General features: G+C 44.5%; 10 protein-coding genes across 16 annotated transcripts in view; 5 read left to right on the forward strand and 5 right to left on the reverse strand.

Annotated features, from left to right (window-relative positions):
* The first annotated feature begins 632 nt into the window (after positions 1-632).
* On the forward strand, positions 633-13,200 carry wdr75 (WD repeat domain 75). Of its 2 annotated transcripts, none has more exons than XM_076747796.1 (21): positions 633-733; positions 1,014-1,143; positions 1,603-1,668; positions 1,972-2,071; positions 2,404-2,528; positions 2,883-2,953; positions 3,056-3,172; positions 3,460-3,548; positions 3,724-3,882; positions 4,317-4,376; positions 4,945-5,060; positions 5,322-5,497; positions 5,630-5,787; positions 6,679-6,859; positions 8,952-9,046; positions 9,141-9,236; positions 9,869-10,038; positions 10,458-10,517; positions 10,908-11,054; positions 11,277-11,368; positions 11,702-13,200. In XM_076747796.1, the coding sequence occupies exons 1-21, from the start codon at positions 648-650 to the stop codon at positions 11,919-11,921; spliced, it is 2,514 nt and encodes an 837-aa protein (XP_076603911.1). In that variant the 5' UTR covers positions 633-647; the 3' UTR covers positions 11,922-13,200. The 2 variants fall into 2 exon arrangements, with proteins under 2 accessions (XP_076603911.1, XP_076603910.1); XM_076747795.1 differs by having other exon boundaries at positions 636-733; positions 6,676-6,859.
* Positions 13,201-15,694: 2,494 nt separating this feature from the next.
* On the reverse strand, positions 15,695-24,478 carry slc40a1 (solute carrier family 40 member 1). The gene is made up of 8 exons (XM_076747420.1): positions 24,122-24,478; positions 23,932-23,999; positions 23,400-23,559; positions 23,014-23,129; positions 20,738-20,864; positions 20,164-20,409; positions 19,380-20,018; positions 15,695-18,946 (listed from the first exon to the last, which is right to left on the reverse strand). Exons 1-8 carry the CDS (start codon positions 24,153-24,155, stop codon positions 18,630-18,632), a joined length of 1,707 nt encoding a protein of 568 aa, XP_076603535.1. The 5' UTR covers positions 24,156-24,478; the 3' UTR covers positions 15,695-18,629.
* A 5,501-nt stretch (positions 24,479-29,979) lies between these two features.
* Positions 29,980-30,924, forward strand: asdurf (ASNSD1 upstream open reading frame). Its single transcript, XM_076747605.1, has 4 exons — positions 29,980-30,132; positions 30,317-30,370; positions 30,610-30,685; positions 30,789-30,924. The coding sequence occupies exons 1-4, from the start codon at positions 30,073-30,075 to the stop codon at positions 30,827-30,829; spliced, it is 231 nt and encodes a 76-aa protein (XP_076603720.1). The 5' UTR covers positions 29,980-30,072; the 3' UTR covers positions 30,830-30,924.
* On the forward strand, positions 30,850-34,464 carry asnsd1 (asparagine synthetase domain containing 1). The gene is made up of 3 exons (XM_076747603.1): positions 30,850-32,256; positions 32,454-32,635; positions 33,518-34,464. Exons 1-3 carry the CDS (start codon positions 30,850-30,852, stop codon positions 33,762-33,764), a joined length of 1,836 nt encoding a protein of 611 aa, XP_076603718.1. The 3' UTR covers positions 33,765-34,464.
* On the reverse strand, positions 33,940-37,319 carry LOC143330845 (uncharacterized). The gene is made up of 8 exons (XM_076747604.1): positions 36,931-37,319; positions 36,398-36,487; positions 36,179-36,258; positions 35,979-36,094; positions 35,778-35,875; positions 34,313-34,381; positions 34,166-34,224; positions 33,940-34,077 (listed from the first exon to the last, which is right to left on the reverse strand). Exons 1-8 carry the CDS (start codon positions 37,120-37,122, stop codon positions 33,957-33,959), a joined length of 825 nt encoding a protein of 274 aa, XP_076603719.1. The 5' UTR covers positions 37,123-37,319; the 3' UTR covers positions 33,940-33,956.
* A 316-nt stretch (positions 37,320-37,635) lies between these two features.
* On the reverse strand, positions 37,636-46,084 carry sympk (symplekin). 2 transcript variants are annotated; one of them, XM_076747758.1, is made up of 27 exons: positions 45,892-46,084; positions 45,434-45,561; positions 45,024-45,089; positions 44,822-44,875; positions 44,625-44,698; positions 44,406-44,532; positions 44,008-44,257; positions 43,735-43,905; positions 43,318-43,557; positions 42,836-42,987; positions 42,602-42,752; positions 42,212-42,428; positions 41,977-42,127; positions 41,641-41,876; positions 41,373-41,454; positions 41,174-41,287; positions 40,939-41,086; positions 40,656-40,816; positions 39,908-40,016; positions 39,710-39,810; positions 39,535-39,625; positions 39,284-39,385; positions 38,909-39,096; positions 38,627-38,803; positions 38,448-38,537; positions 38,116-38,271; positions 37,636-37,998 (listed from the first exon to the last, which is right to left on the reverse strand). In XM_076747758.1, the coding sequence occupies exons 2-27, from the start codon at positions 45,494-45,496 to the stop codon at positions 37,831-37,833; spliced, it is 3,639 nt and encodes a 1,212-aa protein (XP_076603873.1). In that variant the 5' UTR covers positions 45,497-45,561; positions 45,892-46,084; the 3' UTR covers positions 37,636-37,830. The 2 variants fall into 2 exon arrangements, with proteins under 2 accessions (XP_076603873.1, XP_076603875.1); XM_076747760.1 differs by having other exon boundaries at positions 45,888-46,056.
* A 1,552-nt stretch (positions 46,085-47,636) lies between these two features.
* On the forward strand, positions 47,637-60,700 carry LOC143330964 (solute carrier family 35 member F5-like). 2 transcript variants are annotated; one of them, XM_076747761.1, is made up of 16 exons: positions 47,637-47,801; positions 49,201-49,307; positions 49,821-49,962; positions 50,554-50,703; positions 51,085-51,147; positions 51,258-51,339; positions 51,890-52,083; positions 53,049-53,130; positions 53,287-53,374; positions 54,204-54,268; positions 54,413-54,517; positions 54,726-54,885; positions 55,095-55,185; positions 55,681-55,835; positions 57,305-57,405; positions 58,997-60,700. In XM_076747761.1, the coding sequence occupies exons 3-15, from the start codon at positions 49,828-49,830 to the stop codon at positions 57,384-57,386; spliced, it is 1,452 nt and encodes a 483-aa protein (XP_076603876.1). In that variant the 5' UTR covers positions 47,637-47,801; positions 49,201-49,307; positions 49,821-49,827; the 3' UTR covers positions 57,387-57,405; positions 58,997-60,700. The 2 variants fall into 2 exon arrangements, with proteins under 2 accessions (XP_076603876.1, XP_076603877.1); XM_076747762.1 differs by having other exon boundaries at positions 51,893-52,083.
* A 224-nt stretch (positions 60,701-60,924) lies between these two features.
* gpr39 (G protein-coupled receptor 39) lies at positions 60,925-64,566 on the forward strand. Its single transcript, XM_076747763.1, has one exon. It carries the CDS (start codon positions 63,717-63,719, stop codon positions 64,533-64,535), a length of 819 nt encoding a protein of 272 aa, XP_076603878.1. The 5' UTR covers positions 60,925-63,716; the 3' UTR covers positions 64,536-64,566.
* Positions 64,567-93,484: 28,918 nt separating this feature from the next.
* LOC143330966 (ly6/PLAUR domain-containing protein 1-like) lies at positions 93,485-107,569 on the reverse strand. Its single transcript, XM_076747764.1, has 3 exons — positions 107,410-107,569; positions 105,775-105,906; positions 93,485-95,858 (listed from the first exon to the last, which is right to left on the reverse strand). The coding sequence occupies exons 1-3, from the start codon at positions 107,456-107,458 to the stop codon at positions 95,629-95,631; spliced, it is 411 nt and encodes a 136-aa protein (XP_076603879.1). The 5' UTR covers positions 107,459-107,569; the 3' UTR covers positions 93,485-95,628.
* A 5,296-nt stretch (positions 107,570-112,865) lies between these two features.
* The window catches only part of LOC143330249 (nck-associated protein 5-like), a 60,111-nt gene continuing 32,592 nt past the window's right edge, over positions 112,866-140,384 (reverse strand). For 3 of the 4 annotated variants that reach the window (XM_076746648.1, XM_076746647.1, XM_076746646.1), the window contains exons 8-14: positions 128,993-129,172; positions 125,947-128,867; positions 125,489-125,603; positions 124,657-124,732; positions 120,412-120,798; positions 117,985-118,080; positions 112,866-116,458 (exon numbers count right to left, since the gene is read on the reverse strand). In XM_076746648.1, coding sequence (XP_076602763.1) covers positions 116,457-116,458; positions 117,985-118,080; positions 120,412-120,798; positions 124,657-124,732; positions 125,489-125,603; positions 125,947-128,867; positions 128,993-129,172 — 3,777 coding nt within the window. In that variant the 3' untranslated portion in view covers positions 112,866-116,456. Of the gene's footprint in view, positions 116,459-117,984; positions 118,081-120,411; positions 120,799-124,428; positions 124,468-124,656; positions 124,733-125,488; positions 125,604-125,946; positions 128,868-128,992; positions 129,173-140,384 lie in introns of those variants that run through there. The other variant, XM_076746649.1, reaches the window with a different exon arrangement.

The raw sequence follows: 140,384 nt of genomic DNA on the forward strand, positions 1-140,384 counted from the left end.
CTGTAATGTGATTTAAAGCTCATGATTTGTGCTTTAAAGATGTTTTTACTAGAGGAAAACTGCAGCAATTCAATGATATGACAAACCAGACGTACCAGGATTTTGGTGACAGTGAACAAAGCAACACAGCACTATAAGTCACTCCAGTTCAAATCAAGTAAAGTTCAATTATCCACTCTAAAAAACAACTAATGTACAATGGAAACATACAAAGTGTCCCTCTGAAAGCAGAGAAGAGTACAAGTATAAAGTAATATAAGATGGAAATTCTCAAGTTAAATACCTGACATTGTACTTAATACATACTTGAATAAATGTTCTTTGTTACTTTCTAGCTCTTGTATATATTCACTTATTTTTTCATCTACTTATATGTAGATAATAGTTTATGTTTAATTATCTTTATTTAGCTTTACTGTCCTTGTTTTTAGTTCTGTGTCTATTTCTGTCTTCGTGTAAATTGTTCGTGTGTAACCTACACGCAAAAACAAAACAAAACAAAACAAAAATCCTGGTTGGCCAATAAAAGAGATTCTGCTGTGACACTCCAGTCCAGCAGGTGGCAGTAAAGCGTCTACAGTCCAACACGAATAAACCCAAAGAAGAAGAAACGGTGGTCACAGGTCAAAGTTGAATGTAGTAAAAACATGGTTGAACACGGGGATATCCGCGTGGTTCACAGAGGTGGCAGTAAAATAAACTTCAGAGATCCTGTCATCAGCAATGATTCAAGGTAAGAGTGTGTTTTCAGTCCGATAACGTTTAATATTTGGCGGAAGACATTCTCACGTATTCTTAGTAGCTAGAGAGCTAAAGCCGGCCTTAGCCGTTAGCATTAGCCATACAAGCTGCTAGCTAGCTAGCTGTTGATATGCTTGTTGCTGTTTACAAAGAAGTGACACCAACTTTATGTAATTCTAACTTTATTTCCACACACACTATCAAAACATTGCAGTTTTTGGTCCTGAAACTGTTGAGTTCTTGTGTAAAAGACGCGGTTTATGTTGCTGCAGGTTCCTGCTGTGCGCCTCAGGAGAGAGTGTGAAGGTGTTCAGCACCTCCACAGAGGAGTGTATCCACGACCTGCGGGGACACACCGACCTGGTGACAGGTGTGCTGCTTAAACCCTCCAACCACCTGCAGGTACAGACATCACATCCGTCAAATTTACATTTAGGTAATGCAGAGAAAAGCAGCAAATATTCACAGAAACCAGAGCCATGAGTTGTTCTTTATAATTCTAAAAGATAATTAGCTTTGCATTATATACAGCCCAATATTTGTCAGTGTCCACAGTTTCATTGAGAAAAACTTTTTATTTAGGTTTATCTTTCAGCCCTTTAACTCAGAAAAGAAAAGAGGCTCTGGCTCTGTGTCATTTTATCCAGGAAGGTGTGTAGCTGTTATTGTTTTCAGATGGACTCCTGCAAATCCTGGATGAATACATTGTACTGTGATGTATGTATTGTTTTTTGTGGTTTGTTTAGGGTAAACCATTTGTTTAATAAAGGCATTGAAAGTAGGCTGTGGGTAGCTGCTGTCTGTAAAGATTTTTCTGTCACATTTCATTTCCTGTGACGATGCGCCGTTGTTTCGTTGCAGGCCTGCTCCTGCTCAGCAGATGGCACTGTCAGACTTTGGGACTTCACAGATGGCATCCTCATTAAGGTACGGCTTGATTCTCGTATTCTCTAACATCTGTTTCATAACATGTGTTGATTGTTTTTGGGACATTATCCATATTTCATTCAACAGCAGAATGATCAAGGTGTTCATGGCGGAGCGTGGTGAGCGCCTGTCACAGTTTACCTGTAGCAGTATATCCTCCCCCTTTACTGTGGAGGTCTTTCACAGCTGTCAGTGGGACTTTATGCACAGTGATAGTGAAGGACTCATGGGTTGGTACTGGTTTGTGTTATGTTTTCTCTGATGTCTGGCAGCCATGTGTGACAGCTGTGTGATCTCTTCCAGACGTATGTCATCGGATACCCGATTTACTCCATCTGCGCATCTGCAAACCATGAAGGAGTCATCTTTATCGTTATTCCCATGCATAGTGACAAAAGATCTGGTGGGTTTGGCATCTTTTATGATTATTGGTCATTGCTTTGGCTTGAAGCCTAAACTGTCTCAGCATCCATTAGACACCATGTTGGTGGACAATGTTAATGTTGGCTAATCTCATGCACTCATTCAACTGCATGAGACCAAAAGAGGAGCCTAATCAGTAATGTGGGATGTGCACGAGGTGTCCGTCTATTACAGCATCTTTGGTTTCCACTAGGAGGCGCCAGACACTGAAAATTATTCTCACGGGGGCTTTAATGTGTGTGAAGTTGAAACTGGGTAAGAGGTCACTGGGAAATATATGTAATAGGCTTTTGTGTGTCTGTGTGTGTGCAGAGTTGTTCCAGCTGGTTGCGATACATCTGCCCCAGAGCGGAGATCAGCTGGTGGAGGCCCGAGAGCTCTCCGCTGTGATCACTGACGTCAGCTCCAACCCAGCGGCCATCGTCTTCGGCAGAGGGGTACGTTCACCAGCACTACTGTCACCAACGCACCACCTGGAACAGTTACATTCCCAAATTGATACCCGCTTAGATAAAATGCTGCCGTATCAGAGGGATTTTGTTCTGAAAGCTGTGAGCCTTTGGCCGAGCCCTAGTGGCTGTCTGGACCCCCAGGTTGGGAACCAGTGAGCTACAGAAATACTGCAATACTTAAATTTTCTTTGAGTACAGCTCCCTGCTCTCTGCTAGATGGTGGGACAAAGCCACTTCACACTGACACGGTCATTTACTCAAGCACAGGGTTCAAATACAGATCCCAGGTCAGCTTTTCTGTGTGTATGTGTTCATAATCAGACGTTTTCCTCCTCACAGGGTGAATATATTGCTTCAGTTAAAGGTTTGCAGCTGGAGGTCTACTTCTTCAAGAAGCAAAAGACGTTCAGGTGAGCGAGGCGTGGAGACTTAAAGTGCATTAAAGATGATCATTTCACACGATTTGTTGTTCAGTAACACTGTGTGTCTGTCCTCGTCCGGGATGTTAACAGGTTTCCCCTCAAAGAAGACAACAAGAAGGGAGGCAAGAACACGTTCACGTGTGTCGCCTGTCACCCGAAAGATGACTGCATTGCCACCGGACACGAAGATGGAAAGATTCGCTTGTGGTGAGTGAAGTAACAGCGTGACCTTGAAACTTAAGCACTCGCCCAGTGTTACATAAGTTTGAACAAATATTTAGTCTGCCGCTCACTTGGTTTGCATGTTTTCCTGAAAGCTGCACCGATGGCCTCCACTCCTGTAGCACAGTGGGGACTTCTTGTCACCTCCTCCACCTCGAGTGAACCACAGTTTTTGATTTTTGGAGAGCTCGGTGTGTCTGTTGTGTGTGAATGTAGGTCATGGTTGCGGTGAAGAAACTTTATTATTCTTAAGTTACTGTTTATCCTCTCAGGAGAAACTTCAACCACAAGAAGGAGTACACATACTCCACCCTGCACTGGCACCACAGTGCTGTCAGCGCGCTGTGCTTCACCCCAGAAGGTAGATGCATTTCACACTGGGACTCTTCACCTCACTGCAGATATTTAAGATCTTAGATGGAAAACTGGAGGTTTTGTCCTGTTTCAGAAAATAGTTTTGTGCCATAATGACCAAATTAGATTGACATCCCTGCCCTGCTCCTGCCTCTGCATGTGCCTCTGCTTCGTTTCACCAGGCACCAACCTGCTGAGTGGAGGCATAGAGTCGGTGCTCGTCCAGTGGCGATACAACCAAGAGAGCCAGCGGGACTTCCTGCCCCGTCTGGGAGCCGCCATCACGCACATCGCTGTCTCACCTGACGGAGCGCTGTTCTGTACCTCACACAGTGACAACAGTAAGGAGCTGTCACCTGCCTGACATACTCACATGAAGCAATGAGCAGCAAGCTGTTGGAGAAATGATTGTGATGGTGGAAAAAGTGGAAATAACTGTCTTAAAGCGAGCACCCAGTGGCCACTAGTGGTACTACAGCTTAAAGTAGTTGGAGCATGAATGCACCATCGATGCCCCATTGAGGGTCTCTCAATCAAAACTATGGAAACTAAAGCGATAGCTTGATGATGTCATGAAGTGGTGTGGGATCATGGGAGTTGTTGTTTTCATTGTTAAACAACCACCAAGTGTGATGTGACTTAGGATGAAAGAGCTAATGTATTAAAGTTTTATTCAGGTTGTTTAGTCACATTCACAGACTGATAAGAGTTGTTTCAGAGGCTTCAGTGTGAAGGTAAAGCTTGGCTCACTGATATCTGTCTCCTCTCCTTTCAGAGATCACAATCATCCAGAGCTGCGTTAAAGTATCAGCTGTCATTCAGGGCCTGGTCAAAGGTGAGTACAGACGACATGTCGCAGCACGTCGATCGATCATAAACACGCCGTACGTGCTCACAGATGATAAACGTATACGCTCCATCATAAACAGCCGTTCACAGTTCCTGAGAGCAATGAGGTCTTCATCCATCAACATGTTCAGTTTAACTGATAAACCAATCAGCCGGCCTGTTGAGGCCGAGATGTTGAAAAATAGCAAATATCCCAGATTTAAACTAAGATTGAGTCCAGGTAAGTGCAGTGCTGCGTTCAAAGACATTAAGGAAATCAAAGTAACGTCATGTGTTAACAAGTGTGTAAGAGTCACGGGCGTGGTAACTGTTCTCCAGCTCATTTGCAGGTGTTTTATGTGGTATTAAACCAGAATTCTGTGTGATATCCTTTTTTATGTAGTGTGTGTGTTTTGTGGTCATTCTGTGTCCGAAAGCAGAAATAAAAATTTTGCCTTGTCATGAATTTCTCAGCAGTTGTGCCTCATGTGACATATCAAAAAGAGAAAAACAGGGATAGACTCTGCATGTAGAGACAGTCTTTGACTTCCACTCTTTTTTTAATGTCTGTGCAGGAGACAGTGTGAGGACAGACCTGATGGTCGACCCGCGCAGCAAGTCCCTGGTCCTGAACGGGAAACCGGGTCACCTGCAGTTTTACTCCCTGCAGAGAGACAAGCTGCTGTACAACGTAAGCACCTCTGCTTCGTAGTCTGAGCTAAAGATGGCTCACACAGGTCAGACCAGATGTTTGCGGGTCTTTCTTGGAGGCTTTTATTAACCTAATGTGCAATTTCAACAGCTGAAATAGCATAAAAGTGGTTATGAGACGTTTTTATTTCAATTACAAACAGAAGTTTGGAGCACAAATCTGTTCTGATCCACTTATATCTGTCAACAACAGCTTGGTGTGAATTAGCCGTAGTTCTGAGGTCCCTCATCTTTTCCACAGCTGGACATCGTGCAGCAGGAGTACATTCACGAGTCGGGCCTGCAGCAGTTTGAGGTGGTCAAGGCGGCCTTCGGTGCCTCTGGCGACTGGCTGGCAACAGTGGAAGAAAGAAAGCAGAAAGCCGCTGAGCTGGAGCTGAACTTGAAGCTGTGGGCATTCGATGAGCAAACACAAAGGTGCAGATGTTTTGACTACACATGGCGTCAGCCAGAGACACATACGTTCAGTCGTGGACTGGTCTAAAAGTGTTTCCAAGGTTGTAATAATCCAGTGTCGACCCGCTAACACGCCTTCTGTATCACCTGCAGTTTTGTGCTGAACACGACCATCTCGGCCCCCCACGAGGCCCAGATTACAGCCATGTGCTTCTCCAACGCCACCGACAGCCAGACCACCATGCTGGTCTCCGCCAGCAAGGACGGGCACTTCAAAGCCTGGCAGCTGGCCGCGCCGGCCCACACAGAGGGTGAGCAGTGCAGCTCAGTTTCTGACTGTCCATTCAAGCAGAACACAGTTTGGCTGAGCTGTGCTGAAGGGTGGTAACACTAACTTTTCTGCCCCGTCATGAGTCGCTCCGGTTTATTTAAGAACTAAGCGTTCCTCATAAGTCACTGAAGAGCTCTGTGTGATCTGACTAGTTAAAATTGAACTCAAGCTAAATTTCATTATTCACATCCCGACCTTTCTGTGTGCAGTTTGCATGCTTTGGTTGTTGCTGGGCTCTGTTGGAAAAAGGAAAGTGATCTGCTTGTGTCTGCGACGGGGTCAACCGTCCTCCGTCCTCCATGCATCTCCCACCGGTCGCGTGTCAGAAGCGGAGCGTTTAGCCTGCTGAGCTTTGTAGACTTGTTCAGATTTTGCTTATTTCATCATTTTCCTTTGATTTTTGTGCTTCTGCCATGGTTCAGTAGCCTCTGTTGTTCAATGATTTCTTTTTTTGCGTGTATTAATTGGGTTTATTGTTGCTGTACGATCAGGAGTCTGTGCAGGATGTTTTATTTTGAAATTATTGCACTTGAAGCAACAAACTGCAAGTGGCTGAATAACATTAGCTTTAATCACATGTGACTGCCGGCCAGACAAACCCAGTTTGGAGGTTGGAAAAGTCATTGTAACGTCCCTCCTACCATCAGTGCCATGAAGGGGATTCTTTTATCCAGAGTTCTTTGTACAAACATTGATTTTTAGCTGGGCGCCATCAGTAGGAATCACTGTGTTGGTGCCAGCCTGGACCGTTTTGGCTTCACAGCACACAGAGTTGAATGTCCGGTTTGAGCCAAATTAGGCCGTATTTCTCACTAATTCAACTCTCTCCGTGTCTGTCTCCCTCTCTCCTTCCCCTCGAACGTGCCAGCAGATGAAGGCCCTTCCTGGTCGTGTGATTTCGTGGGAACCTATCACGGTCTGGTGCCCGGGTGCTGCTGTTTCTCAGCCGATGGCTCTCTGTTGGCCGTCAGCTTTCAGGAGGTGGTGACCGTGTGGAGCCCGGCCTCCTGGGAGCTCCTGACAACCCTGTCCCAGCCGCCAAAAGCCATCAGGTCAGAGCATAAAGAGGCGCTCGCATCACCCACACCTTCGCTGAGGCTGGGCGCTGAACCTCAGGGCTCATTTTTAAGTATTGAAAATGATCATCGATTTGAGATTTCCCTGGTCTCCTGCTGTTTGTGGGGCAATTACAGAGGTTTTTCTTAAAGGAAAAAAACTGATCATGACACAAGCATTTTTAGGGCCACCACTCATCTCTGAGACACACACACACACACACACAGGATAAGAGAGGCACAAGTAACATGAAATACATGCAAAACTACAAACTGTCCTGGTGAACAAGCAGCTAATGTTTGTACAAGATGAGCAGAAACTGATAAAACAGAAGTACAGACTAGATACAGAGACACCAAGGACCTGCTTTCAGTGAAAACAAAGAGGTTTGACAGCACTCAACATATAGTTTAATCTTTGAGGAAGGCTCATCTCTCACTGCTGGGAGCTGTGGTTTTTAGTGAAGGTTAAACAGGAGTAAAAACTCTGAATCATTGGGACTGTTTTCAGCTGAGGATCAATCTGCTCTCGTTGCTCTAGTGAGTATTTGGGGCAGCAGGACGGTGTGTGTGGGATTCAGTCCAAATAGTGTGTGTGTGTGTGTGTGTGTGTGTGTGTGTGTGTGTGTGTGTGTGTGTGTGTGTGTGTGTGTGTGTGTGTGACTCATCAGTGTGGTTTTATGTGGAGCTCTGAGGCACAAAGGAATAAGATGTCACACTTTGAGTACAAAGCTAACACTTGTTAGCAGGATCTGTTCAGTGTCCTTTGATTTCAGCTCAGTGTTTGGAGACACAGAGGTGTTGATTAGCTTAATGATAGTTTTCATCTGCAGTGTTTTTTTCACATATGGATGTTAAAAGACAGCTAGACAAACGACAAACGACAGCATTAAAGCATATATTTGTCTAGCGAGACACATCAAAAGTCCAAAATATCCTAAAACAAATGAAAATTAGGTGTAAGCAAATGTCTTAATTAGTGTTTTCAAGGCAGGAAAGTGATTGACAGACGCATGAGGAAGGCAGATGCTGCACCGTCGAGCTGCTGCACTGCAGAGTGTTTATTTCATGCGTCTCCAGTCAGACTGGGCTCGCATTCAGAGAAACATACGACAGTCAGACAAAGCTCAGCTCACACAGGCTCACTAAGCAGCCGCTTGTTTTAGGTTTTGGCCGTTGTCTCTGAGCAGTTAAATGACCTTGTCTCCGCGCTGGCAGAAGTCCAGAGCGTCGTCTCTCACAGCACACAGGGGACGTAACCGCCTGAAAAAAGTGCTGCCTGTCAGCCGCCTGCAGTTTCGCAACGTTGCTGGACACTCAGAAACGTTGTCCCCGCTGCTCAAGAAGGGGCCCCAAGGGCAGCGAGGACATGAAACTACCGTTGTTAGTTTCTGTACCACTTTTCCACAAAACACTCAGTCAGCATTCGGCATACTGAGCTGAAAAACAAGGAGAGCTGACTGGCAGTTTAGCTCAAAGTGAAGGAAGCAGCTGAGATAAAACTTCAGCTGCCAAGAAACGTCTTTGAACGCTCTCAAATGTGTCCCAGTCAACTAATAATGCAGAACCAATGAGCTGCCTCGCACACACTCAGAAAGCCTCTTCAACGAGCAGACGTGTCCTGTGTAATTTGGAAGCTCAAAGGGAATTTGTGCGTAATGAGACTTCAGAGTTGAAGACGTTAATGGTCCTCTGTTTTGACAGCTGCCCACTGCCCCTTACATAAGTACCACCTATGGATGAGCAGAGCTGGGTCAACCGCTTCACCTGCAGCCGCACCAACTCCACTCTCTGCATGCAAATCAGGACATATTTGCAAAGGAATGTCGCAGACTCTGTTTAAATAACATGTAAAGGCGCCGTTTTGAGTCTGAAATCGATTTGTCTGCCAGACGCAGATTTTCCGGCTGTTTGGCTCTTCGTGGGTGTTCGGACCCTCGTCTGCGTGCTCCCGTTTGAAGCCTCCAAAGCAGAAAACTCCTCAAAAGCTAATCCTGTGAAATATTTGTGTGGTGTAAGGAGCTGGTTGGCTGTCGGGGGAGGGGGGTGCGTGTGCACAGGAAAATAAAAGAGTTTTTTTCTCCAACAGGGATCTTTGTTTTGGCCGTCTAAGCTGTTCCAAGTATCTGCTGGGAACCACTGCCAACAACCTGCTCTGCTGCTGGAACCTCCTCACCTGCTCATGTGAGGCTGCACGCAGAGTGCATTTGTTGCAGTTGACTTTAGTTTTGTTCGTGCACATAATTCCTCTTTCTCTGCTTCCTGCCCTCTCCTGCAGTGGAGTGGAGCACCTCGATGGACGTGAGCCTGCTGCTGGCTGACCCCCTCTCTGAGAACATGGCTGCCTTCTGCTGTCAGGCTGGATGCACCGACCGTAAGCTTTTGCTGTAATCACACCTGCAACCCACAGCAGCCATCTCTGAACGGGTCACTGACGCCTGAAAGTATGACAGAGCGTGCAACACAACCCTGCAGCAGCATCAGATTTCAGCGTGAAATCCAGTTTTCATTCATTCTGCATATCAGCCTCATAAACTCACTGCTTCACTTCTGCGAGACACGTTCCCAGAGCGGTGGGCTGAGGATGAACAGTCTGTAGATACATGTTTTTTAATAAGACTTGGAGTCTGCAGCCATGCTAGCAGCTCTGTGAGGCTGTTTGTGGGCACAGCAGTAATTTGAGCTAATGCTAACATCAACATGCTCACAGTGACAGTGTTAGCATGCTAATGCTAAGCAGGTGTGACATTCACCAGGCTCACCATCTGAGTTTAGAGTGTTAGCATGCTAGCATTACTGATCACAGCTGACCTGACGATGGCGCTAGAGGAATGTTTGTACCAAATTTCATCATGTCACTTAAACCCATCATAAAAACCTCATGGTGGCGCTACAGTAAACGTCAGGGCACCATGAGCATCTGTGTGTCCTTCTGTCCATCACTTCCTCAGTGGAAGTGAAGAAATCTGACCATTTCTGCTGGTTTTCTCTCTTCTCTGTTTTCAGTGTTTGTGTTTAAGCCCAGCGAACCTCGGCCGCTGTTTTCCCATAAGGCCGTGTGCTCGGGGAAAGTGACTCGCGCCGTCTTTGCCCCGCGGGAGGAGATGCTGGAGAGCTGCGAGGAGAGCAGCCAATGGCTCAACCGCTCCCAGCTGTACTTCCTCACTCAGTACATGGTAAACAACACTCAGCCGCAAAGATGTTCGCCTGGATGGCGTGTTCGCTCACGGAGGCAGCGTTAGATTTACAGTGATTGGTCCAAAGGAGCGCACTCTCACATGTTTATAAGCTGACATATTTGTTACTAATTTGCCTTGTAAAGATGAGCTGACACTTAATGCAGACATGTTTACTCCAACGACATGATAAAACCAAAAGTCATAGTAAGCAGGAAATGAAGTCAAACTAAATGAAGACAAGCTGAGCTTCATATTCTGCTGTGTGTCTTCTCAGAAACGTCCATATGTGATCTGATGTATGTCGGTGTAGCTACAGTGGCTTTTGATTTTCACTAAAAAGGCCGTTTTTTTTACCTTCTGCACATTCTGCTCATGCTGTGTTCATGCTGTTGGCTGATGTGGACTCTCCACTGTAGGACCTCTTGACGTTCACCACCAAGGCGGAGGAGGACAAACTGATGGCGTCCAGCAAACAGGTACAGCACGCCCAGTGGTGGAAGACGCATTCACATCGTTTACTGACGAGTAGCTGAAGCTGTCAGACAAATGTGGTGGAGTAAAAGTACTGTATTTGTTTCTGAGATGAAGGATAAAGTTGCATGAAATGGAAATACAAGTACTTTGAACTTGTCCTGAAGTACAGTAGTTGAGTAAATGTACTTGGTTACGTCCCAGCGCTGCTCAGCGTCCGAGGCTTCACACATTTCTGGCCTCAGCGTGCAGAGTTGATCAGTTATCTGGCGGTTACTCGTGCAGTTACGTGTTTTCATCGTTCTGTTCGGAAACCTCTTCTGTCTTCCGTCTCACCTCTGCGAGACATGTCCTTCTCTTCCTCACGTTGTGATTGTCTCTCTCTCCTCCTCAAGCTTGTGATCGATGACAGCGTGGCCATGACACCGTTCTACCTGCTGCTGGGGAAACAGCGGCAGCAGCAGCAGGAGGGCGGAGACGCTGCGAGCGGCATGTCTGCAGAGAGGACGGCTCTGCCTCAGGGCTCTGCTGCCGTCAGAGAGGTCGGCCGTCCTGCCCGCTGGGGTTTATGTCCACTTTGAGTTGCATAGAAGCATCATTGATCTGTAGATGTTTGCTTGGCTGTTGAAGTTCAGAACCAAAGTATTTATTTTAGTTGATGTTGAGCATCTCACATTTGAGACTTCTCATATTTTTGTGATCTTTTAAAATCAGTTTTGTAGTTTGCTTTGCAGTAAATCTTGTGTCTTTTCTCTTCCTGGCAGCTTCTGCAGACCCCGGCCCACGTCTTGCCCTCCACCTCTTTCCTCTGCTCAATGTTTGTGAAGTCTCTGCTCATCTCCACTGCAGACGGCAGGTCAGTAGTTCTTCAAGGCTGGTCTGAAAACCTGCCAGGCCGCAGGCGTTCAGCACATTCTCTGCGTGAATATCCAAATATTCCTTCTTCAATAATTAGCCAGTAAAAGCTGAAAATGAGTTCAGTCGTTGGGCTTATTTGTGCTCTTTTTATGGTCTGATGTCAGCATGAGTTGACAGAACACAGCTGGAATTCAGGCTTCAAATGACTCAGCAACTTGAGCTCTGTGTTAAAACGATGCATGTGGGAAAACTTGGACTTGTTGTTTATCTCTAAAAATATGCAGAGTCACGTTAACCTCTTTTTCCCCTCCACGCGTTCTCGCGGCCTCAGGGAGGAAAATAAACATGCAGAGGAGGAAATGGAGAGCGAGAAAGAGGAAGAGGATTCAGAGGAGGAAATGGAATCCAGCAGCACAAGACCGGCGCAGGCGTCAGCGTCGAGCCGGGCAGCGGAGCCTGCAGAGCCGTCTCTGACCAAAGCCCAGCTGAGGGAGCTGAGGAGGGTGAAGAAACTAGACCACAGCTGGCTCGCAGGCCTGCTGGACTCCTGAACATGACCGTGCACAAAGACAGACACTCACACAGATGCAGTGCCACAGAAGGTCCTCACCACACGAGTGGGTTTTTTCACTGTCAGGGGTTATTAAATCAGAGGGGATTTTTTTATCTAAAAAAAAAAAGTGCAAACAAAGAAAAACAGAAAAAGTTCGGTTGCATAAGTGTCCCTTCGTTTGGCAGCTGTCACAGCTTTGAGTCAGTGTTGACAAGTCTGAATCGTTTCCAAGTGTTAGATGGAGTCTGGATTGAATTGAGGTCTGGATCCCGACCCAGGCCCTCCAGAACATTAACCTTACTGTTTCTCAGCTGTTCTTTTGTATTTTTGTGGTTGTTGTTGAGGAGTCACAGTTCTCCTGCAGACTGCTGCAGGCTCTCCTCCAGGATTTCTCTGTACTTGGCTGCAGCACCAAACTCTCAGCACACGATGTGATTTCCAGTATAATTTCCTCTTTCCCTTCTTCTGTCACACCATGGACCAACGCTCGCCGTGCACTGCATGCACAGCCGTGTGAGACTCTGCAAGAGTTCTTCAGTGATTTGGAAGCAGCAATCCGCAGTGAAAGTTTTATTTGAGATCCCGGTTCCTCCCATCCGTCTCCACAATGCTTGGCAGGACGCCACCACCAGACCTCCTGCAGGGAACGGTGTGTTTTTGCTCATGTTCGGTCTTTGGTTTACACCAAACGTGTAATTTAGAATAATCAGCAAGCTCAGTTTTGAAGTGAGAACGCCGTCGACTCTTCTCTGATGCCTGCAGATATTCTGTGTTTTTGAATTGCAGAATATCAAACATCCTGCTGACTTTTCGTGGTTCTCAGCCTTTGCGGTTTGTTGCAGTGTAATTGATGTTTAGGCTTCGTCTTTCTCTGCAGGTTTGCTCAAATTTGTATTTAAACGTAATACTGCTCCACTTGTACAGAAGCCTGATGTTTATGTTTAGAGATTTGTTTGTAGAGTTTTGACCTCAGAAGTTGATATTTTTGTGTTTTTTTTTCCTGGTTGAGAGTCAGTGGTCTTCATGGTGCAGCAAAAACTGGATCTTTAGCCTTCATTTCACTTCATACGACGTCATACAGGCGGCTTCATTGACGATGAGTGTCACAGAAAAGGGAATCAACACTTATGCAGTTATTTATATGACTGATTGATCCACATGAAAAAGTCCACGGTGAGGTGAAAACCTTCTGTAGGCACCGTCTCATTGCACATTTATGTGCAGTTCCACATTTTTCTACACATTGGAGTTGAATAAAGATGGAAATCTTTCTTTAAGCCGTCAGCCTTGATGATTCCCACCTGTTACACAACATGAGTGTGTCTGTGCAATGGAATTCAGTGGAGAATGAAGCTCAGGTTTCACACGTCGTTGTATAAGCAGGTGAACTATGACTCTACTTCTAATCAAAAAGGATTTGAAAGCTTCTGCTTGCGTAAATCTTCAACGTGAAGTTTTCTTGTGCGACCTTGAAAAGTCCCGTTATGGCTGCTGTAAGGTCAGATCGCGCTCCCGATTCTTGACCAACGAAACCTGAAGTCCTGACTAAGCTGTCCGAGAAGCAGAAGGTGGAGTTTTGTTCCCGGCGTTGGATGAGAAAGTGCACTCTCATCTCAGCATTTTTCAGTTCCTTTCTCTGTCAGGTGCTCCGGCTCGAGGCCTCTCACCGCAGAGCTCAGATCCCTCCTGCTGCTTCGTGACCTCTGCGATCGACATGTCAGAGGCGTTCAGGAGCTCTGGCCGTCAAACTGGGTCGCCCTATAAATCCTAATGGCATTCTGAACTGTTTATGCTTTTAGTGGCTTGATATGAGCTGAGAATGTAAAGCAGATCCATAAAAACACAAGTCCTGTCTGAATCTTTAGAGTTAACTTTGAAACGTGCGTCAGGGCGAAAAACCTAAACTGCTTTAAACCCTGAAACTCTGAAAGTTTGATCGTCTTCTTTGTCCATGACCTTTGAATTTTCCCCTGAGCAAATCACCAGACTGAGCAGCAGACGATCCTCTGTAGAAATGTACAGAACTGTTAAATAAACCCTGACAGTTTCATCTTAAATCAGTCCCTACAGTTGTCGAGATGCCATTTATGCATGCTGATAAGCTGCTAACATTATAAATAATAAACAGGAACCAGTTTTTGTTTTCTTCTGATAACGAGTTGATAATCTCGTTATCTTGAAATAACAAAGCTCAACGCTCTTGGCTTCCGTATGTAGAACTATCTATATCTATATCTATCTATCTAGATCGATCGATCAGTGGGAAACAGCTAGCCTAGCATCTTAAAAAGAACAAGTTGCGTTTTTTCCGCGGGTTGTGTTGTATGCCCACCTCAGCGCTACGTCCAGCTAAGACAAAGATAGATATTAGATATTACCAGCCATGAACCACGACTTCTTTTCATACAGAATAAGGAAATGAGGTGTTATGTGTTAATTCACTTTAGAGGAGTTGGTGGGTGCATGTTTTCAGAATTGAGACTGAGCCAGGCTAACCGTTTCCCCTGTTTCCAGTCTTTATGCTAAGCTAAGCTAACTGGCTGCCGTCATATCACGCCTGCTTGTGAGAGTGGTATCAATCTTCTCATATTCATCAAAATGTCCTTGTGTTGATGTTTTCTCTGACTCAGCGGAGTTTAACAAACAAACTGACTCGTGAAACAGTGTTCGGGCTTCTGACACCTGACTTCGAGGAGCAGCAGTGGTATCAGTGTCATTTCTGACACTTAAATCATCTCATTGTCTCAGAAGCTGTGAGAGATCTTTCACATAAACGAGGAAACGTCTCAGCTGTTCACGTATCTTCAGTCCAGTTCCCGTGAGTACATTTCACTTCGTGCAGATTGAAAGATAAGTCAGAATAAGGTCTGAATCATTTGAAACAAGACAGGAGTCCGTGCTGCAGGCCAGACCTGCTTCAAGCACCGCCTCAGTGGTACCAGGAGCATCCATCAGGCTAAATCAGTGTTTCTCAATTCCGGTCCTCGGGCCCCCCTGCCCTGCATGTTTTAGATATTTCCTGCTCCAATTCAAATGAGTGGCTCGTTATCAAGCCACTGCAGAGCTTGATGACGAGCCGATCATTTGAATCAGCTGTGGTGGAGGGAAACATCTAAAACATGCAGGGCAGGGGGGCCCGAGGACCGGAATTGAGAAACACTGGGCTAAATGTACCGTCCTGTGCTCGCCCTCTCCGTCATGCTGGTGTTGTTTGACCTTTACGGGTACAAAATGAGAATAGAAGCTGTTAAAATGTGATAGAACATTTGGACAGCAATAAACTGCTCAGAAAGGACCTATTGTGTATTCATTAGCTGTGTCTGTGATTAGCAGCGCGCTGGTATTTGGTGTTACGTAAACCTCTTAAAGTGGCACTAGCTCCTGGTATGACTGCAATAAACACGGTTTTATTAAGGGCATATCAGCAATTAAATCTATAAATACATAAAGTCTTAGAATGGCCGTAAAATGCCGAGTCAAAGCCCACAGACGCGTGTTGCAGAAAAACCAGGTCGGTCTTTGTCTTTTCTGCAGGCCTGCAAGTCCGGATCGTCCAGATCATCCAGCTCAGCTTCAAGTCACTCAGTTTAACCCGGGCTGCCTGGAAGAAAGGGATTCTGGGAGGGAAATTAGCAGCTAACTCTGCTGTGGTATGTGACCTCACACATCAGCAGCCAAGACCAAGAAACCCTGCTAACATAACACACACACACACACACACACACACACACACACACACACACACACACACACACACAAGACTGAACAGGCAATTGTGAAGGTTTTCTTTATTTAGGAGACCTCATGCAATACAAGCAGTACCAACATTCTTCTATTCAGTGGAGTGCGATTATTACATAAAAACGGATGATTTCTTTATGATTTAATGCTTTCGTCTACTGAACTATAACTATATATATAACACTGATATATATATATATATATATACTGTATATACAGAGAGATATATAGTCAGATTAAAGCGGTATGATACAGATGTACTCAAATAAAATGCAGTAATTGTACTTTATACACAAATTTAAAAAATCTTTAAGAAACCTCAATTTGACACAAAATGTTAACACTAGGTATATAAAAACATGTAAAAAAAAAAAAAAAACAGCATGGCAACAGTAAACACATCTTTTTTTTGCCTTTTCCAATTGTATATAAGTAAGTTTATACTGACTGACAGCTAGAGTTATTTACATTAAAAATATAGAGTTATGGCCATGTGTGATTCCTGAATCAGCAGACCGACCGACCGACCGTTTTAAGAGCTGCTTTTGTTCTCATGCCCAGACTGGTTTGAGGTCACGTTAAACCTGAGTGGAACATGAAAATGAAGCTCCATTCCCTGTGAGTGTGCACCTCACGTCACACCTGCAGACGGCCTGACTAACCGCCGTGTCCTCCACCAGCTTTCATGGGAACGTGCAGCTAAAAAGTGGCCTTCTGTTCTCCTACATCTGGTGGAGCTACATCTGTGTCCAACCTAAACACTTCTTCCTCCCTTACTAAAATCCTGGCTAGACTGGCCCGATTTTTCGTGGGTGGGGTGCGGCGAGTTACCGTCTGGATGTAGCCACATGTGTGCGTTTAACAGCTGTCAAGGCTAAATTACAATAAGGCGACAGAAATCACTGATCGGACGAGAGGAAAGGAGCGAGTTAGAGCTACGTTAGTTACTTCTTCTGGGTAGATTTTACAAGTGAGATTATACAAGCCAAAGCAGTAAAACACAACCCTGCTCAGTTCAATGCACTCAGGTTTTGTTGCTACAGCCTCACTGGGTCTGGTGTGATCAGTATCTTATGACGGCTGACGTTAGCTGACGTTTGCAAGCTTTAGGTGAAGATACTGCCGTGTTGCTGACATTACAGCTCAGCCAGTTAGCTTCCTTTATGACTACATAAGTTTTAGTATTTATCATGGAATTGTGCACAGTGGCCACAGTTCAGAAAAAGCTGCATAGCCTCACTTCAAAGCAAAGCTACTTTCCAATATCTGTGATTTAAACTAAAAAAATCAGCTCAAGGGGAAAGTAGCATGCTTTAACTTCTGTAACGCCAAAGATGTCAAAATAAAGGTCAGATCTTTAACGTCTCCACCTCTGCTGAAGCTTAGAGCATTAAGAACCAAAGCCCTGACTCAGTCCCGGTCCAGAGCCTGTTGGCAGTCTGAAGCGGTTTACTGAAATCAGATAAGAGCTGCTGACCAAGCTCTCCGTCTAACGGGGCATCTGGGGTAAAACTGTGGGGTATTCAGACTTTTTCACAAGCGCTGGTACAGTTTTTCCTCAACATGTGGTGCTGAGTAATAAAATATGTGCCTTTTCTAACCACAGTCCCCCCGCAGCACCCAAACACACAAGGAGACCATTAGCATTTTAAGTAAGAACGAGCAGGAGAGGGTTTTTTCAGGGAGGGGTGAGTCAGGACTTCAGCCATGTGCAAAAATATTGATCAAATGCCTGATCACGCGTTCGGTGTAATGACAGACGTCAATCACGTAAAGTGCCGGTGTAACAACAATCACGATTGAGAAATTACTCGAGAACATGAAGATCAAAAGGTGACAAAATAACACTATTAACGTAAACTACCAGAAAAACAAAATTTAAGTACAATCTCAGGGCGGGTTAGAAATGTTCAGATATACTCGGGTGTATGAAAGCGTTAGTGAACCTACACAGCTACTGTCACCTGATGTAAAAATAGAGATTTGGAATGCTTCAGACAGATAACAGGTTTCCCTCACTTCCTTTTATGCCACATATGGACTTTGACTTTGGTAACTGAGAGAGATATTGACGAGGGTGCATAGGATTTCTCATTTCTTTCTTATGGCACAACCGCAAGCGCGCAACACAATACTGATGATACAGTTATAAAAACCACCGTCTGCATTTCCTGAATAAATACAGTTCATTGCATAACCCTTATAACCACGTATTAAAGAGACTAGATCCCAGTTTTGTGTTTGGTTAAATAAAAAGCATCGTCCCGCCTTCTGCAGGGGGACATCCTCAACCCGCTCATCATACATGAATATGTAAGCTGACACAACCAAAGAGCAGGCTATCAGAGAACAGCTAGCAGACACAGCTACAGCACCAATGAAGTCACTGAGAGGCAAGTGTCAGAAAACTGGAGGGCGTTTTGCGTTTTGGGGTCTCAGCCGACAGTCGCCCCCCTTGATCCGAGCCTCAGTGCCTGCTTCCCTGCCAGACTTCTCCCTGGTTTTGCCTGTTAGTTAGCTGAAGCACCTTTTAAACATCTTTGCAGCTAGACCCAGGCTGTTAGAGGAGAGTCTTTTACAGTGCGTTATCCCCTGATTTCTTTAACAGGACCCACACATTTGGGTCAGACGCCTAGAGGGTTGACAGCACATGTATCAAAGGGCGAGGACCCATAAACGAGAGACCGAGGCTCTCGCCTGACTCCTAGACTGAAAGTGTTAGAGAAAACCTGCCTTAACTAAAGTTCTGCTCTGGATTAGTTTCCTATAACTGTAAGCTTTCTACTCACCTCCCTCTGCTAATGAGTGATGCTTTATTAATGGCTACGCAAAGCACGTTAGGTTACCTCTCTCTGGTTTACGTTAGCATTAGCATTCTGCCGGCTACAAGGACAGATGTTAGATAAATAAGATGCAGGGTAAGGGTTGAGAAATATGTACCCAGGACAGAGTCTCTTTAATGCGGTTAGACGGTGGTAGGAAGTGAGGGGCTGTCCACCGTCTCCACCTTCTGCTCCGGCGAGCAGCAGAGGAAGAGGCGGCTTCCAAGGCTCTTGAAGGCAAATGCAAAGTACATGATGTGACCCATGGCTACGAAGGAGACGGAGATGATGACCAGCAGGCCGAAGGCCTCAGGGTTCGGAGCCAGAATCACCATGATGAAGTGCAGCAGGTCTAAGAGGTAATTCATGGAGTTCTGGACGCCGTTGATCACACCTCGCTCCGACTCGATCACATTCTCCTGGATGAGCTGAGTCACTGTCAGGTCAAAAGACCACAGGCCTAAAGGACAGAGATCAGCTGTTAGTCCTAATGCTATCTTTTACAGCCACAATAAAACGACTTTGGAAGACTACAGTAGCTGGAGGAGGAATTATCAGGTTAAATTATGGGAATCAAAGGTTGCAAATATTGCTCTGACATCCACGACACATCCGTAGAGGTCGGATGTGAAATTGTGGACTTGTGCAAAAATTCAACCTGTGGACCTTCTTGTCCTGCTTCAGTCATATTAGGAAGTCATAATTTGGGAACAGCTTGTTATTATGATCTTGAAAGGAAGAAAAACATGCCAGCGAAGCACTAACACTGTAATTTCCTTTCAAATAACACTAACAAACCAATTTAGACTGTGTACCATTAACTTCAATGCAATCAATGATCATTTGCACTTTGAAGCTTCTACTCAAAACAAAGTAATATTAAATACGCTTACCAACTCTAGCAGCAATGACGCCAGCAAACAGCAGACTAACGGACATGTAGGACTGCAGAGGTGGAAGCTCTTCAGCTGGGGCAGCGGTGGTGGCGTTTCCACCGGTAAGAACGCTGGTGAGGCTGTGGTCGGCCTCCGGCAGCGCGTTCTCTCCGATCAGGTGGGTGTAAAGGTCCTGGAAGGGTGAGACGCTGAGGTCGAAGGGGCTCCCGGGAGCAAAGACGGAGACGACGCACAGCATGAGGCAGGATAACTGGGCCATGCCCGAAATGAAGCCTGTGCGGATCAGGCCGCACTTCTTGCGAACCCAAGTGAAGGCGACTGTGCCGCAGATGCCCGACACAGCAGAGGCCCCCATCAGCAGGCTGAGCACCGAGCCGTTGAGGCCCTGCGTGTAGGCGTAGCCCGTGGTGATGCAGTCGAAGCCCAGCACCGTCATGTAGAGGAAAGCCAAGGACATGCCGGCGAAGAAGATGTTCTGGTTGTAGTAGGCGACCCAGCCGGCCTTGAAGGTGCGCAGAGGTTCGGTCGCCTGGTAGCAGCAGCCGCGCTGCTTGGGGGAGTCGGGCTTGGTCACCACTGAGGTTTCATTCATCAGCGGCTGAGACGACTCCTCGGGACTCTGGCCGTCCTCCACGTCTGCGAAAGGGCAGAAGCATGACGAGATTTAGCTCAGTTCAATCTGGATCATCACACAGGCGAAAACTCACCAAACTCCACCGATGAGTAAGACGCTTATTAACTCTCAGATTGCACAAATCAAGCACAAGCTTCTTGTAGCTACCTTTCTGTGGGCTGAGCTGTTTGAGCTCCTGCTGCTGCTCCTTCTGGCCGGCTTTCACGGCCAGCGCCGGCGTCTTCTGGTAGACCTTCCATAGCAGCGCGTACTCCAGACACATGGAGCACAGGTTCCAGCCGGAGATGAAGCCGCAGCCAATGAAATGGGAACCAAAGGCCATTATTTGACCAACCAGCATGGGAGCCAGGATGTTGGTCAGCTGGTCGATAATCCGCACTGTGGCATTCATGTCTGTGGAAGGGTAAGTCAACATTAACTTCCTGATTTTGTGTGGTCTATTACAGTCCTCATGTTTTGGAAGGTTTTACAGTCTGTGATAGCAGGTTGTACAAAAATGATGGTACTAGCACAGCAGAATGATAAAGGTTGTCAAGTTCATTGAAAGTTTTCCACCATGTGAGCAAACCTGTAAGCACTTTTCAACAATCAGGTACGCTACAGGTCAAAGCCAGAGTGAGTCAGCGTCCGGGGTTCAAAGTCCGCCTCAGAGCAGACCTGATAAGGGGTCACGTGAGACCTACATTCGACGATAAGCCGGCAGCAGGCAAGAAACACTGACCTGCCAACTTGCTGCTGTCCTGACCTGCCACAACCACCACCCAGTCCCTCTGGATGGTGATGGATGTAGCTGTGCTGGCCAGGTTGGCGATGTTGGCGATGGTGATGACCAGAATGTAGCAGGTGGTCTGAAAAAAAAAAAAAAAAAATTACATTAGTATGCTAGTGTTGAATTTTGCCAATCCCCATTTTGTTTAATGAAGGGGCGAAGCTGCTAACGTTCTATATTTACTTACTGCCAACAAAATCAACGCAAGTATAAAACTAACAGTGAATTATTTGAGTATTGTTTGTTCAGCCAAAGCCGGCTTGTTCCTCCATCATTGTCCAACAACTATTAAACAGAGCCTGTCACTCGCACTGGGTGACATGTTCCTTCATGACCGTGAGCACACCTTGGTACACCTCAGCCTGTACTTGAGCAAATGTGTATTAATCTGCAGCGATAAATAGTCCCTCATCAAATGCACTACTTCGTCCTGTTTGAGTAACGTTTGCTCAGAACCACAGTGACCTGCTGCTTCAGGAAACCACCGAGCCTTTTTTGTTTTTAATGAAACTACATGTTTGTGACCTGCTTATGAAACTTCAGGAGGAACCAATGAGCTTTGAGCTGAGAGCCAATCAGAGTGTATTTAGACGTGTGTTTCAGTTACCCCGAGAAATAACATCTTTTTTTAATATACATGTTTTATCTTAGGACAAATCAACAAACACATACAGGTAAAATTCATCAACAGGCAAACTCTCTCCGGTCATAATGTTCAGTGAAAATCATTCCCTTCATGACACAGATTTTCGTTAAGTAGCCTGCCTATCAGCTGGTTTTGAGCTCAGTAAACACAGATAATATTCTCCTGTTTGTCCAGGACTTTGAAATCTACGAGACACGTGGACCAGCACAGATGGAAACCCTGAGACGAACAAACCATTGTGCTATTTTCATGGCCTTTGTTTAGAAAAAAATGCAGAAAAATACTGAAGTTAACCTTCACACATGGATATATAAGACTTACATCAAGTCTACATCATCGCTGTTTGAGTAAACGCCTCCAATTTTAGTTATTTCATGATTTGACTCAGCTGTATGAACCGAAACCCTCTGTATCTCTAATCCACCTGTAAAATGAGACTTCCTGAATAGTTGTCAGGTTTATTAACCGAAGGTGAAGCCAAAGTGCTGCTATCACATGTCATCTTATGTAAACTAAAAAAATCTGATTACTTCCTGTGGAAAAAATCTATCACACTATGTGAAAAACAGCAGCTTAATTCAGAGAGCATGACAGATAACACAACCCTGAACGTGTGAGCTCAATCACAGCGGCAGTGACGGAGCGAACAGCATATTTAATGCAGAAACGGCTCGTTTGTGAACACACTGGCCGGCTTGTTTGCTGGTCTGTACGTAGACTGAAACGCAGCTGCTCTGATCGCAACAGGCCAGGCCACATTTCTCTCTCTGCGTCATGTGACAGGCCTCGAAGAACCTGCTGACTACACAGCCTTGGACGAGACACCCGATCTCCTGTTTCGCCGACCTCTCTCCACCTCCGCACACACTCCAGCGCCGGCCGGCCCTCTAAACACTCTCACATGGCGAAAATCCCTCCCTTTCTCTGGAGACCCAAAGGCGTACCACAAACGCAGAGGGCAGACATTCCCTGAAACAGAAAGGCTTTTGTGTTTCAAGCCGACACCTCCCACAGCGGAGGGAAACCTGTGTGATCTGCAGCTCTGCACCTCGGCTGCAGGAGTAGGTGCACCTCTTTCTGCTGAGGGAGCTCCAATGAAGCCACATAGCTCAACAAGTGTAAACAAGCCCCTCTGCAAGACACTGACACAAAATGTCTTTGTTGACGTGTGTAATTACCTCTAATGCTTCGTTTATGAATGCAACACAGCAAGCAGAGTTTGGTTATTAACTATTGTTATGAAAGAAACTAATTTGTGGTGAATCATGAGAATCAAGGAATGCTGTGATACATTATGAAAACACAAATTTATATAACAACTAATCTACATTCAGTTTAAGTTAGTAGAGCAGCCAAAGGTCTTCTGGGAGTGAACTACGCTCCTCTCACTCGTCTGTAAAAGCTGCTCAAAAGCTCATAAATTATACTGATGGCAGTCCATATCAGTGAAAGTCAGCGAGTTCCAGTGCTGGGGTCAGAGTGCTGCACTTGAGAAAAAGGGCTCAACGTGTTTTCAGTGAAAATCCCCATCAGATCACCGTGAAACAGCCAGTGTGTAAAGACAGCACAGGGGGGATCTTACCAGAATCCATCCATTGTAGAGCTCCACAAGCTGTTCTTTGAACTGGAAAACAACCATCAGGAGGATCCCGCACACGATGACGCAACTGTTCTGGACCAGCAGCGAAGTCTGGGCCACTGTGGAAACGCCACGAAGGACATTAGGGACAGAAATCTGATCAAAGACAACAAGTTTCTGTCTGACAAACTAGTTCATTAGAGCGCTTTGACAAGACGGTTGGACACAGTCCCTGCTCTAATCTAACGGTGTCTTTGCCAAATCCCTCTGGACAAATATTCAACAAGAGCATGACACTATAAAGCCAGCGCTCCACGTCTATTTCCAGGCATTTCATTCAACACAAACAATCCCAGCTATACGTGGTTTTGATGTGTGCTCCTCTTTACCTTTCAGTCTGGGATTTCTGTCCACCCAGTCCCCAATGATGGCCCCCAGCAGCAGCACTGAGCCGGCCACCACCAGCCCATACACGGCGGTGAGCAGCAGGCTGTTCCCATACAGCTCCACCAGGAACACAGCCACGGCGAAGTTCCACATTCGGTCCCCCTGAGAACCCAAATTTTGATTATTTATAGGCCGGACTGATATTTGACTCAACACCTCCACCTCCACTCAAACCCGCATAAATAATAAGAGCCGTCTCTGCTTTCACGTGCTGGAAACGATCACCTCCTCAGTCTAATCCATCCTTCAGGAGCTATTTGTAAAGACCAGCAGTGTGTGGTGAGCTGCACAGTGAAAACATGTCATTTTACATTGTAATGACAGCTACAACAACAATAACACATCCACGCTGTTACAGTGAGCTCCACACCGAAGAGCCACACACGGAGCCCGTCATCACACCTACAAACACATGATGGTGTGTCCTTTAAATAGACAATCGTGTAAATGCAGTAGTGTCAGTGTCTCTCTTACCCATGTTGACAGAGCATGTCCCATGTAAATAAGGAATTTGGCTGAAGTGAAGAAGTCTCGGACAGACTCTGCAAAGAAAACACGGGGTTAAGTGTTACAGCCGGGGGTCCACATCCATCTTTACCCGCTGATGTGAAGCCTCCTTTTGGGCATTAATTTATCATTTCGCACGCTAATGAAAATAACCTACCACAGCACGTCTTCTTAGGTCCAGAGTTATCCATTTTAAAGCTGTCCAAGTGCAAAAAATACCCAGGTGAATATCGCTTTTTCCGCTGTCTTCTCGTACTGTACCGTGAAAGTGGGTCGACCCCGGCTACCACTGCATCGTACGGCCACACGAAAAACAAAAAGGACGCGGCGTTTCTCCCTTTTTCTCCTTTCCAAACTTAGCTAACACTGTAGCTGAAGTCGGAAAGAAATAGTTTTATGAGCTAAAAAGCCGGCTGGCGGTGAAAAACGAGAAGCTTGGAGCTGGTTTCAGCGCCGCTCCGGTGGACGGTTAGCTCCGCTCTGCTGCGCTCTGTTTACGTCCCGCCTCGAATATACCCACGCTGTCACGTGACCCGCCATTATTTACCTCGTGTCAAAAACAAGTGCGGCCCTCCCACCGCACGCGCGCCCCCAAATAAAAGAAAAGCCGGAGCGTTTCTGCACAAAAAAAAGTGTCATTGTTAATGACACCGTAAATCTACCTGTTTACCTGCATGACGCACACACGCGGCGCGCGCATGTGAGCGTGCGTGAGCCTTTCTTCGAGCAGAAATGATTAAACGCCAATCAACACCTGACCAAAGCTGCACTAAGAACGGCGGTGGAAGAAGTGTTTGGACCCTTATTAGAAGCAGTAATACTAGAGTGTATAAATACTCTCTTAAAAGTAATTGTCCTGCATTCGAAATCCATCAAAGTATACCTAAAAGTACAAGATGAAAGTACTCATTCTGCACAATTTCCCTTTTCAGAAATTACTGGGTTATAGTTACTGATTCATTAATGCGTTCATTGCTGTAATATTGCAGCTGGAAATCATTTAATAATTACTAATATCATAATGTATTTGTGTATTTATATTAGAGCTGCAAGGATTAATCGGTTAGTTGTTACTTATTCAATTAATAGCCAGATATTTAGATCATTGATAAATGGTTTGAGTGGGGTTTTTTAAGAGAGGAAAGTCAAAATTCTTTGATTCCAGCTTCTTAAAGGTGATTTTTTTTTTTTATAGGCCAAACAACTAATCAATTAATTGAGAAAAAAAGAATTATTCACAACAATGAAAATAATTGTTAGTTGCAGCCCTAATTTATATTTTGCAGTGATAATCTAAAAACCTCAAAGTAACTAGCAGTTAAACATTTTAAATCCATGCAGTGGAGTAAACAGCACAGTATTTGCCTCCAAACTAGTGGAATAGAAGTAGAAAGTTGCATAACATAGAAATACTTAGAGTATATCAATGCTGTACTTAAGTAAATTTACTACTTTATCAGAACAAATAAATATGTTTGGGTGTTTAAATACTTGCTTCACAGGTTTCTTCCACCACAGTATTCACATCTTTAAATTAGGTAAAACTAGCAATGCCTCAATGTACAAATACTCCAAGTCCTGCTTTTAAATTGTACTTAAGCAGGAGTACAGAAGTGTTTGGTAGGAAAATATACTGTGAGCATCGAACGTAAGTGCTGGCAACCCGAGTATACCATTTGAATATTATAACCGAGGCTTTATTGTATAAGTAGCATTTTACTACTGTCATTGGCAAAGGTGGAGCTGACTGTGACGACATTACAGGCTGTGAGGTAGTTCAGTCAAGGTCATATATTCTGAGATATGAATAACAAGTAGCTTCATCTCTTAAATAAATGTAGTGGAGTAAAGTACAACTAGGCCAAACTTGTACTTAAGGACAGTGAGGTAAACTTACACAAACTGTGTCACCAATTAAACTACGCTGTTATGTTATGGAAATCAGAATGAGTCGAGATTCAGGTAATAAATTCAGAGCAATAAATCGGTTCCACCTTAAATGAGGAAATGCTGCACCCTTGCCAAATCCAATAATATCCCTGTCATTTAATTACATGCTGCAGTTTCTTTTTGTGCTATATATAAACAGAGGCTGAGAAGTGCTGAAGTGGTAAAACTAAGCAAACAACGGAGGAGAGCAAATAGATTGACAGTTAAAGATCAACTGAACTCGACCGTGCATTCGATGCCAGCAACACAAATAAAAGGTGAACGTTTTCAACATTTTTGAGCAGAGAGATGACCGTTATTGCCCAAAGCTGTTTACCAAGATGCCTGTTGCAATAGATCCTGGCAGTGAACAAAGGCGAATTGTGCAGAAATCACACATTCGGATGACTTGCATTTGTCCACCTATGTCAACAGAAGAGAATCACAGCTGTAATTACAGGCTGCAGAGATGAGGGCCCACATTCATAGAAAGCAGTAAACACCGGCTCAGTGAGCACATGGCTAATGTTTCCTTTGACTGTACCTGGGTGCACAGTGGACTATAAAAGGCTGTTCTCAGCTGAGTTTGACCCTCGGTGTCTTGGCTTTTCATTGTCTGATGAATAATACAAGACATGCATGAACGTGGGTTTGTGTGCTGCATCTCCATCTGACTTCTATACTGCATCACAGATGAAGTGTTTTGATCTGACAGTTGGTCTTTATAGCACCAAAAATATTCTGATTTTTAATCTCTGCAGTGCTCTGAAAGCTGAAGTAGGAAAAGAAAAATGTGCACCTCCCTCATCATCTCCCTCGAGCGCACAAAGCACAAACACACTCAAAAACAAATGTCAAAAATTTGGCCGAATCCACTAAAATGACGTGAGAGATTTTCATTGCAGATGTGTTGACACACTTTTGCTGCTTTTTCATGCATTCAAACTCAAATACATAAAACATTTTAGCCTCAATGCAACCAAATTCACAAAATGCACTAAAACAGATGGTTCCTGACTAACTTGGCCTTCCTGAAGTGCTCTTTGAAATAACTTAACAACTTTTAAAAAGGTCATGTGAAGATATTTCTTTTTACTATGAGAATACAAGATTCAAGGATGAATCTCTGCTTGCCTATAAGGACCAGTGTGGGTGTGTCATTCCTAATGCAGGACCGTACTTTGTGTCTAATATTTATATGAGGCTGAGCTACAAAAAGGGCAAAAAGAGCCACTTTCACGAGGCTCGAAGGCTTCAGGCTCACATTTTGGGAAATTCATTTCATTCACATTTTGAGATGTGTCTTTCCATTAGATATGAAGCTACAACGAGGAGGCATTTAGCTTAGCTTAGCACAAAAACTGTAAACAGGTGGAAACAGCTAGCATGGCTCAGCCCAGAGGTAACATCCACCTCGGAGCACCTTCAAAGCTCCTTGATTAATGTGTCATATCTTGTTTCTTTAAGCCGTATGACAAAGGAAGTGTAAAGATGATGCATAATTTTTAAACAACATGTCATCACCGTAGAGTTGCCAGACACCCAGCAGAGACTCCAGGAAGTTACTGCACCATGCCAGGAAATAGTCTGGTGCACAACCCCCCATAAATATAAATATAAATATATCGTTTTTATTGTTTTTGTGTGGATATAACAGCCAGTCAGAGAGCTTTAGAGGCGCTGGTATTTGGATTTTGTTATCTCAGGACAAAGCCAGGCTAGTTGTTTCCCCCTGGTTCCATTCTTTATGCTAAGCTAAGCTAAGCTAAGCTAACAAGCTGCCAGCTGGAGCTTCATAGTTTGTGTACAGACTTTAAAGTGGTATCTATTTTCTGGTCTAACTGTTTGTAAGAAAGTGGTTAAGCTTATTTGCCAAAAAAAACCTTTTATTTTGAGGCCCTTTCTATGTCAGTGTCATCAAGTTATTAAAAACTAGCTTCTCTGGTCAACCAGCACTTTGGGTGCTTGTGTAATGGAGAGAAGACATACTGCTGCTTGGTCACAAATAAATCCTGTTATTTTTAGACATGCAGATGTGAACAAAATACACAAAGCACTAGTTTCTTCCCAGGGCAACATGTAGGTCGACTCCGTGCCATCTCATCACATGAGGGAGCAAAACTGACACGACACTGAACATAAGCTCATATTTTGAGCCGAACGATGACAATAGGCACTTCTTTCCCTTTGTGATCTATTCAAGGATCACACAGAGCTCTCAGCCGTTTGAAAGTCTGCGCACATTGAGCTGGTACAAACAGATTACCAGCCACACTATTAGTGGGTCGGTGTGTCAGCCGAGCTCTCGTACCTGTCATCAGCGGTCAGACAGCTGCCGTGTCATTTTGCGGTCATGTGACCCGCAGGTATGTCTGTCCCTGAAGGAATCCCTTTTCAAGCCTGGCTGTGGAACAACAAGCTGTGTTTACGTCGGCTAAATTTGTACTTCCAGGACAAAAATATGAGAATGACTTGCCTCCTGCGGCCGTAAGCTGCCTGACACTCACAAGCCACAGCTAAAGAAGGGATCGAGGTGGAGGGAGGATGTCAAATCTCACCTGAAGGACGGTGTGCGTGAGGTTGGATCAGATTGTTCATCTCTTTTTCATGCAGGGCTTCTGGTCTTTTTTGTGCTGAGCTCTTGGACCTTGTTGCAACAGAGCTGAAAGGTATTACGGTACAGCTCCCCTGGTTCAGCACTTTTCATTGATATTTAGGCTGCGCTCATGAGGTCTCCCAAAATCCAGCCACCAACACCAACCGTCTCAGTGACCAAAGGACACCAGAAACAATGATTATAATTATTACCTCTGGCCATTTTTGGAACATAACAGAGTTGCGGTCTTATTGTTTCTGTGGATTTCTACTGCTGAGACTTCGATGTGTGCCTGACAGCTCCACCAGAGAACGATAAACATCAAAGGTCACTGTCTGGCCACCTTCCCCAAATGACAGCCCTTGTTTCCAGGGAATGAAACAGTAAACATCTGACAGCTGTTTCAGATCAATATAACGTTGCAGCTCACTGGGCAGCGAACCAACGTGAGACCTCAGACAGGTGTGTTTGTCTGTCACACACTCTGAAAGGTGCTTGACCGGCCTGCTGGACCAAGATCAACATAGTAATTTCTCTTACCGGTTATTGACTGCTGCCATGCAACTGAATCTCAGGTCAGGACAGATGTCTCCTTTATGAAGCTGTGCTGCATGTGACTGAAACGACGCTGGTTTTTAGGAGTTTTTGGTACAGACATTTAGTGTCACAAGAGGATGACTCCTACTGACTCTGATCATCCTCTGACGTTTCATCTAGCGCCATCACCTGGACAAGATTTTAACTGGTCTAGTATATCTATGACAGCATTCCCATCAGCCTCAGCTGTAGTTTGTAGTACTAATTAGCTAATTTTAGCATAACTAAGAACAACACAACAATGCAGAGTAATTACACCAGTAATCTCTGCGGCTGATTCCAGATTTTAGTTCCTGCGCAGCCTTGTGATTCTCCTGTGACCACAAGAGGACTGATTTCCTTATTTCTCTCTCCATCATCTGAGTTAATTTTCCATCTTTATGGAAACAACAACACCGTAACCACATTCATATGATTTGAAGTGACAGGAAAAAGCCAAATGTTGTTTACTGGAGACTTGATGTGTGGCATCGGTCACCCTCGTGTGTTTCGCCTCAGCTGAAGACTTGTCAGGTCAGCTGGAGTGCCTGCCTGCATACGCATTAATGCAGTAGTAATGAGGACTTTTACTTTTTTACATATATTTACATACTTTTACTTAAGTAAGGTTTTGAATTAAGGACTCTTACACATGTTAAACTGTGCTCTCTGCAGGTACTTCTGCTGTTCATTTAATATTATTACAATTTTAATTTACTGTAAACTGGCCACAGTTAGCTCTTTTAGTATATACTTCAATTTTGGGGGAAAGGGAACAGTTTTACATGCAGAATCTCTAATAATAGGACAGAATAATGATCTAAAAATAAAATAATGTACGTGTCAACCTCCCGCCTCCAGGGGGCAGTAACGTCTGAAGTGTTCAGACCTCCGCACCCGGAAAGGCTTTTAAACCCGCTGAGCATGAGTTTACACTGAGGATAGCTAGCTGCAGCCACATTAATAAAAACTTTGAGCTGTGTTTATCTACATTTATTTTGACCAAAATGTCTTCGAGCGATACCTGTGAAGGACAGTCTGCACTTAAGGAGGAGCTGAACAAAAAGGTAACGGTAGCAAAAACACGTTGCTAATGTAATGTAGCGACAAATGTTAGCTAGCAGGTGAAAGCGCAGCTTATGTGAAAGTTTACTATAAATACAGCTTCGTTTATATTCAGATACTCTCCTTCCAGTTTGTCTTTAAGGAAATTTTATTTTCAGTAAAATAATCCGTGTCGCTACTTTCCAGGTCAAGGAGCAGAAGATTGTTGTGGACGAGCTCTCCAACCTGAAGAAAAGCCGAGTGAGTGACCAGAGCTAAAGGGAACGCAGCCAAAGTCCACCTGAAACGGACGTGTTTGTTTATTAGTTTATTTAAATATGATTCTTCTGGCTACTGTGAATAGAAACCTCTACATTTCTCATTAAAGTCTTGTATTCTCAAAGATGCCAGCTCTCTTTTATTGTCTTTTTACTTTTTCCTATGGAACATATGTGTTTTTGTGTGTATTAATACACATTTCGTGTTTTTTTCCCCAACAGAGAGTTTACATCCAGCAGAGGAACAGCAACGTTTTCTTCCTCGCAGACAGAAGTCAAACACTGAGTTCATGCAGAAGTAAGTTGAGAGCTATAAACATAATCATGAGTTAGCACATTAAGTTCGATCATGTAGCATCATGTAGTAGATCAACATGACAGCTGCTGCTTTCTGTCTCCAGAGGAACTGGATAACTTAAAAAAGGAACTGCAGGATATGTAAATCTGACCTTCACCACAACAATGTGCGGCATCTTTTGTCTGCTGAGTCTGTCACCGTCTCAGTTTGAGCGGGACAAACTGGTCCATGAACATTTGAAGAGAAGAGGGCCCGACCTGAGCCAGGACGTCACAGTCAGAGGTCCCTGCTATCACTGTTTATTCTCTGCACACGTTCTTCACATGAGAGGTCGTCTCACGCCTCAGCCGCTTCAAGACGCATCTGGAAACGTCCTGGAGTGGAACGGGGAGATTTTTGGGGGTCTGCCAGTGATGGCAGAAGAAAATGACACTGCTGTTCTCTCTCAGCGGCTGTCAGCCTGCAGCAGACCTTCAGAGATTCTGTCAGTGCTGTCCTCCATTCAGGGACCGTGGGGGTTGGTGTACTACCAAAAGGCTGGAGGTTACCTGTGGTTTGGCAGAGACTTCTTTGGTAGGCGGAGTTTGCTGTGGAAATTTGATGCTGAGGTCAACGCCTTGACCCTGACATCTGTGGCAGCACGCAGCTCTGGACCAGATCAGTCCGCTTGGCAAGAAGTCCCAGCAGTCGGCCTGTACAGGATTGACCTGAAGGCGGTTTCAGAAGCCGGCTCTGTGACGTTTGAGGTTTATCCTTGGGCTCGTGGAGGAAATGATGTCTGGAGCTGCTGTGAAACTGTGTTGAAGTCTGTCCCCGGCGGCTGCGCCGCTGTGATGAACCAGTCAGGCCTCGCACTCGCCTCGCCCGTGTGCCCTCTTAACACATCCATCCCAGAGTCACTAAATGAGAAAGAAGTTCATCCAAATTCACATTCATGTGCTCAGGATCTGGAGCAGCTGCTTGCAAGCAAAGAGAGCAATGACGAGGTGAATCATCTCATCAGTGTTCTCAGTGAGGCCGTAAGGCGCCGTGTTCAGTCTCGGCCTTTCAGGGCACAACAGGATTCCCCTCCTGCAAAGAACCAGGCCAGTGTTGCTGTGCTTTTTTCAGGAGGTATTGATTCAATGATCCTGGCTGTCCTTGCTGACCGTCACATACCGTCTCATCAACCAATAGACCTTCTCAATGTCGCGTTTAAACTACAGGAGCCAAAGAAGCAGAAAGAGTCTGCAAAGAAACCCAGAAAACACAAGAACAAGACCACAGATCATCAGACTGACGGAGCTGATTCACACACATCGAGCCCCTTTGACGTTCCAGACAGAATAACTGGAAGAGCCGGCCTCAAGGAATTACAAGACTTGAATCCCGAAAGAAGATGGAATTTTGTTGAAATCAACGTGATGCAGGAGGAGCTGCAGAAGATGCGTGAGGAGCGCATCTGTCACTTGGTGCACCCGCTCGATACGGTGCTCGACGACAGCATCGGATGTGCCGTGTGGTTCGCAGCACGAGGGACGGGGTTCATCACGGAGGACAGTGACCAGAGGCCCTTCACATCGTCAGCAAAGGTGAGTACAAACATCAGACTTTAGACCCTCCAGGGACAGAGAGTTCTCAGCTCTGTCCCCGAGCTGTCACACGAGTGTGGGATAAACAGCAGCCATGATTGATGATCATTTAAGTCCAAAAACACATGAATAAATTGCAGTAAAGACTCAACAGTCACATTGACCTGCCTGTCTGTGTTGCTGCTTCATGGCTGCAGGTTATTTTGACAGGAATTGGAGCAGATGAGCAGCTAGCAGGTTACTCCAGACACAGAGTCCGCTTCAGGATGTCTGGACACGAGGGACTGATCCAGGAACTGGCCATGGAGCTGGGCAGGATCTCCTCCAGGAATCTGGGCAGAGATGACCGAGTGATAGGCGACCATGGAAAAGAGGCTCGGTGAGCGTGGCGTCTGTTTACCCATCACGTCTTATCAGAGCCGAGCGGGACTGCACATTCTGTCTGCTCAGCGTTTCTAAAACTCAAAAGGTATTTGGTTTTAATAACCTGAGCTGACGAAGGCCTCTTGAGGCACAAAGCGGTGCTGAGACAGGACAGGCTGCAGCTAGCTGGTTAGCATGATGTTGGTTCACTTTTTTTTATGTTTTCAACAAAACGTTTGGCCACATCTTTCTCACAAAGGTGCCCTGTGGAGTGTCTTTAATTACAGATGTTTACATTCAGTGTGTCTCACCAAACGACTCGTTTATCTCGAGGTCTCACAGATGTGTGGCGTCCATTTTCCTCCTCCATGTTTTCATCAATGTTTGCTAGCTTTGGGGCGTTCCTCCTCAGCCTTTGTTGGCTCACTGCTACATTTCTTTGTGTGATAACGGCCAGCTGCACCTTCCTGCCTGATACAAACAAAACAGAAACCCACGCATAGAAACTACCGTGCATGAAAACTCCTCAGCGTACCTTGAACTTGAACTCCAATGTTTAGTATTTGGTCTGTGTCCTGATGCCTGGAGCAGTGTTAGTAATAACATTAACAAAGGCTCTGCTCTGTTCAAGTGTCCATGTAAGTCATGACAGCGTGAACAATACTGAGACCCTGAAACTGAAGCAGCTAAATGGAATTCAGCCACCAGTTGCTTTATAATGTGTGTGCTTTTCTCCTGTGACAGTCAAGATCTTTAACTGTCTCAGCTGTGTTGACGGCGTGTTCTGTGAAATGTTCACATGGGCAGCGTTTATGGAAAGAGATGTTTTAAAAGCTGTGAGTGCGTCCACCTGCATTGTCCAGGTCAGAGTATCTGACTATCTATCTGCCGTCTGCAGGTTTCCCTACTTGGACGAGGACGTGGTGAGCTACTTGAATTCCCTGCCCGTGTGGGAGAAGGCAGATCTGTCACTTCCTCGAGGTGTCGGGGAGAAACTCCTCCTGAGACTGACGGCGAAGCGGCTGGGCCTCGGCCAATCAGCCGTCCTGCCCAAGAGAGCCATGCAGTTTGGCTCCCGCATCGCAAAGATGGAGGAGAAACGTGAAAAGGCCTCCGACAAATGCAGCAGACTCCTCACTGGGTAGACAAATCAATGGATGTGAAGAATATAAAAATCACTTTAATAGAAAAATTCATTAGAAAATGACATATTTACAGGTGACATTCTTAATTTTCTGTTTTTCTGAAGCAGACTAAGATTTCACTTTTCTTGGATGCTTTTTTAACATGGCACAGTAAATCAACAAACATGCTGTTTTTGTTCGTTTCTGTGTCCTCTACACCATATAAGACTCGACATCTTGAAGTTGTTCTCTGAAGTAACGGTCACATTCGATGTAAGAAGGCAGGTTTCCAACGTCGAAACGGCCACAAATCTGATGAATGTAAACCGGCTTCCTGAAAGAAAAAACGGTCATTTATGAAGGAATACATTAAAAAACTGATTTTTTAAGTCTTCACTAGCCGAGTATCCACCAAATATCACCTCTGAATGAGCCACGACACAAAGTTTCCAGGAGCGTCTTTCTCATCAATCGGAGCCTCCTGCAGAAATAAACAGGTGTTTAACAGCGAAGTAAAGAAACATATAATTCAATTCACATCACGTGTGACTTTAGATCATTACATTTACCTTCTTCTCTTCCATGAAGGTGTCCAACAGAGGAAGGCTTTTCTTTGAGAGCACGTAGAAACAGGGACACTGAAAAACAATGACTGAGCTGAAACTTTGAGACTGAGGTACATTTATTTGTATTGTTATATAAAATTTACTTTTGACTTCAATATGTACGTCAGTCATTGAATGTATCACTAGCCAAAAGCATTTCAGCATGTAAGTATGTCAGTAATTGAACACAACACTGTTCAAATGCACTTGACTATGTATGTAAATAACAAGTGAATGCATCACCATTCACACACACTTCGTTATGCATGTATGTCAGTAAGTGAACGCATCCCAGTGCAAATGCACAAGTGTATACACGTGAGGAGGTGATGCACTTCTGTAAATACAAGTCAGCGAACGCCTCACTGTTCAAACACAGTTCAATGTGTACATACATCAGTAGGCATCACGTGTCATATGCACAAGTGTACTTCAGTCAGTAAACGCATCACCTTTCAAATACACTTCAATATGCATGTACATAAGGATGGGACTGCATCACAGTTTAAATGCATTTCAATAGAAGTCGGTGAATGCATCACCCTTCGAATGCACTTTAGTGTGCATGTAAATAAGCAAGCGAATGCATCACCCTTCAAATGCACTTCAGTGTGCATGTATGTCAGTAATTGAACACATCACAGTTCAAATGCACTTCATGTGCATGTAAATAAGTCAATGCATCACAATACAAATGCACAAATGTAAGTACGTCAGTAAGTGACCGCATCACAGTTCAAACACAGTTCAATTTGCATGTACGTCAGTACCATGAAGGCATCACGGTTCAAATGCACAAATGTATGTACAGCAGTAAGTGAATGCATCACAGGTCTAACACACTTCAGTATGTCCGGCAGTAAGTGAACGTGTCACAGTTGACACGGGCCGACGCTCAGCGCTGATTCACACTGTCTTCAGCAGAACGTTCAGTCTGGTCTAAGCTGTTATCTTCAGTGCAAAACTCGCCGAGTCAAACACCGGAAATAAGGTTCAGCGCTTAGCAGCTATTTACGACTGAGTTATCAGATAGTGATTGTTTCATGGCAGCGTTTCATTAGGGAAGATGCCAAGTGTCTCCTGATGTTTATGAGTCTGAAACATCAGCCAATCATTGACTGCAAAGGATGTGCAGCCAAAGATTAAATACGATGACTTTATTCATCTGATGTTGATAAATTAGCCCAGTAAGAGAGGTTTACAGTCCCTACATCTGAAGTGGATGTAAACACCCCGTCATTAAAGCTGAGGGTCGGGACTTTGACCTTAACAAAACAAAGTGTGTCACTGTCCTAATACTTATGTGACTGAATCAACCTTCTCAAAAATATGTCGCCTTTTTCCACAAGACTTGAACGATGTCTTGTATCCATGTGGACGGCGTTATTGGACGTTATCAGCAGGGTTTGTTCTGTGTTCATGGACTTACTGCTCTCCTCGACTTCGTCTCAGAAGGAAGAGGTTTCTCCTTCATACAGAGGACGCGAAGATCACCGTCCACTTCCAGTATCCCGTATTTCTGAGTTTCTGTAAAGACACACATACAATACACAACTAACGGAGCATGTGAGCTCACCCCTTCCCTCACAGCTTCCATAAGCCGCCACTGAAGGCCTTGTGTCTCACTCACCCTCGTCTTTGCACTGGTAGGACAGCACCAGACAGCTGTCCTCGCACTTCGCTTGGAGGTCAGAAAACCTCTCCTTCACTTTACTGAGGCTGAAGTCTTCTTTGAAGAGGGTGTCACTGTCCAGGATGCAGAGGGAGTTGTGTCAAGTCGGCAGAACAGCGACAGCTCCGCACAGTAACACGATCACTCGGTAAACTTACCCCCCGATTGCCAAGACGTGGTCGTCTATCTTGAAGTGCTTCACTGCAAGTTGCAGACAGGCCACAGCACCAAGACGCTCCTGGTGGAGTCAGAGAGTTTGGTTGATTTAGAGGTTCAATCACTGAGAAGAAGAGCCTTACTAAGCCTGAAAAGGGTGGGATGGAAAGTCTCAGAGGGCCAAATCATGTCGGAAACAATCCCTGCGAAGCCGTATTTACCTCATTGCTTGTCGTCTGATCGCTGAGAATCTTGACATTGGTGAACTGCGATGCCCACTCCTCGAAGGCAGCGCGATAAAGAGCGTTAGTCTGTGGAGAGGAGGACAAGCAGAGAGGGACACTGACTCAGATCAGGTTTGGACAGGCTTGGACTACAGCTCAGACACCAGCCCTGGTCCTCACGGCAAAAACACAATAAAAACAATAAAGAAAATCTGCACTGCAATGAAAGTTTAGATGCAAAATGTGCTCAAAATATCCAGACTATTATTATTATTATCGATGCACATGTAAACAGTATGATGCCACAGAGCCGATTTTAACTGCTTTATTTACTGTGAAGTTATTTTTTAAACAATGCATCAGTTTTTAAAATCCTGATCATGTGTTATGCGTTAAATCTGCAAAGCAGATAGAAACTATTAATTCAATGTAGAGTCAGAAGTCTGTTATTTCCTCTGAAATGAACTGAACATGTGTATACAGCAGCACAGAGTGAAAACAGTCAAATAAAGAACAAGACTTTTACTCACGACCACGTAGATGCGGTCCACGCAGCCGGAGGCGCTCAGAGAATGGACCCAGTGGGAGATCAAGGCGCACCGTCCCACCGGCAGCAGCGGCTTGGCAGTGCCGGCCAGGTGAGCGAACCTCCCGCTGCTGTCGGCCGCCACATCGCGCTGGAGCCTGGTTCCGTACCCGGCGGCGAGAATTACAGCTTTCATTTAAACTCTGAACCGGGAAAGACGCAGCTCACCTGCTGGCAGTGTCTGCAGGTAGATTACTCAAACTTTCTACTAAAACCGGTGAAAGGGACGACGCGACGTTGGAAAACGTTCCACGAAAGCCCGCAACTCATCTCGCGAGATTAGCCACCCGGCCAAGGGTCAAAAGTCGTGCAGGGTCAGTCAACAGTGTCGCAGACTACATGACAAACAATCTGAGATCCTTTCCTGAACATATCCAGGTGGTTTTAGTGCCTAAATAGTTTCGAGAGTTTGTTTTCAGCCTACTGTGTGTCCAAAGACAGATTACCTAGAAAGTCTGGCGACGCGAGACCAGAGCGTTTGATTTATAGCACTTCCGGAATCAATTTTCAAAATAAAGCCTTTTTTCCGGTGACTTTACAGGGAGGAAACTTGTTTACTTTCTTTCTGCAAACCTAACAAACACAAATCCTTCCCTGGAGGGTGTACCGTAGATGTAATGAACAGATTCACCAAAACAGTGGAACAAACAGCGTTTCATTGATTTATTTGCCAACTTGTTATGACATGAATGCATGTGGGATACATTCATAGTTACCGTGATTTTTTTTCCCCTCAAAATCTGTTTTCTACAAATAAAAAAAAGAACATATAGATTCATTCTTGACAAGAAATCCTGAAAAATCAGTGGGATGTTTGCAGGGGAGAGAAATGTTCATTGCGAGGTCATTCTGCATCTTCACCGCTGCTTCCAGCCTCTGGTCCTGTGACGTCGGCCTCAGCATCTTTTACTGGCTCCTGGAGGTCTGAAGGCTCGGGCTCGGTCACCTCCATCGGTTCCTCAGCTGGCTCTGCTTGAGGTGATGGTGTCTCGTCGTCTCTTGTCAAGTCCACCTGAAGAGAAACAAAAATGAGCTGACAGTTTGTACAGTTTGTTTGCAAATGGCTGATTCTGGTTTAAATTACATTTTGCACAGCGTCCCAGCTGTGGGCATCAGGGCTGTCTCTCACCTGGGAGACAGCGTCACTTTCCTCCTGTATCACTGGATTAGACTCTTCTTGCTCCATCTGTTCCTCGTCTTCGTTCACGTCGGCTGGTCGTTGCTGGACTAGCGTCTCTTCCTCAGCGGGAGCCTCTTCTTCAGCCGGGGCAGGAACTGGTTCCATCTGTCCGATCGAACGAAGAGGAAGATACGACGACAACTTATGAAGAAATGTTTTGTCGTATCACAAATGTGGATGATAAGAAATTTCTGTATGTTAGACGTCAGGTGAGAAGTGGCTGCACAGACAATTCAGGCTAATCGTAACGGCTACATCACTGAAGGGCGTTCATCAGTTACCTTTTTCTCCACGACAGGCTCCACAGGTTTTGGCTCTGGTTTTTTATCTCCTTCCAGCACCGACATGATGGAGGCTGGTATGTGAGCTTGCTGTTACACAGAAAAACAGAGTCGGTGCACGAGGAAATCCTGAGAGAAGACCGTAAATGAGGCTCAGCACACCTGGAAGCAGCTCTTACCTGATTCGGAGTGAAGGACTGGACGTGCTGCAGAAGAGGCTCTCTCATCTCTGGGCAGCGTTCAAACACGCTGGTCAGCTGTGCCGGCGGCAGCTGCAGGAGAACGCTGTACGACTGAGGCTTCGTCCTCTGGCAGCACTTCACAAATCCCTCCCACACCTTAGGATACTTCCACACCTACGAGGACGAATCAACCAGCGTAAGTTAAAGTTAAACTGACAGAACTCCTGGACACGAATGGCTGTAGAAACCATGAATATTTGGCTGGAGTTTGGTGCTCACCTGCTTGACGATGAGGCGGGACAGGATGTTCATGACGAAGCCTCCCAGGCGGGGATACATGGTGAGGGACTGAATGACGGTGCGCATGAGCAGCATGGGGAGGGGACTCTGCTCCATCAGCTGCTGCATGACCACCGCCAAAACCTCCGATGTGTACACGTTCTTCTCCCCAAAGCACAGGTTGGTAGCTGTAGTGCAGACATTTTAACATTTTTACTGGCAGCTATTTGACGCATGCAGCAGAGACTGATCGATGAGCTGCTGATCACAGCTGAGAGGGTCATCTGTCATCCCGTCAGATCCAAACCCACAACGCAAGACATTTAACAAACAGGCTCAATGATCTACTATTAGGTTTATTCTGTGAATGCCGACCTTTTATGATGGACTTCATATCACACTTGGTGGAGTCGATGTTGTGTAAGGCGATCAGCAGGTCTCCTGGTGTGAGAGGCGACACAGTTGAACTTCCCTCACCTGAAACACAACACACAACAGTGAACCGACGTCCGAGTCCTTCACCTGAAAGAGTCTTCTACAGAAGCTGCCGATACAATTAAAATGAGAAAATAAGACGTAGGAAGGCAGCGTGACGTCCACCAGAGGGAGACATAAACGGCTCTTACTGTGCTGAGTGCCTAAAAGACGGTTGAACACCTCCTTCACCACGATCGGGTTGAGTTTGATCAGCTTGGGCAGAGCCTGGATGACTTCGTTCTGCATGAGAAGAAAAACCAAACTGATTAAAATGAAAGAGGCCTGACTGTTGAGCGTTAGGAAGACATCCAGGATGCACGTCACCTTTTCAAGGCCGTTTATGACTGGAATTAGGAAGCGAACGTCCGGCACTCGCTTGTGGTAAAGGTCTCTCACTCTCTCCACCAGCTCTGGAGATGGAGGCACTGAATGGAGGAAAGAGGGCTTATTTCACACTCAGCACTTTTTAATTTCCTTATTCCTGATCTGAATCCTCCTGTACAGGTGAAAGGTGATTTTTACCCTTATCTGTCAAAATGTGCAGACAGCGAGTGACCAGAGTCTCTGCTCCTTTAGGACAGTTTTCAACCAGGAGCAGCAGCTCAGGAGAGTTCATGCCCATCCCACGGATCTGCAGACACGCAGGAAAAACATCACAAGGGAGGCTTCATTCAGCCTCTGCGAACACAAACTGGTCCCTCACAAACATGAAAGTGTAGTTTTTCCATTACAGGCAATGACGTGACATCACAGCAGGTGTGTTTGCTCCACTTCATTGTGTTTACACTGTTCTGAGCTACACTGAGGAGGATGCACTCTGCACCATTTGCTCTGATTTCACTTGTGGTCAAACCAGTTAAAAACACATGAAGAATAAACAAACAGAGTCCAGCACTCCAGACTTTGGCCTCAGTGGATTTTGTAATGCTCGGCTTAGCAGGCGCGTAACTGCTGGCTATCAGATGACAACATCCTCATACCCACAGAACCATGTGCTAATTTCTGTTTTTGGTCCTCATCTTGGCACAAGTACTCCGTTGTCACCTGAGTGTAAATATGGCTGTTTTCATCTGAACAGCTCTAAACAGTTCTTATGAGGAACAAAAACAGTAGTTCTGTTTTCCTGTGTTTTCGATGCAAGAAGTGACTGAGCTGTCTTTTGTTTCAGAGGAACAATCAATGTCACACTGAGCTCTTTCAGAAGAACAAAGAAAGAACTGAACGCTCTCCAGGTGATAAAAGCCTGTCAGACAGCGATGGGGCGACTTACAGGCTGCTCTATGGCTCGAAGCACGCTGCGCTTGATGTCCGCGATGGCCTCCGTGTAGACGGACGCCAGCTCGTGGACCAGCCGGTGGTTCAGAGGCAGCAGGGACAGGTAGAGGAACAGACACTGTCTCACGGTCTCTTCAGTCCAGGGGGCAGCCACCTCTGTCTCACCAAACACACAAAGCTGTGAGGTTACAGGAGTGGAGTTTCTGGTTGGCAGCATATGAGCAGAATCCAGGCAGCGAGGCTGCGCTAGGTCCGTCCCCTCTGCGGGTGTCACAAACCTGTGTCTTTGTCGGCCCCAAACAGCAGAGACGGAGGGTTGGGGTGGACCAGAAGCTGCATGTAGTTCAGGGCAAACTTCTCGATGTAGTCCCTGAGCTGGTCCTTCTCATACATGCGCTTGAGAAAGGCCAAGGCGGTGGTCCGCACCTGTCGGTAAGAACGTGGCAACCACAGGGGGAGTCAGCACAGCGGGAGAGCGACACATGAATGAAACACGGACACAAACGTTATCACCTTCTCTTTCTCATGTGAGCTGAGGTCCAGAAGCACGTGCAGGTACTGAAACTGCCTCGAGGGCCGTTTGACGATAAGCTCCTTCAGCGTCGTCATGCCCAAATACACCCGAGACTGAAACACAGGTCACAGCCACAGCTGAGCGGACACGTGGGAAGGAGCTCGATACGAGAAGCTGTGTCTTCACGGGGTCACTCACCTCGTCCTCGCAGTAGCGGCGTATTACTTCCAACGCTGATTCTGTTATAACGGGAGCCTCCAGGACCAGTTTGGTGAAAAGTCTGAAAGAGACGGAAACAAAGTGTGACTCACTTCTGGCTGATCGCTGGCTTAATGTTCTGCTTGTGTTTGCACCACAGCATCAGCAACAGGCTGTGTTTTACCATCTGCAGTCATTACAGGGGACGTAACCGGCACACCACGTCAGTCCCTGTGTTTAGATAAGAGCGCTGCGTGCGGTGTCTCACCCGTCCCGCTGCTCGGGCTTCTCCTGCAGGCCCGACAGCAGAGTGTACAGACAGTGGTCGTAGCTGTCCAGCAGCCCAGAGGGCAGCTGGCTGAGGTAACTGTTGTACTCTTGGAAGAGGAGAGAAAAAGCCAAGTCACTCCTTGTCCTGATGTCATCCAGGATAAATTCAAGCACGTCTTCCTTCATCATCCCTTCGAACTGCGTCACGAGCCTGGAGAGGAGCTTCACTCTGACCTGCCGCACAGATTTATCTGGTTATCCTCTAAAACAGGCACTTATTAAACCTCGAGTGGAGGAAAGAAAAGGAGAACTCAACCCCGGGGTGATGACTTACATGGGACATGCCGCTTTGAGCGATCGCCTTCTCTGAATGCAGGATGCGTTTGACGGCTTTGGAGGTCAAATTTTCGATCTGGCTGTCTGATAAAGGCTGGACGACGTCTGACAATCGGAACACTTTCTTCCTCCCACTCGCCCCCGCCATCCTGCAACACAGCAAAATCATGCAGGTAATGAGTCTGACGAGGTGCGGCTCACAGTACTCGTGCCGTCTCTGCGTCTTTGCTCACTTGGTTTGCGTCGTGGGGAGGATGGGTTCAGGAAGCCTCTTCACTGTGGCGGGGGCTGCCTCTGACTTTTCGCTGTAGCCTCCCACCACAGAGATCGCCTGTCCCATCATCACAGCTGGAACTTTGCGCTTGATGAGCTGATCCCTCGTGCCAGAGTCCTCCTCGTTGTCTTCTTCTTTGCCTGCGTCGTCTTGTCTGGCTTTGCACTGCTCCAGTCCTGAGATGACGTTTTTAATCAGAGCCAAACCAAAAAAATCATCTATCAAATATTGAACTCAGCAAAGAACAGTCCTGCACACGACAGCGAGAAAGCAGATCTTTCCCAAAATGTTGAATTACTCCTCACAGTCAAAAACAGGCCTGTTCGTGGCGGATGCCTCTGTTACTAACCTGGACCGATTCCAGCTGCAGTCATCTGCGTGGCCATCAGCCTGGCCAGATGTTTAATTTGAGCATCGGTGCCTGCTGACTCGACAGGTGTGTATGTGGCCTGGAAGGATGCTGGCATGACATCAGGCAGGTACACCATGCTGATGAGCACCTGCACGAGCAGTCACAGATATGAGATGAGCTGTCACACAGTCAGACACACAGCACGGAGGAGAAAAGGCCTCTGCTGCTCACCAGGTTGGCTACGTTCTCGGGGTTGAGCAGTGGGTGCAGGAACTCGGCCGTGAGGTCAATGGCGGACTGCGCTACCGGAACAGCAGCTGGCTTTGGGACCGAGAGAGGGACCGGCTCCTCTTTATCCTCATCGTCCTCAATCAGGGCAGGTTCTGAACACATTAAAGCAACACACTGGGTGTTTACAGTGTCCAACACTTTCTATGGCAAGAGCACATTATTTCCACCAGGCTTCCTGACTCGATTTACTCGATTTGCTGCACCGACTCTACAGACAAACTCGAAACTTCAAATCAGTAAATACGCAGAATATGTGAAACGGCAAGGCTCTAAAATCTACAGAAACGTATGAAAGTATGCATAATGGGACAGAAACACAGTATTTTTGCAGCCTTTCTGTATTTTGGAGCAAATCAAAACCATAAACCAGCAAACACAGACTTTAATCATCAAATCAGAACGTCTGACTGATCACCACTCACCCATCTTGACCTTCTTCCCCTCCGTGTATTGCTCGTGGCGAGGCCTTTTGCGCTGCTCCCGCGGTGCAGGAGTGGAGCGGGTTATCTCGCTCTGGGGCATTCCCAGGTCCAGCAGCAGAGTGCTGATCTGACCCTGGAACTCCAGGCTGCAGGGATGCTTGAGGACCGCCACCAAGTGCAGCTTCAGGTTCTTCCGCACGCTGCTGACCTGAGACTTGGCCAGAGTGGGCGGCAGGTTTGCTGCAAAGGTTCGAGTATACAGAGGAAAACTATCATTTCATACATCACGGTGGAGAGTCACATTATGTATCAAGGACAAAGATTTACACTGTAAAAGAGGTTTTTTTGTAGCAATATGAGGCCGACGCATCATTTTAAAGGGTGGGAGCGTGACAGCAGTGGCTCAGAAGCACTCACCATGCAGCGTCTCATAAGCCTGCACCACCTCTGACATGAACATTGGCCTCTGACGGGCGATGGTGGCCAGCGAGCCGAGCGCCGTGGTGAGGTTAATGCTGGAAATGGCCGGATGGACCATGAACTTCAGCAGCCTCTCCAGTGCAGTCTTTCCCTCCTCGCACAAAACGTCTGTGGATCCAAACAGCGGCAGTTTTAAAAGACGAGTTGCACTCTGGACTGAAAAATAAGTTAAGACATTACGTCCTCAGGACAGGATTCAAACATCCGTACCGTAACGAATGTACGAGTGATCTCTGGGAACTTTGTCCAGGCTGATGTCCCCCTCCTGCCGCTTGGGGACGTCGGAGTCTGACGTCCGCGGCGACAGAGTGATGATTAATGATTCTGTGAACTTGATGGCGTGAGTGCGAACGCCGTCGTTTTCGGAGTCCAGCAAGGCCAGAACATCGCCTTTCATCTGTGTGACCAGATCCCAGCATGCCTCCTGCCTCTCGGATACGGCTTTAGAGCGCACCAACCACTGGCAGAAACATGAAGAGCAGGGTTTGAACGGATATTAGCATTATTCACTGATTTGGTCGTGTATTCCTATGAAAGACCAGCCGACATCAGATCTACACCATTAAATCTTTGGGCTAAATCACAGCAAATCTGAGGCCTGTATTTACCTGCAGAGTAACTTTGTACAGCTGGCTGAGGGTGAGGATGGCTTTCTTCACCACGTTCACGCTGTCATCCCTCAGCAACATGTTCAGATTGGCGATCAGTCTGAGAAGGAGCTCATTGTCCCTTTTACTGGAAAACACGTAAGAAAGACAAAGATTGAGAACGTTGCAAAACATTTTCTTCAAAATGTACAAGACTGAAAGATCTGCCTGGTAACTCACCAGGCCTCCTCGATGAAGCCAATGACAAACTTTCTCACTTCCATAGACTTGTCAGTCTGAAAGGCGATAATCTCCTACAGGACGGATAGAAATGTAAATGAAAGTCTTTATTTACTTCAGCGTTGATCTAACGTGAATACAGCTCATCCATTCACACAGCTCGTCTGGTTCAGTTCAGAAAGCTCAGGCGCACTTACATCCAGGAAATTGTCAAGAAGAGAAGGATCCTTATTGATGATGAGCTCCTGGACCTGAAAATGACAGAAATGAACTGATTCAGTATTGTCCCCCATTGGGGTATGATCCAGTGAAGCAGTTTTGCATTAAAATTAGCCCCAATTATCGTGAAACTGCTCATTACTGACGTTCCTGAGAGTGAACAGAGAACAGATTACACACCTGTTTGAGCACCGTTAGCTTTTCATCTGCAGGTATCAGGGCAGCCTGATTCAGAAGATCCACCACCTGGAAAGGAAAAGCAAACTTAATGAACTTTTCCTCATAGAGGTATTTATTTTTATCGCTATGACTACGTGAAAACAGACTTCTGAGGGTTTTTAACTGAGCAAAGTAAGTTTTTGTAAAGCAAAGCCTCAGTTCAACCTAACAGATCATAGAAACTAACTGAGGTCAACCAGCAGCTCCACACATCACTGTACTACTTCATAACAACAAGGAGGTGGGTGATGTTGTCTCTGAGGTAAAACTGAACATGGAAAGATGACTGCTTCCCGGTGGAGGGTTAGTAGATGTATCAGTACAAATCCCAGATGTGCCCATGATGCAGTCTTAGGAAGTAAAAGGCTCACCCTCTCACTGGTGGTCATATCGATGACATGGGGAGTGTCCCCCTCCTCGGAGGAAAGCTCCATGATGCTGTTCTGCTTCCCTCACTATGTGGACAACATGGTCTTCAAAATCCCATTAAAACTGGAACCTGTGTAACATGTAAGTCAAGTAAACAAGGAAGTTATTTGAAGCTACATTTGACCCGCCGGGATGAATTATAATGACGTTTAGTTTATGATTAGCTTTGAGTTAGCATGCTACACCTTAGTGACCACACCAATTCTCTAAAACAGTTCTTCCACATAAGTACTAAAAGAAAGTAGTTTTAAAACATTAACAACAAGGATTTAACGCTGAGTAACTTTTCTCAAGCAAAAACACTTTGTCCTCAGCTGGCGCGCTAGCCCCATGCTAACCGCTTTGCTAACCCTGTGAGCTGTTTTAACGTTATAATGACGCGTATGTGATACTTACTCACCGCCACACCGACTCTTCAGATTGTCGTTGCAACGGTGATGAAACGTGACCAGTGTGATGGACTTAATAATGAAGCAGCTTTAACAAAATCAATAAGATCAACACCTCTGATAGCTCAACAGGGAAGCCGCCATGTTTAATTGAAGAATGGTGTGACTCTTCTTCTACTGTTTTTAATCGCGCGGCACAGAGACAGCTGCCACCTGCTGGACAAACGCATACCTACACAGGAAGGGTTTCAGTATGTTGTTACAGACAGTATATACATACACAGATATTTAGATTTCTTGACGTTTGCAGTACTTTTTTTAAATTTATGTTTTTCCATTTTCTTTTTTTCCCTTCTTACTGTTATGCACCAAAATACCAAGGCAAAGTCCTTGTATGACAACATTTATTTCGCAATAAACCTTTATCTGATTCTGATGGTATGATTATGCTATTATTACACATACATCAATCACTGTAAAAAGTGAATTAGCATTGCCCAAAATATATCTAAAAAGTTCAACCAAGCTATTCTGTTAATTGCCATGATGAACAGACAATATACATTTTACAGAACAAGCCAATAACTAGGAAAGTTGTCATTTTATATAAACTAAGACTTCCCTCTAAACAGATGCAATACTAAACAGGGTAAGATAAGATAAGATAAGATAAGATAAGATAAAACTTTATTGATCCCACGCTGGGGAAATTAAGTTGTTAGAGCCAACAAATATTAAAAAGTAAAACAGCAAAAACAGCAGCACAGAAGGGTCAAAATGAAAAGTATACAGGATAAAAAATCAAAATCAACTATGTATGTACATTATGTACAGATTATAAAAATACTATTGCCAATGTGGATAATAAATACAGTGTTTGTACTATTGCACAGTTGAAAAAATATACAACAAATTAACAAAAAAGTTAAGTTATCAGACGAGATAGAGAAGGGAAATAAATAAATAAATAAATAAATATAAAGGCTTCCTGGTGTAACCTGAGTTTTACTGTTACATCGAAGAGGGCAATACAGGAAAAAATGTAAATGAAGATTCATATACATACTAATACATGTGTACATACATATACACACACTGTTAATAATAACCTGCATCACTGTACTCACTTCAGCCTCAGAGCTTTTATGAATTTCTCTCCATCGAAGCATCAAACCACTGTTGTAACACACAGTGAGCTGTTAGTTCTCAGTTGTTTCACACTTCATGAATGATGTCTTATGAACAAGTAAGACAAACATCATGTCATGCAGCACTGTGTCAAGTGCCATTACACTCACTGAATCTATTGTTTCACAGGCTTTTGGTGATGAAGTCAGTATAGTTTTTTCCAGTTCACTGAACCCAGTGTAGGAGACGAGGACTCCAGTCAAAGACTTAGAGAAAAAGACAGAAGTATGGCACTAGTTTTTAATACGTGCCTTCTAAGTTTTAACAGCCACTGAGATTGTGAACCCAGCAGCTCCAGACACAAACAGGAATATTACACACAATTTGAAGTCAATTTAAATATGAAAATACAGCCAAGATCTGGATACAGATGCCTACAATATGATCTTACATTACTCTCAGCTATTACAGAAACACATACTGTCTGTCGACTACGTATATTTATTCAGCTCAAACGGTCTAAGTGCATCAATTATGTTTAAAGACACAGAATTAATGAACATGACCTCTTACGGAAGTCTGATTCGCCCCTCTGAGACTACATGTCCCAGAATTCTCTGCACTACATAAGTGATGTCACCTGATAATGAAGAGGGCAGGGTGTGCTAATGTTTACAACCGTTCGGCTGTCAGTAGTGTTATCGTAAAAACTGTGATTTAGTCGATATTTCCGCAGCCTAAGACACGACAAATCAACCATGGCGCAAGCTAAATGACCTCCTCTCACACCCAGGTAAACAAAGACAACTTTAATCAAGCGTTTTAGGACTTTCTCAAGCAAGCTGTTAGCGCTTAGCCTGTCAGCGTTAGTTAACATTATCTGATATTGATAAACAGGTAAACGTAGCTAGCACAGCGTTGTTGCTTGCTAACGTTAGCCACACACATTAGCTGCAGCAGAACCAGCTCCCGTCAGTGAACTAGGCTTAACTTTACCCTGAAACATAACACATAGCATCACTCGTTCACCTCCAGTCTGCAGCAGTTTAATAGCTAGTAAAAGAGCTAGCTTGCAAGCTGTTTTGCTAGCTCTCTGTGGTCACTGATGCGTCTCAAATGACCACGAGAAAGTGGCTAATCGTTTACAAATGTGAAATTGCCTGTTAAACAAGCTAACTTACAATTCGTAGCTGCGCACATTAACGTCACAGCTCCATTTTAATAGAAGTTGTTTACTATGAACACCACCCACAGCTGACATTTAGCCAGATGGCACTTAGCTAACTTCATGCTCTCATTGAACAGTCAGGAAACTACAGATGTAAACATATTTCCACTGATGTTAGCTGTGACCAGCAGTGGAGGAAGTATTCAGATCCTGTACTTAAGTATGAGTACTGATACCACACAGGGAAAGTACTCCGATACAAATAAAAAGTCTTGCAATCAGAATCTTACTCAAGTAAAAGTATGCAAGAAGTGCTGACAGTGTCAGAAGTAACAGTACTCAGTTTGCAGTGAAGTGCTCCCTGTCAGTGCTTTACTATTAAATATTGTTGTTTTTGTCCACTTCATTGTCCTTTCTATGCACCGTTATTTCTCAATACAACACAAGATGTCGGTAGTTTTTCTTTTATAAGTTTTTTAATTTTTTTATAATCTCTACATAATGTACATAATACATAGTTGATTTTCTATCCTGTATACTTTGGCTGGCTCATTTGAAGTACTTTATATACTGTTGGTAGTTTAATCTACAGCAATGCATCATATTCTATAAGATCATCACGTTTGCAGCACGGCCGTCCTGTGAGAACCTCGTTTCCCCAAAGAGTTTGATGAGCTCAGAACAGACTGTTTTCAGCTTTGTGACGACGCTTTTTCAGCTGATCCAAGAGGCTTTTTAAAGAGTTTATTCAGCTGAAGTTTGTATAAAGGAGCACTTCATCCTTCAGTTCATCGGAAATAATCTAAATCAGCACATTTGGAGATACGTGGTTTTCACAGGACAGGGAGGGTAAGACACATTGGAATCTGAAATGAGACTAAAAGCTGTCCAACAGATGTGGAGGAGGACGAGTATGAGGTTGCAGGAGATGGAAATAGTGAAACTTGTTCTTGAGTACAAGTTGTCGCGTCAGTCTTGTTGTTGGTTTTTTATATCGCTGCCTTGTTCCTTCTCTTTGTGGCAGGTTTCGTTAGCAGTGAGTCCTCTGGTCGCTCTTCACTGCGTTACTCAGTGGATCTGAGCTGGCGCCTGGGAACAACATTTCAGAGTGTTCATTTTGCTGGCAAACAGGTGTGTACTGCGGCGTAGAAAAGGTACTTCACAGCTACTCACAGCTCTGCCAGGGTGTCGTGGCCACACTTTCCCTCTAACGCTCTGTGTCTTACCTTTGGCTCACTTCTCGTGTGGCCTTGAGGAGTTTCACACAGACTCGGAGCGGATTCCTGAATAACAAACAGTCGAACAGATTTGTGCTGGTTACGGTTGTTGTGTTCACTGTCACAGTTCTGCATGATTAGAGACGCCGTGCAGATGTTGCTTCTGCTTCACCTCGTTTATGTGCTGCCATGTGTAATTTTCTACAGCATTACACATCGAAGTTCTATGCAATGTTTGTATGATGTTTGTGAAGCTTTCATACAACCCTGATTCCAGAAAACCTGGGACACTGTGTAAAATACAGCAGAACACAACAGAACATTTTCTGGAATCAGGGTTGTCCAAAACTTGTTGATTAATTAACGATCAGTAAACGCTGAACATCTTCCATCTTCAACGTGCTGCTGTTCCTCCATCTCTCGTCAGAGTGCTGATGGAGTGGGTTTACATCATGAACCGGGTGAGCTCTCAGGGAAGCTCTGCAGCCCAGCGGAGGCGGATGGCCCTGGGTGTGGTGATACTCCTGCTGGTGGATGTCATCTGGGTAGCCTCCTCTGAGCTAACCTCAGTAAGGACCTGTCACAGTTCGTTTTCACGCCGATGTGCTAACCTAGTCATTAATACACGTGTTAAATTATTGATCTGTTAATGTGTAAGTGTTAAACACTGAAGGTCTGCTTATCACTTTATGTACTTCTGGACAGTTAAACCATTTCAGTGTCAAACATTAACATCTTAAAAGTTCCCTGTTTGTTGGAAAGCAGCAAACATGCAGCTTGTCACAGTCCAAAAAGTGTTTCAGACAAGCGAAAGAAAAACTGAACAAAGACACAAACAGCAGCTGCAGCCATGAACTGAACAAAACTACAGTGAATCCTTCTGGAGTGAAAGTAACAAGTGTCACATTATACTGAGTCAATATGGTTCGTTACTCTCCTCCTGTGCAAAAACTATATTTAACTTGACAAACTTGTAAAGCAAAAGAAAATAAAGACGAGTGCCTGAAAGGCAAAACTGAGGTGAAACATGTTTGAATCGAGAGCACAGACCTGAGAAACCAAACCTGCTTCTTGAGAGCGTGAAAGTGTGCAACTTTCCAGCCTGCAACACATTTCACCAAACCAAAGCTGTTACCCGCTCCTGTTCGTTCCTCCCACAGTACATTTTCAAGCGACAGGAGTACAACAAACCCTTCTTCAGCACGTTCGCCAAGACCTCCATGTTTGTGCTGTATTTGCTGGGCTTCCTGCTGTGGCGGCCCTGGAGGCAGCAGTGCACCGGCACTCTGAAGCGCCGGCACTCTGCGTTTGTGAGTAGTTGAGCCTCGCTGTCACCACATGGGGGCAGTGTGCTTAAATGTTTGAAATGTGTTTTCTCCAAACAGTTCTGACAGTGATGCAGCCTCTTCATCAGGTTCATTGACTGTGTTTGTTTTAGTTACGTCTGCATCAGGAGCAGAACGTCGTGAAAAAACCTCGAGGAAATCCTGTTTTATGACTGATTTTATTTGCCAGAGCAGACTGTTTGTCTTTTGACAGCCTGAAATATGGCCCCATTACACCGAGTCTAAGCTCACTTAGAAGAATATTTATTTCACGAGTAAAACCGGGCACATTTGTTGATGATGGCACAAAGTCAAAATCAGAATTCTTGGTTTTGGTCTGAGGCTTTGATTTGCTTGTTCCTGCAGTTTGCTGATGCCGAGGCCTACTTTGCACCCTGCACCACTGACACCACTGTGAACAACTGCTTGGTACGTAGCTGACGTGTTGACAGTGGAGGGATCCCATAGTGCAAACACAGAGCAGTTTACCAGCTGTTCAACGTCTGTAAGTGTCTGACTGTGTCCTCGACTGTGTGCAGAGTGAACCGCTGTATGTTCCAGTGAAGTTCCAGGATGTACCTGCTGAGCCGTCAAACTGTTTAATCGGAGACTGTGAATCTTGTGAGTACGCAGCTGCTGATGTTTCACTCATATGTGACTGACGTCCTCGTGGTGGACAGCGGAGGGCAGTGGTGAGCTGCGAGAGGAGAGAAAATCATTGTTCAGAGCTGATGTGAAAGCAGTGCAGGCTTTGATTTCTGGTCTTCTCTTTCACGTACCGTCATAATAAAACCAAAATTAAGGACAAAAGGATTTTGTTCTCCTCTGTCTCGGCTGGAAAAATCTGATTTTTCTTTTGTTTCTGTACTTTTTGGGGACTCAGTTCAGGAAAGCTGTAGTGACCTCAGTGTCCAGAGCTGCCTGAAAGGCTGCCGAACAGTGAAGCTTCTGAGGCAGCGTGTCGGGGTCTTTCTGATGTTAATGTGTTTTCAGCAGCTGTGTTTAAAGTGACGTCATCGTGCAGTGGCTCCTGATACGGGTCATATTTTGTGTAATGAAATGAAATGATGGTGCTCAGAACAGCATCATTTTCTGTGTTTGGCCATTCGAATGAAACCAGTTTCTCCTTCCCTCGGTCGCCTCACTCCTCTCTCTCCGTTTGCACCTCCAGCAGCTTCCAAAAAGCAGCGGGTGCGTTTCAGTAATATCATGGAGGTGCGTCAGCTGCCTTCCACTCAGGCCCTGGAGGCCAAACTGTCCCGCATGTCCTACCCGGCTGCCAAGGACCACGAGGCCATGCTGCGCACGGTGGGCAAGCTAACGATCACAGACGTGGCCAAAATCAGCTTCTTCTTCTGCTTTGTGGTGAGTGAAGTCAGCAGGAATTTGTTTAAAGATCTTTTCCAAAAAAATATTATTAAAACTGCAAACATTTGCCAGAGCCCTGCATCAGACGTTTCTTACCAAACACATTGTGTGTATCCTTATAAAACCCTGAATCTGCAGCTTCTGTCTGTCTGTCTGTCCTGGTTCACCCTCACTGCTCTGCGTCGGTCGCAGCTGTTTTTAGTGAATAATCTCTAAAAGGCCGCTGAGCTCTACCTGCTCAGCACCTTACAGCAGAGGAGAACACAGTGGAGCATTTAGCAGCTGAAGAGCCAGATGTTTCCCTCAGGAGTGAAGAGACCAGGAACAAAAAGCCTCAGAGAGCCTCTCAGAGAGCCTAATTAACAAGACGCTCTTGATTCTGTTGGTGTTATTCAGATGGCGAGCGATGTGTTTTGTTGTTGCTCTAAAAAAAAAAAAAAAAGTGCTTTTAACACATATGAATGATGTAACTGAGGAGAAAATGATGGTTAATGAGCGTCACAACCGCAGGTCTTCAATCACGGAGCCTTTCTACTGATGAACTGCTTTTAATGTGTGTCTCTCCCTCCTCTGAGAACGATGGGAAGCATTAAAGACGAGCGCGTGACGTAGAGCTACACGTCATCACGTCAAGACTCGAAAAGTTTGGGAATTATTGTACTCTGAGGTCTGATGCATATCGAAGGAAGCCAGAAATGAAAGTGTGTAAAGAGGCTGTGTTACTCACACAACAGACCGGGCCCTCGAAGAGTGAACAGCGAGTCGTCATCAGGATGATAATCATAACGTTCGACCACGTTAGCACAGAGCTTTAACGCGCGGCGGTGGAAGATGGCAGCAGGTCGCTGTAAATTCATCAAGCCGCTCAAAGCTGAATGAACACGTGACGCCTTCACGGGGTCACTCAGACGGGACTCACAGGGCGTTTGTCATTTTGTCCTCTCTGCCTGCTTCTCTTCCAGTGGTTCCTGGCTAACTTGTCCTATCAGGAAGCCCTCTCCGACACGCAGGTCGCCATCGTCAACATCCTGTCATCCACCTCAGGTGACTCTCTGTCTCTGTGAAACAGTCGCTGAACTGAATCACCTGAGCTGCTTTAAAGGGAAACATGTGTGAACTGCCTGTGTTAGCCGTCATGTGTTGATTTAACCCAAAGAGACGTACGTCTGCTGTCCTGAGCCGACTCTTCTCCCTCTCCAGGTCTCTTCACGCTCATCTTAGCGGCCATATTTCCCAGCAACAGCAGCGACCGTTTCACCTTGTCCAAGCTGTTAGCTGTGGCTCTGAGGTAGGACACGATGTCTTCTGTGCGTTTCACTCGGCTTTCCAACTTTTTCCGAGTTATTTGTGACGTTGTTTGTGTGTCTGTGCTTTCAGTGTCTGTTTCTGAAGTTGACTGTGATGAACGTCTGGCTGTGCGTCTGAACTCATTATCCTGATCAGAGTCTGACCCAAACATTGTCGTTTTCTCGCAGTCATTTTCTCCTGAAGTATCTGATAAGTGTAAACACACATCAGCTACTGTGATTATGCACCATGATTTCGAGGTGTCGAGGCTCCTTTATTGTCATTTTACTGCACAGGTTGTGCAGTGAAATCTAAGTTTATGGCTGAATGATGTAATGCTGTCTTCACCGGAGGAGCCGTTAATCTTCTGTGAATATCTGCCGTCCTCAGAGGGACACCTCCATCCAACACAACATAAACTCTGAACCCATTATGCAGCGTTTAATATCCCCCTGGCCTATTGTGGCATCGCTGATACATCCAAGGTCAAGTCGGCCTTTTCATTAACTGTCACAGTGTTGTTGGTTTCATCCTCGCTCTCTTATTGTGGAAACTGTCACCAACAATATTAATATCAGACAAACCAGCAAACCCTGAAAGGCCTGACTGAAAGGCCCGACAATAAGATAAGAACGGTGGTGATGATATTATGTCAGACATGTTGAGACTGACGCGTCTGTACTGTAAAGGACCTGTGTAATTCCTGGTGTGCAGGCTGGGGGTGCTGGACTGTGAGCACTGCAGACCTCTCTCATGATTCGATCTCATTAGAAAGTCTCAGTCTTGACTTCCTCCCTTCACCACTTCATGCGGCGTCTCCTCTTGTTTAGCATGGGAGGTGTTGCCCTCGTGAGCTTCTCCAGCATGGACAACCCTGATGAGAAGGGCGCCGTAGGTGAGCATGGCGACAGCCATACCTGTCACTCCTTCACATCGCTGTTGTGCCGTGAAATTGCACTTTACTCTCTTGTCTAATGGTGTTGAATTAATACAGTTTGAAAACCTCGCTCCAGACGTAATTGACTTTTTATTCATGCAGGTTCTTTGTGGTCGCTGGCTGGGGCGATGCTGTACGCCGTCTACATCGTGATGATCAAGAGACGAGTGGATCGGGAGGACAAGCTTGACATTCCCATGTTCTTTGGTTCGCAAATGCTCCGTATATGTGTCTTTTTTTAAGACGTGTACCAGCTGTCGCAGTGATTTCAGTCACTAACAGTATCCTCAGTAACGTGTGCACCCTGTCTGACGCCGGCTCAGAGTAACAGTTGTATTTATTGAAGTTGTCACTGCTGCGGCTGACAGACGGCGGCTTCAGACACGTCTGAGCGAAGCTTCTGTTTGTCTCTCAGGGTTTGTGGGTCTGTTCAACCTGCTGCTGCTGTGGCCGGGCTTCCTCCTGCTCCACTACACGGGCTTCGAGGCCTTCGAGCTTCCCAGCCAGCTGGTGTGGACGTACATCCTCATTAACGGCCTCATTGGAACCGTTCTCTCAGAGTTCCTGTGGCTCTGGTGAGCACCTGACCCGTGACTTATTCAGGTCACAGCTCTGGCACCAAGTCATCACAATTTACATTTTCTATAAGGACTCGTTCGAGTGGGTTTCTCTGATGTTAAACTGAGCTGCTCTGACTTGGACCTCGTAGCTCCTCTGCTTGAAGAAGACAGTGATGCAGAAGCTTTTTAATGCCGTGACCGGTGATGCTGCTCTCTCTCCACAGGGGCTGTTTCCTCACATCATCTCTAATTGGGACTCTGGCATTGAGCCTCACCATCCCACTCTCTATTATGGCAGATATTTGCATGCAGAAGGTAAGTTTTCCACCGCAGGTCCTTAACAATCAGAGTCTGAAAGACGGTTCAGGTTTAGATTCTGGTTAACGTCAGGTTGTGTTTGTGTAAGACTCTGTCTGGAAACGTTAAAGGCAGAACGAGAAGGATTTGTCAGGTAGACAGACATTCAGTCGATCAGCACCTGGCAGCTACGTTTTTATTGGCTCCTGCCCTCATACTCTGTGCGCTGTCATTGACCCACTGATAAAAAGTTTATACCCACAAACATCCTGAACACAACAAAATAAGAAAATCCACTCAGAAGTCTGCAGATATGTACTCCAGCACACACTTCTAGTGGGTCAGAGGTGGTTGACGTGGTTTGGATGAAGATCCTCCTCATTCTGCCTTTAGTAGGTCAAGTATGTACTAAAATGGGGGTTGAATGAATGATTATTCTTAAATCAAACAAGGTGAAGTCCAGTAGTGACAGTAGTTGAAAGTAGTCCCTTTCCTCCGTGTGTGCGTTGATAGGTACGATTCTCGTGGCTGTTCTTCGCCGGGGCGGTCCCCGTCTTCCTCTCCTTCTTCATCGCCACGCTGCTGTGCCACTACAACAACTGGGACCCCGTCCTGGTGGGGCTGAGGAGAGTATACGTCTTCATTTGTAGGAAACAACGCATCCACAGGTACGCACAGTCTGAGTCTACAGAGAGAGAACAGGTGACACAGCGGGAGGTGTGGCGGACATGTTGGTGGTTTTCAGCTCAGAGCGGAGAAGCGGCTGATCGCATTAACGCCTTTCGTTCGTCGTTTTCCGCACACAGTTTCTAGATTGATTTCTTTCCTTTCAAGCAGCCGTTGGTTTCAGTGTTTGAAAAGCCATTTGCAGAGACTTCACACTTGTTTGAGTCAGAGTGTGTAATCCATCAGAGAGAAGAGTGCAGCACTTATTCTTTTTGGCAAGGTTACACGAGCGGGGACTGTTTCTAAAACGTGTAGTTTGTGTTCAGTATGCAGCAAATACCAGCAAAACAACTCAAAGCAGTCTCTGAAATGCTGCCGCTGGAGGACGGACCGCTCGAAGCCGCTCCGCTCCCACTTGCAATCAACACTGGAGCAGCAACAGAGATGTGACGAAGCCGGCGGCCAGCGAGTTCACAACGAGGCCACAGTGAGGCTCTGTCTCTGAAGTTTCCTGTCTTTAAAATCAGCTCAGAAATTTTCTGTCTGACTCGTCTGACTGTCCGTCCAGCCTCCTCAGGCCAGCAGCGGCTGTTCGTCACTGACGAGAGCCACATGTGGGGAGTTTAGTACAAAATTAGGACCAAAAATGGAAAAAATAGTTCAATTTTCTGCATTAAAAAAGTTGACATGTTGGACTGTACCATCACATTTTGAAGGGGTGGTGTGATGGCGTCCTCCTTACAAAGTGTAACTTCACCTTCACAAATCTCATTTTCATTGTTTCTTAATTGCCTGTTTTTTATCAGGCTGTAAAGACAAAGTGGACTGGAGTCTGTCTTCAGGGACTGATCACATGACTGTGTCCTCACCTCCGCCGTCACTGCCAGGTGTCTCCATCCTTCAGACCATGTGTTTGTTAGTCACATTGGCTGCCTCAGTAGCGTCAGATGTGGTTACTATGGGATCTGTGACGCAGCTGCAACACGAGTGTAAACACACACGCTTAATGGGTGAAAACGCTGCTTCCATGAGGTCACTTTCAAAGGAAAATGGACGTTTCTTCAGTACAAACAATCACATCTGGGACCGGATGAGTGTTTGTGACAGAAACTCTCCGAACCGCTCGTCTGAGCTGGAGGTCAGAGTTCAAGTCTGAGCTCAAAGTGAGCTGTTTGTTGTGTTGTGATGTGATGTGTGGCCTGTTAGAGATGAACCGACCTTAACTCTGCCGCACGCTCTTCTTCTCTGACATTCTCACAAGGACAATAGACTCCGTTTGTAGCTCGCAGCCTCGCTAAGTCAGGTCCGTGATCAGATGTACATGCTCCGCTGACTCTCCTCTCTGCAGCAGTTATGCTCTCCATTCTTCTGTGAATGCTTGTTCCCGTTTGCTGAGGGATGATTATAATAATGAGGGTTGTCAAGATGATGACTGTGATGATGATTGACACGCCGCTCCCTCCGCCCACAGGCTGCCAGAAGACAGCGAGCAGTGCGAAAGCCTTATTCCTCTGCACACCATCTCCCCCAACGAAGGAGGCTTCTGCTCGTGATCCCGCCGTCAAACACAAAGTAAACCATTCACTCGACGCTCGCCGGCTTTGGCCTGTGTTGTTTTTGGCGTGTTTGTTTGTGTGCATGTTTATGTGCTTGTACAGAAGTCAGCTGTGTCTTAAATATGAAAATCCCAAACTGAAAACAACAGATGTTTAAATGAATTATAGTGATTAAAATCTAAAAGATGGAATGACCTCATGTAAAGTGAGAAGGGTGGCTCCTCTGCGGCTCCCCTCAGCTCCTCAGCCCCTTCAGCGTCTCCAGGCTCTTTGTTTTTTGTCGAGCGGCTCAGCCTCGTTTCAGCAGCGGCTACATGCTAACATCAGCTTAGTGAATGCCTGCGATGCCTTTTGATTTCAGCTTGTTCTGCTGCCACCAAGTGGCCCAAAAGGTCGTTAATGCAGCTTTAATAATAACAGTTTGGTCGATTTGTGAATAATGGATGTCTTCTTCTACGCCCCCCCTGCCTCCATTCAGCTGTTTCTCTCTGAACATCTGCTGAGTTTTTGTCTGTTTGTCTTGCCTCGCTGCTCGGACATGGCGGTAGGTTAGAGACACAGCAGGACAGGATGATCATCACGTAAATATTTGAGATCAGCGATCGGCCACCCACTACACAAAGTCTGCGTCTCGGCGAAGTCGCCCCGTCTCCTCGCCGTTCGCAGGTTTAGTCAAGCTTTTCTCATCTGCCTCCCAAACCCGTGAAGTAATTGCCAGCAGGGCAGAGAGAGTTGAAGTCAGCATGTGGGCTCTAATGAAAACAGTGACTGAAACCTGTCTGCTGGGCGTGTGCTGTCGGATGGAGGAGCAGGTGCAGGTGTGCACGACTGGGTGTCCAGTTGTGTGATTATTCAATGAAACCATTAACCTTTTCTTATTTTTAAAGCTCTGTTTAATCTGTAGAGTGTTAAAAAAAACACCCGTCACGGCCTCAAAGCCCAAAGCTTTTCAGCTGATGATGATATAAGAAGAGCAAAGCAGAAAATCCTCTCAGTGGAGAAGCCATTGACTGAAATGATGAATGGACGGGACGTTCAGGACTGGAGTCCCCTCGATGCACCAAAAGGAAAATCTCTCCAACTTTTGAATTATTTGGATTTTTCATACTTTATTTACTCTGTTCAACTGTTAAATTCCATATATGTTTAAATCTGACTTCTAAATGTGAAGGTTTAAATGTCTCAGAGGCTTCTTCACTGTTCTCCTCAGGAAATACTGACTCCTGTTTCATCTTAAAATACTGGAGTGAGCTCGTCTCATTTTTTAAACTTGAGGATATAAAATCTTCTCAGGTGGCCAAAACCCCCAAATTCCCAGAAAAAATGGAGCACTGTGTTTTCTTTTTGCCTTGTGGTTAGCATCGTGTACGTAGCTAACGTGCATTTAAAACACTTGCATAGTTTTAGCGTTAGCATTAGCTTGTGCTACGTAGCAATCTGCCGCTAGTAGGATAGCGCACCCAAATCTGTCACCGATCTGTCGATGGTGGCGTTGCATTGTGAAAGAACATCTGGCTGTGCTGCATCAAGCAAACGTGTCTGTGCATGTTTCTGTTTATGGACAATATAGTTTGTTTTCTCATCATTTTTTTAATCTGTCTCCAAAGGTGGCGAACGTGGATCTTGCCGAGCAGACTGATCTGGAAGCTTTCAGAGACATTGAACTACCCCAGTGCCTCAGAGTAAAATCTATTTATTTTCTACAGTGTTGAGACGACGAATCCGTTTGTAAAGTCCATTTTTGTTCTGTTTTTACTTTTCTTTCATGTTTTCTGTGTAAAAAGAAACTTTATGGTGCTCAAGGTGCTGGACATTATCAGTGATCACTATAGTGTCATGTGACCAAATGAAACGGTACATTATAACACTAAGAGAGGCAGAGAAACTGTGTGTTTCTTTGAAGACTTCAGATGGACATCCTCATGTTTGTCTACAGGCCTTTTGAAGCCTTGCTGCTTGTTCGTGAGTGTGTGAAGCCGACGCGGTGTGTTTTCACAGACGACCATCTGTCAGACACGCAGGTGAAACCTCCCCGTTTTGGCTGCCTCTGTCGGAGTACGCCTGCTTTCCAAACACACACACACACACACACACACACACACACACACACACACACACACACACACACACACACACACACACACACACCTCCTTGAATTTCTGCTCCGCAGCACCGTCGCTCGTTTCATCTGGATGCGCGGTGCCATCTGGCGCGGTGCGTTCACGTTCACGGCCTCGGCGGCCTGAGTAATGGCAGAGCCGCTCGGGGCGACCTCTGCGTGTGACATACTGTCCGCTTTGTTTGGACCTCCGGGTGATTAAAACACTGTCCTGATAGGATTTGACATTTTAACACCTCTCAGCCAAACATATCTTTTTTCCCATCATGCACTCGTCTTAATTTTCAGAATGAAATCACACTACAGCTGCGATGCGAGCCGGCTGTGCCTCTGACAGAGCTGGACCATGAGACAAACTGTGACAGAGACATAATCTTTGTGTTTGAATATGAACTCTTCGTCCGCCATAAGCTACAGGACGCCTTGCTGCAATAACGGCGGTATGCTGATCGAGCGGTTTCCTTCTCAGAACGAGTGTAAATACTGTACACAGACGCATGAACGGAGGCTTGATGTCTGTGAATTCATATGACCACTACGGACTCCTGCTCTGAGATCGTGTATCATACTTTATGTGTCGTTGTTGGAGATCACTGCCAGACGAAGAATCTGCAACCAAATTGTCTTTTACTTGCAGCTGATTGGACGGTGGTGTCTGATCAGGAACAAATGGTTTTCAGTGTGTAGGAGTTTCTTCAGCAGGGTCAGATGTCGTCTTCACGGGGTCTTTCTGCTCGTTTGAGGTGGAGGAAGCGATGACGGCCGTGAGGGTCAGTGATCGGGTCGAGCACTCTGAGTGACAGGTGTCTCGTCCCGGTTCATTCTTGCCAGTCAGCACGTCTTCAGTCGCAACTGCAAGTGTGAACGCTTTGGTGGGATGATCCGTTCAGGCGGTGGTCATTCCCATGTCGTCTGGTTGGATTTGAGGAGATTGTTCTTTGTCTTTCTTCTTTTATCGGTGGTGCTGGTGGAATCTGTATGATTTTTATGTGATTTCTTTTTTCTTTCTCAGGTTCTCTGTCTTGTTTTTCATATCTTTGTCTTTTAAGTGTCATTAATGAAGAGATCTAAAAGAAGGCCTGGAAGAAGACTGTAACAGTGACTTCCCTTTTATCAACCTCAGCTCTTGAATTATCCTTTTATTTTGCTGTTTTCATACTTACACTGCACTATTAAAATATATCTTTTTAAGTCTCTGTGTTTAATGGCATTTCTCTATGGGATTAGAGGCGTAGTGAATGTTGCTTCACAACAGCTGAATCCCCCCCCCCCCTCACAGCTGGGCGTTAGCGCCACCATCAGACCAAACTGGTCTGTCGTTCAGTGCAGGAGTGGCTGTGAGTGGAAGCTGACTGTGGGATTATTAGACTGATGCAGCTGCGTTTTACTGCCTTTTTTTTTTTTTTTTTAGCTATGCTAGCAGAATGTTTGTGGTCACTTAGCAGCAAAATATCTTGCTGAAAAAAGCCATGAAACTTTCCACAGGCGTTCATGATCCCCAGAGGATCAGCTCTACAGATTGATGAGACTTTTCATCAAGTGCCTTTCATATATCCAGTAAATATCAATGTCTAATCAATGGATTGGCACAGATTTTGAAGCTTTTTAATAAGCACCATCATAATGTCTTATCATTACCTGCTAAGCTATTGTTGCTCCTCAGCTGTGCTTTGTGTTTAATGCTAAAATATTAGCACACAAACCGGCTAAAGTGTGATGGTGAACACTGTAGATGCATTAGGAGACTTTGTTTAATCAATCTGTGGGCAAACATACCTGATGAATGTTAGCATGGTGATGTTAGCATGTAGCTCAAAGCACTGCTGTGCCACAGTGCAGCCTCATGGCTTCGTTCACTCTGCAGCCTAGAAAATGGTCACATTATGTACATCTTATTAAGTCAGCACTGTGTTGACATTTGGATGCTTATCATCACTCTGTGTCACACAGCTGGAGTCAGCACTTTGTTTCCCCATTGTTTCATTCACACCGTATGCTGGATAAATGTACACGTGAAGAATGTGAACGCTCAAAAGTTAATGTGATGTTGGACTCGACTCTCATGAAATAGAATTGAAAAATTATTTTTTTGTCATGTAAAACAGATCATATTCCATCATAGTCACCTATCAAACTAAAAAAGAAAAAGGAAAATGTAGAAAAGAGCGTCAACGGTATCCAATTACAGGCTGTGCTGAAAGGAACCGTCATATTCACACACATTCACCTCGTCCACGCCGCAGAAAAGCACCTGCACCTGAAAAGGAGCGTTCTTTCATAACGTTGTATGAAAACATTTCTGGGTTCGCCAAAGAGTCGAGGCAGCTTTTATATTCCTCTCAGTGAATGGAGCTGTGTGATGGCTGTGAATTCAGATACTACAGGCCTCAAAAAGTCTGCTGGAACACCGATTGTGCCGCTAAATGCCTCCAAACAGGGCATGCCTCGCCAACACTACATCATCTGATTCAGACTTGTGGCCTAAATGTTGAGTAAAAGCTGCTGTTAGAGAAAGAAGTGCAGGTTTTAGGCCTCGTCGAAGGCATTTCAATCAAACTACAGTGTGTCCCTTTTAATCTTTCAGTTTCATGCAAGAGACTTAACTGAATAAGACTTTTCACTTTCATTTCCTTCTTATTTTCTTACCCTGCAGAAGCAACCAGCTCTGTGTAGGCTGGAAGTCGTCCTTGTTGCTCCGATGCGTGACTGGTTTTGTAATGTAAATAATTAGGCATTAGAACATATTTGTCAACCCTCATTTCCTTTAACATCTAACAGCTGTTCAAGATTTGTAGCGTGCAGCCGACACTGCACTTGATGCACAAAGACAGTCTCTTACACGAGCACCTCGTTACTGAGGTATAAGACATGAATTGTCAAGCTACATGCGATTACGACACATGAACGCCCGACTCGAGCCACGTCTGAGTCGAGGATTAAGAGGCTTCGGTGTCACACAGAACAATCAGCCTCGATTTTACTTTCCCCACTTTTGACAGCAAACATCTGGCTGGCAGCGTGACGCTGTGCAGAGCGCGGCGGGTTAATCGACGGTATCTGACAGTGTTCAGTCACGGCGGAGGGCACTCAGAGCTTTAATTTAATCAGGTTCAGACTGTCTGTTAAAGCAGATGTGTGGGTGAAGATGGCCGAAGGGTTAATGCGGCTAAAGTTCTTCTCAGTGTTTAAAAGAAGAAATGGCCGAACGGTTAGTCATTATCTCTGAATCACCAGTGTCTGAGAGCTCCGTGAGTATTATTTTATCAACCGCCCAAATGTTATCACCTGATCGTAATTCTGTGTCTGTAGGAGTCGGTAATGGCAGCGCTATCTCTGGCTGGCCCGGTGGTATGAACTCAGCCTCACCTCAGCACGCCTGGTCTGTTTCAGCCTGGTTCCTGTTTGAACTTTTCAACTTCCCTGCAAAAACTTTAGACTTCCTTGTCTTTCTAAATGATTTTCTCTTTCAGGTTCTCCACCTTTATCTTTCCTGTTATCACCAAACAAAAGTACAGACTCTTAATCAAACAGCTTGATTAATTCTGTCAAAGTGCAGCATTTTTCTCATGTTTTTCTCATCAGTTTCCAATTTGTAACCCACTCCATGTGTATTTTACTACATTTCTAATCTCAACTATAACTTAAAACAGAGTGTGTCTGTAAAAGAAGGCACAGAATCACTCATGATAAGAAAGGAAAGCACATCGCGCTGCCTGTCGTCGTGTTTAATGTTTAACCGCCCTGCCCTCGTAGGTGGGAGGAGGAAATTTGTGGGAGTTGAATGTTGGCTAACACTTAACTCAGACTGAGGTGAAACCACAGGACTGTGGACGAGGACCCACAAGGACCCTCGGAGATCCCAGGTGATCATCAGGAATGGGAAGAGAAGGACCAGGCTTGGGGCCACATGCCGGACTTCTGAGGATAAGACACTGAATATACAGAACATACTGGAAGGAAGTGAGGAGTCTGTGCTGTGCTGACATGACACACCTCTTGTGATTTTGAGCTTCTCACCACTGGAATACTCTCCTGAAGTCTCAGGAGTTATTTAGGACAAAGAAAAGTCTGTAGTGTAAGTGGTTATCTTGGAAAGCCGCTCAGCTCTGGATCTTGGCTCTAATCTCGGGGACAGCGCCCAGCAGAGCTGATAAGCTAAAGGGAAAAAATCAGTACCTGGAAAATCTGAGCTCGCCTCTGCTCGACCATGAGTGAGGAGATAGATGAGAAAGACTGGAGGGAGCTGGAACCCAACTACCCCGTCAAGATCGTCCTGACGGTCCTTTACAGCCTCATCCTGGTGACGGGGATTGTGGGTAATTCAGTCACTATCAGAGTGACACAAGTGCTGAAGCGCAACGGCTACCTGCAGAAGAACGTGACCGACCACATGGTTAGCCTGGCGTGCTCGGACTTGTTGGTGCTCCTCATCGGCATGCCCGTGGAGCTCTACAGCGCCACCTGGTTCCCGTTCACGTCCGCGTCGGGCAACGTTTCCTGCAAGATCTACAACTTCCTGTTCGAGGCTTGCAGCTACGCGACCATCCTCAACGTAGCCACGCTTAGCTTTGAGCGCTACGTGGCTATCTGCCACCCGTTTCGCTTCAAAGCTCTGGGCGGGAAACGGACCTCTGCCCTCATCACCTTCGCCTGGCTGGTGTCCCTGCTCGTGGCCCTGCCGCTGCTGTTTGCCACGGGGACGCAGGGACACATCCCCTCCCTGCAGGACACGCCCGTCCAGAATCTGACTTTCTGTACAAACCTGCGGGAGCGCTGGGTGATGTACAGGTGCAGCATCTTCTCGGCTTTCGTCATCTACATGATCGTGCTGATCTGCGTGGCCTTCATGTGCCGGGCCATGATCCTCGTCCTTCGGAGACCTATGGGATCCGTGGAAGGCGGCATCGACGGACCGCAAAGAGCCCCCAAGCACGAAAGTCCAAAGATCAAGGCGGCGCGGAAGCAGACCATCATTTTTCTTGGTAGGTCGTTGGTTTCATATCTCAGAAAAGTCAGCTGTGTCTGATCAAAGAGGCGATGTTAGAGTGCCTGTTTGTATTGTGTGTATGCTGTCCGACTTTTAATGCCTTTTGGGATCTGTGCGACCACACAAGAGAGGAAATCTCTGATAAGTGTCAACAGAAATGCTACCCAGTGTTATTTCTGACCCACTACATATGGTGGAGTGTGTGTGTGTGTGTGTGTGTGTGTGTGTGTGTGTGTGTGTGTGTGTGTGTGTGTGTGTGATGTTGTTATATCACCACCGCTGCCCGAGACGTTTGGACGTGTCGCACAGCCTCTTCATCCCTTCACCACTTTGACTCAGTGCCACAAGTGGAAGTAAGGCAGACGAGCCCAAACTGTTATGACACACACTTCTTTTGTTTAGGCTGTGCTCTTAAACTGTGCACATAAACCATCATGAGGTCGTGCGCTTGTTTAGGTTCGTTTGCCTGAAGAGGTCTGTGCATGTAGACAGTCCTCCAGCTCTGTTCAGGCAGAATTTGGTGAATCAGAACTGAAGTTACAGAAAATATGACAGCATGAACGACAAAAGTTTGTTGAGGTAGCCTTTATTTAAAATGTCAAATGGCTCCATGTCCAGGTTTTATGCTGCTGTATCCCAAAATGTGGCCATAAAAGAGAGAGAAACCTCATAAGGATTCTCCTTCCAGTCAGTCAGGTGTGCAATGAATGCCAAACCGCCAGCAGTCGGCCAAGTCAGATAAAATTTTAATAACAGAATTTGCAGAATAAACGGTGTGTGAGCACCGGGGTGGACATCCCGAGGACATCTGCACCGTCTCGGTCCAACGGACATCAGCTAGCACCGGACATGAGAAGGGAGGGAGTCGGAGATGTTAACAGATGCTGACATGCCGAAATGAAAAGAGACGGGAGGCGCACCGATACATACGGCAGACAAACTCCCAGAGTCCCTCAGTCATACAGCGAGCGGTCACAGAGAGCGACCACATGAATAAACAGGACGAGACAAGAAGCAGCACACACAGGAACTGAACGCCAGACTGAGGAGGAGGAAGCTGCTAAACATAAACTCACCGTTATTCCCTGTGTGACGTCCAAAGGTCTGTTAGTCAAAACAGTTTCTCAGCAAAGGATTGATGACGGGAGTTTATTCTCCTGCTTACAGCAACATGTACAGCCTTTAAAGCTGCACTCATACATATTTTGTTATATCAACAGTGAATGAAATTAGTAATGTGGCAGAAAAACTGAGATTTAACATCCAGCTCTGCAGACCCTGATGCTCTCATAATATTTGTTTGTGTAAAAACGACAAAACGGACGTTAACAACAAGCTGGTGGACGTAGTGGAGCTCAGGAGGCCAAAACAGAGCTGAGAGGAGAGTGAACTAGACTTCCATCAGGTGACCAGGTGAATGCCAATGCTTTTTCTACTGCCCCCATGTGGCCAAACACCTGCACCAGTCAAATAAAGCAGCTTTAATTTAGCACCAAGCAGAAGAAATGATATAAAGGAGAGCATCGTTTGTAGATTGTAATTCAGATTTTCAAAAAGATTTACAGATGCATTAATGCACATGCAAATCAACCTGAGTGCCCTCTCAGCTCTTTTCTTTCACTATTAGAGTGAAAAGCAGGACCAGCCTGAAGGACAGTTGAAAATCTGCCTCTCTAAGTGCAGATGGAAAAGCATTTTGTTAAAGGAAGGCAGCGTGCTGAGAGAAGGCTCCGCTACCTGCAGCTTCGGGATACCTGTCATCTCCATCCCAGCTGCTGCCCGCAGCTCATCTCAGCCACCATTTTTAGAATTGGCAGTAAGCATGATGCACAGAGCTCTGCTGCGAGGAGGGCGCTCGAGGAAGGCGTGAGGTGAGAGCGGCAGACAGACTCTGATTAGACAGTGCAGACGTCCCCGAACAGACGAGCGCTTTGATGTTAAATATGATCTCAGTGTTATAACATGAGTCTTGCTCCAACTTACCAGCATCCCAGAGTGCACGTGCACACACACACACACACACACACACACACACACGACCACTCTGTGTCTGCATACAGTCACCCGTGACGCCATGTTGGATCAGTCTGATATTGAGTGTTCACCAAATACAAATACCACTACGACTGAGTCACAGCGCTGGAATTCACTGTGTACTTTCACCTCTCAGGCTGCTGATTGTAGAACCAGGCTGCTTACTGATGGAGTTTCAAGGTCAATGAAACACGTAGTTTCTATCAACAAATCCTCAAAGCTTTCATGATTGAATAACCAGTGTAATACAAAATATGTGCTTAGATGCCTGAAACCACAGACAATAAGCTGTGAGAGGTGTTTTTTAAATTAGGGAACTTTTGAAACTCACATTTTCTCCTCAAGCTGTGAGGTGCGCCTCGCTGAAGTTGGGGGTGTGCAGAGATGTGATAGAGTGTAACTTACACTTCTGTAAGACATCACATCTTTGATATCTGTCGAGGTTAAACGTTTGGAAATCATAGCAGAAAGACGTTTTTGTTAGTTCAGAACCTGCCTGACGATAACCATGATTTTAAGTTTCGTCCGGTGTCAAAGGCATCCAGTGATACGTGTCCTTACATCCATGTGTACGCTGCAAACAGGAAGTGCTAATAGCTAATTCTGCATGCTTTTAATGGTGCAGGTTTGCCAAAATGTAGCCGTCTTGATTTGATGTGAGGGAGGACTGCAGAGTGTCGACCCTTGATTTAACCAAAAGGCATCTGAATGCAAGTCTCTGCGACCCTGTAATGAGAAACACAGTGACTTATTTTACCATTTAATCCTGTTTGAAGCTACAAGAAGCAGTTTGAAAAGTGACCTTAAAAGCACGACAGTGATACAACAACGACAAGACACGAACACTTTGTTTCCCTTAATGGCGTCAATAAACTGATCTCAGCTCCTCCTTTTAATTTGGAGGGTTGAATGCTGGAAGATGTTTTTCACCGTGATGAAATCTCTAGTGAGCCTCCTTCATACTGCTGAAGGTTGTAAGTGTGACCATAACTGAGCTGAAGTCCTCAGGACGGCCGTGGATCAGCCTGCTCACAGGCCCTGAGACGTTTAATCAGCCTGCAGAGAAAACAGCTGATGGATTCATGCTGACTGTCTGCTGCTGCTCTTCTATTTGTCTTTTAATACGACACCAACTCATCAACTCATCTAACTTCACACAGGTTTCCTCTTCACACACAAAATAATTAATGAGCGAGCGTTATTTTCTATGTGCTCATAAACATCATGTGATTTTTGCCCTCTTCCTTGACTGCAGGCTCTCCTGTTGGGCTCTGATCCAATTACCAGTCAGTCGTACGTCCTCATCAGTCCAATTATGTATTTATTATTGGACATTGTGTGAATTAGATTGTGTTCCTGTGCTCTGATGACCTGAAATGAATGAGGAAGGAGAGGTCAGCTGCATCACAACCAGTTCATAAAACGGGTTCAGTCACAATCCCTGCGTCGCTTAATAGCCTCACAGAACATATTGTGTCTGTCTTGCTGTATGGATGTAATTTTGAACCACATATCCACATCGACTGGTGTTAACTGACGCTGACATGGTGATTAGTATGATGATGATGATGATGGTCATGATGGAAATGAGGAGGCGGGGGAGGCTGAGGATGGTGACAGTGATGTGATGATTAGCAGGAAGGAAGGAAAAGACAGGATGACAATGGTATTTATGGAAAGTAGCAGGAAGGTAATGATCATTAGGCAAAGGGAAGAGCGAGCGGCAGACAGTGCTCGCTCACCTTCGTCAGGGTTTATCGAGCTACATGGAGGCTTTGAGTGTCTGTCAGGTTACTGTTCTGCTTCAGTCTCACTGCTCCAATCAGCCTCTTTACAGTCAATCAGGCATCTCACGAAAAACTCTCAAAGCCTTCAGGACACGACTGCCTGCCCAGCAGCAACCAGCAGAGGGACTCGGTTAGCAACCAGCTGGCCAACACAGCGTCGCATTTAGCGGCTCAGCTAGCTCAGCAGGAGGCGGTGGAGGACAAAAACATCTGTGAGAATAAATGAAAGACGAGACAGTTCACTGAGTTTCACAAACAGGGTTGTGTTGGTGTAAACAGGCGTGTGTGTGGATGTGTGTGTCTGCGCTCTGACCAGTTTTAACACTCGAGCACGTCTTTTGTTTGAAAGCTCTCTAACTTTTATGTAGCGTAAGTCTTAATTCAGGACTTTTAACTATTTAGTGATTTCTCTTAATGGGCTGGTGTGGATGGAATAATTGGACAGGCAGCTGTTTGTCCAGGTCATGCTTAACTTTGCTGTTTTAAAGTGTCTTTTCACCAGTTTTACACTTTTTTGACGCCCCACCTGTGAAAACAGTCCTGTAACGTCTTCTGTGGCTCAGCAGGGAGTTTCATCAGGTCATCAGCTGCTTCAGGATTTTACCGTGTGGGTTTCATGAAGAGAACGCTCTCTTTGTCTTCTAATTTAAACTTTCTAAGTTTTTTATTAAGTTTTCCAGCAGATAAATAACATGATGCAACACAAGACTAATGGAACAAAACAAAACAAATCTGGGCACATGAAGTCGTTAAGTGAAATAAAATAAGGCACAGCTGTAAGATCAGGAACGGGGCTCAAAAAGCAGATAAAACACCACGTAAATACAACATCAAAGAAGAAAGAAAGGCAAGAATATTTTAATCCTGATATGTTTTTGCTTTTTATACGTTAAAAAATGAGACCAGACTTCTGCAGTGTCACTTGTGACCTTTGTAAGATCGAGTCCTGCAGCTTCGTGGTGGTGCGATGTGAAGTCGGTGTCTGTTAACATGCAGCTGACACGCAGGACGTTCATGCTCGCTGCCAAAAGGCGTTGAATTCCCAACCTGGAGGATCTTTTGGAATAATCTCTGGTGAATGTAGTGGAAACACTTAGCATTGGCACAACATTTGCCAACTGAATGTTTACAGCGATTAATTCTAATGTAGCTGTATTTTTGTCTGTTTATCCCCCAAACACGACGCTGACTGCTGTAATGAAGCTTTGAGCTGATGAAGCTGTTCATGCAGGTGGTTTGAATGAATGGATGGATTCCCTCAGTAACAGAAGCTAATGTGTTTTTAAATCACAGCTTGAGCTGAAAGCAAAGCTGAACAAAACACAACATCATGGGGAATCTTTCCATAATGACTGAATGTGTCATCTGTGGAAAACAATCAGTCAGATTCTGATCTTTGAAGGAGGGGAAGCTGTACAAATATCGTCAGCATGGTACATTTTCAAAGGGGCTCTTCCCAAAAAAAAGCTTTCATATGATGTTGTTCCAGCAGCCCATTATTCTGATTCCCCACATTGTTTTTTCCCGCTCATATTCCACAAAAACCCACCCAATCAGAGGGACACTGCCGGGTGTTTTCTGAAAGTTTTGGAGATAATATTGTAGAAAAACTCCACCAAACATAACGTGCATGCAGGGATAATCAAGCTGTCCTCACCCAGACTGTGTGACAAGGGAAACATGGAAGAGACTGATGTTCAGGACATTACTGTTGTCACTTCCAGTGTTAACACCTTGAATACATGCAGAAATATTCCATGTTTTCCAGGATTATTTCTCCCAGTCAAATGAATGGACAGAAAGTTCAGACCTAACGTGAATTAAGCTGTTCAACTCTCCTTTAAAACTTCTCTTCAGTTTGCTCTTTTCTTTCCTTCAACATGTCAGAAATGTGTTGCTCTTTCACACAATGTCATTATTTAAGCAAACAGGCTTTTCCATTTGTCACCATGAGGCTCAAACTGAGGAGTGCCTCGCTCGATTTCTAACGAACATGATTTATATCAACAAGTGCAGCTTCATGTCTATTAAACGATCAGCTGACCCAAGAGTCAGTCAGCAGTCAGCATCAGAAATGAACTTCTCCAGTAAAATTTGTTCTGGGAACGTTATTTCTTGGTTGTGTGAACGTTTATTGACTAAGGTTTATTCCTTATGTTATGGAAAGATCCAGGTCACAGGCCTCATGCTCAGGAGGCAGTGGGAGCACCTGTGATCTTAACCCTCAGGTGATGCTGATCCTAATCAGCATGACTGGGAGGCTTCATAAGGAGGCTGGTTTCCCTGCCTCAGTTTGGTTGTGTGTGTCCGGAGAAACGACACCGTCAGTTGTCTCTCCGTGTTTTAATTTGGTCTGAACGAGTTTAACTTGATTTTGAAGAGTGTTTTCCAGTCCACCCTTTTCCCCTATCCAGTGACTCCCACTTTCGTTCCATTTTGAGCCCATTTTCTTTGTTTATCTTTCATTTTGGTAGATTCAGTGGGTCGCTAAAGGGATTGTTAATCCCACTGCCTTTTAGAATTCAAGGGGCTCATATTTCTGTCCACCTATTTGGGTTTTTTGACATGTTTTATGTGCTGTCTTTGTTCGTTTCCCACTTGTGACCCCTGTCCTTCAGTTTTTCTTTTCTGGGGAAACGTAACACTCAACATTCTTCAGATGATAAAAGGACAGTTTTTGTTTATTGGCATAGAACTAACATCAGGCCACATCCAACTTTTTGTCGCCTGGTTTGAGTCAAAAAAAAAACATTAAGTGGAAACGTTCAGGTAACTTTCCTGCTTTAGTCTGCAGGGAGAACCAAGACAAGCTGGCAAACAGGTGTGGGTACTCCAGGACTATAAACATGGGAGGACTGACCGGATAACTGACAACAGGTGACGATAAAACTGGCGGGAAACTGAACAATAACATTAAGTAAAACATATGGGAATGCATAAAGGACAATTACTACAAAATAAAACAGGAAGTGCATGTAACTAGAGTCCATGCACGTCATCATACAGCTTTTTTTTTTTTAATCCCTTTTTGTCCAAAAATCAGTGAGCAAACCTTTGAAACTTGCTCGACATGTGCAATCATTGACTGCATACATGAAGTCTGCAGTGACCTTTATCTAAATTGTTGCATGGTAATGTAGATTAAACACAGATGGATCTGAAAAGTCTGCACTGCATTGATAATGCAGCGTGCAGTGATAAAGAGAAATCAAATCAGACCAAAGAAGCCAGTGGCTGCCTGGGAAAAAAAGCACTTTGTCCTGCATGAATAAAATAAACTGAGATCATGAATTCTGTTTCTGCACCCAGATTTTATATCAGTTCCTGATCACCTTCATTCATTGTCTTCCCTGCCACAATGAGCCATTGAAATGAGCAGGAAACACAGATCAAATCCAGTATTTTAAAAGAAACAGTGCAGGAATTTAGGGGAAATTAAGTCCTCAGCGAGAGCCGGAATCAGCTGCGAGGAATGAGAGAGAACAGACAAAAAACATCTAATTAAGAAACCAAAAGCATATTATACAATTCTGTCTGAAGAACACCACAAGCTCCTCTTTTCTTATTCTTCGTAGCCACATGCTCTGCAGTGTGCATCAGCTGGATCATGCATATATCTGAAAATAAATAAGCCTTTGCTGCATTTCCAAATCTCATATTCAGAAATACTCTGGTGATATTGCTGCATCAGGGAAAAGCAAAACTTCAGAATATTCTTCTGTGCACACAGTGAAAGTGAGTGGATCTACCTTCTGTTTGGAGGAAGCTGCTATCATCATACATTCAATAATACCACGCAGCCTTCAGTAACACCACCACAACAGTCATCAACTGATGTGACAATCTTTTATCGTGAGGTCTGCTTTGTGATTCCATCGTGCACAGACACGACTGATGTTTTTGGAAAAGTAGGAAGTGGAAGTCAGACTGAAACCGAGCAGCCTTGACTGACTTTTAATCAGGCGTGTTCATGTAACGTCACCCCTCAGTGTGTGATCGTTGTTTCTGTCCACAGTTTGCTTTATTTCATCTTGTAGCAGTGCTGTGTGGGCTGTCCACAGGACAGGACACACCCCTTCACTCAAGGTTTATTGCTCCACTTGTAACCAACAGACCAGAATATTGATGTATGTATAAATATTGATGAGGGCAGGTAGTGAGGATGATGCTTTTATACACAAGTCAGGATGTTGTGATATCAAAACTAACTGAATAATTGTGTGAACGAGCAACTTTCACACAACTAATTTTCCTTCCAGCTGCAGTGGAATACAAAAATTAAGGAGGTGCTTTAAAGGGGGAGTAGCAGACATTTATCTCCTTGCAGGATCGTTCACACCTTGGGAGTCGTTCAGGCCACATGAGTCATGGTGTGAACGGGAACTCAAGGTGTGAATGATGAACGTTGATTTTGATATGTGGTTCTCCAGAAACATCAGATATAATATTGAAACACTGAACATTTTACTGCACAGTTTTGATACTGTGCTGATGGGACTTGTACTCGCAGTGGAGTGTTTTCACAGGGTGGTATTAGTACTTTTCTTAACTGAAGGATCTGGATCCTTCGTCCACCACTGCTCCTGAAGCCTGACTGCATTCACCTCACAGCTACGTTATCACGTCCATCATAAATACTTCAAAATTCATATCAGCTCAGGGCTCATAAACAACAGCTCAAGCAGAAATACACTGGCAACCGGACTTCACCGTCTTCATAATGGAATATTAAATTTGGCTGAGTATTACTTGGAGGGTCATGACAGTCTGCTGGCATCAACGATATTCATTCTCCTCCTTATTGACTGCTGGTTTACTCTGCTGCACCAACTGTCTGAGTTTGAATTTGAATATGAATTGAATTGTTATTGCGGTTGGCAGACGGAGAAGCGCGCCGCTCGCTGCTCTGAGTTCCACTCCGGTGCACAGTCGAAAACAGGCGCTCCCGTTGTAAGCACCGATGTCAGTTATCTCTCAAGTGGCCACGTTCCTGTCACTGCTCACTTTACCTTGAAATAACTTTTAATCCTGGTTGGGCTCTGCGACTTTGGAGAGTAATTAAAAGCAGAGAACATCCTTGTTAAGTTGCCCACACATCACGTCCAGGACAGAAGGTTAATTGCTTTAGATTTTTTTTTCACTAACTGGGAGCGAGCATTTGGGAGATGAATATTAATTGTGTTTTGCTGCCTTCAGCCTTTGGCCTGTCACCTTTCACTTTTGCAGCCCATTTGTGATGGGAGCACTCGGTGAGGCTGAATATATGTGAAAAGACGGAATGCAAAGCAAAAGAGGAGGGGGTGCTGTTGTTGTTCTTCAATGCTTTTTATTCAAGATGTGTGCAGTGATAATCCTGTGTTCACCTGCAATATCACCGCGGAGCATCAAACAATACACAAAATGATCCAGAGAGCTGAAAAATGCAATATGCTCTATAATAAAACTCACATACCAATACATCGCCTGAACATTTGTGGGTGTGTGAATGTGACATTTACCTTCAGGCTGGAGGGAAACGCACAACAACAGCTCTTTTATCCTGCATGATCTCCACCAAACAAAAGGCCGTTAGCATTAAAGAGACGCAGCTGAGGTGGAGCACATGGCCGGCGGTCTCCTCAGACTGCACACACTTCACTACAGGCTCCATACATTTAACTGAATTTAGAAAAAACTGGCCGTGTGCTACCTTTCCCCCTTTGCTGCCACACCTGTCCAGCTTTCCGTTCATGGCCTTTCATTCAGTTTATAACGATAATGTGGCTGATTAGCACTCAAAATTCATAGTTAGTCCTGAACAAATGATCCTAGATTTCAAACAGAGGTATACAGATGTTTGGATTTGTCGATAAAGCTTCTTCGGAGGACTTTTCACTTGTCATGCTGGCTTCATTTAAAACAATAACCATGGTTTTGGGGTTGTTTTATGTCGAGAGTTTTCCTCTTGTGTCGTTGTTTGCTTGCCTTCCTGTGTTTGCCCACCTGTGTGACTGTTGATTTATTTCACCTGTCTCTCACCGGCCTTCCCATTGTTTCTCCAGGTCTTGCCTGAGTCTTGATTTTTTTGGATTCTTGCCTGCTTGTCTCACCACAGACTGTTTCACACCCTGTTAGTCATGAACAGGGCTTTATTTAGACAAAGACTGTACGATGTAGTAAGTTAATGATCTCCTGAGTCTTGGATGAACGGGAAAACTCCTGTCTGGAGTAAACTAGTTTGGTGGATGTTGAAGCAGACTAACACACTGTGTCAGACTTAGTGCCAGGATTTCAATTTTGGATACCCCAAGTAGTTTTGACTGCGCCTAAATTCCAGCATGTTGGCCGTCATTTCATGGTTTCCAACTTTCAGTCTCGCTAAAACAGAAACGATTGATATGCTGTGGAAGGTGACTAACGCCTCCGGTCATGTGACGCTTTTCAATTCTTCTTCATGAAACATTTTCAGTGCTGACAGTTCGTATTTATTACAAGCTGCACATGTGGGTAAGCTGTTTGCACTGTGCAGGAAATGGAAACTGTCCGATCATGTCTGTTTGTGCTGTGGATGGTGTCGATACGATAAGATGATGCCGTCTAACAGGGTAAGAGAATCTCGGGGTGGATTCTTCCTTTAAGGGGATTCATAACTTTCTTGGCCTTGCATTGTCTTTCCTGTTGAGAGCAGGGCCATAGCTCATCAGCTGCAGCGACAGCCCAGCTACCACCGATGAGCCTCTCTCCTCCGGATCGATGGGGCTTATTTACTGTGTTTGAGTACAGATCCTGACTCTCCGTCCACCTGTTTGTGGTGCTTGGGTGGCCACTTTCAAGCCTTTTTACTTTTCAAATGTAAAATAAACCTCGGGAAGGATTTGTTGAACCTCTTCGGGCAGGTTCCTCACCGTTCCTCCTGCCTCGTCTCCTGCCATCTCTGCACTGAGTAACAGCCACATAGTTTAGTAATAAGCTCCACAGTCCTGTGGCCCCTTGGCAGCCAGCATAGCTGAAGGCAAACCTTCCTGGAGTGACAGCCTGCACTCAGCGAGCCGCCTGGGAGACAGTCTTGCATATGGCTGAGAGGGCGACTGAGTAGCTTCATGTTGTGTCAGCGCTCCGGGGGGGAAAAACAGGTTGTACTGCGTGGGTGTGTTTGCTGATCTGTTTTACATCACCATGCTGTACAGTACCACGCACGCAGAGATGCTGCAGCATGGCAGCCTTTGGCACCGACTCCTGGGGTTGAGTGACATTTGGATGATGTGGAGTGATAAGCTTCGAATCCTATTCCTCCACGTGTCACTTCGTTTCCAACGTTTTGGCTCAACATGACGAATCTGACACTAGAAAAAAGTTGGTATTTGTTTTGCAAAATGAAAATTGACACATGCAACTTCTGTAACAAGGAGGGAAGAAACTTTTTTGGGCACTTTGGACCAGCAGAACAAGCTGTTAACACAACATTGACACATTATCACCTTGTAAAGGGAATAGTTGCTGACAGAATCATCAATATTAAATGTTCACTGTCCATTTTTCTCTGCTTTGGTCTCCATCAGCTCCTGAGGGAAACGGTGCCTTGGCTGCTAAATGCTTCACTATTCGCCAGCTAGTTGCTAACTTTGTTTTTGTGGTGTTTGGTGCTGTGCAGGCAGCATTCAGCGGGTTTGTCAAAGCTTTTTCCATGAATACAGCTCAACTTCATCAGTTAATGAGGCAATAATTCCAAATGTCCATTGTTCTCATGGCCCATTATTCCCAAACCCCAACAGTTCGAAAATGTCCAAAAGACCCGCCCACTGTCAATGTAGGCCAATTTAAAGTGTCTTTATTACTGAATGAATGAGCTCGTCCACATGACGCACTGTTAATAGAAAGGTCTTCGTTGGTGCAGTGTATTTTAGACCAGCTGCAGATAATCACACCTTCATTTGTTAAATACACAGTCGGTCCTGATGTTGACACGTCATCGCCCTCATTAAAAGAGTCAGTGTTTTTCAGAGCAGATTGTGGGACGTGCTTCAGATGAATCTCATAGACCTTCACAGACAGCACAGACCGCAGAAAGGCTGCAGGCCTCAGCGCAGCGTGCAGCACTAAAACCCTGGATTGAGATTGGATGGGTGACTTACTGGTGTCCCTGCACTCACATGCAGCATAACTCACACTGTGGGAGCTCATATTTATAAGAGCTGTGATTAATATTTCATGATATACTGTTCTGGAGCGTTTTACGACACATTCATGACGTCCTAGTATCAGCGAAAATTAAAGGAAAAAAAAACATCATCCGGGATGTGAGATTTATTCCCACTGGTGAGAATAACATTCAGCTGTGTGTGTGTGTGTGTGTGTGTGTGTGTGTGTGTGTGTGTGAGTATTAACCACACAGATATACAAAATAATCTTAGGATTATAATTGATCATACTGTCTTCATTGTTGCATGTTTTTGTTGATGTGTAGAACATGAACATGAACGTTTGTATTTCATGTCAGTCCATTCAACAGCTGCAGAGACGTTTCCCTAAAAACCACAAGTGTCAATCTGATGGTGTCTAACCGTAGAAAATCACCAAAGTCCCAGTATTCATCCTCCAGGGAGCATGAATGTCTGCACAAGACTTCATGACAATCCGTCCAAATGTTCAGATACTCCAGTCTGGACAAACGTGGCAAAGACTTTCATTTCCATCCCTGCAGCCAAACTGCCGTCGTCACATCTTGACAGCTGAATGATGCCTCAGTGCAGACTCTGAATTCTTCTCTTCAGCAGAAGAAGTGACGTTAATGTTGGGCACATTCAAAGAGACCCCGGTGTCTTTCTGTGGCCAAGCAGAAGCTGCTCACTGCAAACAACAGCAACTTAATGCCACTGCCACAGCAGGCTCCCAGTTACCAATAAAAACCAGAGTGAAAAATGAAGAATGCATAAAAGGCAAGTTTTCAGTCCTGAGTTCCAGACCAGATCTATCACAGCACTGCTGGAGTTGAAGTGCTTTCCTCCCTAATGAGGGGCTTTTGTCATGTTGGATGTTGCTGTGGGTGAGGCTGCAGGCACCAGAGTGAGCAGGTGGGGTTGGAGGAGCTTTTTAATGTCCTGTGGGACGCAGCGCTTCAAGGAGCTTTGCCTCAATCACAGAGAACTGGCATCTTTTACCACATTCACTCTCAAAAGCAATTAAAAAGCAGAGGATGTGCCCTGCAGGACGAGCGGTGATTCACAGTAACGCGCTGTTGTCGATAAAGGACTCTTTTTTCCCCACCTGTTGTTCCTCGTGTTACAGCATCTACATGATGAACGTGTCTCTTAATTCCGTAGTTATTTCTAGCACTGAATGTGATGTTAATGATTCACTCAGCAGACGTTTAACATACGATGGAAGACAGACGCATTTCATGCTAAGATAAGATGAGATAAGCTACAATAACACGAGTTAACAAAACTTTGAGGGGCTGCTCACAGAGAGAAAACACAAAGCTCTTTGGATGTTAGACTTACATTTGTCAGGTGACCAGAGTCAGTGCTGATGTGTCAGTAAGTGACAGCTGGCTCGTTTTAACAACTTTACAATGTGAGAAATCAACCCTGATTCAGCTGAAAACTGAAGTACAGTCATCACTGCTGGATACATTCTTTAAACTTTAGGCCCTGACAGGTAACATTAATACTCAACATCCTGCATCACCAGCTGAGTTTTACTTCATAGTGAGGGTTGGAGAGCTGGACATGCTGACATGAGGTTGATATTACAGCACAGGTTATGTGTGAACAGTGTCTCAGTGTTAAATGCTCTCTGACAGTTGATATTACTGTGAGTACTTTCACTGGACGCGTTCACGGAGTACTAATAAGATGAACGAGCCGGTATCAGAATCAGGGCTGTGAAGCTGAAGCAGGTAAATCAAATTTATCCATTAATTTTATTAGTTACGCCTGCACCTTTCCCTCTGCGACACGTCAAAATGTCCTCTGTGATGAAGGCTGATGAAGATGAAACACACACTCGGAGCCGTCTTCAACACATCTGCTTCATTTGAGCTTTTATCAGAGATGTTATCGCAGTCGGTTTGTCGAACTTTTCCCTTTGCTGGCTGCACCGGGTTTGAACTTTTTTAAAGAGCTTCTCAATCTGTTTCTAACTGCTGCTTTTAATTATGTGAATTGGACTTTTACTTGCTGCTTGTTTACCTGCCTGTATTCTAATCTCCTATCAGCAGTCTGTCATTATGTCCTGAAGGCAGAAGTCGTGCAGATATGTGTTTGATTGCCTCTGAAATCATCCTAATTCTGCGAATAATAGAAGCCGCAGCAGCACTATTTTTGTCATGATTACAGTGTTTGCAGTATCGAGACATCTGTGAGTTTCCTGTTGTGACGCCCTCACAAAGCCTCTTTACTAAAAACCTTTTACATTTGCAGACGTGAAGAATTAAACTCTACTCTTGGTTGGTCGTGAGATTGGATCCACGGCACTCACAGCAAGCTTCTTCATATCGTCCAGCACCATCACGTCGCTCTCATCAGACTGAACAGCAATTACCACGTTTATTCCTAAATTATTTTCTACCCGGTCATGAAACTGAAGCTGTGCAGAGGATGTGCCTGGGTGAAATTAACAGCTCGAGGCTACTTGGTTGGATTATTCTCCCTCCGATAAAACTAAAAACTGTGAGAAGAAAAATGAGTCCTTCCAAAGAAGGTGAAAAGGCACCATAACATTATCGCTGCGCTGAGATAACAGATGGCCGGCTGCACTTGTGCAAGAACAACCCAACCGCTGTAAAGCTCCTGCTCTCCATCATTAAATGGACTGGGGTATAATCAGTACCTGTGTTAGCGTGTTCATTTATTGCAGTGAATAAGGACAATGCACATTAATTCGGTGGAACTGACCACATTTACCAAAACACGTCAGCAGTTTGCAGCTAAAACAAATGAAACGCACTCAAACACACTTTCTTTCATGCTTTTCTCACTGAGGCTGTCAGCAGTCATGACAGACATCTATGGATTTGAACACTCACTTCACACTCCATGAATCTTGGGCGAATCAGATCTGATCTCAAAAGTGTGAACGTCTCTGTTACGGTGGAAGGTAGGCAGTAAGCTCCACCCCTCCGATGATGTGCACCTACTGAGGACACCTGCACTCGTTAGTGCAGCTGGAACCAATCGGCTGCTCTATAAAAGGAGGCTTGTGGCTCTGCTTTAGTTGGCTGTGTGACACCGGAGGGTCAACACCTTCAGCTGGTTCTCCTGGAAGTTTTGTTTTGAGGGGAAACGTAACGGTCTCCAAGAGGCGTTCAAGGTGGACAACCTGACTGCTCAAACCACCTCTGACGGAGGTTTGAGATGCATACATCCTCACTCCTCTGATGGTGGAACTGAAGCCTGAGGGCAGTTTTGTTTTGTGTTTCGAAAAGTTCAGTACAACCACTGAATGATCTGCGTGGATGAGAGTCAGTGTGAGTTACAGCCGTGAAGACGACGAAGCGCTCGTGTTCCTTTCTGGATTTTAACAACTGCTAAACTGTTATTGTTTAAATAAACTGGTCTGGTGCAGAAGTTATACTCAAATACTCAAGACTCAAATGTCGAGTCTTTCAGATTAATCTGCACCTGACATTCAGAAACTGGGGAAATCTGATTCTTTTTAAAAAGGTTTCACGATATCATATCAACCAAAAGAAAGCACGGGTTAATCAGTGGTGTCAGAAATATATTGAAAATAAAGCAAACACCTGTGAGCTTCGTTTGTTCGGTGGGTACTCTGATGATTAAGAATTGGAGACTTAACGAGAGACTAAAGATTAAATAAAGAACTGTCAAAATCAAAGAGACATGAAGGATGTCAGAGATATTCTGGCTTTTAGAGCCCGGTAATGATAATAAGGTTGAGTTGAGGAGAAGAAGGAGAATCTTCTAACCAGTTTATTTTCCCCTTATTTCATTTTCTTCATCCTTCCCTGAAGGTGTAACAGCCCATAAAAGGCAGCTATTGTGTTTTTCCACAGCAGCCCGATGAAAAGAAAGAGAAAACTGAGACATTGTGCTTCGTGTTACTCTGCTCACCCAGTAAATGAAGCATTGTTATGATACCTTCATTTAATCAGGGGAAAAACCGACACCTGCTTCAGTCTGGGACCCTCCCCTGCATTACCGTGATTGATGCAGGCCTGCGTGAGCTGTGGCCAATGGGGACGCGGCGTCATGAGCACACTTAGTGCTGCACTCTTTTAAAGTAACCCAGTCCAGTGAAGTGTTATTCACAGCTGAAGTACTTCCTGCTGGTCTTTCTTGAGTCCGGTGCTGAGACCACTTTGCTGGCGTCGTGGATTCGTCTCGGCCTCCTGCCTTTGGTGCTTCATTGTTGCACCAAACAGCTTTATAAGTCTCTCATGAACAGGCTGAAAAAGTGGAGTTGAACAGGTTTTTGTCAGAGCGCACTATGTTATTATACTTTCACTTTGTCCTCTGGCCATCTGTCCACGCGTTGTCCATCTGGGACTTTATTCTCCCCTAACTGTACACATCCATCCATACATGAGATTACTTATCACCGCCTGCCATGAGGGTACATTTATGCTGGAGAACTTATGACCAGCAGTAATATAAAATCTTGGCACACACAATATCCTGATGGCATGGTTGTCAGCAGATCGATCACACCAGCCTACGTGTTGAACTGCTGTGCACACAGCAGGATTCAGGAGCAGATAGACCTTCACATAAGTTCATATGAGAGTACAAAGTGCAAATTATCATATCATTTACGACATCATTGATAAGATATTTGACCTCACTGCTCACTTCAATAGCACCTCCACTTAAACGCAGAGCTCTGGAAATACATCAGTTTTCATGGCTTGGCTTTGTTCAGCCTGAAATCTAACGTCCGTCAGACACGGAGAGCTTCCACACAGCAGATGTTGAAGTCCAGCTCTGCAGGCAGAAAACTACATCATCCTCATACGTGAAAAGATGAATTAAGAGATTATGAAAGCACCAACGGCAGATGCTTTACAAGCATTTAGGCGCTCCAGCTACAACAACATGACAGGACACAGTGTCCGACCGTCCTGAATCCCATTAACAGCATGAAAAAGTGGTTTAACCTGCGTTGTCCGAAGGTCAAAACACATTTAAATTGACATTCAGGTGCAACTTGTGCATGACTGATTTAGTTGAAAACCTTTTAAAGCATTAAATAAACCAACATGTGAACATAAGCAGTTCCAACGTGCCCATCAAAGCTATTGATTCATGGATAGCTTTGGACAGAACGACAAAGCCGTCCAGCAGCTGTAGGAATTAGGACTCTTGTCGGCTGGTGAACAGGAGGAAACGGCGTGGACGTTGGACTTTGAAGTGGGAGTCTTTTCACTGTGACTGCAGTCGCTCCCTGACCTTATCAAAGTAACCGAACCACACCTGAACCACAGTGGAGTCAGATCTGAAAACGCCTCTATGTGTCTGTCTGAGGGCCGTGACAGATGATGCATTTTGCTCAGTCGTAACGTAATCACTCCACATTACGGCTCTTGCTTTAGTCTCAACCTGATCTTGGGAATGAATTAGATTTGATTGAGGCGACGCGAAGACCTTCGGCTGCAGAGGAAACTGTAGTGACTCTGCTGACGTCAGGCTCTGAATTTTAACTTCGTAATGCTGTTTGAACAACCCCAGACTGACAGTAAATACAGACAGGTTTCCATTTTCTTTTTATTTTTGGCATTTCTGTTTTATTGGTAGTGACAGCTGGAGAGAAGCAGGGGAGGGAGGGTTGGGGGGGGTTGATTGAGGACAGCCTTCACAGCCTGCATGGTGCACACTCAACCAGGTGAGCCAGCGAGGCGCACCATGGAAGTCAAATTCTAACCAAATTAAATGAAAATCAGCGAAAGAAAATGCTAATTCGTCCATGTTTCCATCCACTTCAAGAGGAAACAGCTGGTGGTGCTAATTCTCCAGGTGCCATCAAAGCACTGCAGAAGAAGAGGCTGCAACAAGGTACCACCAGCCAAACCTCTGAAACTGAAGGAGTATCAAAAACATGATAGAAATATGACACTTCTGCTTAGTTCATGTATTCATCTGCAGAAGGTTAAAGTCTGAGTTAAAGTTGAATTCAAGTTTCATGGAGCTTTATTAGGTTTTCTCTTGCACTTTGTCATATTATACTTTCATGGATACGTCGATTTTTTTTTTTTCTTTTTTTCCCCCCACAGTTTGAGTTCTCTTCTAATTTTGGTCATTTTCATCCAGCTGTTTTTCTAAGAAAATTGGAAATGTGCATGAAAACAGGAGAACAGAAACGCACCACGAGTGAAGAAAATGACCTGCATCAGAATTAGACCGCAGCTCTGATCCAGTATATCTGTGTATATTCTACAAAATCCTCTTTTTTAAGTAAACAAACATGAGTCTCGAGAGCAGGATTATCTATCAGCAGGCACCCATGTCTCCACCAGAAAATCTCCTTTAAAATAAATCCATAATATTCCTCTGTGACTTACTCAAGTTATTCAAGTGCTTTAATGACTGAGGATCTTCTGTTAGCCTTGAAATTAATTCGTTCACACTCTTCCTGGATTTCAGTCCAACATTACAAACAGTCGGTTCTTCCTCCATTTGCAGCGGGGGAGGAAATCGCTCTGTTTGTTCATGACAGACTCATAAATGACTTTAGATTTTCCCCGTCTGAGAGGCTTTCGTGGATAAGATGTAATAAATTCAATACAGTTGTTCCAGAGCAGGGAGAAACCTTAATTGACCTTTTGTCTAAAACAATTTGCAATCGCTCTTCGTGGTTTAATTTAACCTTCCAGATGGGTGTTTGCCATGACGAACAACACAATTAATGCCAGAAAATGAAAAGAATTATCAGGCAATTGTTGACTTATTTGGATGTTTTCAGTGATTGATGTCTACCTGGCACTATCAGTTGGCCTGCTAGTTAAACCCACCCAACTGGCAACTCAAAAACTCATTATTATGCCGTTGATTTGCCAAAATTTCAATCTACAAAAATCTCTTTTATAGTCTTTGTGGGTGTAAATTATCCACAGTGCTTCTGTCTACTCTCTTCTGACAGTGTGTGTGGGTTCAAGGGATATTTGTACACGCTGTCATAGGCTTTGACAATGTTTGCCGTCCTCACAGTTGCTTATTATCCACAGGACAGACTTTTGGTAAAACTTCATCCAGCGTTTGATGAGAAAATCTAACCAGATCAATAAAGCGGCCTCTAGATTACTTACTTATGTCAGTGTTCTGCATGGTGTTGGTTCTCTCTTTTCATTTCCTTCACCAGTACGGTGGTGGTATGTTGAGTGATTAAACACACGAACACTTGTGCAGTAATGGTTTGTCATGAGCTCAAAAACTGAGAAAAAGTTATAAAAGGTTATTAAACAAAAATACAATTAAATGTGTCAATAATTAAAATGGAGTGGGAAAAGAAATATTAAGCTTTATACTTCAATCTCCAAATCGTTCCCCTTACCACAAATCACTGATAGAATAATTAAAAATTACTTTACTTTTATCTCCCACTGGCTCATTTTATCTTTGTCTTAGTTTTCCTGTTTTTTTTTTTTTTTTACTCTTGGCACACATTTAATCACTTATCTGAGCCTTTGTATTTCCCCCTGCAAAATTTCCTAATATGATAATGGCAGGGCGGCTGTGGCTCAGGGGGTGTAGCGGGAGGTTCCTCCTCCACCTCCTCCTGTCAGCTACCATTGGATGTATGAGTGTGTGTGTGAATGGATGAATGAGTGAAAAAGTGCTTTGGATAAAAGCGCTGAATCCATGCATGGTGGGCCGCAGTGGACTGCTAGCTTACCCGAAACACAGATAGCTGGCAAGCTAACAGAAAGCTAGCTATCACCACTTTTTTAGTTTATTTGACATTATGAGACAAGAAAGTCAAACAAATGTTCAAGATAACAGAATAAAGATTTTATTGCGTTCGTTGAAGACAAACAACATGCACTTGAAGATAGAAGCATGGTATTTGCTAACCGTCAAATAGTGTTAGCTAGCTAACGTTTTCAGCTTGCGGGATGAAATGTTTTGGCTGCCGTCACAACACTTTACACAGTGATCCTTCAGCAGTAGAGCACAACATATGGACAATTAACATTTATGCTCTTGCTAGTGTAGGTTAGCTTCATGGCAAAAGTTAGTTTCAGCTATGTCAGTATAGCTGAGAAGGCAAGCTAGCCACATAGCTTCTTGAATGCTAATGTTGGTTCATTTTGCTAGCTACTGGTAGATTAACTTATGTACTATCAACCAACATTTTGCTAGCATTCAGTTAGCATAACATCAGCTAATCCAATCATTAACTAACTTCAGTTTTGTAATAGCACTCTTTATATGAACGTTTGTCTTGTATGTGTACTTTATACATTTCTGATGATGAACAATTGGCAGATGACTAATGACAGATAATGACAGCTGGTGCACTACCCTCCAAAAATGGTGGCACTAGTAGAAATAGTGCAGGTCTAAGTACAACATATATCTTGCAGGTATAAGCACAAGTAATGACAATAGGACGTTATACACATACTCCTACATTCTTCTGGTGGTGTAAACTACACATACACATACTTGCTTTGCATTAAGAGATATAATCAGTACATTTTGTTGGCTCATACGGCATAAATCCCAAACTGATGCAGACTGAAATGAATAGTTTCTGGGGTTGAAATGTGTTGTGTAATCCTGCAGCTAATGAGTGAAGTTTTCCCCTCATCATGCAAATCTAAATGATTTCATCACACACTCATCATCTCCATAATTAACACTTTTCATTTTGATAACTGTATAGATATGACGTACACTTTAAATCAATATGCAATCAAGACGGCTATACATCAGTTCTGGGTACAGACGAGATTCAGTCTACAGTCAGGTGGTATCCATAAATACTGCAGGAAATATTTCCTTCTCCTGCCTATTCAGCTTGAGTCTACCGAGCCGTTTCCAATCATGGAAATGATGGGCATCAAGGATGTGCTGGTGCCGGCTATTTGAAAAGTTCCTCCCTGAGTTATGAAAGAAATTCATTCATAAAAGCCCTCAATGATCATTCATGTGCAGGTTTATGCATCCTATAGTAGTGCAGGTGTGTGGTATTTATGGAGCCTGCCTCCAGAAAAAGCAAAGTGAAGGAGTTAAATCAGCTGCAAGGCTCCCGTGACTCCCACCAGAAGACTGAGAGACTGTTGTAGTCATTTGGCACAACTTAAATAAGTAACTTAAAGGTGCCAAAAACTGCAAAACAGCTGGTCTTACCTTCAGCTCTTAAAATGTCACCAACTGCTGTTAACTGCTTCCATGCTGTTTCTTAAATCTTAGCAACTTGTTTTCCTGGTTCTTTCAGGTCCAAACAGGAAACACTGCCCACACCTGGGCACCGTCAACACTCATTAGTCTGATTAAGCGGTGGCCTCTGTCGTAGTGCAGTGTTGAACAATGCAAGGACTGTCTGAGGAGAAACCTGTACGGCTTGTTTGCCTCACAAGCTTATTTCAAATGTGCATTTTTGATGAGCCGCTTGTGCCGCTGTGTAAGCTAAATGCTAATCTTCACATTTTGTGAAAACAGGGAGGCGGTGGACATCAGACAAACAGTAACACTGGATTAAATGCACAAATCTTTTCCTGTGAATCTGTCTTCTGTTTGAAACAGCACAGGAATGGCGGACCCTGCTGCTAACAATGAAAAGTACTGCACAGAGGGTCGTAGTACACAGAGATGTTTCCATAAAACCCACAAAAGTAGCAAAAATGGTATTTCATTCAGACGCTTTTATCTCCATCAGTTCACGCGGACTTTAAAAGCACATATTTAGCCTGTTTTCTCTTCTCAGTACATGTTTAACACTGTGAATGTTCACTTGAAACAGTGGCTCACTTACCCTGTTCTCCCCTACTGTGTGCTGCACCAAGCACGAAGCAGCTCCATCACACACTCCAATTACACCACAGACAGACAATTAATTGTTCCAATAATCTTGTTTAATTGCTTTCTAATTAGCAGACAGTTTATATTTTGCCCATGGCAGGGAGGCAGTAAGTCTGTGTGTGTGTGTGTGTGTGTGTGTGTGTGTGTGTGTGTGTGTGTGTTGGTGAGCTTTGGGAACATCACTGATGAGCCCGTCAGCTTAGGCTGCAGTTCTGGAGGCAGGCGCATTCAGCATGACAGGAGTGGAGTTATAATGATAATCATAATAAAGATTTATCAACTACATGTAAGCGCTTCACACACACACTCGACACTGGAGTGAACACACACACACACACACACACACACCTTCAGAACTTCAGCTGCGTACTGCCCTCCTCGTTACTGATCTGTGCTGACTCAGTGGCAATTTTCCAGATGAACGCCTAAACTGTGATCAACGAGCCGACGTGACAGGTAGAACCAAACATCCTGCCATTTCATACTCCATCTGTTGCCCTGATCAGAGTAAGACCACCAATAATAAAGACAGCCTTGTTGGCTAATCAGTAACAAGCTGCACATCCCTCTAAGTGACATTTTAGTGGGCTAATAAATTTTTGGTACGTTTTTAAACAGCAGAATTAATTTCCAAATGCATCATCCCTCTAGGTTTTATTGAAACTGGATCGGTGGACTGAATGATATTGATAATATCTTCTTTTGGACAGTTAGTGTAATTTATAAGTATATAAATGACGACAAGTTTTCACCAAACACCCATAAAAAATGGGACATTTTAAAAGCTGAGTGTTCCACTAATGGGCGGTGCGACAGGAGCGACCAGCTGTGGGGGTCTGGGCTGAAATACGCCCCGGGGCTCGTTGTATATATTTCCCACCTTACTGGTAATTATGTTAATTAGAGCTGAAACAAATAAGTCGATCTGGCTAGAAATCAACAAGCATGAATTAATCGGCAACATTGTTGATAATCAGTGAGAATCTGAATCATTTTTCAAGCAAAAAACAAACATTTGTAGCTTTTTCATCAGAGGATTTGGTTTCTCTGGATGTAAATAAAATACCTTTGGGTTTCAGACGGTTGGACATAAAACAATGAGCACTGTGAAGAAGCCATGTTGAGGGTCTGCCACATTCAAATTAGCACAAGCTAACTGCTACACAGTGGACCCTGGGGGCCTTCGTGGCCCCTGAAGGTTTGTGCAGACGCAGTGACCTCTTTCAGATCTCCTCTTAAATCAGGTTTTTACTGTCGAGCTTCTCCTGATTTCACTCGCTCTTTATTGACGCCCTTTTATTTGCTTGTTGCTCTAAATTATCTTTACGATCTGTTTGTCGTGAACTTGTTTCCTTGTGTGAAGCGCTCTGCAAATAAAGATCATAGTTATTATATTTCTGCTAACTTGTTAGCAAACATTGTCTCCTCACACTGAGCAGACACTGGAGGTGTGTTTCAGAACACCTGACACAGGTGACTCAAACATGTCCTCTCCCTTCAGCTCTGCTTTGTCTTCAATGAGTCCTGTCAAAAAGCGCCTTTTATGACTAATTTGCAACAGAAAAATTAGTATTGAAAACCAAAACAGTTAGCTAAAGGAGGCTAAAAAGAAGCTAACAGCTGTGCAGTTCAGCAGTGAGAGCGCCAGTCTCACAGGAAGTCATCATCAGCGCTGGTATCTGAAATGTCAGGGGTCAAAATAAAAGATAACGCAGGTTTCAAATTGAAAACCTGACCTTTAATGAGGCTTCAGCGCCTCGTCCTCCCACATGGTGTGTGAACAGTTGGGGCCTATGAGACATCCCGTTATGAATGAAGCTGCCTTCAGCTCCAGCCTCCCGGTTGGTCAGTGACTCGTTTGAATAGCTGGAGCAGAACGTGACCACGTGTCACGTCTGGAGAGATTCAACGGAAGCAGCTTCGTCACTCAGCCATTACACAAGATACATTTGGCAACAGGAAACACGTTTTACTGGTGGGTCATGAATCAAATAGGCAGTGGTGGATAACGTACATTTACTCAAGTACTGTAGTATAAATTTGAGGTACTTTTACTTTACTTACTTCAGGCACTTTCTGCTTCAACTCCACCACAATTCAGAAGGAAATAATGTTTTTATTACTTCACTGCGTTAATTTGATCTTTAGTTACTTTACAAGTTAAGATTTTTCATACAAAACACATCAAGAGTTTCTGAAATATTTTATTTTCTTAAAAATTACACTACCCATCAACACATGCAAGAGCAGAGCTAACACGATTAGTCGATTCATCAATCCGTCAAAAATTAATTAGTAAGTATTTTGATAATCTTTGAAACATTTCATGGCTCCAGGTTCACAGATGTGAAGCTTTGCTGCTTTTCCTTTTAACTATTTTAACAAACTGTGATTGTTTTTAATCATTTTGAGGTTTGGTTGGACTAAACAAACACTGAAGGTGTGATAATAATCAGCAGATTGATCCATGATGAAAATACTCGTTGGCTGCAGTTCTCTAAAAAAAAATACTTCAAAATGAGCTTCAGCTCAACCACCTACAGTAAAACCTGCTTTACATGAATGAATTTTCAGAGTATTTTTCCAGTGTTGTATTAGTACTTTTCCTTTTAAAGGACCAGAACACTTCCTCCACCAAAATGTTCAATCACAACTTCATGTTGATTCTTCAGCGCTGCAGCCTTCAAACACCATGAAGAGAGAAACTTCCTCGTCTAACTGAGAGAAACTGACACGGTGGTCGTCGGCAGGGTGTTTTCACCCAAACTGCAGCCTTTGTTTGGATCTGTAAAGCTAAGTAACAGCCTGAATATTACCTCCTGTTTTAATGGCTGTCATTTCATTAAAAAATAAATTCTTATCAAGTCCTGCATTCAGGACGGCCTCGCAGCCCAAAATGTGTTCATGGGAAGACGTTCACATCCACGTTTTATTACCTTATGTTCCCAATTACCTTGTGCCTTAAATGATCTATTAATCATGGCAGCGCTGATTAAAGCAGCTTTATCTTGAACGCAGCCCCCGTTTGTCTCTGCTCATTCATTTCTCTTCTGTCTCTCTTCTGGCGTCTCATATCCAGCGTTTGTATTCTCGCTTCGTTCATTTTCCGGCTTTGTTCTCGTCCTCATGACTCCTTTTCATCTCATTTTCATAAACTTTCTCCGTCTCTGTACTACGCTCTAAATGTCTCTTCCTCCTTCTATCGCAATCTTAGATTTGACTCTCTCTAAGTGACTCTAACTGGCAGTAATCATCACTGACATAGTTTTATTTTATTGATTTAGAGTCGGCATGGTACGATGGGTCTTAATGATAATGCATCCAAGAATCCTTCTTTTATTCTGTTTTTCTGTTTCTTCTGTGCTTGGTGGGTTTTAATGGACCGATGCAAAGATTTCTTTTTATTGTTGGAGTTTTCACCAACATTACGAAGAACTAAAAGCACTTAAACTTCTATTTTAAGGCCTCAGGCTCGTTTCCTGGCAGTAGTTTGCCTGTTTGTGATCAGATTTGATGGGTGTGTTTTTAATGGCTGCGTGTAATCTGATGTCTAATGTCAGATCCATCAATAAAACAGTTCTCTGTATGCTTCTTCACTTTCAGCAGGTAACAGTTTTGGGTTTTAATTATTGGAAAGTGGAAGCAAAGGCAGTCTTGCAAAAACAACAAGCAGTCAGCTGATAATAATTTGTTGATTGTTTTAATGTCAAAGCACGGAAAGGTCATTGTTGTCAGGACATAATTGTGCACGTTGGAGCAGAACAGATGATGTTTCAGAGAGATTCAGAGTTGTCTGCCTGTCATTTACGTCGTGTTTTCGTTATTAAAAAGCTATCAGGCCAAACCCAAATCTGTGCTGGTGAGGCCAGCGACCCTGCGGTAACAGGGCTGATCTCTCTAACAGCTCGCCGGGCTGCGTCTCATTGGCAGGCTGATGGACTGGCCTCTGGCCCCACACTGCAGCTGTGTTTGCTCATGTTGTCATGTGGCTACAGCGCATTGTGAGAATGAGTGTGGAAAATAAAGTGGGACCTGTCTGGAGACAGCCAGGCTGAGAGGCTACAGCCGTGCCTGCAGCTCTGTCAGACTGTCTTTAGACGCAGCGGTGCTTCAAGCTACATGCTAACGTCACGTGCTAACACGTGCACAGTGACAGGAGGGTAGTTACTACAATTCATCGTGAGGGGACGTGAATGCAGTCCATCAAATAGTTGTCAAGACATTTCACCAACAAATGTCAAGCTCGTGGTGTTTTTCACGATCTGACGCTGTGGTTTACTTTTTGTCTGACTGGCAGCGGTGGAAGAAGTATTTAGATCCTTTACTCAGGTGAAAGTACTCATACTCATAGTATGAAAGTACAGTATTTACCTCTGAGATGTCGTGGAGTGGATGTATAGAGAAAACAGTTTGTGGTAATTTCATGTATGTCTGTGAGGTTTTACTTACTCGTGGATGTACAACTATCACTATTTCTTTGATACTGAAGAAAAGAGTTTTTCAAAGCAGATTTCTGGATGTTTATTCACGATGGTATTAAAAGATGATGATATCAGGTCACCCTGGATCTTAAAACACAGTGTGTGTATCATGTCTGTGTGTCCACACTAAGTTATGACCAATGTTAACACAGACTGGGTCAATGAGATGCTGAAGATTTTAAAGTACCTTGATTTATCGCCTCCTGAGTTGTGTGTTGCAGCCTGCAGACTGCTGCAGCTCCAGCAGCAGTCTGCGATAAGTCCACCCAGTCGCTGGTCCAGTTGGTCTTAGAAGGACGGCGTGGACGTGTCTCTCTGACTCACGCAGTGCCTTGGCCTCACGTCCGTCCCTCAGCTCAAAGCCTCTGCTCTGGAGGGAAACTCAGGGGTCACTGGGGCCCTTTGTGGATCATGAATGTGTTTGCAATCCAGCAAACAGCCATGCTGCTGGTGTGGACAGTGTCAACATCTCCCAAGTACTCCAATGTGCTTTGAAACAATAAAATAGAGCCAACAGTCTAAAGCAGTCACATCTCAGGTTGCTAAAATCGCCAAATTTCCACAGAATCTCAGAGGACGTGTCCTTGCTGCTGTAACCGTGGACCTGAATACTGTCTCATGCAGCTTTGAAAAAAACAAACTCAGACTCGAGCTGCAGTGATCAAAGCTTGTTGACACTTCAGATTAGCATAAAGTGAGAATCACTGCCGCCAACAGAGCAGAAACACCTGAGCCGAATCTCTGTGTAGGTGCTGTCTCTAACAACCAGCACTGGCAGGTACGTCTGGTCCGCGTGTAAACAAACACCAAGACGGATTTTCATCACCTCCATTCATCTGTGTCTTTGTGATGAGAGCGTTTCACGTTTGTTTTCCTCTTTACACAAATGACACTGGAGGAAATAATTCTCTCAGCAGTCCTGGATGACGTGTTCCACATAAATGGGCTGATGTCTGCGTCCCACAGCAGGAAGTGATGTCTCAGGCCAGATAATTCTGTGAGTGTTGCTGCTTCAGTACAGCGTAATTCCCATTAAAAACACTGCAGGGGAGTCGGATAAACACCAGATTAGAGAAAGAGGATGCATCAGTCTCTCCAAAGAGGAAGCACATGACTCAGTCAGCGGGCCGGTCCAGCGGTCAGAGACGGCGTCCTGTATCCTGCAGGTCAACGCCCTGCGGTCCACTTTGTGAGTAAGATGTCAACATGTGTGGGTGCTTTGGTCGTTTTTGTAGCAGACTGAGAGGAATGAAGCATCGGCAGGTATGATGAGCCTGATTCTATTTGATTCCTCTTCCCTCTGAAGGGAAAGACGGATGCTCTGACAGTCTGAGGACGGCCTGGAGGAAACAGACGAGCGTGATTGTGCAGAAGGTTCAGAACTGCAGGGAGTTCATCCAGCACCCTGTTAAAGATTGAATGAAATCAGTGCGGCAGGAGAAAACAACCTGGAGAACTGACATCCAGTCTGAGAAGAGATAACGATGTTCAGTGATTGAAGGAGAGGAGCAGAACAGATCTATTTCACACCAGCTTCTACTATCAGATGATATGACAGAGCCAGTACCGGGAAAATTCGCGTTGATTGTGCAATCGTTACTGTCAGCCCTCCAAATGCAGCTCTGCTCCACAAGCTGAGTTCACACAAAACACTGCAGGCTGCAGGGGAGGAAGCAAACAGGTAGAGCAGACTGGACTGCACAGGTCAGCGTGGCCGTCACGGGACGACTTCTTCTTCTTCTGCTTTCTGTTCTACAGCATAACTGTGACCGTCCACAGAAACAACATCTTCGTTTCCTTCAAGGACTGCTCTGACATTCTGGAAAAACACTTCTATTCAGTTAATTGCTGAGAGTTTGATGAAATCAAGCTTGGAAACAGTGTAAACAGCTTTGCTGGCTCTGTCGAAAGCTCACTAATTAACACGTTACGTCTTGTTTGTTAAATCTGTTCTAAAATGTCGACTTGTCTGACAGCGCGCACGGCTCTGATCCAAAGCGAAGAACCAGACAAACTTCTCGTTTTTGTACAAATTGAACAAATTAACAGCTGTTGATTAGTCAGCTGGGCAGATTTTAATACCTCTGGACAGACTCAAGCTAGCTGTTTCCCCCTGTTTCCAGTCTTTATGCTAAGCTAAGCTAACATCTCCTGCTCTAGCTTGGTATTTACTGAACAGATGGCATCAGTCTTCATGTCTTCTCTCTTCATCTTCTCTGTTTCTGACTCTTCCTCAGGCCTCATCGTGGGATCCTTGATGGTGTGCTGGCTTCCCAACCAGATTCGCCGTCTCATGATGGCTGCCATTCCCAAGTCCCGCTGGACTACTTCCTACTTCCAGAGCTACGTCACTCTCCACCCTGTGGCCGACACCTTCTTCTACCTCAGCTCTGTCATCAACCCGTTCCTCTACAACCTCTCCTCCAGACAGTTCAGGGACGTTTTCGTCCAGGTGCTGCGCTGCCACCTCACCATCGAACACATCAACAAGCGCACCCTGAAGAGCTCCCACGCCGCCTCCGGACGCTCCCTCCAGCCTCTGCTGATTAAGTCTCTGCGTCGCGGCAGGGCTAACCAGCCCACCCCCACGGAAGAGGAACCCCCTCCAACCCTCACAACCTTTCAGAAGCAAAGTGACTCAGGAATAGCTTCGACGTCTCTCAGCCTGAGTGAGGAGTCTGACTCAATTCACAAAGCAAAGACAGATGAACCATCAGAGAGCGAAATGTGATGTGTTGTACAATTTAATGCAACACAGTGAACAGTAGAAACAAACCGAGGGTGCCTGTGCTGTGCCGTCACAAACAAAGGAGATATTCCTTATGCACAGCAAACACAGCACAAAGTGTTTCACTGACAGATCACACTCAGCTGACAATTTGGCACAATAGCAAGCTGGATGGGACTCTCCAAAGAGACATTTACCTTAAAGAAAGTGAACTAGTCTGGTCAGAAAATGATTACACAAAGCTCAGATATTCAGTTAAGCATGAAACCCACAGCTTGAGTTCAGGTTAAAGGTACCCAGTGGAGTTTTTGACCACTCGCGGTGCTTCAGAGGACACACATGTGCACTCATAAGCATGCAGGTGGCACATTATGCTTTCCTGTTGACTGCAGAGGGCACAGCTGCAACTGTGTGGCGCATATAACAAGGCTTCAGGAACAGCTCTGAGCTGAAGGCCGTTCTGGCCACAGTTGCAGGTCACTTAATGTCCACTGGCCCAAACAGACTTTGTCCCCAAACACTCATCACAGTAGGAAAGGCTGTAACATGAAGAATAACAATTTCTAAGCATCACGAATGAAAATGACTCTTTGTACTATCAGCTCCATCAAAACTTCCAGAGTGAGCCTACAAAACCTTTTTGCTGAGCGACTTTTCCGTTTATCTACCGTGTGTCTGCAGTGAATAACCAATCAGATGTCATGATGATGTAAATGCGCCCATAGGTTCATATGTTAACTGACAATAAATAAAGTACTGGTGGTATCCTGTGTGTTGTGGTCAGAGCCTTCATGAAAACACCTTTTTTTTTTTTTTTTTTTTTGCACCAAACTGTAAACATGTTTACTTCTGCAGTAAATTTGGCCATTTTAATTAATTTAATGGGGGTCTATGGGAATTTGGAGCCAGCCTCAAGTGGCCATCTGAGGAACTGCAGTTTTTGGCACTTCCGCATGGCTTCATTCACACACACACACACACACACACACACACACACACACACACACACAGTGTAAACACTACTGTCTTTGTTCACAGGAAAACTCCACAGGGCACCTTCAAGGTTCAGATCACCTTCAAAACAGCCACTGAACAGACTCGACCTCTGCAGAAGCAGCTCAGTGTTACATTTAGATGGAGTTTATCTCCTCTGGATTAATCTGTGGAGAAACCCACCCTGAAGCCTCACACAGTCCCTGATGGTACACTTCTACAGCCACGTTCAGTGCCGCCGTGAAGCCTCTTTTTAAGGTGACCGGCGGGTGAAGCCCAAAAAGTCTGCGTGGTCCAGCATCCTGGACAGTCACCTACATGATTTGATAATTGCATCACACCACGTGCTGATGGCACTACAGCTGCTGCATCTCAGTACAAACTGCTCCAAATTTCACTCATTAGAGATGCAACAAATGTGGGGGAAATAGTTTAAAACATGCTCTGGTTGCACTGAGCAGACTGCAGTCACAGAACCAGTGGAGGAAAGTTTCAGGATAAAAACTGAACTTTCTAACGGCTTCCACTGTTTTTGGCTGTTGCAGAGAGCTGTCACTCTGATGCAATGATGCTGTACCTCCGAGAGGTTTGAGGGCTGTAGGTGGCTTTAATATCATCACTGGCACGTCTGTTGTTCTTCATCTGACACATTTTTCTTCCTGACTGAACTGTTCTTTCCAGAATCATTGTCATGCATATCATACATCGTCTTTTCAGTTCATAAACGCAGCAAAATACATGAATGATGGATCTGAACTGACTGTATTTCCTGCACGCTGTCTCATTTGACTTTGTGGCGCGAGCGAATAAAGACTGATGAGAATGAGCCACCTGCTGCCCGACAAAATACCCGGAAGCCGCTTCATCCACGGCACTGTCCTCCACGTCACCTCCCCAGCTCCCCTGCAGCTGCACCATGATCATGTTTGTGACTTGACACTCGTGATGAGAAAATGTTTTTTTAGGAGGCGAGCTGCGACAGAAAGCCACGGAGTCAAGAGAACAAACACTGTACAAAGCTTCCACAGGCCTTAAAGAATAAACCTTTCTGCATTCGTCTCCGTCTCGCTCAACACAGCTCCAGCTCACGTTGTCTCCTCTGTCCGGAGCAGTTTCAATTCACATCTTAAGCCAGTGTGTGAAGGTCTGTCAGCACAGGGAGGACAGAAGGAGGAGGATGTAGAGGGGAAACACGGGGAGCTGCAGGGTAACGGCGGCCGACGGCTGGGGGCGTTTCTTCTGGCGCGGTCCGTTACACAGCGGCGTGTTACAGCAGGTGATGCACACGGAGTTGAGCTTGCCGGTGCAGAACTGCTGGTAACCAGAGGAAGCGATGAGGCAGGCTCCTGACGAGGCGCAGGACTTGCGGTAGTGAATCCCTGAAATAAGAACAAAAATGGACGCATTAAACTGGTAATGAGAGGATTAGAGGGTGTGAGAGGGAACAAAGGCAGAAACAGTGAGATGGGGGCATGTAATTAAGGATAAATAGGATCTATTCTTTCATCAAGGGACACATCTTAAAGGGAGACATCTGTGTATAATTGGGCTTATACTCATTCTGCAGTCAGGACACTGAGCTCTCCTCTGTGTCTGTGCAAGATTTGCATAAAATTGTCACCGTCGGTGTCTTGTAATATAATAGTCAGTGAATGAGGAAAACTAAGCTTTCCGTGCTTTTTATCTGCTGCTCTCAGTGTGACTCCTCTTCTCCAAAGACACTTTAAAGAGAACGCTTCCCCCAGCCCAGTCGCCACAGTAACATGTTGGCATGTTACGTTTCTACAAACCACGGATGTGCAGAATTTGTACTTTTCAAATCAGTGTTCCTACAACAGGTATTAAAGTGACGTAGGCCAGACTCTTCAGGAGGAGGAGGGACGACGCCGAGCAGCAGACCACTGATCAATCAGTGTTTTTAGCCACAATACTGTAGTTTTAAGAAGACGGCGGGATGTTTTCCAGACGTGTTTGTGGTGAAAAACTGAGGTATTTTTAAGCCAGAAGAATCTTTTGCTAACTAGCCGCACAGTTGGTTTTGGTACAGTTAGTTTCAGCCTCAGATGTCAAAGACAGGCTGAAGGAGAACAGGACGGTCCTGCAGAAACATATATTAGACGGTTAATCGTACAAACTGAGGAGTTGCAGGGACGCGCTGAGGTAGCTGTGTGAGAGAAACCTGCAGTCAGTCTAACCTATCAGCCGTCAGCTCGGGCTGTGGCTTCCTTTCCCTTTGAGCCATCCAAACTTTGGACCTGTTAGTGTCTCCATCTGCTGTGTTTTTTCTCCAGCACACAACTCACAGGCTTACATAACAACAAATGAGTGAGGCTATTAAATCTAAGATGAATGGCCACAACAGCATTAATGATGGCAGTTATTCTGTCTGATTAGACAAAGAGTAAGCTTGAAGCTGGTTGGAGCGACGTGAGGAATCACAGCACGTCACCAAACTCCAGCCGCAGTCCTGGATGGAAAGCAGCCGTCATCGTCATCATCATCATCATCATCATCACTCCTGTGCTTTTCCTGCTATCTGCCCTGAAAAAAGCCTGTTTGCACCTTCACCCTCATGAGCTCCAACCAACGTCAGGTCTAATCAGCCCGAACAACACCCGCATGAGGTGCTTTTAAGGCGAGATGCACTAAAATCTGAATGTTTTCCATGATGACATCCTTGAAAATCAGACACAGAAGAGCTCAGCCTGAACATTATTTATCGCCGTCTGCCTCCACAACACACACTCAGTGTAAGCACAGTAAACAGCTGCAGAGGACAGTGCGAAGATTCAACCGTGAGAGCTCACAAACGTAAATCCAAGACTGTGGTCCTCTCAGAAGAAGCAGCAGCGTCCATGCTCACACTGCACGCTTGTTGGTAGTTAGCCGGAGTGTCTGATGAGTGGAGACGAAGACGTTTGGCTCAGGCGTTCACCTCTGGACTGAGGAACGCTGCTCGTGGCTTCTCCCGCCTCGACTCATTTGCATTTCCTACAGAAACTTTCTGAACTCTGTAAGCGTTTGTCCTCAGCAAACCTATTTTGCATCATCCTCGATTAAGTTATTCAGCGACTACCTAGAAATCTATTAATTATCATCAGTTCCTGAGTTGATTCTTGCGAATTCATTTGTGAACCTTTTGTTAGATAATTCATCGAGCGCCCATCTGTGCCCACGAGGAGCTCCAGAACCTCCAGGCTTAGTTTTGTGATTTTATGACTGAAAGTTTCCCCAGCTGACACCGACCGCGTTCTGTCCTATTTACAGCAAATCCATGCACAAATGAATGAGAGGCTTCTGTGTAGTTTGGAGAAACAAAAATCCCCAAACACACTTTAAAACTATATTTAGAGCCATTTCCAGTGACTCCATTCAATTTTCAAAGCTCCTCTGAAAAGCATCCATCCCAGAAAGACGGACTTATCTCCACCAGCTATAATCCACATCACAGTGAAGTTTGGCGAGAGGGCCGAGGAATTAAAGAGGAGACCCCTGCGAGACCCTCAGCTGTGACCACTTTTTATATCTATTCCTGTTTTGCACTACAAAGCATCGATTTACTTGAGGAGCTTGTTGGAGCATGTCAGCGGGTGGAGGCTTTAACATTTGGCTGACATTTTTACTTTAAAGAAATTAAGACATGAGCGCATGAACTTCTAACAACCTTTGTGCCGCGTGACTCGTCTCTCCGCCCGAGTGCAACAGATACACCCGAAGTGCTGCGTGTTCATTTAAATTGTGCATCCTGCCATGTCTTCCACACTGCAAATATCAGTGCGGGTCCCGGTAGGTTTTGAGCAATCCAGTGCAAACGGTGTGAAATGTTGCAAAGCTCTGGAGGGAAATGTCCCATCTTCTCACAGAGAGATTAAACCCCGACTCACGCTGCGTTTACATCTTTCATTCGAGCTGTCAGCCTCTTAAAGGACGGCGGACACTTCTGAGGATCCCTCTGTTCTGCTTAACAAGGCTGCGGACGCCTCAGAAAGAAACCTGAGGGACAAATATTTGAAATAACTCAAAGTGAGAAAGTTGTAAATGACAGTATAATCTGTTGGTTTTTATCTCGAGCAGTAATTGGAAAATAGCGCGAGCCGATAACGAGGGCAGTCAGTGGAAAATGAGGTGTGGTGAAAGTGGAAGTGTCACTGACGGAGAATACAGATTCGACGGCTTTTCTCACCTCAAACAATCGCCTACCAATCACATGGACTACCCCCGTTTTCAGCCTCCTCATCCTCATTACTGCCTCCACGTAGAAACTTAATTTAAACTTGTATTTTATCACATTGGTTCAGTTTTTATGCTCCAGCTGCAGCAGTTTTCTGCCTTTCACAGTTTCTCAGTAATTGGGCTTCAGTGTTTTCAGACACTTCAGCTTTTTGCACAGTCTGCAAAATGTTCAGATCAGAGTCGGCGACACAAACTCTCTCCCTCTTCAGCCGTTTGCAGTGCACACTCTTCACGTGTGTGTGGTGCTTCAGCATTAACTGGTATTTTAACTTCTTTTTGATGCTATGCTCTTATTTCACAGACATCCTTTAATGTCCATGTTATTTCTTGGAGCTCTTGGTGCATGTGATTCCTTCCTTGTGAAGCACTTGAGCTGCAACTCCTGCAAGAGCGGTGCTATAGAAATAAAGTTTATTATTACTATTATTAATAAATGCTGCGTTTAAACTGAAAATGAATCACGGATACGTTACACTTCATTTTAACCACCAATTATAAACGGCTGCTTAAACGAGTCAGGGTCACGTGCTATGATCGTGGACGTCCTCCTGACGTGTGCTTAAGTGTAACTTCCTCCAAACGCTGCACGCTGGAAACGACGTGCCGCCGCTCGTCGCTGCCGTCGAGGAGAACACCTCGCTCTGTGCTCCCAAACAACGGCGCAGCATCTTTGTTTGGGTTATCGCAGGTTCTTTGACATCCTAATTAATGGAAAAGTTGAGGAGATAAAGTCTATTACAGATCACAGAAGGTTATTTTTCAACTGTAAAACATCCTAATTAGATTATGATGCTAATTGTCTAATATTTGATTCATTACCATGAGATTATGCGTCGCCAGGAGAACTGCTCTAATTGAAATTCAGGACAAATGCACACAAACATCACACACTGTGATACATGGTGATTATGTTCCATATGTGCCTGCTATGAGCATGGAGAACATGCAGGGCTTCTGAGCAAGTATCATCAAAACGAATCTCAGACAGCACAAGAGGGAAACTCTCACTTCGAGGCGCTGGAGGGGGATTTAATTTCATTTGTGCGTGGGAATTCTGAGAGTCAGCACTTCAGTCTAAATTATGCTGTTCAGTTAATTTGTGGGGAAAAGGGCGAAATTTCTTATCAACTGTGCGGCGCTGAGAGGACTCGCACACTTCAGTCTAATGAGAACCACCACGGCCGGCTGCACAGAGCAGAGCGAGCGGCCCGGCTTGTCCGGCTGTGTGCACGACCTTCGGCTGCTCCTGCACATGAGATTTTAGGCAAACAAATCAGGCGACCCTCCGTGGCTCTGACAGACCCGGCCTCTGATCGCTGATTGATTAAAAAATGTTAATGCCAGTTCAAACATAGAAAACAGTGAGTGGACTCTGACACGAGGAGAATCAGTGGTGAATCACCTGCAGCGCGTGAGACAGGCACGAGTCCGCTCTGTGGGCTTTATGATCCGACTAAATCAAAGCCGGCTAGGCAGTGAAATTAGGTGGCGGTTGGTGGAGCCGACGTTAAGATGTCATCCAGATAAACGGTCAGTTAGATTGATAGCAGGTAGATAAAAACCTGAATTTCATCAGGAAATAAAAGTTATCAAGTTCTGCACTGATTTGTAGTTTCCACAGCTCGATTATGTTACACAGATCTTAAAGCGGGATTCTGGGAAATGGAGGAAAAGACTCACGTGAGGCTTTAAAACACATCTGGAGATTAGTGGACTGAATACTGGGACAGACCTTACTACAGTAGAAGTACTTCAGTAGTTAGTGTGCAGTGAAATGTGAGTTTTACTTTGGTCAAAGGTGTTTTTGGGTTACTTTTAGCAGCTGAGTTGATCTGCCGTAGACGCTAAAGGCTGAGCTCATTTTAACTGCTTTATGAACTGTTGGCCAGTTTAATCTCCAGCGACGCTTCCTGCTGTGACGTCATCTGTTTCTAATCCACTGCAGGTGACTAATGACAGTAAGTCAGTGCACCTGGACCAGGTGTGCTGAACTCACTGAGGCCACAGCTGTTCACTCTCTGCTCTCCCTGTCAAACACCTGCGTTGGTTTGATTTTCTTCTTGCATCTCCAGCCATCAGTCAGACACAGGACGCCACGTCTTTGATTTCAAACACCTCTAGTTTGTTCATTTTGTGCCGTAAAGTTTCTCTGTGTGAATGTTTACACACAGCAGGTCTCTTTTATTGTCACGTCCATCATCAGCTGCTTGTAGCATCGCTGTCCTCTGAGAGTCTCTAGAAGGTCAACTTTTATCTGAAGAAGAAGAATTTTAAAGGAGCACTTCATCCTTCAGTGTATTAAAGACATTAAAATCACCATTATCTGCAGATACACGGACGCCTCGGAGATGAAGTGGAGCAAAGCATCACGTTAACCAAATGAAAGTAAACTACTGTGACTAAACACACTTCCCTTTACCTGATACACTAAATTAACTTTTGTGAATTGCAAAAGCTAATTTAGATAAGCCTTGAAGTCGGGAGGACACGTTCAAATCGAGCCTCGTTCAGGTTTCCTGCCTTCATGACCTGTCAGTGAGTTTGGTTTTGACAAGAAAGCTGATCTGAAATCAGTGGAAGAGTCTAAACAAGACGCTGTGCAGACAAAGAGTCTGCCAGACACTCGAATTCTGCTTCGTGATTTTAAACATCGGACCAGTGTCCCCAGAATGACCGAAGACTGTTCAGAGCTGAGAAGCAGCAGGTTCAGGCGGTGAAGTCACGCTTCAGGCCGCCTCACTTTACTCAGCCTCACGTCTGAATCAAACTGTCTTAACAGAAGACTCTTCATAAAAAACAACACTTTGTGCTCAGCTCATGAGAAGCTGTTCATCAACCGTCATCAGCATCGAGCACCACTCTGATTCCTGCCGTTCAGAGGACCCTGAGGGGAAGCATCATGCTTATTTGTCTCGTCATCACTGCTCCACCTATCGGCCGCCTCTGCAGACGCTGCGATGATGATTTTACATTTTCAGAGTGAAGACAAACTGAGGCTCGCTGCAGCGACTGGGACGTATCATCAACGTGACATCAAACATTTATCTGAAGGCAGCGTTCAGAGAGCAGGCAGCTGGTCCTGTACACAGTCATGAAGACGATGATGATGATGTGAGAGATGCTCTTGCTGCTCGTGGAGGTCGAGTACTTGAGTTATTCATCAAACTGTGTGTTTTCGTTTGTGTCCTCACCATAAAACTCTGCTATACTTGTTTTGATGTTGCTGCTGTCACAGAATGAATGTTTTTTTTTTTTTTTTTTTTTTTATCTTTAAGGAAATCAACGCTTAACAAATGATCTTAAAGATCTAAAAATGTTCCCAGTGTCAGACTCTCCTCCTCCGTTCAACGTCACTTTTTAACCTGTTTTCACTCATTGTTTTGACTGTTTTTGGCTCGCAGGCTGTCCACCATCTGCCCAGCACCAGACAGCAGGGAAAGTTAGCAACTAGCCAGTAAAGAAAAACTTGACTCCAACATGACGACATTAACGTTGATTTGAATGAAACTGCATCTGGACAGCTGACGATTTCAAGTCCAGTATTCAGCCTCCTTTCAGCTCTGTTTTGGTTTCCACCACCCGAGGACATATTTGTCTCTTTAGCTGCTCAATGCTGTATCACCAGCTAGTGGCTAACAGCCAACTGCAAACTCTGTTAGCAGTTTGGTGCTGGCAGGTAGCGCACAGTGGAAACAGGGTGGAGGAGAGCTGCCAAACTGAAGGAAATAGGAAATTTGTGGGCCAGAAAACCAAAACAATGAGCTGAAAGATGCTAAAAGTTGAGTTGAGAGTTGGCCATTACACAGAGCAATTTCATCTATTGTTCAGATAAAATATTGTTCAGTGTGGCTTTAAATATTATTCTGACAACTTTAATAATACAAAAGCATTGCATAAATAATTTATCCATTATAAGCTGCAAAATTATTGCAGCGAACTCTAATCCCATGCTGTTTTGGTGTGTGTTTGTGTGTGTTATTACATTAATTTAGTCATCCTCCCTTGGAAATTGCCTCTGAGAAATTGAAGGCAAGCCAATTTCATAGCTCTCATCTCAGTACATCTTCCTCCCCCTCCTTGAAAAAAAGGGCAGAGGACGTTGGAAATGAAAGGTGGCCTGCTGGAGCGTGGCAATCATCCCTCCTTTAAAGACAGTGGGAGAGGAACGGTCCTCCGCGAGGTAAAAGCACACTCTTTTATCATTTCTCCACACCTAATCAGAGGGGAAGGATGATGATAGGAACAGAAGATGGGTCGGGAGAGGAAGACAGGGCGCTGCCCAACAGAAACACAGCCGTCGTCTGAGTGGAGGTCTCGAATGCACGCCTCTCCACTCCTGAGCGTTTCGCTCTTGAGCGATACCTCGAAATTTTGCCGGCCGGCCTGTTTCTCATCTAGAGGGCTCGGTTGTAAGTGATGGATTGAACAACGTCCTCCAGGACACCAAATCAAATCTTTGAGACAGGAGACAGAAAATAGGCCCATTGAGGACAAACGTTAGACTTTCTGGGTCCTTTACATACACATTATAGAGCTGCATGCACAGGCTTACAGAGGCAATCACAGGGCAAGTACACTGAGGGAGGAATCAAACTGATTTATATTCTTATCACTTACACACATTGCACAGAGGTGGCAGTGCAACTGTGAACGTATCTATTGCATTTCAAATAGTGATAGCGTTAAGGTGCGTCCAGCTGAAAGCCTCCTTCTCATGCAGAGCAGCCATAACGATAACACGGGGAGATAAAGGCCGGGATGTACACGAGCACTCAAGCGGAAATTTTCTTATTAAAGAACTGTCGAGTCTATAGAGCCGTGTGCCTGCCCTTTGGATTGGGAAGCACATTTCCAAAGACAGGAGCTTATTGCTTTTGCTCATCAGCAGAAGAGAGAAATGGGGAAAAATGGCCCCTAATTTTTACTGGGTGTGAAAACGAAGCAGACCTGGGGTGTAAGAGTGACCACCTGCAGCAAACAGGCACATAAACACATCAGCGGCACGTTAACCAGTCCGAAAAACTCTACTGCACTGGAAAACCTGCAGAGGCTGAATAAACCACACTCAACAGACAGCTAACATGAGGTTCAGGTGTGCGCAGCACAGGACAGCTGCTAAAGAACAAAGCTGAGGGAGTCCAGCTGGCTGACTTCCAAATGTCTTCTCAGGTATTAGCACGTCCCTCAGTACCACGTCAGGCTCACGGTGCTGCCCACACACTGCACTGCTGAAGGCTTTAATTGTTCTGAAAACAAGTTATTTCTGATAGCAAAGTCATCACTGTGTCATATTCATAGTAAATGCTTCAGGAGACTGGAGTTACGCCCACACCTCACTTGATTCAAACCTCAGGAAACTGTTTCCTAACGAGTTTACGCTGGTTTCAGTACAGCATGGTGCCCATGATGGTAACATAGGTGATAAAGGAGGGCGGGCTTTAGCGTGTGGCTACCTCGTGACTGACAGGTCTCTACCACAGCATGGCCTCAGGTTCCCAGTCAGATCCAGAGGTGCAACGACGTGTATCCTCCCCTCCACCATCTCGCCCAAATATGATCACTTGACTCCAAAAAAAAAAAAAAAAAAGAACTAAACAAATGGTGACGGCCATGATGCCGAACTCAAGGCTTCAAAACAGCAGTCCACAAATCAGTGGGTGAACTCAGTGAGTTTGTGGTCAATACTGATCCATATTTGCCACTTTGGATCAGTCTGTATTCATATTCAGCCGGCGCGGCTCCAGGGGGAGAGAAGGCAGTCGGTCGGGGAGTCGGTGCTCCACTTTGGTCCAGATTGAAATATCTCAATCTCATCTTTTCTTCAGAGAAGTCAAATAAAAAATGCATTAATTTGTATTTGTATGTAGTAATTTACTTTTTGGCCACTTGGGGGCGCAACAAGCTGAAAACACAGCCTTCAGCACAGTTGCATATTTAGACATCCACAGCAGATAAAATCAAAGTCCAATATTTATGTTGCTTTTAGCTTCATTTTGTTAGAAAAATATTGAACTGTGGCTAAATGTTGTGTATTCAACAGCTCGTTGCTAACTTCATCTGTGGAGCATTACAGTGAAACAAAACACTGAGCTGAAAGACGCTAAAACGCTCCGTAGAGCTGACAGGAACTGCGTCAGAGCTGGACGGTAATTATCTGTGTGGGTTCGATACCTTTCACATTACACACAGTCAAGGGATCCATAACTTATCTTATCTTATAACAGACCTGGATCGTAGAGCTTGAAGTCTATCACCAATCATCTAGAGTTTAATAATCTGCCCTCAGGTTAGTAAAACTCTGAAACAACACCGTGAACATGACCTCGCTGCAGCCCCGCTGGTGCCGGCGCTGTTTCTAAATGACCTCAGACACATCTCTGATGTGGCTCTCCTGCAATTTCTTGTACTTCATTGGCCAACACAAGCACTGATACCGAAGCATCAAGCTAACGATGAGCTAAAAATGTCAGGATGTGAGGTTTCTGGAAAGGCCTGAACACCCAGAGGACACACACCTGCCACTGCACACACAGCATGAGCTGATGCATCCCCCTCAGATGGAAACCAACAGTTTATATCCATGAGTGCAGCTTCCATTACTGACCTACAGCTAAGACTTTCATCCTCTAATAGAGCAGTGAAGGGCCTGTCCCTGCTGACCTCAGATCAGCTCACAGCAGCTGCTTCTTTGAGCTGTCTTGGTGTTAGAGGAGGCTTCAGCCGCGTCAGCCATGTAAACACTTTCCCTGCTGTCTTTCTGTGAGAAACTTCACTAATTTAGAAATACAACCGTCTGAGCGGCACAATGCACCACGAACAAACTAATCCTGCTCACCAGCAGCTAGGTGGCACTTTTCCACTCCCACCCAGTGACTGCCATCACTTCAGGCCCTCCACTCTAAACATCCCACAGTCAAATCACCAACATCTAATCTGACGTTCTTGGATTGAGGCCATGTCTGTTCTGCTCTGAGACATCCTGACAGGGAAAAACGAGCAGAGGTGAAAACGTATTTATGAGCGCTGAGAGGAGGAACAAGCTCTGCAGGAGACCAGACTCACCGTCATCCTTCACCAGGACCTCCTTCTGGCACATGTCCTGCACGTTGACGGTGCAGTTGACGATGAACTCGGGTGTGGAGCAGTCGTGTGTCATCTCCTCACACTGGTAGCACTGAATCTGCAGAGCCAGCCCTGCAGCAAACACACACACACACACACACACACACACACACACACAGTCAATTATCAGATCTGTCTGTCTTCATTATATCGTTTTGGGCAGGTTTCGTGGGCTCCACCATCAGCCATGACACTTGCTCATTTTTCATTTAGATGCTCCATTTATTTCCTCTGGTATCATGAATAAAAAATGGCCGAGTTTCATCTGAGAGTGAAATTCAGTTTCATTTTGGTGAAAATTCTGACTTCTGGTTTCTTGCTCTCTGACCATTTCAAATTGATGTGACAGCCACGCTCAATTATTTATCTGCGTTTGAGTTGCTGGTGGTACGTTCATTTCAGCAGCACATTGTTGCAACATTTCATCATGTCTTGCTTTGATAGTTGATATTTCACTTCTTCTGCTGTAAGACTGCAGCAGACTTCCTTCACTGAGTGTCCTTCAGAGGACTCATTTATTCCGCACGTGAAACGCCCTCAGCTCATGGACACACTGGCTGGCTCTTTCAGTCCGTGTCTTCCTTCTGACCACAGTGGCATTTTAAAGCTCTTGGCTCTTTATGTTGAAGCTCTCACTCGCCACGCGCACAGTTTACCTACAGTCATCGTTTGTGTTCAGGAGGAGCAGCTCGTTCAACACTGACGGAGGAACACTCCACCTTTAAACATGTTAGGTGTCGAAGATGAGATTTTACGCACAAAATGATCAAATCTCACGCTCTAACATTAGTCAGCAGCAGGAAAACTTTGCCTTGAACGTGCACTGATGCATCTGACAGCAGACAGTAAAGATACAGTCGCAGATCAGGAGCTTAGAAGTGAAGTTATGGTCAATACTTCTTATATTACATCTTATATATAATACGTCGCTTACTTCAGACTTTATTCTCCACCGCATTTCACAGCGACATTTTACTACCCGGTTTGTATTTTAATGGAGTATTTTAAAATCGCTGAACTGGTTCTTTTACTCGTCTGCCATCACTGACCGAGACTGATGGAATAAACGCCATTAACCCTCCTCTTCACTGTGCCACTGCGATTACAGAGGGACACAAACACGAAGAAGAGCTGTCATTCAGGGGGACGTTTCACCGTGTGCAGAGGGCTCAGACCGGGCTGCATGTACACTTACCTGCATCGTTTCAGACGCGCAGGAGCGCAGCGCCACAGCGCGCGTGAAGAGACCACAATCTCCTACAGCTAACAGCACGAGAGGTGTGGGATCCTTTAATCTAAGCGCATCCACATTTGAGCTTTCAATCATCAAAATGACGAGGAGAAATCAGAAATCTGCTCAACTTTTAGCAAAGACAACGCTGGATCAGCGCTGATCGCTCCAAGCTGTGCGCGCTGCGTCTCCCAGTTTCACCAGAAACGACACCTCCACCGTCACTGCGCGGCTTCTCCCACAGACAAGAAGAAGAAGCGGGTTCGGAAGTTTGGGTTCGAAAGCCTAAAAGTCGCGTTTAATCCCGTGAAGTGCTGAGAGAGGAAAGCTGCGTGTGTCCGTACCTGAGCTGAAGAAGAACAGGAGCAAAGTTGAGACGATGAACAGCCGCATGATCCGCTTAGTGACGCTCTGAGCACCAACATGAGAGACGGAGGTTCGCCGGGTCCGACGCGCACACACAGAGCCGCCGGCAGCCGCGCATGGTGAGCCGGACACCGCCTGCGCCGCCTCACCTCTTATCCACCGCTGACGCACGCACGCACGCACGCACCTGCACGACTGTACCACTGGGTACCACGTGATCAGAAAGTCACCGTTTTGACAAGAAGGCAGAGAAAACTTCAACCTGGATTATTATTATTATTATTATTATTATTATTATTATTATTATTATTATTATTATTATTATTATTTGAAGTAATAGTAGAAACTCACTACGGTCATTTAATATTTGTGCATCTTGTTTCATTTGCTACTGCTGCACCACTGGGATCAATAAAGTTTAATCAGGAGTCATTAACTTTATTTATTTGGCAGCTCTCAAAACATAGTTTCAAAATGCTTTACAGGAACAACAAATAATAAAAGCAGACACACTAATAAATATCTGAGAAGCTCATTTTGGCTCTTCTGACCCCCCAAAACGTTTCTTATGTATCCAAATAACTGCAGGATCTTTATTTTCTTTATTAAGGGTCATAATTTTCCAGACATTTAATCATAAACGGACAGATTCAGTGCTTTGACCTCCAACGACTGCAATCAGAGTTTCAGTATCTCAGTGCTAAAAATGACTTTATCACCAGGCTTCACTCTCGGCTCCATCCTCCTCTTTGACCACATACATGAAGGTTATTAAAGGCAGCAGCATCTACCCACTTTTCTTTAGTTCTGGAAGTCTTATTTCACATTTACTGAGAGACTCAGAAGGTTTATTTAAGTGAAAGTACTAAAACTACACTGCAGCGGGGTTTTACTCTTGCAGATGTTGAGGTGGAGCTCATTTCTGTCTGTTTTGTGAAGGACTGCAACCAGTGAATCTCTTCACTGTGGATTAATCTTCGTCTTATTTCCTCCATTAGTCATTTGATCGTTTGGTTTGTAAAAAATAGTGAGAAATGTCATCGCAGTTACCAAAAACCCAAAGCGACGCCTTCACAATGTTTGTCTTGTTCAACCAAAAGTCCAAAACTTAAAATGTTTACAAATTAACTTAAATATTAAAAAGTAGCAAATTCTCATGTTTGAGAATGTTTTTGCATTTTTACATTAAAAATTTTCTGTCATCCAAATAGTTTCTAACTCATTTTCTGTCAATCAAGAAATCAATTATTTCAGTTCTACTTGTATATACTGTGTTTTTTTTTTAACCATATTCAGATATATTGAACATATTTTAGAAGCTTTTCGTATGTTTTGTATAATTAAATATATAAAATAGTTAAATTAAATAATTCCATTTTAAAGTAACTGAAGCTGTCAGAAATAAAAGTACCACTAAGAAATCCAGTGTCCCTCTGATATTTAGTGGAGTAAAAGTATCAAGTAGCATGAAACGGAAATACTCAAAGTACAAGTACCTCAAATGCAAAGTACAGTACTAGAGTAAATCTACTTCGTTTCTTTCCTCCGGTGGTTCAGAACAGTAACAGTGTGTTTATGAGACATTCATGTGTGTGTGAGCTGAGTTCAGGGTCTCCACGCAGCCTCATCTATGAATGATGACGGAGTGAATCACTGAATGACCTTTATTTGACCACATCAACACAAATCAGACCTAAACAGCATTAAAGTAAAAGGCTGGTGTGATTCTATGTTTTCCTTCAACTGATGCCAAACAGCGTTCGTCTCAGCACGTGTCCACGCTCCCCGTCTGAGGCCTCTGCTGCAACCTCCAACCTTTAAAACACCTCAAAAACACACAGTTTGATTTTCAATACAGGTCACATCATCCCTTCAAACAGCTGCGACTGTGGACATCAGCGTGCATCACCCGAACAGGAGCACAGAGCGCATGTGTTGGGACTATTTTCAGCTGCGGATTGATACACATTTGGTTCTCCAGTGAGTATTTACAGCAGCAGGAGGGTGTGTGTGGGATGAAGTAAAAATACACTGCAGTGTGTGTTCATGCTAATGAAGGAAAGTGTCACAAAGTGCAACAGTGTGACTCACTGATGTGCTTTTAATTAGTTTTTGGAGCTCAGTGCCACAAAGGAATCTGATATCAGGCTCTGAATGCACAGATAATACTTGTTAGTAGGTTTGGGGGCCGTCGTGGGATTTGTCGACAATGAGAAAAATATAGAATATCAGCAGCAGAATCCTGTGAATCCAGCCGAGTATCCCTGAGAACTTCATCCATATTAGACACCATCCAGGGCTGCAGGACGTGACGTCTTCTTAAGCAGCAGGGAGGGAAGTAAAGGTGTGGAGGTGTGGGCGGTGCGTGGGCGTGCTGGACACTGGAGGCTTAGTCCAATCACCGACCTGCAATTAACTTTTTATCAACAGTAAACAAGATCAACTTTAACCAAGTGTTTTTGTTGCCTGGCCTCTTTCAGTAATCGTAACCACGCTGGAGCTGCATGTGCAGGTTTGGCTGAGAATTTGGCGTCGGATGTAATCCTTGTCCTTTTACATCCGAACTGCATGATGTTTACGCACAGACCTTTGAGATGATGGTTCTGATTGGACCAAAGTTAACTCACTCAAAGTGCAGTTTGTCTTTAGCCTGTCATGGGTTTGATTGTCCGGAGCTCCTAATGGAAACAAACACGAGGTGATTAAAGCAAACGCTCATCGTGGGACCTCACACGGCTGCTGCTCGTGAATAAAATCATCCCTTCAAACAGGATGTGCCTGAGGAGAGCGTGCAGGCAGTGAAACACATCGTAAGTCAAAGCAGTCAGAGGCACACTGCCGTCCGGTGCAGCGAGTGGCTCAAAGACCTGCCACAACAGGCGCGGCGATAAGACTTAGTGAAGCGAGGCACCTTTCAAAGGCTTTCAGAAACTAATAACCCTGTCTGCAACACTCGGGGAGTGAAAACCGGTTGGATGCTCGTTGACAAAGTCAAAAGATGGATTAGTCTCCTCAGCGCTGAACGGTGCGGGCTAATATTTCATGTTGGGCTGAAACTTGGCTGAGCAGTTTCTGCTCAGCTCCAGTTCATATCTAGTTCTGGTTTGTCCTGCCGGCACGCTGCTGCAGAGAGCGAGAGGATTTCAGAGCAGGACAAACCCAGATGAGGGCAAACCGCCGATCTGCAGCACAGAAGGCTCACGCTCGGCTTCGCCATTGTTGAGCGGCCTCAGGAGGAGCAGTGTGAGCGTTTCCATCCTCTCTGAACTCTGATGGTCTCACTCAGAGCCGCGGTGATCAACCTGTGTTAATTAGTGGATGAAACACTGTCAGCGCTGCGTCGAGGGGCTGCGGACAAGTTGTTTGTGATTTACTGTGCTAATCAGCTTAATTGGAAGTTGGATAATTACACATTAAGACACATTTAAATGTTATGAATCCCTTTGCTTTGGTGGAACTTGAAATTAGCTTACGGTCATTTACATTACATTTTAGGCAATGTGAAGATTTACAACAAGCTTTTACTCAGAAATGAGACGTCCAAAGATCGTTAGAGTGAAACCTCGCTGCTGTGAGAGTAAAAGACATAATGGACGGCTATTGAAGCCGTCACATGATTAAAAGATGGTTCAGTGTTTTGGAGAAAAACGTTCCAACTGATGTTAAACTTCATAATTTGAGTTTTACTTAATGTTTTCGATGCATTAGGATGAAATGGAGTCTCAGTGGGACACAGAGCAGCGCTGCCTTCAGGAGACTTTCAGTGAGCACCAGCTGTAGTTTCTCTCTGTGGCGACTTCTGAGGAAAGTGTCATAACATGACTGATGGCACACTGGGAGGCATTATGCACAGAGGTTTTTAGAACAGCAACACTAATCAGGGATGACTGACCATCAGATCAGGAAGGAGCCTCCTGCATACGTAATGCGCTCTGCATCTGAAAAGAGGAAGTGGCTTTTTCAACAAAACGTCCGAAATGAACTCAATTTATGAGTGAAATATGAGACTTTTCTGTCTTTGGAGGAGGATCATAATGCATGCCTCCTTATTAAATTAGTGCCTATAAATCAAAAGGGAGCCATTATGTCAAAGGGAGTCAGACTCCGGGACTGAAAGCGTTTACTCTGACAGCTCAGACGGCACAAGGTCACAGGAACCTTCACTCAGGCTCTTTGCTCACCTGCTTTACAGTTTGGAACAACATCATATATGTACAGTACAAAGGGCCATAAGGAGTAGATAAAAATACTGAGAAGCTGCTCCAGTTATTACCCAGAATTCAGAGCAATAAATGAGAAATGAGAAGCAGGCGAGCATTTAAGCAACAAACGTGAGCTTTAAAGCACAGTTTTACCTCACAGGCTGCAGGCTGTCCTGCCTCGTTGGAGGAGGTTGTTGAGGCTGTGGAGACGAGCTGCAGACGCTGCTCTCGAACTGTTTTTTGGGGTTAAAACATAATTTAATCTGCTCTCTCAAACAAATGCAGGGGAAGAGGAATCAGATTGATTTGCAGATGTGTTGGTCTGCGCTCACTGACGTTAGACTGGACCGGATGTCCTTGAATGCTCAAACAATTCCCAGAGCAGGATGAATTTACCTTCTTTGTGCTTGTTTCCTGTCTTTTGTCGTTATCAGTTATGTTTATATATGGATTTTTCTTTTTTGAGGAGACATAAAATTATCCCGACCTGTTTTTCATGTGGTATTTGAAACGATGGTTTGGGTTTAATTAAGATAAACCGCTCAGCCTAAACGAAGGAATAATCTGACATTTCAGAAAACGCCTGGCCTCCTGAGAGTTAGATGAATACATTGATACCACTCTCATATCTTAACAGATATGTTGCTGGAGCCAGAAGCCGGTTAGCTTAGCTTAGCACAGAGCCGAAACGTCAAACTGTTCTGTTGTGTTTGGTGTCAAGCACAGGTGATAAAAATGTCGACACTGAGCAGAAGATACGCGTCGTGACTGCTGAGGGGAAATCCGTACACACACACTCGTCATGTTTCTGCCTCACTACATTAATCTCACACCACTTCCTGCAACACGCGGATGTAATTTTACTGTAGAATAAGCATTCTTCACTCCTCTTTGTTTCCTCATTTTAGTTTTCGTCTGACAACACTGTTTGGCAGCCCAGCGGGAGTTTGCTTCCAGTTTGACAAACCCTGGTCCAGTGCCCACGACATGTTGGTGCGTTCTCTGAGAATTGTTTGCTTTGAAGTTAATGAAAAAAACAATGTTGTTGTCACAGAGCTGGAAAAGAAAGTTGGACTCAGTGCTCGGTTGCTGGCGAGCGCAGAGACTGGGCGCGAGTCTAAAGTGGACCCTCGGACTGTGAGGAATCCGTCTCCCCTGTTAGCATCAAGTCACATCTGGAGCTTTTTTACAGCCACAGTAATTCAGCCAAATACAGCAAGCACACGGCAGCATCCTTAACGCTGTATAAGTACTGAAATAGTTTATTTTTCTGTCTTCTTTTACATAAAACAAAGAGTATCAGTAATATACAATTCTCAATTCGTACTGCTAAGGTGACCGTCACACGAGAACATCACTGTTATTATTGGGTTCTGAAAAAAAAAAAACATTAAGGAGGAGAATTACTGTAATAGTGAGTAACAATATGTGCAATACATGGTAAATTACACTCATCAGTGCTGAGTACAAATACAGGGCATTAGAGTAAATGTTAAAAAAATACAATACTCTTGTGAGAGTGACGCTCTTCGTTATGTGAGTCATTTTAAAAACACAGACGCCATGCTCCATCTACCCGTATCAGTACAGCCAATCTGTTCCCTGATCCATGAACGCCTCGTCTCGCCGGTGTACGCTACATATTTCATTTATTCAACCTGTGTGCTGCTACTGCGTGAACACCACTTTAATTTTACAGATATTACCTTCAACATATACATGTAGCAAGTTAGTAAAGATCTAAAGAGGAGGTAAATACAGTCGGATGACAGGACTAATGATACTGTGCAACATGACCGTGCGTCAAAGTTCTACATCACGTTAAACTGTAAACTGTCTCTAGTGTTTCAAAAGAATATGGCTATAGTCACCATGACAAGTTTGATATGTAGATTCAGTTGCATTCATTTTCTGTATATGTGATTAGCTCAGAGCTGCGTTTGGCAATATGCATTTTGGCAAATATCTACACATGAAAGGCGACAGAGCTGAAGGGGGGGGGGGGGGGGCATCGCTAAGCGACTAAAACCGTCAAATATGTCGGGATGCATTCAAAACACCAAAAACTTTACTATAAAGGACACAGCATACATAATAGAGAGAAAGCGAGCTAGCGTGGTGAGATATCTTACAGTTAAATGTGTAGACAGAAACTAACAAGAGGAAAATACTGAGTTCAGGTTATTCCTTAAACCATTACAGTGAAATCTGGTGCGTTCAGTGGCTGCAGTGAAAAGGTTGTACATTTTAAAGTCGAGGTTCACTTCAAGTCCACAGCATCTATCAGACAACAAACGGTATTTTCCCTGAGCTAGCACAACAAAGTTCACAATGTGCGTACTACAGCAGGTGCTTTAGAGCTACGGTTACATGCAAAACTCACTGCTTTGTCTCGATGTCATAACTGTGGAAACACGTAGAAAACGCAGAACGCACATCACGTACGAAGAGCTTCATTACAAGACGTGCACAGCCTTCAACACGACGGCAGCTGTGAAGCCAGACTCACCTTTAAAGACAGATTATGAGTACTGTGCTGGAAGTACTTTCACACGTCAGTATTTTCCACCTCTCGTGATGAAACTCTTCGTACGTTGGCTATCAGATTCACATGATGCATTTCTGTGGTTAGAATAAGCCAGAGGGTGGTCGCATGCAAGTCAATATCAACACTGTGACAATAAAAAAAGAAGTTTCAACAAGATAGTGCACACTGTAAAGAATCACATTACTCAGTCAGGTATAGAGCTCATGAGTGGCCATCAGAAGTTAGCGCTGTACAGACGGATGGAAGTCACAGTCCGCAGTCTTCAGTTTATGAGTTTCCATCCGATGATTAGCTCAAAAATATATACTGACATGACTTCTCGAGTTCAGAAAGCAGAATTAGATGTTGACATAAACAGCTGTTACCATGTCTGGAAATGCTAACGAATGCTAATGCTAATTAATCTTTGTTCAGCAGGATTTCAGTGGAGGTCTTTCAGTGGCTTAAAGTGACCACAGCTGGTGCCATTATGGAGGTCTGGTGGTGAATCTGGTCGTGCCTGTGCGAGGTTATTTAAATGTTCGTAGCTGTATTAATCAACATATTTGATGATTAAATGGAGTCCAGTGATGATTCTGAACGTCTTCTGGCTCACTGTTCTTGTTGTACAGCCTCATTGTTAGATAAACCCAGCGTATGCTAATAAATGAAGTTGAGCATCCAGTGAGCTTAAGACTAAAAGCTTTGTCTTAAGAGTTGGTGGAGACCAAAAAACAGATAAAAAAAGAGAGAATATTGTACTTTGAATGTTGTATTTGTAAAGTAGCCACAGTGCTTTGTGTCTGCTGGATATGAAAGCAGGTGCTTGTTTGCTAACACGTTAGCTATAAGAGCTCTGTAAGCATAGCATTTTAATGCTAGTTAGTGAGTGCCTGTCATTGTATTTTGTATTTGTTCTGCCCTCTAGTGGTCAAAGTGGATAAGTGCAGTTTTAACCAGCTGGTTACAAAAACAGATATGCATGAAAAAGTGTTAACATGCTGCTGTGCGTCGGTTATAGAAGAGCAGGCAGAAACCCTTGATAGAGTTCAGAAGGTATTCACAGTCCTGTCTGCCTCGCAAGTGCAAACGCTCTCTTTCTATTGGCTGCAACTCGATAAGTATATTCAAGTGATGCTCATCCATTTCTGCAGCGCAGATGCAGAAGTAACCCACAACCCTGTGTGATATGGATTATAGCTGACAGATTTCATTTTGAGGTTGACTGGTTGACATCGAGCTTCTAAAACCACAAAGTGCCCCATGAAGAATGATGTGACTGCAGGATATTTCAGGCTAATGCTTCATTGTTAAGAGAAAACTTTAACGTCACAACCAGACACTCTGTCTCTTACACATGAGCCACATTGGCTGATGCATTTCAGGCCACATGAGCTGGAAACGCTGACTTTCAGTGCAGGATTTAGGTCATAAAAAAGTCGTTTAACACTGCAGACCATGATCAATTTTTAAATATCTAACCGTGAAGGCTGATGTTTCCTTTGCTTTGCTTTGAGTTTGTCTGCAGAGGCTTTGTTGTATGGTTGATAAAAGTAACTCAGGTGTTTCCTCCAAGGTGTTTTAGCCTACGTTAATGAGTTGCACGTGAACATAATTTGTAGGTTACAACACCCCTGCTGTCCTGTTTGAGTTGTAATGGTCTCTGCAACACTGGAAACTGTCTCCACGCCTTTAGCTCTTCTCAGTACTTCACATATATTGCTAGTTGTGCAGTAGCTTGAGAGCAGTTAGCTTAGCATGCTAATGAATGTGGTCATGTCACAGCAATGTAAAAAAGCAGCTCCTGGCCACCAATATTAACTTAAACCGGGCCGACAGCTGGTTTCAGATGTGCTTCTAAGAGGACGGTGAAGACAGGTAGCCATTAAAGTGCTACAGTAGCTTACCTGATGAACCAAAAACCACGGTTACTCCTCCCAGGTGGAAAACACAGCAGAGAAAATAACCATGTGTGTTTAAGTCCTGTGAGACAGCAGAGTCGTACATTTAGAAATTCAATCAGCACCTCACAGCTGATGCCAATGAGCGGCAGACCTCCACAATGGCTGCCAGAAGGTTCATTAGTACACCTGAAAGGCTACTCAGTATCTCAACACTGCACTGAGCACAGGCGGAAGCCCACAATGCCAGGCTCACTTGTTTTCCAGTCCTCAGCGTTTCATCCTGATAGTGTGCAAACTGTGGGGTTTGGGGATCATCCATGTGTGTGTCAGGGAGATAAATCCAACCGATTGCCTGATTCCTTGCTTCGGGTTGATTCATTCGGCTTCATAAACTCTGAAATGGAAGATGCAGAGCAGAGTGAGATCCTGCAGCACGGTGCCATGCAAACACTGTCCAAAAAAAAACACCTGCCATTCACAGAGAGCTAACACATGCTACTGCAACATTCACAAAGTGGGGTGAAGGTATGACTGAGTGCTCCCGGGATGGGAAAGGGCATTGCTATTTCAAGGAAACACTTAAATCACATATTGCAATACCGTTCCTCAATATGTGTGCCAGGAACATGCACACATGCAGCTGATCCTGCTCAAAAGGAACTCAGCCAGTCTTTCCACTGAGTGTAGAGCATGATAAATGACAGTTTCAGGAGGTTTCAGTGGTATTAAAGTGCTGCTGGAGGGCGATTCGACATATAAGCAAATATAAATAGACAACTTGTGATGTGATTGCAGTGGGATGAGATGCTATTTGAAGACCGCTGCCCTCCGTGTTTCCAACACGAGTCAGCCGCCGAGACAGTTAAACAGGCACCAGGTCAGATTTACGGTGTGAAGACTGTGACTGTGTGAAGACTGGAAGTGTGAGAGAGAGTCGCACAGAGAATTAAACATTTGCACGAGTGTTTTTCTGTGAATAAGAGAGGAAATAATTACTAGACCCAAAGGCAAAACAGGGTCGTTATGAGTATTTTTTGTGTGTGCTGCTTATGAGAAGCCTCATTTTTTTTTAACCCACAGGGATATCTTATGATCCACACACACACACACACGCACGCGCGCACGCACACACACACACGCACACACCTGTTGTAAATGCCAGCGTTAATGTACTGTAGTGAGATGCAAATGATGTTTGGGAAGCTTGTGTTAGTCATGTGCTTAGTTGCCACCATTAAGCTTACTTTCTGCTCAGTGGGGATGGAAATGACTTCCACAGAACGCGTGGCATTTGAAGCCAACTTTCGAGTTTAACTGTGCCGTTTTACGAGAAGAAGTGAAATTGTTGAGGTTTCTTCGTCTTTATAGCTCCCTGCTGCAGTGACAGTCTGAGCACGTCTGACGAGGCCACTGGAAGCAGATTCTACCTTTATTCTTATAAAGTGAACAAAAAACTAAACTACTGAAGAATTTTTAATCATTTAAAAGAAAATGAAACAAACCGTGATGCTGTTTTCAGTTCTCAAACGCCTTTTGACCTCAGCATTTGGAGAGTATTTAAACTCTAATGTGAATTTGATTACAGTATTCTTTAATATTCTCCAAGAACGGAGCTCCAAGGTAATTATACAGAAAATCGTCCGTCTTAATGGGGCAATAACACTTTTGTGAATTAACTGGAATCAGAAAATTCCTGCCATTCATTCTTTCAGAGGTGATGACCTGAAAGTAATTCCAGTAGTTTTTTAAGTAGCCCTGCTTGAAGGAACTCCTCTGTGTAGCAGTGAATAACGTCGGATCATGAAAATGTGAAACACACTCTGGCTGATGGTAAGTGGGCTCAGAGCAGAACGTGGGTGTTTTGGCTTCAAATTTTCCCAAATGTGTCACTTAAATAAAACCTCGTGAATGGTGTCTTACAGTTGGCAAGCTGAAGTCTTGTCTGCTCTTTCTGTTGGCTCGCAGTGGTTCGTGTTTTCGATTTGATATAAGTCAACTTCTTTGGTTCCAATCCACCTGGAAAAACCACAGAATGAAACTCATTTCAGAGGGTTTTTAATTCTCCGTCCTGTCAGGCAGAGGAGTCAAATGAGGAGTTAGGAGAAGAGAGTGACACTGACAGACTGACATCTGACATCTTCAAAGAGAGCAAGATTATCATTCTGAATTCAAAGTGGCAGCAGATCTGATTGACTCCAGCGGAGCAGCGGCTGACATCTTGAGAGATGACAAATTTCTAATTCTGACTTTAAAATGACAAACTGAACTGAACTCAGCTGAAAGACTGTGCAAATGAAGCTCCAGTTTAGTTTGCCAGATATGGAGTGACAGTTTAGGTTGCTTAAACAGTCAAGAGAATTCACTGTTTGTCAAACCAAATGTGCCTCAAGAGACAAATGTTTAAATATGCATTTGAGCAAAAAAGCATTCGGTCTGACGCAACTTTAGCAATCTGCACCATCTCTGGGTCCAGAGGGCCTTCAGCGTCAGACATCAGCACCTGAGTCCACCAAGCTAATCCGAAAATGGGCAAAGAGGAGGAGCGTGAGTGGGGCTGAGGTGGGCCGAGTGAAGTGCCCATGCCCTTAATTATGTCTGTCAGTGTCATCCAGCAGTTGTTCACCATCAGAAATATATAGTCTGCACGAAAAACAAGCGCTAATACAGAGAGAAGCTCTCCACAGAGGCAAGACCATGTTACCTAATGTGACGCTAACTCAATGCTAACCAAACGTTGGTTGATCACACATGATCTAACGGTATCTAGCAAAATGAAACACATGATATTAACCTCCACTGACTGCATACTGCTACACGCTCTTCATTCAAACATCTCCTCGTCTGTATAAAAGGGAGAAAATGTCACACATCTACTGTCTGCACTGCGGCGCTTCAGCAGGATCTGATTTTTTCGTTTGTTTGCTGGTCGTGTGATTAGCTATCACAGCCCGCGATACAACAGCGTTTACAGACCATATTGAAACACAAAGTTTAATCGAGTTAAATGGGAGGTGGCGCCGTCCAGGTGACGCCAGGTCTCCTCCAAAAATGGCCCATTTGTTGTTGATGACGTCCCATTCATAATTACAGCCACAGAATGTGGTGATCTATGCTGTGGTCTTATGCGCTGTTTAATAAATGCCCCCCATCGCTGCTCCTCTTTCACCATGCAAATGAAAACACGTTATTTGCCTTGTGGAGAACCCTCGGGTGTCACTCTGAAAGCATGACTCATCAAAAGCCATCAACACATAAATACATGTTTTCTCTTGGCAGTGAAAATGAGCGTCTTTCTGCTGTTTGATTAGCATGCTGAGGAGGACATGTGCACAATGTGTCCTCCTGCATCAAAGCTATCAGTGTAGTGATGACGATGGTGAGCACTGCCGCCTTTAGGAATCTATTATAGATACTTATATATAGACGCATTGCTCCTTCAAATCCACTGGACACACTTGTGAAAACAAAAGCGGAGGATATGACGGGGTGAAACGCATTTCCTGGAGTGAGAATGGAGCATCAACATCTCCTCGTAGTGCTCCTCAGAATAGAAAAATGAATAATGAAAACCCGTGGAGAGCTTTTTTAAAGGAACCAGGACAGTGACAGATGGCAGAGGGACTTACAGCCTGTGCTGTAGCCTATACAGCACAATCTGCTAACTCATGTGTAAAGATTACATTTTTTATCCCACCTTTTAATTTTGATCTATGGGATGACTGCAGGATTTTCCAGCCTGTTTCAGAAACAGCACATACACACTCAGCAAAACCCAACCTTCAGAAAAGTCACTGATTTATCAATATCGTGATGATTTTGGCTCATAATTAAACACCAATTCTTGTCCATGATGCAGGATTGCTGATAACCACAGCTACAGCAGCATCCACGCTAACCTCTTTAGGAGCCGCCATTGTTGATTTCAAACCAACAGTTGCCTCACTTGCTGAACCACGTCTGCCTATAGCTGCCTGTAGGTCCTCATAGGACGCTAACTGGTCTGAACCCTTGTGGTTCGGTCACAATCACATGACCTGAAGTTTGCTGCCTCTGCGTCTTTATAACCTATGACTAATTTTCTTACTTCTCTGCTTACGTAACGAGCACACCCCTTGATTGTCTCCACTCCGCTAAATTGAACAGTTGGCTTTCAAGAGCAGTTTGCACCAAGTTTGTACAGTTAACAGAGTTTGCTGAGAAGAGAAGCATAGAACAAAACAGGGAAATGTGCTTGAATGAAGCTGGTCAGTCCGCAGCATTAAAAGGAGAAAACCCTACAAGCGTCATCTTTACTTCTGCAGTCTGCATGCCATGCTTCTTGCTGGGACTTCTCTGGCGTTACTGTACCTTGTGGCAGTCTGGGTAGCCTGCTCTGGGTATCACACACACTGGCAGAGGTCACAATGGGTTGAGACTGGGGTTGGATGGGCTGGACGAAGGCCACAGTGGGGAAAGGCACTGACTGGATATGGGTCATGGAGGAGTCGGACAGGGAGTTTGGCACCCCTGCATGGCTGCTGTCCTTAAAGCTGGAGGGTATCCTCCACCGGGGTAATGGGGAAGGAGACACGTCCTCGCTGGAGGAACCGGGGACACTGGGAGGACTGAGGGACTGTTCTGGGGTTGATGAGGATTTGGGGAGGAGGTGCAGGATGGAGGAGAAGAAGGAACAGGATTCAGGAAGGGGGATGGTCCCAATTCCACTGTCCAACGTTCGCATCTTGCAGCCGAAGCCTGCGGCACAGGGAGAACAGTTGAAGTGGCTCAGGACAGCGGGAAAGAGAGGGGGCACAACAGGAATGAAACAACAGGGTAACCATGGTTGAAGTGGCGCTACAGAAACCTTTAAAAAACACCAGAGGAAGTCTGTGTAAAGCTGCTCCACTTGGAGAATAAGCTTCTCACTCTGTGCTCGAAACGATAACTGAAGATATGACTCAGTGACAGCTCTCACTATCAAATGAGGGCAGCTTTACCAATCAATAATGGATTGGGTCCCTCATGGCTCCTTGTTATTCCTGCCACGTTTTCCTTACTGTTTTAGCTCCAAGCAGCTGATCCTTGTGTTGTGTTTCAGTCATTTCAGAGAAGACAGGCAACAGATGGTTAGTCTGTTCTTTGTGATTTCACTCTTTAACTTGCAGATGGTTTCCTCTTAAAAGCCAAGTTGAAAAATGGTGGTTCAGCACAATCTAATTAACACATAAGTGTGAGGCAGGGTAATGATTTGCTGAGCTAATTACACCAAACATGTAACCCTGTCCCAGAGAACGACTCAGCCAACGCAAGTCAAGCCCACTTGAACCACTGCTTTGTGTCACAGATGCTGTTTAATGGGTGTGTGACGACTAGCATGCACTGATCACACTGTGAATATGAAATGTACAGAATGGCACATGACATGAGACTGTAATACACTCCAAATGTGTGTATTTTATGTGTAATATATCGAACATAACTGTCAAACACACACAGTTATGTCCTTTCTCAACTTTTGAAGTTAAAGATGCAGAATTTTGCGTTGTTCAATCAAAAGTGACATCGTGCCTCCAGCATTACACAGGATACACATTTACACCGTTAAACCCATGTTGAAGCTTTGTGCATTCAGCTCAGGTGCACAAAGCTTCACAAAGTTTGTATCAATTACACCTGGATGAGAGAATCATCAGTGGTTTCTTTCCAGACAAATCTTCCAGCACGCTGTCCAAAAAACAAGATGTATCACAGCAGCCATCCATCGAGTGAGCACAAAATCAAAATAAGAACAGATATCCTCAAGCTGTTGCCATGCAGACTCGTGGTTTAATGTGTACCCTGTAGCAGGAACCTGTAGGCAATCACACGCTGGAGCAAAAGCAACAGCTGCTCCCCCTTTATTAATTAAGGTATGCACACATGAGACCTTCTTCTGGGTCTCTGCAAGCTCATTTTTCTTCACTTTTTCTTATTTCATTTTGGAGCTAGAGTGCTCAAATTAATTGAGTTTTTCAGATTTGTCACATTACAAGTCATGCTATGCTAATAAATATGGAAATGTGGACAGGGTAAGAGGTAGAAATGTCCAAATAAAGTTGAAGCTATTTGTAGCCATGGAAATGCAGTCTTAGGCTCTGAAAACACAGAAACGTGCACTATTGTAATAAGATATTTACGACTCACATCATGTTTCAAGTTAGCTGCAAATGTGACACAGCATTGAAAAAATCTGGGCAGCTTTCTTTAAAGCATGAGTGATGGACACATCCTGACAAATTCAGCAACATTCACTGAGGTTATGTCACTATTGTTGATTAAGAATTAGCCTTAAGTGTCTGTTTGTGAGTGAGTTAGTCTGTTAGTGAGGCACCGCTTGAGATAAAAATGGTTATTTTCATCCTGTTGTAAACAAGAAGAAATAATTGAATTGAGAAGGCATGGAGCAGAGGCATTATTGATTAGCTTGGTCTTTGGTTGGAAGTTAACAAGAACCGCTGTGACACGAGGAAGGCAGAATCACCGAGGCTGAGAACTGATGGGTTTCAACAAGCCTTTAACATGAACGGTGAGCTCTTCGTCCTCCTCATCTGTACAATGTGTACCGAGCTCAATCAATAACTGCTCGCCATCACCAGACAACACTGCAGTGATGCTCACACTTAAAAAACACAGGGTACCATGTGCATAGTGTAATGATAATAATTATTATCATATAGTGTTGTGGACTGTGCTGATGTTCTTTGATGAGCGCAGGTGTTCTGTTGATGGCGGTCATTGCACACACAGGAGGTGCCGTCATGGAAGGTTTCTCCCTTTTAGGGCCTGACTTGTTTCTCACAGTGTGTGCACAGGATTTTTAATTTGTACAGGAAATTTGGAAACTGTGTGCAACTTCATCAGTTAGAATATGAAGTCTAATTTTCTAAGAAGCCAAAAGGAAAGGTGTAGTTTCTGTGTAGAACCACAGGCATCATTTTAACGTTGGTTGAAATGTACATATTTAGTTTGCCTCATCTTACTCCAAAGCATCAAGTTAAAACTGCTCGGTCAGCTCTACATGAGGCCCAACAAGTTTATGCCAAGTCTGGACGGTATAATTCAGCTCACAGCTGAAGGCAAAGTTAATTGACTCAGTTGTGGCTTGGATGAGCGTGCATAGCTGGTGCGGTGCTGAAATTTTAATGAGGTGATTAACCCCTGAGGGCAGGCGTCCGTCCGTATCAAACATGCTTGATATTTGCGGCGCCTTGCTGATGGTGTCACTCTGGTCAATGAAATTTCAGCAGGGCCTGCCACCAGTGCTCTATCGGAGCGATGTGCAGAGTTTCATCTGATGGTATTTTTAATCTAGTGACTGCAATGAAATAAGAACCGAATAAAGTTTGTTTCCCTGTCTGGTTTCGCCCTTTTACTCTCTGCTCCACTTTCCAACTCTAGTTTAAGTGGAAAATTGCTTACTGAGTGTTTTGACATATTCAGGGTTCTTTCTAATCCAAAGTTTTGGACCCCACCCAAAATGAACAGGTGGAAAACTGACCCAAACCTGATGTGCATAAATCTGAAAGGGACCCAAGGACAGTCGATGCTGAACAGAGCCAAACGGGGAGAAAACACCAACACTGGCAGCACCAATTAATGAGCAACATCTACCGAAAAGTGGCCGGAGAAAGTTTTCTTTTCGGTGGGTTATTTCACGTTCAGGACCAGAACTGGCCTTTGCAGTGCGATGCCTATAACCAAACACCTGCTGTAATTTTACACTATGCTGTTCAGAGAAGTGTGTGTTCAGTGTCCATGAGAGTGTTTTTAACAAGAAGCATCAGTCTTGTGACTCTCATGAAATAAGCTGTTTTGTATCGATCCCATTTATTACCGACATCTATAACAACAGCACTGTTTGTCTGCTTGCGCTGCTTGGCCCAACTGACAGCAATTAATTGATCCAAAATTTGAAACTGAAACTTCAGGCAAATACAATCCACCTAAATAACACAATCGTATTCAGCGCAGGAACAATCCAGTCGATGTTCTTGCAGCAGTGTGGGTCCACTTCCTCTACAAATGCTGCCCAGGTGGGAGCCTTGGCCCCCATATGGATGAAATGGTTCATCCTGATTGGATGAGCTGGTGCATGCAGACTTTCAGTGCATGTGAAGATGAGCATTCAAGGCTACATACAATATCTCCATTAAAGGGCAAACTGCATGGAGTACAACTGTGGTGAAATGGTTCCTATTCGCCCTGATTCAGATTGTCACCAGAAACAAAATAAATAAATGCAGAAAATGAACAGAAATATGGAGGCAAAAGCACACACTGACAAAATTCTGCATTTTGCATGTTTGGTTGACTGCTGATAGCATATTCATCATGTTTATGACTTACACATATCTGTCATATTTGGTCTTCACTTCTTTCTGCAAACTGCAAAATGGTAAGCACAGATGAGACCTTCAGGCTAGCACGTTTGAATTGACACAGCTAACATTGCCATTAAGTCAGCTTAGTTTTGCTTTGTGGGTACCAAAATGTTTAAGGGGGATCCATTACTACTCGCTGTGACTGTGAGGAATTATGGGCAGTCCTACGCGACAGAGAATAGAAGAATCTGACCTATTGCAGAATCCTGGTTGGGGCTCTTCACTGTGGATCCATTTTCACCATCAGATCTCAGGTTCACCATCTGCACCTTAGTCTGTTTGTAGAAGGACAGAAAAGAAATTACGCACATGTTCTGTCATACTAAGACATGCACAGCATCATTGTTTGTTTCTTGCTCTTATCCATAGGGTCTTTTCATAGTCAGTACCAATCTTTATGTGGCTCTAGCTGACAATGGGCGCCCAGCCTTGACGGTGTCACAGTGTGATAATCATTTTCATCTCATGGTCTCTCCACTGACATCATGCCACCAACATTATTTCTTGTCTGATGCATGGCGTGGTACATGCTCAGTTTCACAGGTTTTGAACACTACAGCATAGTGTGATACTTTTAAAAACTTAATGTGGCCGTTTGTTGAATAATTTATACTTTCTTTGGATGAATAAATTGGGTCCAATGGTAAAATTATGGACACAGTGAGAAATCTAAAGTTCTTAAAATGAGGTTTGATAATAAAGGCTGAAATGATGAAACTGTGCGTAAGAGGGTTTGACGGACAGTTGGTGGAATTAGCCCGAAGTACAGCTCACTTGTTAAGACGGTTAAGTAACTCAAGTCTTTTCTGTATTCTGCATTCTGTATCTGTGTTTTTTATAATCATTTACAGTAAAACAAATCAATGTCTACTTGTTCGTCAGTCTTTTGTTGTTTTTGTTTTGAATGTGTCTCTCTGGTGCATTTATTACACACATCTTCCTATAAAGACATTGTTGTGATTAGAACTAAACGTCGCTATGGATAAAATAAAGCCTGTTTGGAATCAGGTAATGGTTTAATTTACCTTTGGGTCCCCGATGACGTCGGTATGTCCTTGTATTTCATTCAGGGACATTCCTGGGCAGGGCATTGAGATGCATGCCCTCACTGCATCATGAGCCTCTCTTCTCCCCACAGAGCTGAAAGAAAACAGTTTGTCAACAAACCACTACACACTGAGATGTCTGAAATTGAGTCAACATGCCCAGGGTGATTTTGGCTGATAAATTACCCTATATCTCTTGAAACCTGGCTGCGATCCTCTGTGTAAAATGTGACTCAACTGGTCTCAGGGCTAAGGCCACTGACAGATGTGTCTAAGGCCACCTAATAAAAATGACTGAAGTCATCTGAGGCAGTAAATGATTTCATTGGCTATAAGCTATGAGGAAATCTGCCTGGAACAAGCACTGAAGGTTTAATCTTGACGTCTCAAAGGCGCAGGTGTTGTGTTACATGCACCAAAGTAAAGAAAATTCTCACCAGTCTTTTCCATCGCTTTTTCTTCTGTCTCTCTTTTTGTCAGTCTTTGTCTGCTTTCCTCCCAGAAGCGATGTGATCTTTTGCTCCCTCTTGTCGTCTTTTACTTTCTGTGGCTCGGTCTTTTTGCTGCTTGGAGCAGGAAGCTTACTCTTCCGAAAACCAAACCAGTTTGCCAAAGTTGAGCCAGATTTTTGCTTCACTTCAGTGCTTCTTTCCTGTTCCTGAGTCTTGTGCAAGTTCTCCTCAATGCCGAGCATCACTTTCTCTTCAATTGTGGTTATAGTACTTTGTCTCTCTGGCTCTTCAGAAACTGGTTCACCAAAGGCGCTTGAAAACTGCTGCTCAATTTGCAGGCGCCTAGCCTGCTCTCGTTGTTGTTTAAGACTTTGAAGTCTTTCGCTGGAAGACCCCAAATGTGAGGGAACTGCCAGGCCCTCCTCAATCAAGAAGTTGTTCAAAAGGGATCGATTCATCGGGCAGTGGTAGCTACTGGAGCAACTCATACTTCCTGGGAGGACATCACTAAGAGAGTTCAAGGAGCTCCCTGAGTGTGTTTTGATCTGGGTACGGACCTTTCCAGATCTGTTGAAGCTTGGCCTGTCCATGTAGCGTGCACCAAAACTCTGGCTACGAGCCTTAGCCCCATTCATACCCATTACTGGCTTAATGGGAGGTCTGGTTGACACAGACACAGACCGTTTAAACAGCCAACCTTCCTCATCAAATCCCCAATCTAACATCACACCACTGTCTGATGCAACAGGTTGAACCGAGGGCTCAGAATCCAGAGAGTTACAGCGGGTCTCAATCTTTCTGCGGGCTTTGTCATGAGCACCACTTTCATGTGTCATCTGGGGATCACATGTAAAAGTCTGAAAGGTCTGAACACTTTTTGCAGCGGGGTTTGTATCATCTTTGCTCTGTCGCCCGAAAACTAGGAAGGTACTGGTTTCATGTCCAGAGATTGCTTCATGAGATTTAGCATTTACAGGAAGAGCCATTTTCACAGCTCTTGAGGTGGAACCCTGAAGATTATTGGAAATCCCGTGGTAGTAAACATTAGAGTATGTTTGGGGCAAGACTTCAGAAAGTTTTGGCTCACTAATGCTCTGTTGAGATCTTTGTAAGACACTATGACTTGGCAGTATAGAGGAAGCACCATGTTCATCATGGCATGTGGCAACTCTGTCCATAGATAACTGGACCGACTCTGCAGGTTGTGACTCTTGAACTGGGACAGCCGGTATCTTGGATGTGTGGGAATGGTAGACTTTAGCTGGGATATCTTTCAGAGGCTTTCCTTCGGCGCCCATTTGTGGGGCTGTATGTGGATTTTCTTTTGTTGTGTTGGATTGTTGAGGTTGTAAAATAGAAGAAATGTGATTTGATTGTGGCTTGGTGGTGCTTGGTGTTATCTTTCCAGGGGTAGTGCTTTGAGCCTGACCTGCAGATTTGTGTGCCCTGGGTAAGCTGTCAGAACTGGGTCTAAGAAGAAGAGAAGTGGTTCGACCTGGGGGTGGTGGTGGAGATGGGGACCTTACTTCTGAACGGGAAACATCACAGTGCTGGTCCTGGCGCCGTTGTTTTCGTGGGGAGCAGGGTAAGTTGTCATAGATACTCTCTTCCACAGAGTCATTGCTTGATTGATGCCTAGTGATTTGCAAAGGTGATTTTGTTGGACTCTTTGAGCATTCGTTGATCCCTGGAGGTTTAAATGTCTTTGAATGCTTCACAGGGGAAGCAAGGGGAGAGCGCTGTTGCACACTCTTGAGAGACTTGGAGCTTGCTGATAATGCAATGTCCTCATCCTTCTCAACTTTAGATAATGCTCCCTTGCTTGAACCATGAGTTTTACTGAGGTTTGTCCTTTTGCTTTGAACACTGTGGCCAGGAGAGGTTGACTGCCCTTTGGACCCATGACCCTTAATAAGCTTTTGGTGGAGAGGAGAATGTGTATGCTTATGTTGTTCTTGTCCTCCATCCGCACTCTTGCTCCGCAGAATGAAAGCCTTTCTTGCTGAGTCACAAGGCTGAGGTTTTGGTTTCCTCTGTGGAAATTCGGAAATGGTGTAGTTCTGGCTTTCACTGCCAGCTTGACTCGCCTGGTCTCTACAGTGAGGAACCTCCATTGAGGAGCTGCGCTGTCTGGCTACACTCACACAGCTCAGAGCTCTTGTTGCAGAATGCTGAATAGAGGAGCTCACATCACTTGTCCCTGCTTCGACTTGCTTTACTGGAAGTCTACCCTGTTGCCTCTTGACATGATCAAGTCTGGATTTGCGGTCAGTAGACCTTTCCTGGTTATTGTTTCTGTCACTTAACTTCATGCCTGAGGGCTTGTGTTTTTCTAGTGAGTTGTTGTCTTCCAGATGCGTAAGGCTATCTGTTGGGCTCACACCAGGTTTTATTGTGGGGCCCTCCAAAAATAAGAAGTTGTCTGTGACAGGTGAAGGAAAATGACCAGAATTCCCCACAACTTTTACAGGATCCTCTTGAAAATTGTTGTCATCATCCCTTGTGACATCCAGTTTCTCCAAGCAAAGAAGTTCTTTTGTTGGTTGATCACTGGATTCCATATTTTGCAGTTTTGGTGAATCATCATCTGCATCATCAGAGTCTAGGGCAGCAATCCCTGCACCGGCCTTGAAAGGTTTACTTGTAGGTGGTATTTGCTTGGCTGTAGTCCCTTGTGGGCCACACTTTACACCAAGGGAGTATATGCCCTCATTAGACGTCATACAATCTTTGCAGTGTGGTACAGACGCAAGTGAGGATGCCTCTTTGGAGCTGCACATTTGAAGACGCTTCAGGCCTTTCAGAATGTGGCCTTCCTTCCATCCCAGGTCTGTCTGCTCGATGGCTGCAGAATGATTGCTGGATACTGACCCCGCACTCATCCTTTTGTCTCGGCTTGTTGCACACTGTGCATTACAAGATATATTTACAATTACTCAAATGGCACAAACATGCTAACAGATACTTTACTTTGACAACTTCCTTATATTTTAAATTGAAAGAAGATGAATGAAATATGAATGAAACCCACCTGCTTGGAGGATCCACGTCCCTCTGCCCAGGTGTGGGAGCCACTGGAGTACTCACTACAAGCACTGGAGAGAGACAGTTCACTGCCACTGCCGCTACCGCTACTGCGTGGGCATGTTAGACTCAGCAGGCTGGGCCACCTCCCTGCAGGGATACCTGCTTTTCCATTTCGCTGGACCTCCTGCAAAATAATTAATAATGTAATCAATCAACAGAAATAAAGCAAACATTATAAAGACATGAAAACAGCGGCAAAAACGTCAGGTTATGAAATAATTAAGACAACAGTCCAGTAAATGACAACAGTCATCATTAGAGAGATTAGAAAATTGACACAGCACTGACAATAGGAGACACTTCTATAGGAAACACAATTTATTACTGCTGACAAACACTGAAACGGCTCACATCCACACCAATGAACATTCGTGCATCCACTTATTCTAAGACATTATATTCAATAGCTTCTCTCTGCAGTCTGAACAATATGCACAGCCTATGAGGACGCCCCCTGGCTCTCCATTTGTCTCTGTCACAGATCTCAAAGAATCAATATGCTGGATACATAGATGTCTCTTTCCTACCAAAGGCTAATTGAGGAATTTCCACTCCACTAATTATATGAGTCCTAAATACAATAAAATACAATGCGTCTTCATGTTTCTCCGGTCTTGCAGGTGTACCGTGATAATTGTTTGGGAGTCAGTCAGTGAGACCTTTTAAAGTGATGCCTCTGATCTGACATGAAGGCAGACTATTCGCTCAGCATGGAGCCTGCTGGCGTGTCTGCCGTTCATTCATAATTCAAACATAACTGCACAATGACTAACGAGTGTTGGATGATGATGCTCTTGTGTTGGTCAGAGTCTATAAAATGAACCAAAATCGACATTCACATGGTGTTCCTATGACTCAGATGATTCTTAATAACATCTTTTGCTGGCTGGAGTCTTTTGAAAACATGCTGAAAAGAAGATTTCTGCCAATGCCAGAGCAACCATCTGCCCACATTGTGCCTGTTCATCACAAGTGACAGAGGAAAGAAAAGTGCATTGTAAGCCTCTTGCCTGAATAGTTCAGTGTAATAACAGGCAAAAGTAAAGCTCATAGAACCTTGTAGAAACTAGATATCACAGAATATTTTCTCCAAAGCTTTGACAGGAATATTCTTGAAAGGACCTTCACTGCACACATTTTATTTTGGAGTGGGCTCACCTGCTCTATGTCTGAAGCAGCAGTGACCAAACTGAGAAATTTGTGACGAACACTGACTCATATTCACAGATCACATCACTCCACTGACTGTGTGTACTGACTGCACTGAATGCGGTCACTAGCACCGTCAAACCAGCTGGAAATCGACACCCAGCCGTAAAGCTCTACACAGTCCGTAGCCACTTTTAGCTCTTGGTTTTGGTTTCCCGGCTGACATCGATAACAAAGATTACAGAGGCGACATCCTCACTAACATATTCTAATTTCCAAATGCAAAACTTCTGTTAGGCTTCTGCTTAGCGTCCACACCACACTACACTACTGTTGAGACTTTAGAAATGATGATGCAGACACCCACATTTGCTGATTGCGTCTTATGAATGAGGATGAGTCCTTCCCTGATTCATCACGTCCCTGTCAGCCTGTATGTATCTATGAGCCTTGATAGGCAGCAGTTAATTCAACATGGACAACAAAATACGGCCGTTGTTGACCTTGTTGTCTAAGCTAGCAGCTGTTGTGGAGTCAAATTCTGCATTTTATCATGTTATTACAGCTTTCATGTGCAGAAAAACACTCAACACCAGCATGCCCAGTGACCGTAAATGGTCATGTCATACGTGTTTTCAAGCATGTTAGTCTGCGTGGAGATGATTTCTATTCTGATGCTAAAGCACTCGTTTGGATGGAGATTGTTGTCGCTGTAAATCAGCTTTTTAAAATGAAAAGGTGTTGGAGTTACACAGCTCTCATCAGCCCTGATGCAGCGTGCAGAGTGTGCAGCATCAGCCTCGCACGAAACAGCAAAGAGACAGAATAAAGAGTGGCAGGTGGAAACAGGACGGAGACTACGGCTCAGACATGTTCCTCATTTCCTGTGGTTGATTTATTCACTAGAACCGATGGTACCAGTGTACCGCTAAGTGGATGAAGTTATTCATAACCTTGTCTTCATTGTAAGCTCGATACTTTAGTATAATACTTAATTAAACCAGTTTAATTGGACAAAAACAACGTGTTGGCCAGTCATTTTCAATGTTAGTTGTTCCATTATTATTCATTTGACAAACACAGAATTTCCCACCATCACAGCTAATTGATTTAATCTCTTCTGTGTTTACTCTTTTACACTTTATCCATGTATGTGTGACTATTCTGCTTTATTGTTCTAGCACTGCTCACAGGAGTTTGTGTGGACGTTGTTGTCAATTTGATGGTCCTGGAAACAGATTTCCAGGTCAGAAAACCAGTTTAAACAAATGCACCATAACTGAATAACATGGGTCAAATGTAAACCATGAAAGCTTAAATGACCCAAACAGAAATGTGTGGGAAAATAATTTGTCTCTTCTCTGTAAATATTAACAGTTAATGCCCACAAAGCCTTAAGTGCTGCAAAATGAAAATGTCATCTTTGATTATGGTGATTACACGAAGGGTAAAGGATGGACTCTATGGACGAACTCTTACATTTGATAGACTGAAAGCTATAAAAATAGACTGAAGAATGTGTTTAAGGTAGAATCCTGCATTAGAAGAGGCCAGTGTTTAATGTCCTCGCAGGTTATCTGTGAAGGATCTGGGTTCAGCGTAGAAAGCCGAGCCGGTGACTGGAAGTGCTGGTGCTGTGCTGTTTGTATCGGTGCCATTTCCAATCAGAGGGACCCAAAGGTGTCGAGTGTTGTGACCCCATTTAAAACAGCATTGATAGTCTGCATGGCTGCCACAGCCAGCTTCCTTTCAAAGTCATTAGTGTCATCTGTTAGCAATAATTAATGTGAAAAGGAAATAATTGCATAAGGGAGCTGGGGACTAAAGTGATTTGGTCCATTCATTGATATTCACCTATTATTTGATTATCCGTGCTGGCCTTTATTTCATGAGCACAGCGGGAGAAAGCCACATTTGACCATGATTGTGTGGATTAATCCTGGAACTAATTACAGTCAGCATGTTGAGGGGTATCTGAGATTTGACACAAACGACAGTTTAACACGACCCTCAATCAGAGTGCTGCTGCCGTGCATGAAGTCAAGGGCAAACTCGAGCGCTGTGCAGATGTATTTTCCCCCTCATTTATTTCAGTGTTTTCCTATTTTTGCAAAACGACTTTTTTTTAATATTTAATTTCTGTTTCACAAAACCCAGACATGACTATTTTATAGGGTAAAAGATTATGTCTGTTGGATTGCAACAGCACCAAAGCCGAACACTTGTAATGTAAAACAAACAGCTAAAGGCCAGTTAAAAAGAACAGGATGAACACTTTCTGAGGGTTGTAAGACATCTTCATATGTGCCCGTATACCCAAAGTCACAGTGAGCAGCGAGACACACTGGACGTATTCAGCACCAAACATGGAGCGGTGCAGCATTTCTTCATCTATTTTCAGAGACAATATTCATATTGGCATGTCTTCGCAGTGTTTATGCTATAACCAGATCACAGAAAGATCACAAGATTGTTATTCAGAAATATCTAAAGCTCAGTGCCGCAGTTTTCCACTTACAGTTCATCGATACTGTGGCTAAAAGGGAAAGCTGGAGAGTAAATAAATGTATGAACATCTGTAAATGACGGTGCTAAAATGACTTGTTTGGGCTGCTGTTTTCTGTCTCTGCAAACAGAAGAGCAGAGTTTCTTCTTCTTCTTCTTCTTCTTCTTCATGCAGTCACTACTGTTATTATTTCTTAATAGCAGCAGTGTAATGAGACTTTTAAAGAGACTATCAATTTTGAACAGAGCGCCTGCATCACAAACTGGGCGTGTAAAATGTTAAAGATGTAGCTGTTTACCAGACTGGAGGGTCTCACGAAAGATGCTATCAAGTTGCATTATGGGACACGTGCAATCCAAGTTTTTAGAGCTTAGAGACACATACTAGGGACTGAAAGTCGGCCTCCTTTGCATCAAATGTGCACATTATATTTTACATCTGCCAGGTTTGTAAATTTGTAGAATTATAATACATCTTCACAGGAGGGATCGAACCCACGCTGCATCACTGTGTATATTTCATGGCACACCCTCACATGAACGCGGTCCCAGAAACTTGTGTAAATAAATCATCCTGTCCCTGCATCATCCAGCCGTCTCTGTCAGAATAATACAGTAGCATCTCAACGTCTGGGTCCACAGCATATGAGAGTACATGCTTTTATCCCATGCACCTGACAGCACGGTGACTCTCACCTCAGATTCAGTAATGGACATCTAACCGCTAACCCTGGCAGATCCGGACTTTTCTCCACCAACTGAACTATACTGGAAGTTCTCAGTATCACAGCTGAAAGCAGGACGTCTCACAAGAGGATTACAACCCGTGATGTTAAAAGGCTAAAGCACAGTTAGCATCGTTAGCATACTTATAGCACATGGAGTGCTGAGTGATGACCTTAGTGTCAATAGTGGCGTACTTTGTAGAAACATTCAGCTGAACTTCACTCAGTTTTCAGTCTGCTGTTTTTCTGGCTGCGAATCATTTAAATCCTGAAGAAAAGAGTCAAATCGTGGCTTCTTCGTGATGCTAAAGTGATAATTTGCTATTAAGCCATTTTCATATTCGCTGCCACTGAACCAGGCTGCTGATCAACACACCTTTCAGGCACAAGGACAATGTACTTAAGCTTCCATGGACTTTTGAGTTCACTTTAAATTCCACAATCTCATCAAAATTCGTCCATGCGTCCCCCCTGAGCTGCCTAAAGCAAGGTTACGCTCGCTCAGCCGCTCCTCAGACCACAGGTTTCTCCACTCTGGTCTTTGAAACAGTTACCATCTTCACTGCTCTCATATCATTCAACATCACACGCACGACTACCACCTCCACCTCGTTGTCTTCAGGCCCCTGCTCATTAATACTTCTTGCTCATCTACAGCTCGCTGTTTTTCTTCTTCGTGTCACATTCACCTGCTCTGCCCTCTTTCTTCTTCACTGCTGCTCAGTGTTTTGCCTGCTGGGCTGGGCTCCGACTAGACGCACTGCTGTTCACTTTGGTGTCAGCATACAGAGAGACGAGGGAAGCAGGAGTGAAATGGTGGAAACAAGCACACTGCTCTGCTAGCAGTTCTGCACGGGGAGGTCTGCTAAAGGACGGCAAACGTAGTCAAACACAGCTGAATGTGACCGTCAAACACAGCTGAATGTGACCACACGCAGACACTTAAGACTAAGTGTACATATGCATCTGGACGTCTTTCTTAAAACAAGCCAATTTGCCTCTTGAATCACATGATTTTAAAAAAATCAGAGCATTCAAGCAAAAATGCTCCATGTGTACCTCATGTGACCGCTGTTTGTGTTGTGCATGGTATCTGCGCTGAAATCTCCCTGCGAGGCAAAAAAGGGTAAATAAATTTGACTTTGTTATTTGCGAACACACGGCAGCGAAATCAAATGGCGTTTAAAGCACTTCAAAGGAGGAAATAAATTTGACTTTATTATATATTTGCCTTTATCTCTCACTGCAGCCCTCCAAGGAAGTCTAGCTGAGGAAAGAGGCACCTGCTGCTGTTGAAAAACCTTGAGGCCTGGGTCTCTCGAGTGCCGCTCTGCCACTGAATTCCAATAACATTGTGACAAACGACCCTGTCACACAGCCACCACACTTTTAACAGCCCGGGCTCTGTGGCCCAGAGACACGAGGAGGTGATGTTACTGCTGTAAACGGTCCAACCAGCCCAAACATCCACAGACCACAAGGACTGGAGTGTCTGCTGAGTTCAGTCAAGTGGCAGAGCCAAACACCCCCAGAGATCAGTCTACACACTCATATTTAGCTTACTAGCTGCAGCTAACACCTGTGTAGTTGGTATGTTTATGCAGGTTTCCATTATTCAACCCACACAGTCAATGCACCAACTGCACAGATGCAGCTGTACAGGCTGCTCATCCACTGATAGGTTGGTTGGGGTTAATGGGTGTACGGCCTCACTACATCACTACGCACAAAGTCTCAGCATGTGGACAAGTCTGGTTTGTTAGTTTGGGTCCAGGTATGTTTTTCAATGTATTTGATAATCAGCTTTGGTTACAGTGTCTGTCAACATGAAAACCTTCTTTGTACTCCTTCTATTTGTGCTCAGCTGCCTCTATTTTGTACTCATTTTCTCAGTAAAAAGACTGGAAACAACTAGAAAACACAAAGGTGTTGCACTCGCTCTCTTTATCTTTTGTCTGCTGTGTGATGCAGGACACGCCGCCTCTGTAACCTCAGCCGGAGTCAGTCAACGTGACAGAGAACAGGTGTGCTGTCACAGTGATTAAGGAACCTAACAAGCATAACTCACAGTGAAAAACAAATTTTCCATTTCAATAATTTGTACATAATCACCTCTGTGTTATCTGGCAAGTTGATGCACAGCCAGAGTGGTATGTCTTCAATCTCCAAACCCTCCATCACTGATCACTGACGGGGACGATGAAATGACCCGTGTTTCATTTTTTTTCGAGTACTCTCTGCAGCTGTGACAAGAGCGTTGAGCCTAATGGATTTTGTCTTTGCTCCCACTTTGTGGAAGTACAAAGACCATGATCTCTTGTTGCAGTAATCACGCTGCTCATCTGATTTCAGAGGTTCATCACGAAGGCAGGTGAGCAGCCCACGGTGGGCTTGTGAGGAACGATGTCTGACACACGTCAGGCACGTTGGATGTGTTCCACTTAGGACGATATTTCAGTAAAGGCACCATCAACACGTTAAAGGTTGGTACAAATAACTTCAGTGTACTGAATAGTCTCATACATTCAGTGAATTCCTAACTATGCTGACAGCTGATGTGTCCATAGGTTCGATGCAGATCATCCACCATTGGTGCCATGTAAATACGGCCTGAAACACAGGATGATAGAACACGAGAGCTGCAGCAGACATGGCAATAGGATTCACGTAAAGCAGTACTAGACAGTGAGAGAAACTGCAGTATATTTGTAATATGCACTGAAGTAAAACTACTGCACTATAGAAGCCCTTAAGGACGAGCTGTACATAAAGGCTAACAGCTAAGCTAAATGACTCTACATGGAAGAAAGTGCAGAAAGGACATTTTGAACAGCGAGACGAAGAAGAAGGGGAGGACGAGGGACCCCAATAAATACCCCAAACTTTGAAATCAGTCATTTAAATGCAAAGCTCACTCTCAAAACTTTTGTTTGTGACCTTACTGGAGAGAAATATAACAACTGGAGTTAATATTCAAGCTTCAGGCATGAGATAATTATCTCACACTACTAATGTAGCCTCCTGGATAACTGGGAACGCTGCATTAGTGAATCAAAGGCAGCATTTGGCACATAAAAGGTTTTTGTGTTGTTTTTTTTCTCATGCTCCCAGCGATATTGTGTATCTGCATCACGCCTCATGAAACAGAGAAATTATTTAGAAGAATTCACTACTCACAGCAACAAATGGATGACAGTTAAGTCTATTTTCTAGCTTGAGAAAAACTATTTTAATCAGAGGAGACTCAGGTGAAGGTCAAACAGTCTCTCCTTATATCTGAAACATGATACAGAAACTAGTTAATTCTCCTTGAAGCAAAGTTTTAACATCAGAAGTGACTCAAATGATTTAGAAACTACCAGCAGCTGAAACGCCTGCAGCCCAACCAACCAAAAAAACACAAACTCCAGAAAGTTGGCCAAAGATATACACATAACTTTCCAAGAAACAACCAGACAAACGATAGAAAATGTTTAGTCCACAGTAAATTAACAATGAGACCTTGTCTAATCGGGCTCTGAGGAAATGTCAGCGTGTACAATAATCCAGCGGCAGCAGCTCAGCACCTCTGCAGGGATACACGCAGCTCTGCTACCAAGACAGGAGCCCTGTTTCAGCCGAGTCTGCAGGTTTGACCTTTACAGAAAAGGTTAAAGATGAAGGACGGCAGTTCCTGCTCTGCTCGCCGCATATTTAATGACCTGGTGTGGGAATTACTGTCCATGACAATTTCCACCAAGCTGGAAAAGGAACGTCTGCCGTGTTGATACAGTTTATTCAATATTTTTGTTAATTACCAATTCTGTCTGTGATATCAAACCGGTGGCCTGAATACAGATCGCTTGAGTTTGTCATCGCAGAGGAATCACGCTGAGAGCCCCGACAATCCAAAGAGACCTTTAGAAACAAAGCAACTTCAAATTTCTCGCCTGCCTCCTGCATAATGATTGTGACTTTCTGCGAGAGAGAGGAAGAAGGGTCGTTTCATTACAATATGAGCAGCGGAGAAAAGTTCTGAAAAGTTCTGCCAGAGCTCAAAACCAACCATGGATCCAAATTTAACTTGTGGCCAAAACAAAGACAGAGTCAATGAAAATTTAATGTGTGAAAATCAAACATTTTAGTGACCAGATACTCCACATTTGGCATTCAGGTTCTTACTAAAGAATGCCTCAGCTGTCAGTCTCACTTCACAATGAATTGTAAAATGTACCTTCTGCAATTCCTTTTCAGGTAACTTCAGGTGCTCCATGAACAGCCGCAGTCTCTGTAGAACTTTCTGCAGCACCTGAACAACCTTCAGTGACATGTGAACGACATGAATCTGCCCGCTGTGACTCTTCATCACATTAAAACTTTTAATGACCATTCAAGAGATGGAAGATTAGAAGAGGCTGAACACACATGAACTCAGGCCAACTGAAGAAATGAGAATCACCTCTGTGATGGAACAGTTTCGATGCTGAGATGTGGAGAAAAGCCTGTTTGCATTTGTTTGGTCGGCGTAAAGACTTTGAGACGATGCCTTAAACGAGGCGTCTTAAAGCGTTTCAGTTAGCGAACTCTGAACCGATCTGAACAGTATTCAAACACACAGCTGAAACCTGCTGCTGATCCAGTTTCAGTTACACACCAGAACAGCAGTTTTTCAGGGTTGGATAGAGCCACGACGGCGCTGCGGACGGCCGCCTCGCCGCTGCACTCTGTGCTACTGAGCTCCAGTACAACACAGTCTGGATGAACTGTAAAACACATACCGTTCACTGCCTCATCAGTCTCCCTATGTATTGTTTTTTAGCACTACTTCACTGACTGTTTTTTCTTTTTTGTCCTAGTTTAGCTGATGTCCTCTATGACCTGAACACGTCCATTCAGTGCAGCGTGGAAATCAGAGTCATATTCTTTGCACACAAACTTAAAACTGATTGTGATTCTGACATAGCTGAGGAAGTTACGTGGCAGCCTTAATGAGGTTTGGAGAACAGGTGCACGCAGGTGTCTTACTTTGGGGAAAGAATTTCTGGGTAACACCAAGATTTGCATTGAACCTTGAAGAGAAACAGAAGCAGCCAATCAGGAATCAGGAGAAACGTGCGCCTCACTGAAAATGCAGCGTCCTCTGCAGTTACACTGTGGTCACTGGAGAAAATATGTCTGTCAGTTTCTACCCAGATGCACAAACACAAGATAGCATCATTAAAAACGGCAGTCAAACCTCAAGATAAAGATAAAAGCGCGTTGAAAACACGACGGAAACGTGACATTTATGTTTGTTTCATGTGTCGTTCTGAGGAAGGTCGGCGTCTCCTCGTCGCTGCACACAGATCTGATGTTGGAGCCACGTGCTTCGCTTACATCACCACTGATTCATGAAGTCTGTTTCCATCGAACTTTGTCATGTTTTGCTGTCGCTGATACACCAGCTTCAACCTTTCAAACACAAATTAAAGACGATTACGAAACATAAGAAAATCACTTTGAAGGTGGACGGATGGAAACGGCCTCACTGAAGCAGCTTCGCCTCTGACTAACATCCAGGTGTTTGGATATGACCTGTGCATGTGATGCATTTGACTTCCTGTGTTGTCTCCATGAGGCGAACCGGGCTTTAAACTAACCAACCACGTCACGTTGGACAGTGTCATAATGAGACAGGCTCATAATCCACCTTCTGAAGATGAAAACGCCTTGAACGAGACTTGTTCATATATGATATAAGGATGTTTTTGTAGGGGAGTATCCTGCATGAATCTCTTCATATACTGCAGTTTTAGATGTTTGGGGTTTTGGTTTGTTGGTGACAAAATTAAATTGCCAAAAGTTTTCAAACACCATTTTTGTGTGAAATTACCATCCTGAGCAAAGACGAATGTATGAAAGTCTGCTCCCTGAACTGGCTTCATGCTTGACTTCCAGCCTCTGCTGCTCCTCATCCGTCTCTGTTGCTACTTACGACCTGATAAAAGCACCAAAGCTAAGAGGAGTGAAAGCGTACTCAACAAAACAAGAAGCTATATTGAGACTGAACTCGAGACGCAGGCCTGCATCCCTGCATCCCTGCAGCCTTCCGTGTGTGTGTGTGTGTGTAATTGCCTTCAGCTATAATGTGTATTCCCACTGGGGCAATGACAAAGAGAGATCCTCATCGCGGTTCAGAATCACAAAGTTTCTGTCAATTACAGCTTACACTTTCTGAAAATAAAGAGCTAACAAGCTGGGCTCAGCCATCCATTTCAGCCGCTTCCTTTAAATATTCATGTCAGAAAGCAAAAAGAATCATCTGTCCATCAGAAGTATCACCCATCAGCAATTATTCATGGCCGTCCGAGCTGGACGGTTGACTTTATGTTCATTCAGGAAGTTTCACTTCAGGAGACTTGTTTCTATAAATCGCAGCACAGAACAGAACAAGTCCATTATTATTTGTTTGCCTGTTTCTTCTACAGTTTCTCTATTTCATAATAGATTCTTGGTAGAATCAAACTAAAATTCAATCATATTTTAAGAGATCCTCGCTTACGAAACCCTCAATGTACCAAATGATAAATTCTGGACAGGTGTTTGTGTATTGGGGTCAGGGTGAGGTCCATGCAGCCACATGCAGACTGAACAGTTTGTAGATCGATGCACGTGATGTGGAACCAAAGTTCACAAACAGAAGTTCTGCCGTTCGCAGTTAGTTTATTTACTGTATATGGACACACACAGAGGAAACTCAAGGTGCTTCCCATAATGAAGTAATGTTCACAGAAAGCGTCTCTCTTTACATGAAGACGTTTAAAAGGACTGGATGAATAAAAAAGAAGCTGATTGGAGCAAATGAAATGCCGGAGCTGGAAGATTTGTTCAGCAACAGTTTGCGTCAGCGACAACAGCAACGGAGAGAGAAGATGTGGATAAGACGAGGACGGCGTGTCGGCGCTGCGCCGCATCTGTTCCTGAAGCAGAGCCGAGGTC

Source organism: Chaetodon auriga, chromosome 13 (genome assembly GCF_051107435.1).
Source record: "Chaetodon auriga isolate fChaAug3 chromosome 13, fChaAug3.hap1, whole genome shotgun sequence".
Lineage (NCBI taxonomy): Eukaryota > Metazoa > Chordata > Actinopteri > Chaetodontiformes > Chaetodontidae > Chaetodon > Chaetodon auriga.

Excerpts from the sequence above, each read along its gene's own strand:
- wdr75 (XM_076747795.1), top strand. The coding sequence starts at position 648 with ATGGTTGAACACGGGGATATCCGCGTGGTTCACAGAGGTGGCAGTAAA. Across the intron at positions 2,529-2,882 it reads CCATCGTCTTCGGCAGAGGG|GGTGAATATATTGCTTCAGT; the intron begins GTACGTTCACCA and ends TCCTCCTCACAG. Across the intron at positions 6,860-8,951 it reads CAGCCGCCAAAAGCCATCAG|GGATCTTTGTTTTGGCCGTC; the intron begins GTCAGAGCATAA and ends TTTCTCCAACAG.
- slc40a1 (XM_076747420.1), bottom strand. The coding sequence starts at position 24,155 with ATGGATAACTCTGGACCTAAGAAGACGTGCTGTG. Across the intron at positions 24,000-24,121 it reads ACCTAAGAAGACGTGCTGTG|AGTCTGTCCGAGACTTCTTC; the intron begins GTAGGTTATTTT and ends TTTTCTTTGCAG. Across the intron at positions 18,947-19,379 it reads CGTCATTGCTGCTAGAGTTG|GCCTGTGGTCTTTTGACCTG; the intron begins GTAAGCGTATTT and ends TCTGTCCTTTAG.
- asdurf (XM_076747605.1), top strand. The coding sequence starts at position 30,073 with ATGTCTTCGAGCGATACCTGTGAAGGACAGTCTGCACTTAAGGAGGAG. Across the intron at positions 30,371-30,609 it reads CCAACCTGAAGAAAAGCCGA|AGAGTTTACATCCAGCAGAG; the intron begins GTGAGTGACCAG and ends TTTCCCCAACAG. Across the intron at positions 30,686-30,788 it reads AACACTGAGTTCATGCAGAA|AGGAACTGGATAACTTAAAA; the intron begins GTAAGTTGAGAG and ends TTCTGTCTCCAG.
- asnsd1 (XM_076747603.1), top strand. The coding sequence starts at position 30,850 with ATGTGCGGCATCTTTTGTCTGCTGAGTCTGTCACCGTCTCAGTTTGAG. Across the intron at positions 32,257-32,453 it reads CCTTCACATCGTCAGCAAAG|GTTATTTTGACAGGAATTGG; the intron begins GTGAGTACAAAC and ends TCATGGCTGCAG. Across the intron at positions 32,636-33,517 it reads GACCATGGAAAAGAGGCTCG|GTTTCCCTACTTGGACGAGG; the intron begins GTGAGCGTGGCG and ends TGCCGTCTGCAG.
- LOC143330845 (XM_076747604.1), bottom strand. The coding sequence starts at position 37,122 with ATGAAAGCTGTAATTCTCGCCGCCGGGTACGGAACCAGGCTCCAGCGC. Across the intron at positions 36,488-36,930 it reads TGGACCGCATCTACGTGGTC|ACTAACGCTCTTTATCGCGC; the intron begins GTGAGTAAAAGT and ends TCCTCTCCACAG. Across the intron at positions 36,095-36,178 it reads CACGTCTTGGCAATCGGGGG|TGACACCCTCTTCAAAGAAG; the intron begins GTAAGTTTACCG and ends CATCCTGGACAG.
- sympk (XM_076747758.1), bottom strand. The coding sequence starts at position 45,496 with ATGGAGCTTTCCTCCGAGGAGGGGGACACTCCCCATGTCATCGATATG. Across the intron at positions 41,455-41,640 it reads AAGCCCGAGCAGCGGGACGG|ACTTTTCACCAAACTGGTCC; the intron begins GTGAGACACCGC and ends CGTCTCTTTCAG. Across the intron at positions 38,272-38,447 it reads AGCCTGTCGTGGAGAAAAAG|ATGGAACCAGTTCCTGCCCC; the intron begins GTAACTGATGAA and ends TCGATCGGACAG.
- LOC143330964 (XM_076747761.1), top strand. The coding sequence starts at position 49,828 with ATGGAGTGGGTTTACATCATGAACCGGGTGAGCTCTCAGGGAAGCTCT. Across the intron at positions 55,186-55,680 it reads CAGATATTTGCATGCAGAAG|GTACGATTCTCGTGGCTGTT; the intron begins GTAAGTTTTCCA and ends GTGCGTTGATAG. Across the intron at positions 55,836-57,304 it reads AGGAAACAACGCATCCACAG|GCTGCCAGAAGACAGCGAGC; the intron begins GTACGCACAGTC and ends CTCCGCCCACAG.
- gpr39 (XM_076747763.1), top strand. The coding sequence starts at position 63,717 with ATGAGTGAGGAGATAGATGAGAAAGACTGGAGGGAGCTGGAACCCAAC.
- LOC143330966 (XM_076747764.1), bottom strand. The coding sequence starts at position 107,458 with ATGCGGCTGTTCATCGTCTCAACTTTGCTCCTGTTCTTCTTCAGCTCA. Across the intron at positions 105,907-107,409 it reads CCTGTTCTTCTTCAGCTCAG|GGCTGGCTCTGCAGATTCAG; the intron begins GTACGGACACAC and ends TGTTTGCTGCAG. Across the intron at positions 95,859-105,774 it reads GGTCCTGGTGAAGGATGACG|GGATTCACTACCGCAAGTCC; the intron begins GTGAGTCTGGTC and ends TTCTTATTTCAG.